The sequence below is a fragment of the Megascapheus bottae genome, chromosome 16, assembly GCF_031878675.1.
Source record: "Megascapheus bottae isolate mThoBot1 chromosome 16, mThoBot2.hap1, whole genome shotgun sequence".
Taxonomy (NCBI): domain Eukaryota; kingdom Metazoa; phylum Chordata; class Mammalia; order Rodentia; family Geomyidae; genus Megascapheus; species Megascapheus bottae.
The window spans coordinates 47630674-47774852 of NC_143524.1; the positions used below are offsets into that span (position 1 = coordinate 47630674).

At 37.6% G+C, this 144179-nt stretch overlaps 1 protein-coding gene and 1 pseudogene across 4 annotated transcripts; one reads left to right on the top strand and one right to left on the bottom strand.

The window, feature by feature from the left end:
• Positions 1-3016: 3016 nt before the first annotated feature.
• Nars2 (asparaginyl-tRNA synthetase 2, mitochondrial) lies at positions 3017-109991 on the bottom strand. Of its 4 annotated transcripts, XM_090348504.1 has the most exons (14): positions 109550-109991; positions 105423-105532; positions 101033-101153; positions 97930-98070; positions 89307-89387; positions 72014-72108; positions 35076-35208; positions 30362-30460; positions 30219-30256; positions 24802-24868; positions 21842-21979; positions 9578-9675; positions 6876-6902; positions 3017-3709 (listed from the first exon to the last, which is right to left on the bottom strand). In XM_090348504.1, exons 1-14 carry the CDS (start codon positions 109688-109690, stop codon positions 3565-3567), a joined length of 1434 nt encoding a protein of 477 aa, XP_090204630.1. In that variant the 5' UTR covers positions 109691-109991; the 3' UTR covers positions 3017-3564. The 4 variants fall into 4 exon arrangements, 3 of the variants coding, with proteins under 3 accessions (XP_090204630.1, XP_090204632.1, XP_090204631.1); XM_090348506.1 differs by lacking the exon at positions 24802-24868 and having other exon boundaries at positions 30219-30251; XR_016538095.1 differs by lacking the exons at positions 3017-3709; positions 6876-6902; positions 9578-9675 and adding exons at positions 12497-12822; positions 16517-16666.
• A 21107-nt stretch (positions 109992-131098) lies between these two features.
• LOC150053551 (SPRY domain-containing protein 7 pseudogene) lies at positions 131099-131631 on the top strand (annotated as a pseudogene).
• The last annotated feature ends 12548 nt before the right edge of the window (positions 131632-144179 follow it).

Below are 144179 nucleotides of genomic sequence, written 5' to 3' on the forward strand. Positions count from 1 at the left end.
GCATCTTTAAGCATCTTTATCATTTCCTTTATTTGAGCTCAATCAATGTCTTTCTCTATATTACCACTTGAGCCTCTGGCTTTTTGGTAGTTAATTGGGAGGTTAGAGTGTCATGAACTTTCCTACTCAGGCTGGCTTCATATAGTGATCCTCCGATCTCAAATCAGCACTTTCTCCACATTAAGTCCCCTTTGTTGTGCAGAACAAGAAAACCAGAAGCCCAAGTCTAGTCTATGTTCTGTAACATGCCCAGTACATACTGGACCTTAAGATTCAAGATTTGTTGATTACTAGAAGGTCTGTTTTTAATGTATCTATAGATTGAAAGTAGCGAACTACTCTCTCAATATCAGCAACTCCCAATCTTAGAAATGAACTAATCTTTTCACTTTATGAATTTCAAACCTACTCAGATACAAGACAGCAAGATTCATGATACACAGTTTTTATGGATTAGGAAAACAAAATAGTGAAAAGAATTTTAGCAACTGTAAAGTAGTGGTCAAGTGAGAGTCGTATTATCACTTGGATATTGCAAGTCCAAAAGCATTTACAAACCATAAAGATCTAGAACGAAGTTACCTAAGTCATGAGCTGTTTAATTAATGAGTAGCTACTTGAATGCCAGTTTAAAAACCATCTACATTCCTGGAAACTTCTTTGCAAAGGCCCCCAGAAACTACCCCAAGTGCTAACAATGCTAACACATTTATTGGACTCCCCCCTGCCTCCCCCAAAATCAGTAAGAGCTAAACAGAGGGCTAGCTGATAGAGGGGCATCTAACGCTCCTGGCAATAGTAGTGGAAGTCCCACTGAATCACTTAGTATATGCAATCAAAGTGGTTCTCTATTGTTTTCCTATCTTGAAATTTGGAATATAAATTGAGAAGAAATTATAATTGGATTTTATTCTCACCTATTTTCTATTATATACATTTTAGACTACTGAATGAATATAAATACTGAACAGAAGCCAGAGTACCCCACACATTTCTTATCAATTCAATCCAGGCCGATCTGTCTTTCAATTCTACATTTTTATATACTTGCCTCACCACTTATGAAAATACATGAACAAACAGTAATTCAATCCACTAAACATCTTTCATCTATAAATACTGAAGCAAGAGATTTAAAGATGGATAGAGCTAATCCATTTCACCAAATGCATTTTCAAAGCTTGTTCAGTCATGCTTGAATGTCTAGATTTAATTTACAGAGAAGATGAATATATGACATTGCAGAAGGAAGCTTCTGGCAGATCCTGTTTAGGAGGGACAAAAGGTCAAACAGTACTTTGCTGGTCTGTGAGTCTCTATGCTGGGCTGGAGGGTGAAGGTTATGTCTATCTGGAATGGCTCACTACACAATTAAGTCTCATCTCACCAAGCACTATGATAGTGCAGTTCCCCTCAGGCAGAAGGATATCAGGTAGATAGTAACTTTTTTTTTGTCACTGGATGGGCTTGAACTCAGGGCCTGGGTGCTGGCCCTGAGCTTTTTTGTTTTGTTTTGTTTTGTTTTTGTGGGTCATGGGCTTTAACTGGCCTGGGCGCTGTTCCTGAGCTCTTCAGCTTAAGGCTACCACCCTACCCTTGAGCCAAGCCCCACTTTCCGTTTTCTAGAGGTTAATTGGAGGTAAGAGTCTCAGGTTCTTTTGTGCCTGAGCTGGCTTTGAACCTTGATCCTCAGATCTTAGCCTCCTGGGTAGCTAGGATTACAGGGGTGAGCCACTGGGACCCAGCCCAACTTTTAAAAAATTTTAGCCATTTACCTCAAAATTTGAAATGAGAATGACAACTGATACTGAAGAGAATATTTCTAAGTTCCAGAATACATTTATTTGTGTTATCATCTTTTGGGGTGAATAATGCTAGAAACCTTGGATAAAACCTATCTGATTTCTCCCCATAGGAAGCCAGGTATACAAGTAGCAATATAAATCACCTTTTAACTCATGAAGGATTCTAAGATTATTATTACAGCATAGATAGTCCTACATTAAACTCACGTTCTAGTCACTATACACAGACTCATATACATTGCTTTGTGTAGAATGTAACATCCAGAAATTACCTAATGAGGGTGCATCAAGTTTTTTCTCTGATGTTGCCTATAAACCAGTTTCATTTTGGTATTTCATCCAATTTACCTGACATCATTGTTTGCTTTGCTTAACTATTGGTAAAAGAAAAGAATTGAGCCAAAGATGGAAATTATTAGCTTATAGTAAGTGTTCAGATTCAACCATACATTCAACCTCTGCTCAACTTTAAAGGCATAAATGAGTAAACATGAAGTTGTGGAAGTATACTACTGAAGGTTATAACAAAAAGTCATGAAACAAAGTAGCTAATGTTTTCAGGAGAATCTTTCCTCATTCCACATGTTCAAATCTACTGTCTAACTTTTAGACTCAGACTTCATTATACATTCTCTGAGTCTTAGTATTCAATAAAATATAGGACTGTATGTGTTTTAAAGGTGAGACTACAAACTAATTATTAGTGATTATTTTTAGCATAGTTTATAGATCGAAGGGACGTTAGGAGTTTACCTACTTTAAAATGGAGTAGATATTTCTCAACATGTCTAATTCTCACAGCTACATTAACGGCAGTGCTGGGACCAGAACCTTGAGTTTTTTTCTAACTTAGCATTAGTTATTTTAGACTTATTGTCATCATCTAATATTATATAGCTCTACCTGGTTTTTCAAAAATCATGGGATGCATGAGTCTTGATGACTTTGGAAACTATAGACTATTAGAGCAGTTACAAATATCTAGTATCAATCATCTAGAATACAGTCTAAAAAGTTTAATTAATGTAATTGCATCAACTTTTATAATTAATGATTAGTAGTTACGTATGTTTTTTTTTAATACCCAGGGCAATGGAAGATTTAAATTCATTAACTCAATTAAGACCTTGATAAGCAATTTTCATCTATAAAGTTTAGTAAAAACTGAGAATAGGAATGGCAGTTATTGAAAGTTAAATGGCAAAAGAGGAAAGACCCAACAATACTTTATTTTGAGCTGTTGGTTGTTTCTCAAAAGCTAAACATGTAAGTGATCTACTGATTAAAGACAAAGAAAAATATTATCTTATTCTGGCCCAATTTGAAAAGATTTTTGGGACTATTTAGTTCATTGTTTCCCCCCCTTCCTCCCTTTTTCCTTCCTACCCCCCATTCTCTCTCCTTTCTTCTTTTTTTGAGATGGGGCTCACTGTGTTGTCCCAGATGTCCTTGAACTCCTAGGCAAAAGTGATTCTTCTGTCCCAGCTTCGGGAGTGGCTGGGACTACAGGCCCATATTTTTCTTAATCGAGGTAATAGATTTGAATGTCCACTTGCTAGAAGTTCCTCTTCTGGAGGAATTAATTCTTCAATAAATTTCTTTTTCTTCCTAAAAGAGTCATAACTCTTTCTTTCATCTTACAGAACAATAATTATACATTAAAATCAACATTTCTATAGCTCAATCACTCAGACTTCTGTATGCATATTCTGATGCAGTGTCTTTACCACAGAGAACTTTTCTTTGACAAACCTTTTAGCTATAAGAGACAGGAATGAGTAAATCTTGGAAAAGGGATAACATCTTTGATATTGGCAATTCCCAAGATGCACTGTAAGTAGCGTTCAAATCCCATCCCAAAACCTCCATGTGGCACAGATCCAAATCGACGAAGGTCCAGATACCTGTTTTGAAAAATAAAGAGTTTTGAAAAAGAGAATGATCACCTATAAACACTGTTCAGAATTATAAACACACCTATACACACGATTAGAATTATACATCTTAAAAAGTCTTTTGCAAGCACTCTCCCAGTAGGCCAAACTCATGGCCCCTCAAAAGTCTTTTGCAATAATTTGTTATTGTTCTATGTCATTGTGGTAGACCAGGCTAGTCTTCTCCCTCCTCCCAGATAGAAATGGAGAACCTAAAGGGATGTAGCTACTCAAGGTTACCCAGATAAGTGACAGTACATCCTATTGTGTAGCTGTAGGTTACTTGGTTCTTTTTCCTTTAAAGTTATTTATGAGTCCAAAAACAAAAAGTCTTGCCTCATGAAGCTAGAGTAAGTTTTACTGGTATACTCTCTTCTGTCTCTTGAAATGACAATGATAATGCTCTTTTTCCTCCTTGTCCAAGTTATATTGTTGAATGCACAGAAGAGAATGAAGAGCTTTTTCAGTCATTATAAAGAGTTACGCCCTTGATTGTACACTACATGGGGGCAGGCATGAGTATTGATCTATCTTTTCTCCAAGGAATGTTCCACAATAGGTGCTTCCTTCTGACGAGTAACTCTTTGAGGTTGCAAAGATACACTTTTCGGGTGCAGGAGTGAGTCCATTTTTCTGCTTGTAGACCAATGACAATTTCTGGAGTCATTTTTCTGGCACACTCAACAGCCTCTAATACTTTCCCAGACATATTCTAGTCTCACTTAAGACAACATGACTTACACATTGTATAGCCATGACTGAGACACCAATTTCAATAAACCAACATAGAATAAGACTCTTGAAAGAAAGAGACTTTATACAATTTGTATCATTTGATATGGAAATTTTTGAGTAATCTAATATGAATTAAAATAAGCTTATAGTATCTTAAGTGATAGTTAAATGACTAAGACATATTTATCACACAGCTGATAGCCATTTGGCTCTTCAAGTACAAAGATTGTCATCTATGTCCTCACTATTTATAGTAATAGATATATTAAATTCTTATCTTCTTAAAAAAGACAAATTTCAACAAGATGAGCTGTAACCAGAAAAACATAATGACTTATTGATCTCAGATCAAACTTCAATTAGTATCTTGAGTAACTGAAAATTTTATTTGCTGAATTTATATTTTAGGTTTATAAGTCATTCAAACATCCTTTGGATTTAGTGACAAAATGAGACAAGATCAGTCAAAGGCACATCAATCTACTTGTCATAAATATCTGAAGAAATAATTTTAGATGTGTCTAAATTTCATATACACTGGTGCAGACATGTTTGTAAACTCAATTGAAATGACGTATTTCCTGAATTGGGTTTGATAGATTAAAAAAAAAAAAACTACTCCCAAGAAAAATGTGTATATGTACACACACCTACTTGTTGTTACATGATTCTAGGGCAACTGGTTATAGAAGAGATACTATAAATGTTGTGAAACTAGTTACAGGTTTTCTTTGTGTATTGCCTATAGAAACAGGGAATGAAGGAATGAGTCTATTTTCTCATGCGTGGCTGTTCACAGTATGGAGGGACACTAGCAAAGATCAGACTTGAATATTTCTAAAGTACCTTCTACCCTTAATATACTAGATTCCTATGTATTAGAAAGCAAATTAAAATAATAAATACAGTTGGAAATCTTAAAGAATGTGAAAACTTTAGTTTGGAAAGATTAATATTGATTGTCAATAAAGACTAAGCAAGACCTAAATAATTAACAATCACTAATTAAAATAATTAGCTATGGGGCCGGGAGTTTGGCCTAGTGGTTAAAGTGCTTGCCTAGCATGCATGAAGACCCGGGTTTGATTCCTCTGTACCACATACATAGAAAAAAGCCAGAAGTGGTGCTGAGGCTCAAGTGGTAGAGCTCTAGCCTTGAGAAAGTCCAAGGACAGTGCTCAGGCCCTGAGCTCAAGTCCAGGACCGGCAAAATTAAAAAAATAAATAAATAAAAAATATAAAATAATTAGCTTTTCATCAAGGCTGGTTTTTATATACTGTATTATCTCATAGACAAAGTCTAAGGAGAAATGCATATGCTTGCTTAGTCAGGCTTATTAACTAAGTAGCAAGACTTAGAACAAAGGAAAAGAGGTAGAAAGTAGCATTTACTGAGTCTATTCGGAGTGAATATTTAATTTATATTGTTTCATTTCATACTTTCAATAACTCTGAGAAACAATGTAAGAAGCCAAGCTTCTTACATTATATACTGAAAGCCCTTAATGACAATTACAAAGCACTCAAATGCCATTACCTGGACCTAATTTTAGCATCTCTAAAACCTATTTTATACATTACTAAAAGCCACATACATAATCTGCCCCTTCCTTGCCTGGACAGAAAAAGGTTAATGAAATTGTTGGCAGTATTATATCAGAAATACTAACAAATAATTTATCTTGGAAAGTTTTTTTAATGGGATTGTGAAACAGAGCTATCTGCAGACAGATGAACTTCTCTAGGTAACTAAGATTCCAGTTCTTGGAGACCTCAGACTTAATTTGACTCTTCAAATTCACACATAAAGAAACTGAAGCATAGTCAAGAGAGAAAAGATATTTGACTAAAAGACCACTTCTCAGCTCCATACTTTTAACTATAAGATCTTGGTTAAGGCAATTCGCATTTCTGGGACTCAGGTCTAAAAGGGTTAATAAAAGGAGGTAATAACAGTACCTAATTCTTTGAGCATTGTGATGGATCATGTGAAATACATACATAAAAATGTCAAACAACAGGTAACAGTTTTGTAACATAAAAACATTTTTATGGAGCCAAAGAAAATTAGTAAGCTTCTAATTCCTTATTCATTTCTTAACACTCTCCCACAGGGTGGAGAAATACAAGTAAAAATCCTTTTTTTTTTTTTTTTTTGCCAGTCCTGGCCCATGAACTTAGGGCCTGAGCACTGTCCTTGGACTTTCTCAAGGCTGGAGCTCTACCACTTGAGCCTCAGCACCACTTCTGGCTTTTTTTCTAATGTGATACCAAGGAATTGAACCCGGGTCCTCGTGCTAGGCAAGCACTCTACCACTAGGCTAAACTCCAGGCCCTAAAATCCTTTTATATAACACTCAGACCAACATTAGAATAAAATCATTCAGGGACACATTCTTACCATTGGTAGGCTTCTGTAAGTCCTGATCTGTAAAAGTAAAATAACAAAATTATTTCAGGCAATGGCAATATGATAAATATATAAATCACCAAACATCTATTCTGGGTTTTACGTAAAGAGTGCTTTATGAAAAACTACACAAAAAAGATTGTATCCTCCAACAATATGCAATGCAGTTACGTGCATAAAGCCTTATAGTAAGTTTCCAATACTCTAAGCTGTGCTAAACAATAAATGCTACAGAATGAAAAGAAGATCTAGAGAAAGGACATATCTGGGATGGGCTTATTGTCCTGTGACATGAGAAAAACACAATGACTACTAGTTAAGATGACTGAGTACACACAATGAAGATAGATACAAGACAGATTCTGAGGATGCCTTCATAATACTGTTGAGGTCCAGAAGCATGACCTAGCAAGAGAGTGCTTGCCTAGCATGCACGCAGCCCTGGGTTTGTTTTTCCAGTACCACATAAACAAAAAAGGCCGGAAGTGGTACTATGGCTCAAGGGGAAGAGCACTAGCCTTGAGAAAGCTCAAGGACAGTGCCCAGGCTGAGTTCAAGCCACAGGACTGGAAAAAAAAAATACTGTTACAATCTTGTCTCATCTAGTTTGAGAAATGTGAATAATATTTAAGCGTTCAGTGTTCATTAAAGTTAATCGCAGCCCTGTTTAAATTTAAAAAAATGTATCTAATGATACACTGTGATAAGTTACATATATAATAGTACAGAAAACCATGACCAGCAATCAAAGACAGGAAAACACATATCTACTTCACTGAAAGATAAATTTGGATATTATCAAATATTAGGCAAACATATAATGTTATGAGAAAAGGTTTCCTGGAGGAAGGAAGGAAAGAAAGAAAACAGACCAATAAATCTTTCAACAGATTAGGTTTTTTGCCATGTGTGATCTTTATTGTGCTCACCCCCCCCCCCCAAAAAAAAACCTGAAACAAAACAGAAAATGCTGAAATTCTTTCCATCTAAAGAGTCTGACCTTCACTCCAATTCCACAACTTTCCCAGGACTTTGTGACATTTTCAAAGTAGTACAGAGGTGGTAGTACAGTCCTTTCAGGTCCTCCTTATCCACCTCTCCCAACCTCCTCCCCTCCCTACACTGCCCTTTCTTTGGGAGCTAAGCCAATACAGACCTTAGAGACTTTAGAAGATTGGGATTTTGAAACGAATTACCTAGATTTACAGATTAGGATCTTAGAAAAGCATCTATTTTGAAAGCACAGCTTCATTAGGAAAAGAAGACCTTATGAATGGTTAATTTAATAGAATGTTTTCAAATTATGGCTTTTCCAGATTATGAAACTTAAGTATTATCTGGAGAACTGGATTAAGACAGAGGAAGTTTATGAGTCTGGAACACTGCAAGTCAAAAATCATGGAAAACGGGTTTATAACCTGGCTAACATAGGAAATTATTGTGATTTGCTGGCAGAGCATACATTTTCTGGCAGATCACAAATATACAGGAGTGGTAGTTCAATTAGAAATATGGTTCCCCATTTTTCATCTCCAAAGTATTTTCTTTTTCTTGTTTTTTTTAAAATTTATCTTTTACATTTTTGGGGGAGGCTGGTCCTGACCTGAGCCTTGAACTCAGAGTCTGAACACTGTCCCTGAGCTTCTTTGGCTCAAGGCTAGTACTCTACCACTGGAGCCACCCCTCCACTTATAGCTTTCGTAGGAATTTATTGCAGATAAGAGGGTACCAGTGACCCATTCGAGTAATCCTAGCAACTTAGTAGACTGAGATCTGAGGCTTGTGGTTAGAAGTCAGGCTGGGCTGCAATTAACCACTGGAAAACTGAAAGTGGTGTTGTGGCTCAAAGTGGTAGAATGCTAGCCTTGAGTGGAAAAAGTTCAGGGACAGCACCCATGTCCTAAGTTTCAAGTCCCACTACCACCACTAACAACAAAGTCTCACAGACTTTCTTGCTCAGGCTGGCTTTGAACTGTGATGCTCAGTTCTTAGCCTTCGGAGTAGCTAGTATTACAGGCATGAGCCAACAGCAGCTGGCTTAAATTATCTTTTAAGTAGTTGTACAAAGGAGTTGCCATTTAACAAAGCACTTTACAGATACAATACATCATCTTGATCAATGTTATCCCTTTCTCCAAAGTATTTTCTAGTATTTGTAGTTATTGCCCAGATCTCAAAATAAAATAGCTAAATCAAAAGTCATACACAGTAGAGAACCCAGGAAAGTGAAATTTTCTTATTCCAAATGCTAGCCAACCAGTTATTTTTAGTACTTTTCTTTTCCTGTCTTTATCCTTCTCCTGGTTCAGTCTGTCCTTATGCTGTGGGAGGCTGCCATTCACAAATGAGAGAAGGTTAAAAAGAACACAGGTAAGAGAAAATGCCTCCATTTTCATTTCCAAGCTTTGCAGGGAAAATCTCCCTCTTCCTTTTGATATTAAAAAGCTTCTCTCCACAGAGAGATATGTGTACAAATAGTGGACAAATATTATTGTAGGCTTGTTTCTGAAACTGTCTTAGTCTTAAGAAAATGAAAGCTGAGAAAGAAACACTTTGCTCAAGGCTACAGGACTTAGAGATCTATGTCGATGAGGTGTGAGGCCCAGGTTCTTTTCCCCGTTGTTTTAGAGGAACTAACTCTGAGTGCATCCACTCTAGTTCTAAAATAAATTTCTTTAAGGTTTGATCAATACCTGGCCAGTTGCTGCTCTAAGAAATTGTACCGTTCCTCCCTGAGGCTGCCTCCAAAGAGCTCCCCTACTCCAGGAACCAGAAGATCAACAGCAGCAACCTAAGGGGGGGAAAAAAAGGAAAAAGAAAGAAAAGAACCATGAATAACTTTACATTTTCAGATTATTCCAACAATCAGTGCGTACTAAAAATTACCTGCCACTATGCAGAATCAATACACCTTATCCTATTTCCTTCTAGATTTTTTCCTTATATATTTAAGAATCATACGTTATAGATCAAAGTACATTAAAAAAACAAACCTTAACATTCTAAACAGAAAAACATGACCAGCAATCATAGAAAGATCCTTGAGATAGGGAAACACAAAGGCTGAAATCATGAGATGGGGTTTCAGACCAACCTGGGCATAAAGGTAGAAGCCACCATCTTAACCAATAAAAAGCTGAGCATGTTGGCACATACCTGTCGTCCCATTTATAAAGAGATAGCATTACTAGGAAGATTATAGTCCAGGCCAGCCTGGGCAAAAAGCAAGACCCTATTCAAAAAATAACAAAAGCAGAAAGGACTGGGAACATGGCTCCAGTGGTAACCTGTTGCTCAGCAAGCTAAAGACACTAAACTCCAGTATCAAATAAACAAACTTAAATATGCAAATTGCTTTCCTTTACTGTAAGATGAGTATTTCTCCCTGTATCCCTAAAAAACAACCTTTAATGTTTTAATAGCTGTAGAGTTTACTGTTCAGAAGTTTACGCATAGTGGGCATACCTCTAAGCCCAGTACTCAGAAACATAAGGCAAGAGAATCTTGAGTTCAAAGTCAGACTATACTATACATTCTCTCATAAAAGAAAACATAAAAAGTATTATAGTTTATATAATTGCTTTCTTTCTGGTGTGCGCGCGCACGCGTGTGCATGTGTTCTCCTAATAATGTGACTATGAAGAATTTATTTTTTTGGTCCTGGGAATTGACCAGGCTTGTGCATATTAACTGAGCTATACTGCTGGCCATTATAATGAAGAGATGTATTCTGCAACAATTCAGAATGTGATATGTAAGTTTATGTAAGTACTGATTATTAGTCAGAGATGAATTCATACATACCACTTTGGAGTTTCTTATCTTGGTAAAATTAAGAAGACAACATAAAACTATACAGGTAAGAGAATGAATGAACTACGACTGGCATATACTTGTTCCACCTCTTCTACTCAGAAAGTTGGCAACAGATAACCAAAGGCCTTAAAAATGTATTATGTTTTGAGTCAGCAACAGAAGTTGTAGGCACTAGTACTAACAAAATATTCAGAGGTGTAAAAAGGAGATTAAAATACAGGATGTTTGTTATAGCATTACTTACAATAACAAAACAAGTGCACATTAATAGACTATTTGATTAATTTCACACCAGGATACAAAAAAAGGGGACTTATTTGTACATAATGGGTGTTAATTATGTTGCCACTATAATGTGAATGTGGATTTAAATGATTTCTTCTTTTCTCCTATTTGTATTTCCTTACTATCTACAATGAAGATTTGTCACAAAGTATCCTAAAGGGGAGTAAAGGGGAACTGGCAGCTTATTATTTCAGTTTGTATTTCAATTACTAGTAGCACTTAATTTTATAGAACAGTTATTTGCAATCAATATTACTTTGGGAGAGAAATTTCTTTTCTTTTCTTTTTAAAGCCCAAGAATCTAAAAGTAAAAAACTGAAAAAGATTTAGTGTAATGCTGGGCATGGTGGCTCAAGTCTGAGTTAGTTGAGATTCAGAGATCATGGCTTGAGGCCAGTCCCAGCAAAACAGGTAATAAAGAGTCTGTTTCACCTGGTTGGGTTCAGTGGGTGAACCTGTGATCCCAACACTAGTAAAGGCATAATGATTGGGCACAGTGGTGCAGCGGTTATCTTCAGTATTGCAGGAAAAGTACTGGCTCTACCAACCAGAGTGCAACTGGGAAATGAAGCCACATATGCTTGAATTTCCCTTCAGGAAATATCCAACCGTTTTAAGTAGATGGTCCAAAGCATTTTTATTTATTTCTGTTCCCAAGTTTCATCTCTGATTATTTCTGAGCAACAGAGATAAAAATAATGACACAAGAACACCTAACGTAATTCAACCTTCTTACATTAGTGTTTTTTCTGGAACCTTGTTAAATCACAGCCAAGAGTCAGCCATGGCCTGCAATTATTAAACATCTTTCTGAATTAACAATCCTATAAAGTTTAAGACCAGAAAATATGCATATTTAAGTTAAAAAAATTTTTTTGTGCGTCATGGGGCTTGAACTCTGGGTCTGGACATTGTCCCTGAGCTCTTCAGCTCAAGGCTACTGCCCTAGCCCTTGAGCCACAGCCCTACTTCCCATTTTCTAGAGGTTAATTGGAGATAAGAGTCTCACGTTCTTTAATCCCCAGGCTGGCTTTGAACTGCAGTCCTCAGATCTCAGCCTCCTGAGTAGCTAGGATTACAAGTGTAAGCCACCATGACTGGCGCATATTTAAGTTTTGGGCTTTGGGAATAATGTGAACTTCAAGAAATAGGAACCAGAGCTAAATCTATCCTTAAAGAATTCATCATATGCATAGTAAAAGGTCTGCTTAATTAAAAAATAACCACAATTTGAGCATTTGTAATTAAGAATCACTACTGTGCTTTACTGAATCTTTAGGGACACTTGAAATAAGAGGAAGGACTTCAGCGCTGCTGTCCTTTCACTCTCCTGCTGGGTACCACTAGAAACTACTTTTTCCCCAGCTTTGAACAAAACTTGTTTACTTTGGGCAAATGTTCTAGGAGTATAATTTCACCTTCTACATAGGTAAGTTTTAATTCTGCTTAAGTCACATAGCTCCAACAGCATGCTGTCTAGAAATACTGGTTTTCAAGCTGAACAAGCCCCAATTTCTACTTATGATACTCCCACATGAATCACATTCTTAGATTCTGGAATGAAACGCAGCTATTAAATTGAACAATCAAGTAAGTCGGGCATAGTAGTTCCAGCCTGTAATCCCTAGCTACCTGAGATGGATGTAGGACCACAGTCTGAGGTTAGCCCCAGCAAACAGCAACAGAAGGGCTGGGGTGTGTGTGGCTCAAGTGGTAGAGTACTTACCTAGCAATCATAACATTATGAGTTCATAACCTGAATATGGCTGAACTCCAAACAAACTTCAAGCAGACTACACAGAAACAAAGCCTTTGATGTACCATCTTTTTTTCTATGCTGAGTTCAAAAAGAAAAAAGAAAAAAAGTTTAACATTCTTTTGTTTTCTTCTCTTCCTTCCTATCTCAATATATATAGTACAATAATACACACACACACACACACACACACACACACACACACACATATAATTTTGGGGGGGGCCAGACCTGGGACTTGAACTCAGGGCCTGAGTACTGTTCCTGAGCTTCTTTTCCTCAAGGCTAGCACTCTACCACTTGAGCCACAGCGTAATTTCTGGCTTTTTCTATTTATGTGATACTGAGGAATTGAATCCCGGGCTTCATGTGGCATGCCAGGCAAGCACTCCACAGCTAAGACCCATTCCCAGCCCCTATCTTAGTATTTTAAAACACTAATCATCACAATCAGATGCTTCTTTATTTAATTTTTCGTAGGCTGCTATTTGTAATGGAGCAATATTACAAAACATTTTTAAGACAATGTTCAACAAGCTGTGGGAAACATGTTTGTGGTCTCAAGATTCTGAACCTTTGTTTTAACTGCGAACACATCAGTATTGTGCGTTTTTCAGATAAGGTCTTGTATTTTTTGCTTAGGACTGACCTCAGATCAAGACAAGATCCTTCTACTTACTGCCTCTACCTGGCTGGGATCACAGACATCAGGATGTCACCACCACCTTATTTACAGAGATGGGGGTCTTGCTATACTTTTATCTAGGCTGGCCTGGAAACTTGATTCCTCTTTTCTCTGCCTCCTGAGTATCTGGTCCTTGAAAGAAGCAAAAGGTTTACAGTTTGCAAAGATTTTAATGGCCTCAAAGGAATGGAATGTACACCTTGTCCTGAAATATATGTTCTTTTTCCCTCAAGGCTAAGGTGATTACCACATTTCTTTCTTCTCTTAGGAGCTCTAAATTCCAAGCGACCTAGCAGAAAACATCAGCTGGAGGCCAAAGGTTTTTATGTGAGTTCTTCCCCTTAACACAGGAAAGAATGTTCCTGTTTAAACCATCATTTTCAGAACTAAAATCTAACTTCTTGAAACTACCTTTGACTCTTCCTATTTCTCCATCTTCAATTTATAGGCTATTGATGGATTTGGGTTTGGATTTTTTAAAAAATTCCTTTCCTCCATTTTAGTAATTGTTACCATTCAATCCCTTTGTAGACTGGAAGAGATCCTCAATTATCCTACTTGTCTCTAATCTCTTCTACCACAATTATACCTGTATACCACTTCCAGAGTTTATTTTTAATTTTTGTCCTCTATTATCCTGGATGAAGTCCAAAGATACCTGCAGTATTTCAGTCTCTCCATAATTTGCTCCAATTTTGCTTAGCTGTCTTTATCACAAACCCCACTATCCACATTTTTATAGTTTTAATTGTGTGTGTGTGTGTGTGTGTGTGTGTGTGTGTGTGTGTATGTCATTACTGGGGCTTGAACTCAGGGCCTGGGTGCTTTCCCTTAGCCTTTTTCCTCAAGGCTGGCACTCTTATTGCTTAAACCACTCCTCCACTTCGGCTTTTTGGTGGGTAACTGGAGGTAAGTCTCATAGATTTTCCTGCCTAGGCTGGCTTCCTGAGTAGTTATGATTCAAGTGTGTGCCACCAGTGTCTAGCTTATAGTTATAATTTGCAAAACAATTTGATACACAATATAAGAGATTTCCACAAGCCTGTGATGATTCATGGGCAATATCCACTTTCAAAGTATTACATATGTACAAAATGTAACTCACTTTCATAAAATCAACACATCATATGATTCTCCTGATAATTCTTATGAGAGCTATTATAAAAAAAGAGCATCCTGGTCCTAACTGTCCTTTTCTCCTTGCTCCGAGATATGACTTGTCTATACACAGGTTTTGACCTTGACTTACCACCATGCTGCCCTCATCAAAAGCCAAACCAAAGGGGCTGTCTTTAAATCTTATAACTGAGTTAAATAAACACTATTTTTTTTGCAAGTTGTCTATCATTGAGTAAACGCAAGAACCTGCGAGTTATGAACAACTGGAATCACAGGCCTTTTATGTTAGCAATTCTAATTAGCACATAGTGGTGGCATTTCCCCACCAACAAATGAGAATGATTATGAACCCTTAACAATATTTGGCCACGAAAGATTAAGTGGTAGATACAGAAGCGAAACCTAGGTTTCATGGTCATATGACAATTGCCTCTTTTGACATCCTACAATAATACTTTATTCCAGAAAGATCAGGGCTCTAGTAAAGCCACCAAATGTGCCACATGTCCTGTAATACTTAACAGTTGTATGATTTTACACAGCTGACTAGCCTCAGGTGCAAAGAAGCAACAGTCTTCTCTGCAAGAAGGGGATTAAAGACCCTATAGGCATATTCCGTTTATTCAATGAGGTTTTCTTTCTCTTCTCTTTCTAACACTGTATTTGTCACATTATAGGTTCTCTCAATAATGGATGCCCACTCAGATCTCTGTTTAATCGACTTTGTTAATCTAAAAGCCTGAGCATATTTCTTCTCTAATTCTGGAAATTGAGTTTGCTTAAATAAGATCATGTAAACAATTTCTAACCTCCCTGAATTTCTTTCCTTTGCTTGTGTTCATAACCATGAAGCTTCAACATCTTTGTTTTACCAGAAGGCTTAGGGAGCATCTGTGTTCACATTTATCTGGCTGAATGGAGAACTACATCAGCAGCAGAGGGTTAAAAATGTATTTTGTAAACACAAAAATACATTTCATCTCTTCATTCTCTAGAATTCTTTAACTTTTCTAGAATTCAAAGTATATAATATTTAATAGTAAAGAATATGGGAAAAATTTAAAATGGGCTGAAATTCCTATTTTTAACTTTGACATAAATTCCTAGGATAGCCATTCAATACTAAAAAAGGCAAATTAGGAAATAAAAGCAGGCACTATATTTCAACAGGTTGTAAAATAACTTAGGTTGATAATATAAAATGTTATAATCTATGGTTAAGATAAATAGCCCTACTGAATGATACCTGAGTATTTTGGTAACAAAAAGCTAGATGAATGGCTGTGAGCCGTCCCGGCTGGGAGCTGAGGTCTGGGCTGTCGAGTAAGCGCGTCCGTTGGTGCGGGGCTGGGCTGGGATGTCGTGGCACCATAAGGCACCGGTATTTAAGAGATTATGGCATCTTTGGGCCGGGAGTTTGGCCTAGTGGTAGAGTACTTGCCTAGCATGCACGAAGACCTGGGTTCGATTCCTCGGTACCACATACATAGAAAAAAGCTGGAAGTGGTGCTGAGGCTCAAGTGATAGAGCTCTAGCCTTGAGAAAGTTCAAGGACAGGGCTCAGGCCCTGAGCTCAAGCCCAGGACTGGCAAAAAAAAAAAAAAAAAAAGAGAGATTATGGCATCTGAAATCCACAATGTTAAAAAAATTTGTAATATTGAGGATCATTCTATTGATCTTCCTAGAAAAAAGAGCTCCAGTTTCACTAATAAAAACACGAAGGAGGTTAAGAAATCTCCAGAATAGTTGGCTGCTTACATAAATAGAACAGTAGGACAAGCTGTGAAAAGCCCAGATAAACTTCATAAGGTGATTTATCACAGAAAGAAAGTTTATCATCCCTTCCCAAATCCTTGCTACAGAAAAAGACAGTCTGCTAAAAGTGGGGGCTGTGACATGGCAAATAAAGGAAATAAACTGGCTTGTGCAAGCCACCTGCCTGAAAAGTTACGCCATGATAGTCGAACATACTTGGTTAACTCCAGTGAAGCTGTTTCTTCACAAACAGAAAGCCCATCATCAAAATTAAGTGTTTTTTTTTTCAGAGGTTTCTCAGGATCATGAAACAATGGCTCAAGTTTTATTCAGCAGGAATTTGAGGTTGAATGTAGCTTTAACATTCTGGAGAAAGAGAAGTATAAGTGAACTTGTAGCATATTTGGTGAGGATAGAAGATCTTGGAGTTGTGGTAGATTGCCTTCCTGTGCTTACCAATAGTTTACAGGAAGAAAAGCAGTATGTCTCTCTTGGCTGTTGTGTAGACTTGTTGCCTCTAGTAAAGTCATTACTTAAAAGGAAATTTGAAGAGTATGTAATAGTTGGCCTGAACTGGCTTCAAGCAGTAATAAAAAGGTGGTAGTCCGAACTATCATCCAAAATAGAAGTTATAAATGATGAAAATATTAAGATTTTAAAACAACAATTAAGTGGACTGTGGGAACAGGAAAACCATCTTACTTGGGTTCCAGGATATACTAGTAATATAGCTAAGGACATAGATGCTTATTTATTACAGTTGCATTGAGAGATTTCATCTACTGAGGTGCATCTGGTTGTTCTGAACATGGTTGGACTATATGATTTCCCCAAACAGATCTCTTCTGGGAACTGTGGGAGGGTGGGAATCAAAACCATTTTTCTTTAAAAAGCCACATAATGAAACCACTAATGAAAATCTTAGCAATCTACTTCACATTGAAGTGGAAAAATATCCACAAGGAGCAGCTCCAACTTTAATGAGGTGAAAGTGCACTGTGAAGATTGTTCACCTGCTGCTTTGGGATGCTTGGTTATTTGGTAACACTGTTTAAGAACTACTGGTCTTACTGCAATCCTACGAAGGAATATTGTCTATACTATATGAGAAGATAAGACAGGACTTACTATTAGAATTACAAAGACCAATCATTAATTTTTGTGTTTTATAAGAAACGCTTTAATGGATGCAGCTATTTTCTTACGTTGAAGACTTTGAAAGTATGAAACATCATAGTAAGTAATCAATATTAAAAAAATTTTGTCCATTCTGATACTATGTATACAAAATGCCTTAATTATTAATAAGCCAATGTGATATGATACCAATGTCTTTTTAAAAAATTAAAACCAATCATGCTTCTGGCATGATGAAAATCATGGAATTAAATCAGGGTTTACATTTATGGAGTGTTCTGTGAAACATATTCCACACAATTTTTAAACTTGAGAGTGTATTTTAGTATTTCTAATTTTTTCCCATAATTTTCCTATCATGTATGTATTTATCTATATAAAGAAAAACGTGAATGGAATGTGTATAAATGAATGTTTAACTGGAATGTCCAGAGCTGACTAATTTATGTTCGCTTTTTTGTATATACATGTCTAATATTTTTCATTTATGTATCCTTTAAACTGCTTTTATTTGAGTAAATTCACTAAATATTTCTATTATTTGCTTTCTTAGTTCTGATTTTTATATATGAATTCTAATTCTTTTTCACTACATTTTTCACAATGATTTAGAATTGTTTACAGTTCTAATAACTGAGCTTGTGTTTTAAATTCCAACTTAACATTACTTCCTCTAATGGTTAGTATGGTCCTTTCTTTTAGATACCAATGTTAATTGGTTAATTCTAGAGTGTTAGAACTTGGAATCCTCCATATCTTCTATTTTTTTCTTTTCTTTTCATTTTTTGTTGATGTGGGGCTTGATTGGAGTCTGATGCCTCAACTGGTGGTTCTTATCATCTTACCTTTTTTCATGCTGGCCGTAGGGCCTTGAACTCAGGGCCCTAAGAGCTATCTCTGAACTTTTTTCCTCAAGGCTTAACCCACAGCTTCATTTCTGGCTTTTTTGGTGCTTAATACATAAATAAGAGTCTCAAAGATTGCCCTGCCTGAGCCAGCTTTGAACCATGTTCCTCAGATCTCAGCCTCTTGAGTAGCTAGAATTACAAGTGTGAATCATTGGCACCCTGCTATCACCTTAATAGGCCTGACAGCCATCTGGACAAAGACACAAATTTCAGTGTTTCTAAAAACTGTATATCTATCTTTAACACTTACCTAGTTAGAGACTACTGACATGAATCCTCAGCATCTTGCTATAAACATGTTAAAATATCTTACACTGAGCTGGCTAATATTGGCTATGGAGGAAACTTCACTGTTAAGTCCTCACACACACGTTCATACCCTATTGGATCAGTTTCATCCCCTGTGTCACAAGAGCTGTTTGTGTATCTCTGTTTCATATTGCGTCCTCAGTGAGCATCAGTTACATCAGCTGGTATTATATCTTCAGATGTGGTGAATTCCAGATTACTGTATTTCTTGATTTGAGTGATGAATTATTTGAGACATCTTTTAGGATGTGGGAATTTGAATTGTAAACCTGTATCATCCTGAAAACTTAAGGTGATGAAATACAGCTTTTCTTTTCTTTTTTTTTTTTGGCCAGTTGGGGCTCTACCACTTGAGCCTCAGCACCACTTCTGGCTTCTTTTTTTTTATGTATGTGGTACCGAGGAATTGAACCTGGGTCTTCATGCATGCTAAGGCAAGCACTCTACCACTAGGCCAAACTCCTGGCCCCGCTTTTCTTTGTTTTGATTGTTTTAGTTATCATGGTCTTATTTAATTATTTGGGTACGTTAACTTGGTTGGAAAGTAGCTGAGGATATAAACTGATCCTCTTAAGTTTGTTCAAAGTAATTTCATGGCTACAGATTGTACCTTTCTCAGGCATTGACCACAAAGACTCAGCTCACGGTCACAGGAAGATGGTGTGTATATCTTATCATAAACCCTGACTACCAAATAGGAAGATAAGTAAAATGATGAGTAAGATAGTAAAGTAAGAGTTCTAAAATACTGTGTTATTTTTAGTTTTATAATATCAAAAAGTCAGGTATCAATAAAATTAAGTACAAATAATGAAAAAAAAGCTATATGCTACAGTACTACATAAATTGTGAAGCACACAAATGTCTTATTATAGTGTTTTCATAGTTTAAGACCACATAACTAGAGAGACTGTGCCAAGGCCTAATGGTTTGCCTCAAGGTAAAATGTATGAATGTGGTCTATAAGAGAAATGCCTTTTTATCTTATGACTCTTACGTTACAGCACTCTTATATTATGTCAGGTGGGAGTACCAGCACCCTTGCCTGGGTACATACACACATAAATGTGCGCTATCATGTAATGGTTAATCCTTGTTAACTTGATTAGTCTGAGAACTCTCTAGGATATTAAGCTTGTCAGTGATAACTTTGACTTAATGAATGGATTAATCCTTTGATAGATTCATAATCTGATGGCATTACTGGGAAGTAAAAAAGACAGGAGATGGGGTCCACTAAGAAAAATTAGGTGACTTGAGATGGGTGCTTAGGGATACTTCCTATATTATCTTTTTTGTTTCCAGGATTTGATGATTTGAAATGCTCTGCCAGGCCCTTCCTGGTAGCTCTGAAACTGTGAGCCAAAATAAACATTCCTCCCTTACATATACTGTTATATATTTTGGTCACAGTGAAATAAAAGTGGCAAATAAAATTATAATAAATTCCCTTTCAGTACTAGGTTTGAACTCAGGGCCTTACAGTTGGCTCAGTTGGCATTCTATTACTTGAGTTAGGCTTCCACTTTTTCTGGTTAATTTTTGGGGTAAAGATCTCACAGACCCTTCTGTCCACGGTTGCCCTTGAACTCTATCCTCTAGATGTCAGCATTCTGAGAAGGCAGGATTACAAGTGGGAGCCACCAGCACCTGGCCACAATAAGTTTAAATCACAATTTAGACAGTAATGATAGAGAACTTCATAGATCCTGACTGTCTACCAATACAAACACTACTATGTACTTTTCATACATTACCTAATTTAGTCATCAGAAATCTAGAAAATAATAAATCACAGCTCTACCTACCATTCTGACTACAACCTCCTGAGATTCTAATGAGTTAGAATGAGCCATGCCCAAGAACGATGAGACATTAAGAAAAGTTTGCTGTTGGTCCAAGGTGGAGAAAAAAACAAAACAAAAAAAACACAAAAAGAAACAATTGAAAGTAGTATCATTCTATTCGTAGAGATTAATAAAATAATATTTAAAGATGATATAACTAAGATAACATAGTTTATATACACAGATCTGAGAGTTGACTGCCCCCAAAGGCATCTTACCATAGGGCCATTAAACCATATTACCATTATATTTAAGCCATATTACCATCATTCACAAAATTTAAAGTAAAAGTTCTTTTTAGCACTCCATCAATTTGCTTAGCAAATCATGTCACAACTCATTATGTGTCTACTACAAGTGTCTAAAACCGTGCTAGATTCTATACATTCACCTTTTCATCTATCTACTCATTTAATTACCTGTTCACCAGTAGGTATGTTCATCAGGCACTTTGTAAGGCACTAACAATATACTGATGAGTGAGAAAGTAATCTTCAGGATCTCTAACACAGAGTCATTAATTCATTAATCAATTAGCCATGTAGTACATAAATACAGAAGAATAACTACATTATAGGTTATGGTTAACAACTGCATTAAAGGTTATGGGCTCATACCTGTAATCCAAGCTACTCATGAGGCTGAGATCTAAGTCAGCTCAGGCAGGAAAGTCTGTGAGACTTAATTTTTTTTTTTTTTGTCAGTTCCTGGGGCTTGAGCTCAGGGCCTGAGCACTGTCCTTGGGCTTTCTCAAGGCTAGGCCTCTACCACTTGAACCACAGTATCACTTCCTGCTTTTCCTATGTATGTGGTACCAAGGAATCGAACCCAGGTCTTTGTTCATGCTAGGCAAGCACTCTACTCCTAGGCCTCGCTCCCAGCCTTTGTGACTCTTATGTCCGATTAACTATCAGAAAACTGGAAGAGGCAGTGTGGCTCAAGTGGTAGAGCTCTAGTCTTAGGCACTAAAGTTCAGGGACAGAGCCCAGGCACGCACACACCAACACACACACAGAGTTATGGTAGATAATGGATGTTCATACTGCAGCCATACAGTGTTGTAAAGACACTTCCACTTAGTTAAACAAAACCAAAATAAAATAAAATCCACCTATACTCGCACTTTTTCTTTCTGTTAAATAGATGATATTTACAGAACATAGGAATCTTGGAATTTCCATGTCAAGCTTGTTCGAGGTAAGCACTTAGAAAATATTGTCATTTAAAGGATGAAGAGAATAATGGCTATAACTTAAATAAACATGCCAAAAGTTAAATAAAATCAAATGAAGGGAAACCCAGTCTCAGATAATAAAACCCAACTTATTATCTTTCCTTACTGTGTGCTGGGGGCCATCTTCATTATCCCTCATGTAGAAAGGCTTGAGTGCTAGTGGATAATTAATGACAAAGACAGGTATGTTGCCACAGTGCTGGACTAAGTATTTCTCATGTTCAGTTTGTAGATCAGCACCCCACTGTAATGAAAAAAAAAATTGTAATAGCAAAATTACAGGACAGATGTGAAACATTCAATTAAGCATCCCAAAATATTTTCTTTCATTTCTAAGGATTCTGCTACAGGAGGCTCAGTGATATGTGGAGCTGTCTGCTGAGGTTACACAGTTGACTTAAACTAAAGGGACATACTTGTTAATCACAACCAAGGCCTGAAAGGATGAAAGCTGAACCCAGTAGATAAACATCATTCTTTTTGTCCCGCAGCAGCATTCAGCAAGTGAACATACCAACAGGAAAACAAAGCATACTTTCTAAAGACATAAAGCTGTTCAGAACTGCAGTTTTTATTAATACTGCCTAGAGCTTCTCTCCAAGTTACTGTTGCTAAGTCTCAGGAAATTAAATGATGGAAGATAGTATTTCTAATATTGAGTCTATCTCTGGCTAGATGGCTCTTTTTGGTGAATTTTTTAAAAAAAAATCTGAGTCAACTTATATATAATATGCTCTTTGATGGCTAATAGCACTGTTGAGCAAATTCTACTGTGCTTATCAAATTCTAGGTACAATGGTAGGTACTAAATTTAGTAATACAGAAGCAATTATAGTTTCCAACTTCACCAAGGTTCCAGGATGAGAGACAAAGATTATATTTAAAATTACATAAAAAATTGGTCACAAATAAAATAATAACAAATTATATTAAAACACTTATAAGGGTTAGGAGGGTGGCCTAGTGGTAGAGTGCTTACCGAGCATGCACGAAGCCCTGGATTTGATTACTCAGTATCATACACACAGGAAAATCCAGAAGTGATGCTGTGGCTCAAGTGGCAGAGTGCTACCTTTTAGCAAAAAGTGTCCAAGGACAGTGTTCAGGCCTGAGTTCAATGCCCAGGATTGGTAAAAAAAATAAAAAATAAAATAAAAAAAAAATCCCCAAATCAAAAAACCACTTGTAAGAACATCTGATAAGTAGGGACAGGACTGGTGTAAGAGATGGTTTGAAGACAAAGGTACTAAAGATACTATATACTTCAAGCTTGCTTGGCTGTCACTCCACCACTTGAGTCATGCCTCCAGCCCTCATTTTTAAGAGTACTTTAACCTTAAAATTTCCCTACATGTAATAGTTAAGCACAAAAAACTTACACAATAGTCCTTGATTTTATAATGATAAATAAAACTATTAAAATTCTCCCATCAAATAAGGTATACAAAAATAGCTTGCTGGTACTAAAGAATTATGAATAGCTGAATAGTGTCATGAATGGATAAAGGGAAAAATGTTAAACCAGTATTGTATCTTCTCCATTTCTATTTTGATATCAATCAAAACGTACTCTAATACATTTATGGGCTGGGAGTTTGGCCTAGTGATAGAGTGCTTGCCTAGCATGCACAGACCCAGGTTCGATTCCTCGGCACCACATACATAGAAAAAAGCTGGAAGTGGTGCTGTGGATCAAGGGTAGAGTTTTAGCCTTGAGGAAAGTCCAACGACAGTGCTCCGGCCCTGAGTTCAAGCCCCACAACTGGCAAAAAAAAAATTAGCCTATTGGCCTATTATTCATTTAGTTTAAAAAAGAGAGAAGCCAATATGTTTATGTACATATATCTGTTACTATCTATACAATAAAGTAACAGAGAAGGCAGAAGGCAGTTTTGCAGTAGGCAAAACATCATAGAACCAAATAGCTTTTCTGAGACTATATTCTGTGTGTGTGTGTGTGTGTGTGTGTGTGTGTGTGTGTGTGTGTGTGCGCGCGCACATGCATACTAGTTCTGAGGATTAATTCAAGGCCTGGGTATTCTCCCAGTGATTTTTGTCCTCAAGGCTAGCACTCTACCACTTGAGATACTCCACGTCTAGCTTTTTGGTGGTTACTGGGAGATAAGAGTCCCTGCCTAGACTAGCTTTGAACCATGATCCTCAGATCTCAGCTTCCTGAGTAGCTAGGGTTACAAGGTGAGCCACCAGCAACTGGCAAGAGTCTCAACTCATTATGTATAAAAATAGAGCTCTGAAGTCACCTAGAAACCCCAAAAATGCCAGGCTGGCGATATGGTTTTGTTGGTCATTGTCAGTTGTGTGCAATCATGCTGTTGTTGAATTTAAGTCCTGGAATCAGGGGGAAAATTTTTCAGAGAAAACAAAAATCCATCATGGGGTAGAACCATGGTTGCCAAATGTTGGGCTAGGGGAAATGTAGAGGTGGTGAAAAAAAGGCATAAACTTTTAGCGATTACATGATCAAGGCTAGGGATATAATATGCAGTGCGGTTGTGACAGATGTGTTCATTAACTTGATTATGATTATTATTATACAGTGTATACATATATCCAACAGCTATGCTGCATACCTTAGATTTACACTTTTTATTAAATAAATTAAAAAATACAAGACTTCTTTATAAAGAGCCATTTTGAATGGCATAATTAAAAAACAATGAAGTTTGATGACAAAGAAACATGTTTAACATGTTGTCTAAACTAAGTTAATTATAGAATCTGCTTGCTTTAACTATCACTTTTAAAAAATTTTCATAATGTACATTAGGAATGACTGACATTCTCAATTCTACAGTAATATTCTGTGATTACTAGGATTTTTTTTTTCTGATTTTCATTTTCCTAAACTGGGAAACTCTTTTTTAATAACCTGCTACTAGAGATAACACAATTCTAGTTCAAAATTATTTCTCAATCTTAAGTATTTTAAGAAGGTTCAGCGAACAGTAAACAAAGCCTATATACAGATGAGCTTATGAAAGGAAGGTTAATATGAAGGATTCTTAATGAAGTAAACCTCTTCCTCCCGACCCCCAACCCCTTTACCTCAGGAGTGAAGGTGAAGTTCTGGGATGCTTGCTTTAAGATCTCTACTGCTTCTGTATAAGAAATGCTGGGAAAATAAGCAGCAATGTTAATACAATAGGGCTGTTCTTACCTAGGCCATCTCTAAAGCCATTTAGAAAAGCCAATTTTATATAGTCTGTGAGGTCATTGAAAAATTGAGAATTAAATCTAATTCAATACTACGAAATCCTGATTTGCATGAAATGACGATTTAATAACCCTACTACTGATTGGCTTTCAGTGTATATTGAGGAGCTTCATCTTTTCAGCAATTACTTTCTCTGAATCCATGCTGTTCCAACGTTCTAGTAATAAAAAGTATCAAACATTGAGACTAACAGTACAAAAGCTGATTAGTGGCGACTGGCTCTGTTGGGGAGCAGCAGCTGTTGTGGGTGGTGTGTCCAAATAATTGGCAATTCTCTGCCTCTTCATCTTCAGTAACAAGTCAGAATGTAGATTTTCGTGAAGACTGACTGGTAAGACCATCACCCTGGAGATGGAACCCAGTAATGCCACTGAGAATGTGAAAAAGAGGAGGATAAAGAGGGCATTCCTCTCGACCAGCAGAGGCTGATCTGTGCAGGCAAGCAGCTGGAAGATGGCCGCACTCTTTCTGACTATAGCATTCAGAAAGAGTCCATCCTGCATCTGGTTCTCTGTCTCAGGGGTGGCTATTAGTTTTACAGTCTGCCTTCGCAGTGCCCAATGGTGGCATTATTCAGCATTGTATCCATTTGCCCCCATTTTAAGTTTAGAAATTAACCAGTTTCAATAATAGCTGAACCTGCTCAAAATGTTAATAAAGGCTTTGTTGCATGATAGCAAAAAAATTCAAAAGCTATCATTCAGTCTTTCATTTATCTATTTAATAAACATATATAAGCACATATTAAATGCTAGACTTTATTCTAGGCAATGGAAACAAAAATTTTTTAAAAGCCTCTAGCGACTCAGGAGGCTGATCAAGGTTCAAAGCCAGCCTGGGCACAAAAGGACCTGAGACTCTTATCTCCAATTAACCACTAGAAAACAAGAAGTGGGGCTTGGCTCAAGGGTAGGGCGGTAGCCTTGAGCTGAAGAGCTCAGGGACCAAGGCCCAGGCAGAGCTCAAGGCCCAGGCAAAGCTCAAGCCCTATAACCACCCCCCCCAAAAAAAATAAGCCTCTGCTTTCAGGAAGCCAAGATTCGTGTGTGTGTGTGTGTGTGTGTGTGTGTGTGTGTGTGTGTGTGTGACTGTCTTTGTGTGATATAACCACATAGTTAAAAAAAAAAGATCAGTACGTGTCAAAAGTTCTCAACAGGGCTGGGAGTTTGGCCTAGAAATAAGAGTGCTTGCCTAGCATGCACGAAGACCCAGGTTCAATTCCTTGGCACATACATAGGAAAAAAAGCTGTAAGTGGTGCTGTGGCTCAAATGGTAGATCTCTAGCCTTAAGAAAACCCAATGACAGTGCTCAGGGCCTGAGTTCAAGCCCCAGGACTGGCAAAAAAAAAAAAAAAAAGGTTCTCAACAACGGGGTGTGAAGGTATGTACATGTATTTCAGCTACTCAAAAGGCAAGTCAAGAGACTGAGGCAGGAGGACCATTTGAATTCAGCAGCTAGAGACCAGCCTAGGCAAAACAGGACAGGAAGACCCTTTCAAAAAGAAAAAAAAAAAATAGAGAATATACCTTCCTTCTTTCTCTGATCACAGCCACCCAGTTTCTCTCTTCTCACATTTTCATTGTTATAGACTTCTTGTGTATCCTTTCAGAAGATTTTATGTATATATACACAAATAATATATAATCACTTTTTAGTAAATGTTTGCTATTGCATATATACAATATGTACTTCTTATACTTTATTTTATTAAATAACATTCTTTGCAGATCTTTGTCAGTATATAAGGACTTTATTTTTGGATTTATTATATAGTATTTCACTTTGTGGATATATCATAACAAGTTCTGTTGAGGGTATTTCTGATGATTCCAATCTTTGACTACTACAAAGCATAACTATAAATGTATTTAAAGTAATTAGAAATAATTCTTAAACACTAATTTTGCACAGGAAAAATTAAGAATTATTAGATAAAAAGCTATCAATTTTTATATATCTGAAAGATATTAAAAACGATATGGTAACTTTTAACAAGGCAATAAAATATGCTTATCAATCACATATAAAATGTTAATTTCCTTGCAAATTTTGTATATTTTTTAATCTAAAAACTTTCTCAAGAACTTTGAGCTAAAAAATAATTTACTCTTGGGGCCGGGAGTTTGGACTAGTGGTAGAGTGCACGAAGACCTGGGTTCGATTCCTTGGCACCACATACATAGAAAAAAAAAGCCAGAAGTGGTGCTGAAGCTCAAGTGGTAGAGCTCTAGCCTTGAGAAAGTCCAAGGACAGTGCTCAAGCCCTGAGCTCAAGCCCAGGACTGGCAAAAAAAAAAAAAAAAAAAAAAGGAAAAAAAGAAAAAGAAGAAAAAAATAATTTACTCACACAAACTTATAATCGGAGGTAAAAATACCTATACAGTCACAGTGTCAGCTCCCGAGTCTGCACTGTGTCCCTGGCCGGTCAGTTCACCATCTACTTCCCCAATAAATTCACCTTTTTATATGAAAAAAAAACAAAACAACTCTATACACATAGATATACATACATGTACAAATGGACAAACTAATGGTGTAATTATATATACCCTATATTCTATACTACAAAGCTCCCCAAACTATGTTTTCATTGATAACTTTTTAGATGAAAATTCTATTTAAATTAAAATCTAGTATTAAACAGGGGATTTCTACGTGGTGCTTGGAAGTGGTAGCACTAATAATTTAAAAGTGAGTACTTACAAAACAGCAGCTAAAGTTTAGAGATAACCAGTTACCTGTCAAGGATCACTTGTGTAAAGTAACTCATAACCCCTGATTTTTGAGTCCAGATTCTAAGCATTAAACATCACTTAGAGTTTCATATATACAATTAAAAGAAAAGACAACAGGCCCTGGGTTCCACTTCTAACTCTACCACTTACTAGCAATCCTATCACTTTAGAACTTAGTGAAAATATATAAAGTGATGGTACTCACTAGACACTGTGTTAAAATGAATTATACAACTTGTGGATGGGATGGGAGGGAAAACTGGGAAAGAGTGAGAGAAGGGGCGACATTGTCCAAAAAGAAATGCACTCTTTGTCTGACTTATGTAACTGTAACCCCTCTGTTTTTAGCATTTTCCTTTTCTGCCAGTCTGGGGGCATGAACTCCGGGCCTGGGCACTGTCCTTGGACACTTTTTGCTCAGGACAAGCACTCTACCACTTGAGCCACAAGGCCACTTTTGGCTTTTTTTTTTTTTTTTTTTTGGTACTGAGGAATTGAACCCAGGGCTTCTTGTGTGCTATCACTAGGCTATCCTCCTGGCTCTGTTTTTAGTGTTTTCGAGTAAGAAAAATTCTTTTTTACAACTAGAATAATGAAAACAGATGATGGATTTTGCAGTGTGTTACAAACATTAAAATTTTGCTGGGCATGGTAGCTCAAGCCAATAATCCTTGCTTTTTGGAAGGCAGATTGGGGGGATCAAAAATTGAGATAAGCCTAGACTTCTTTTTAACTCAGTTACTGGCTGAGCACAGTGGTTATTCCAGATACCAGAGAAACACAATGGCTGAGTACAGTGGCTTTGTGCTTGTCAACCTTAATGATAAGTAAGAGGAATACAGCTCAGGCTGGCCAAGGTACAAAGTGAGACACCACCTCAAAAATAACTAATGCAAAAAAGATACTCAAGTACTATACTGCCTGCTGAGCAGGCAGTTCAAGGCCCAGTGCTGTTAAAAAATAATTTATAAAAAGTGTTTGTATTTGTAAAGTAAGATTAGACTTTTTTTTGGGGGGGGATGGGTAAGGGTCTCTGGGTGGGAGTATGAGATGGTTCTTTCTGTCCCTGAACTTTTTCCTGAGCTGCAGCTCCACTTCTGGCTTTCTGGTGGTTAATTAGAGGTAAGAGTCTCATAGACTTTCTTGCCCAAGCTATCTTTGAATCATGATCCTCTGATTTCAGTTTTCTGAGTACTTAGGATTACAGGTGTAAGCCAGGTGCCCAGTAATAGGTTTTTAAAAAATAACATTGGCATATTACTGTTTCATTATTAAGGAACAGTAATTCCTTAAAATATCTCTTTTGAAGATAAATATTTCCTCCCTTCAACTCTTCTTAATTTAGGGCAATGCTTTCAAGTTCAAATTACAGTTCTGAAGCTGGATATCCTTAATGGCCTTTATAAAGTCTCTTTAACTAGTATTTTTCTTTTCTTCACCTTCCTGAGTAGTTAGGATTACAGGCATGAGCAACTGGCACCTGGCATTTTTTTTCTTTGTGCCAGTACTGTGGCTTGAACTTTGGGTCTGAGCATTATACCTGAGATTTCTTGCTCAGGGCTGACATCTACCACTTGAGCCATGGCTCTATTTGCATCTTTTTTGTTTTAGGGGTGGTTAATTGAAGCTAAGAATCTCATAACTTTTCCTGCCCGGACTGACTGTAAATCTCATTCCTCAGATTTCAGCCTTCTGAACAGTTAGGAATACAGGCATGAGCTACTGAGGCTTACCTTAGAATTTTTCTTGATGCATGTAAACAATAAAAACTTACATTTCATTTTAGAAATAGTTTTCAAGATCTTTTGTGCAAACAAGAAAAAAACTCTGTACACCAAAAACTACTTTCATATTTAAATTTTTTTCATGGTTAAATGAAGAAAATTCATTATTCTAAAGCAGTTTAATTATGTTATATCTCTATTTCTGCTTCATACAGGTAAAATACAATTACTAAGCTGAGTGTGGTGGCTCATGCCTATAATCCTAGCTACACAGTAGATTGAGATCTGAGGATCACGGTTCAAAGTCAGCCCAGGCACTAATGTCCAAGAGACTCTAATTTCCAGTTAACCACCAGAAAACTGGAAGTGATGCTGTGGCTCAAGGGGTAGGGTGGTAGCCTTGAGCTGAAGAGCTCAGGCCCTACCCTTGAGTCAAGCACCACTTCTCATTTTCTAGAGGTTAGTTGAAGAGTCTCAGGTCCTTTTGTGCCTGGGCTGGCTTTGAACCATGATCCTCAGATCTCAGCCTCCTGAGTAGCTAGGATTGCAGGCGTGAGCCACCCGTGTCGGTGCTGGTATCTTTATCTTGTTATAATTTATTAGTTTATTTATTGAGAACATACTGATTATCAACTATGAGCCAGATACAAGAGCTATAAAAATAATTATATTTGGCTCTTGCCTCAAATCAAAGGAGTATGATAAACATATAACAGAATATCATAATTCTACATGATACATAAAGTAATTATGTATTGAGTAATGGACAGGGAAATAATATCTACTTACGTTAAGAAGTTGTTTTTTAGCATGTTTTCTAATCTGTCCTTGGTAAAACAAAAAGAGAAATCTTTTAATGTAATTATATTCATTTTAAGTATTATCATAACTAAATAACAGTAGTATTGCTTTTTACCCACAAAACTAATTACCTTTTGGCCAGGAGCTATGTATTTGTGACAGAGTGCAACATCTTCAGGACAGTTTGAAAGAATCATCATTGTTGTAGCCTTGAAGAGTTCCTCCATAACCTAAGGGAGATAAAAAATGGAATTGTCTGAAAAAGTGAGTAAATTCTTATAAAGACCTCTTTAGGCCCCAGATCTGAGGCTTTATATCTCTATGTTTCATCAACTACAAATCCATTAACATGGTTAATTCCTGAATGTACAACCATGAATTTGATTTCTTCTGTGAGAAAAACTTGATACCGTCTTAGAATGTTGTGTCACTGATGTCTATATTGGTATGAAATGTGAAATGAACAACTACAGCTGGAAAACCTGTTTTTAACATATTTTTAGACATAGGACAATAATAATGGCTAGTTTTCAGGGCTGTCTTGACAGTTAAAGGACATAATCCATAAATTAGAAATGGCTTTGTGTCTGGTTCAGAGAATCACCAAGTACCCATTGCTACAAAGTGCAAGAACACTGCTCAGTGGTTCATTCAGTAACTCATACCTAAAAGCAAACTTTAAAATGAATGAAGTAGTATCTTTTATGTAAATACTAAATATAAATAGCTAAAGTATAAAATAAACATAATATGAACTAGTCTGTAAGAATTCATTCTACCAGTGGTATTCTTAGAAAACTCATGGAAGAATTTTTTTAGACAAAAGTAGTAATGGGAATTTTTCCTGAAATATATGTAATTGAAACTAAAATTTGGGCATAGCTTAGTGGTAGAACAGATGCTAATAAGCAATCATGGGGTTCTGAGTTCAGTCCCTATGACCTCAAATAATACCACAAAACCCTAAAAGTGAAAATCATTGTTTGAAATCACTGAGGTCCCTTTTAAACACTAGACAATGCACTCATATTCACATACTTACAAGGTATAGGCTGTCTCAAAGGGAGGGCTGTTCCTTCTATCTACTGTGTAGCTACTATATCCTATCCAGGCTGGACATAGTAGAGGCATGACTGTCTACTGAAATAATTTTATATGATTAGATGTGGGAAAATACGTAAGTACCAAGTGACAACCAGATATATTCTATGATGCTTTTGTCATTTTCAGTGAGATTCAGTGCTGACTGCATTCCTGGCTTACTCTTTTACCTTCTTTTACTATTGTTTCTTATCCTTCTACCTAACATGCATCCAATACAGTGAAAGAAATTGTGAGCATATGAGTTTCTAAGGTACTGATTATGAAAAACAGTGATGATGACAAATTTTGAAGAAGTTGGAATCCAAAGACTTGAACAACAGTAAAGATAAAGTTGAGGGAAATAAGCAGAGCTTCAAAATTCTCTCCCTTCCTCCCTCCCCTACCTCGCTCTCCCTCTTTCTCTCTCTCCTTCCTACCTTCCTTTCCTTTTTCTTTTTCTGAGGGAGCAGGGGGAGAGATAAAAGATCATGCTATGTAGTCCAGGCTGGCCTTCATCATTCCCCAGTTTACCTATTGGGATTGCAGTTGTGTACCATCATGCCTGTTGAGGCAGAATTTTCTAAAGGCTTTTTACTCTAGGATGAGGAGACATGTTCAACTGTAGTTTAAAAACAAACAAACAAATAGAAGGTAAATTCTTAACAGAAGCAAAAAAATAAAAAAGTTTTAAATTCTAAGTCAGTGAAGGAAAGCAGGGAACAAAATCAGATGAATCCAATGGAGAGAAATAACTTGATGAAAGAACAATTGGAGGCTAAGAATTTTATGTCTTGAGCCTCTATCCCCTTCCAGCACAGCAGTGAGACAAATACATTATCAAGTAACTGAGTGATTAATGAAGGGTTGTATCCCTCAATCATTGAACAAAGCCGACATAAGGAGGGAGAAAGAACACCTGCACTGGATGGTCTGCCTGCACTGCTGAGCAACACAATATACCTACCTATAAGGGGGAGATTTTGACTAGTGTTGCTAAATTGATGTCTTTTCAAAAACTTTTAATTTTATTGTCAAGGGTATGTACAGGGATTACAGTTACATTACATATGTAAAGTAGCGAGTATATTTCTTGCCTAACATTGTTATCCTGTCCCTAGTTTTTCTCCCACCATCCCTCCTCCCCGAATCCTCCTCCACTTAGTTGTAAAAGTTCATTTCCAACATATTGTCTTGAGAGTGTCTTTTATGAGCAGTACATTTTGATTTGAAAATGAAAATCACTGACTCTCCTAACATGTTCACACTAGGCTCTATCAATACACTTGAAGAAAACAGAAACTTAACTTAAGAATGAACATAAGTGCCTGAAGTTCTGAAAATGTATTGCTCTAAGAAAATCTTATGGGGCTAGGAGTTTGGCCTAGTGGTAGAGTGCTTTCCTAGCAAGCACAAAGACCTGGGTTTGATTCCTCGGTACCACATAGAAAAAAGCCAGAAGTGGTGCTGTGGCTCAAGTGGTAGAGCTCTAGCCTTTAGAAAACCCAAGGACAGTGCTCATACCCTGAGTCCAAGCCCAGGACTGGCAAAAAGGAAAAAAAGGAAGAAAAAGAAAACTTTATTATCTAGAGCACTAAAAACTAATAAACATCAAGTGGAAAAGGGCAAAAGACAAAATTATACTGATATGAGGATGATATGAAATATGCACATGGAAGGAAATTAAATGTGAGTGGTGTTCAATGCAATTTAAAAGCATGCTGGTATCTCTGTTGTTTCTTACAGTGGAAGTAAAATATGCAGTAACCTCAACATAAATACCTTCTAACACTTAAAATGTGTTGCTCAATTGGATTAAGTAATAGTTGGTAAGTTATCAGGGGAAAGAGCTTTTACTATGACATTTTAACCATATTTAACAGATTGTTCTTTATCAAGGTAATTTTATTTCTGTGGATATAATATAATTTGTAATGGAAGTAAAAGAAAAGCAGAAGATTACTTACGAGGGAGATTTTTGTCTTCTATCTTCAGAAAAGAAGTTTATATTCTAATTGCACATTAACAGTGAGTTCCAAAAGTACCACCAGTGGAGTGCAATAACTGAAGTAGAAAAACCTGAATATTTTCATCTGATTTATATGCCTATTTTTTACTATCATTATCAAGGCCATCATTAAGATTCACAACATAAGTCAGATGACTATTTTATTTTATTTTATTTTGCCAGTCCTAGGGCTTGAACTCAGGGCCTGGGCACTATCCTTGTGCTTCTTCAAGGTACTTCTAACACTTGAGCCACAGCACCACTTCTGGCCTTTTCTGTGTATGTGGTACCGAGGAATCGAACACAGGGTTTCAAGCATGCTAGGCAAATGCTCAACCACTAGGCCATGCTCCTGGCTTGTGCAATTACGTAATAAACTATTCAAACTGATAAACCTTTTACTTTGGTGGTATTGAGTGTTGAACTCAGGGCTTGAACTTAGGGCCTGAGCACTGTCCTTGGGCTTTCTCAAGGGTAGAGCTCTACCACTTTAGCCACAGCACCATTTCTGGCTTTTTCTGGGTACCCAGAAATTGAACCTGGGTCTTTGTGCACACTAGGCAAGCACTCTACCACCAGACTAAATTCTGGCCCCCTCGGGTCTAACATATTTTTGCCTGGCTTGTTCTCAGGCTGAAATTCTTTCTATGCCCCCTCATAGCTGGGATGAAAGGCAACTACAATGCGTAGTTTTTTTGTTTTTTGTTTTCTCCCGTCCTGGGGCACAGTCCTTGAGTTTTCTCAAGGCTAGTGCTCTGCAACTCTTGAACCACTTCTGGCTTTTTCTATGTATGTAGCACTAAGGACTTGAACCCAAGGCTTCGTGCATGATAGAAAAGCAATCTATCACTAGGTCACACCAATACTTAGCCTTATTTTTTTTTTTTTAACGAGTCCTTGGGCTTGAACTCAGGGCCTGAGCACTGTCCTTGGGCACAAGACTCTACCACTGGAGCTACAGCACCACTTCTGTCTTTTCTGTATATGTGGTACTGAAGACTCAAATGCAGGTCTTTGTGCATGCTAGGAAAACACTCCAGCACTAGGACAAACTCCTGCCCCCCTTAGCTTTTCTTTTTCTTTTTTTTTTCCCCCTGAGCTGGGTTTGAGCCATGATCTTCTTGATCTCTGTTCCCAAATAACTGTGATTAATAGGCATAGGTAACTGGGTCCAAACTCAAGCTGGGATACTTCTGAGAATAAAAACCTTTTATTATTTTTAAATGTATGAGCATGTTAAGCATGTGTGATGTATACATTATGTAATACTTGTATATAGTTATCCTATTGTGAAATAGGATAACAGACCTTCTGGCTCCTAATTTTGGCCTTCCTTATTTTTTTTAATTTAATTTTATTGTAAGGGTGATACACTGAGGAGTTATAGTAGCATAAGTAGGGTAATGAGTACATTTATTGTTGAGTATTGTTATCCCCTCCCTCATTTTTCTCCCATTTAGTTCCCATCCCCAAACTGTAAAGCTCATTTCCAACATAGTGTCTTGTAAGTATTGCTGTTGCATTAGTTCATACTCTGTCTCACCATTTTATTCTCCTTTCCTTTCCCAAATCAGATAAACATATATACAAGACACAGGGTACCAAAACTAAAAACAGTGACAATAAGGGATAAACCAAAGGAAAAAGAAATAAGAAATAAGAAAAAAGAAAAATCCTATTAAAACCTATAAAAGTCTGGGATGAAAATATATACAGAAGTATTTTAACGCCACAGATACTTGAAAATTTGTACCTACCTGCATGAGATCTTGAAGGGTCTCAGTGAAAGAAATCTCTGCTTCTACCATATAAAACTCTGCCAGGTGTCTCCGGCTCTGGGAGTTCTCAGCTCGAAATGTTGGACCAAAAGTAAACACTTGAGTAAAAGCTCTGCAATTCAAGATTAAGAGGATGAAAATAGGATTCTTATGATAAAGTAAAATACTCAGTGAGGTCTGATGAAAAAAAGAGTTTTGTCTCTGTCATGTTAACATGCCCATATATATTAGTAACTCTCTTTACTGGGTGATGATCAAGTTTCATTGAAAAATATTACATTTACAGTAACCAATTTACAAATACTTTTCAAATACTCTAGTTTTCTAAATATAGAAATATAACCACTTCTGGGCACAGTGTAGCTACTGCAGCTGCCCAAATAGCAGGCAATTGCATTTCATAGCAATCAAGAGCAAAGTAAAGGAAAAAAAAAGCCACAGCCCAAGAAACCACATAGACAATCCAATTAATAACAGTGAAAACCAGAATTTCATGCGGATAAGTTGGGCTTTCTTTCTTTCTTTCTTTCTTTCTTTCTTTCTTTCTTTCTTTCTTTCTTTCTTTCTTTCTTTCTTTCTTTCTTTCTTTCTTTCTTTCTTTCTTTCTTTCTTTGTGGGTCATGGGGCAGGTACTCTGAACCTGGGCGCTGTCCCTGAGCTCTTCAGCTCAAGGCTACCACCCTACCCCTTGAGCCACAGCCCCACTTTCCATTTTCTAGTGGTTAACTGGAGTTAAGAGTCTCGTGTTCTTTAGTGCCCAGGCTGACTTTGAACAGCGATCCTCAGATCTCAGCCTCCTGAGTGGTTAGGATTACAGGTGTGAGCCACTGTGCCCAGCTCCATTTATTTTTTAAATAGTGAAAAAAATGTCAGATATGCATAGCATTAACATTACTCCCAGCCTACCCAAGTCTTGCAGAACAATTTATATTTTTCAACCAATGGTGAATGCATGCCTAAGTTTGGAAGTGAAAGCAGATTGTGAAAATCTATCTACTACATTTCAAAAAGACCCGCAGTTCAACCAGCCAAATGAAGTTCAAAATCCTGTATTTTACAACTGCTACAAAGCAGAGGACACTACATCTTCATTCTTTATTATATATAGTCTTCCATATATTAAGGCAAGGCAACAACTGGCACTACAGCAAACATACACAAAACAAACATTTCTTAAGGACTTAACTACAAATCTTGGTTTAGAGCAAACCAAGAGTTTCTGGGATTCTTAGCTAGGATACTGAACACTATTTGTCAGTCACGAGCCAAAGCCTATAAGCTTTTTAGTTTCAGCTCTCAAGAGGCTGATTCAGAAGGATCATAGCACATCACTGTGAGTTCTAGGACAGCCAACTCTATGTATCAAAACTTTGTCTCTAAAAACAAAACAAGATACAAATCAGTAAGCATGATAATAAAAAAAAAAAGAACAAGCAAACTTTTAAGTACAAACCAGTTTTACTTTTCAAAGTAAAGATAGTCTGGGAAATGAAACCATAGTAGGAACCAAGAGTACTAACTCTGGGAAATGTAACTGTAGTAGAAATCAAGAGTTTTTTTTTTTTCTTTCAAATGACCATTTCAGTTGGTAAGAAGCTTAAGAATTTATGTTGTGATCTACAGATGCCTTCCTGAAACAATAACTGATTAACCTCGAAAACCTTAGCTTTTAATGGAAAGATAAACAGTAGAATTTCAAATATTTGACTACAGTTAGCTCTTTCCCAAGATTCAGATTCAGACCTGTCTATTGAAATGTTCCTGAAAAGACTAAACCTACCTGTCCAAAATAAAAACTTGTGCCTCAATCCTAAACACAAAGTAATGATCGTTCTTTTCTTTACATTGCTCTGGTTCTGTTCATCTAAATGGATCTGCTCAGTCACTCAAACCAGACCGGATAACCCTCACTGCCCACATTTCCCATTACCATACTGGTTACAGATTTCAACCGTTTATACTTTAGAAAACTCAAATCTAGTGACTCTTACCTACATAGTGTAAACCCTTCTCCTTACCTTGGAAAATGAGACTTCTGTTGTTTTAGAGACTGTCTTGTTATTATAGCTCAGGGTCCTTGCTTCAGCCTCCAGAGGAATGGAATTACAGGCGTGTGCCACCATGACTGACAAGTAACAGACTTTTGACTGGTATCTGTCATCTATTCTTCTGACCTCAAACTACTACAAAGTTTAAAACTCAAATCTGATTATGTCAGTCTAATGTAGAAATCTCCAATGATTTTACACTGCCAAAAGGATTCAATCTCTTCATTTCAACTTGCAATTTTCTCATGCAGCCTATTTTTCCTCCTCTTACTCTGCAGACCTCCTTTCAAAGCATGCCCCTTGAACCTTTAGACGTTGGAACATGCTGCTCCATCTCTTACAATGCTCTATCCTTTGCTCTTCTTTCTAAATCATGTTACCACAGAACTTTTAGGACAAGGCTCAAAAGTTATTTCCCCTCTGAAACATCACCATATATCACCAAACTCAAGGTTCCCTCCTGTTATTCACATTAACCATGTTACTTTGTTCATGTATTTATTCCACAAAGCTTATCCCTGTGAAAGTAATTATGTTTAAAAATATCCTGCTCTCTCTACCTCTTAAACCATGAATATTTCTAGAACAGGAATCATGTTTTATTCATGTTTGCAACTCCAGTGCCTGGATAAAACAGGTGCTCATGCTGAATGAATGAGCACTAATGATGATGACGGGCTTCCTCAGCATCAACTGGAAACGCACAGCATCCTCAACAGCAATGTTATAAATAGAGAAAAAAATACATACATATTTCTGAGGTTATTACTTGATACCTAAAATGAGTATGTAAAGTAGGTCGAACAATTCAGCTTTGTTCCAAACAACAAATTTTGAAGTTACAAGGATTCAAGTTTCTGATCTGTGACTATGTCATCTCAAGGTAGGCTGGCAATGTTAACAATGGTATATCTTTCTGGTGTTGCATTGCAAGAATACAATATTTACATGTCACACACAGTGACTCATGCCTGTAATCCTAGCCACTGAGCAGGCTAAAATAGGGAACATCTTAGTTCATGATCAGCCTGGGCAAAAACTCGCAAGACCCCCCCACACACTTTAATTAAAAACTAGCTGGGTGCAGTAGCACAGGTGTATCATCCCAGCTATATGTTCTCTGAATAAGGAAAGCAAGAAGGGGTGGGGTGTGGCTCAAGTGGTAGAACACCTGATTGGCAAGCAAAAGCCTGAGATCAGCGACTGTATGAGAAGGGAGAAGGAAGGAAGGAAAGAATACAACATTCACAAATGTTAATGAACACTGAAGTACACCTTAGTACAATTTTCGGAATATAATGCAGGATAGCTAATTTAGTTTGGAGGCTCTGAAATACAAGGAAGGCCAATAGGATCTCTATGTCAAAGAGACATGTGATTTGTTGAGGGTATGAGGCAGTAAAAACAAACTAGTGTCTAACAAGAAGTTCAAATACAAATCACAAGGACATTTGCTTCTTAATTACATGCTACATAAAATGCTCTAGAATGAGCAGCAATGAGATGTTTAAGAATTTACAATGGTGAGTGTCTTTTCTTAGATATGCTGGACAATTTTTCTAGTATAAAATATAAAAGAATCATGAGTATTGTCATTAAAGATCAAATTCTGACTGAGGCAGTTAAGTATCATCTGATGGAGTAAAGAACATTCCTCTGGATTAATAGAAAGACAAAATGGACTGGATGGTATGGTAAAAACTGCTGAACTTTAAATTTTTTATTTAATTTTAATTTTATTGTAAGGGTGATGTACAGTTACATAAGTAAGGCAATGAGTACATTTCTTGTTGCACTGTCACCCCTTTTCACTTTTTCCTCCCACTTTCCTTCTTCTCAACTCCCCTCTTTCCCCCAAGTTGTAACGTTCACTTCCACAGTGTCTTGTGGGTATTGCTGTTGTATTGGTTCACCCTTTGTCCTTTGTCTCTCCATTTTGTTATTCCCCTTCCTTCCCCTAGATCAGATAAACATATATATAAGTCACAGGATATCAAAAAAAAAAAGTGACTACAGGGGATAAGCCAAGGGGAAAATGAAAAAAAATGAAAGAAAGAAAATGACTTCACACAGAACATTAAACACAAAAGCAAAACCCCCAAACCTCTTGTTTCCATTTCTTAGACTTTACTACAATTAATCAGGAATTCTAGCCTGTTCTCTAGAGTAAACTAGATCCCTCTTCTGGACAGAACAACACGTAATTTGTGAACAGATTTTTAAACCTTGTCAGTTATTTAATTTTGAGTTATTTCTACAATTTTGGCTATTAAAATAGAGATGCAGATTGATGACCCTTAACTATCACTGAGTTATATTTTGAGTTAGCAGGACTCTTCCATTGCCCAGATCCAAGGCTTGGCTCTAATATGTACTAGCTATTTGACTGTGTGTACAAGACTTAACTAATATGTGCTTCAGTGCTATCTCTTTAAGTTGAGGTTGCTTGTTGTTAGCATTTAGGATTGCTGTAAAAATAAAAATAAGTAGATATTAAAAAAATGCTGACTTTAGTAGGTAGTCTTTAAGCAGAAAGAATGCTTGAACTATTCAATAATGGGCACACTATCTTACTGCCCATTGTTCTATGATCAATTAGTGATAGCAATAGCAAAACCTAGGGAGCTTTCACAAATCAGGCATTAAATGTATGAATCTTACAATGTGCCCTTCTGTGGGGCCTCCTAGCTCGTGGCTTAGAAACCTAGATTGCTCTCTGCTTCCATGACCCTGTGCCATCAGGCATGTACACCCCTGGGAACACCTGGTGACCCTGTGCCTTCAGGCATGTACACCCCTGGGAACGCCCAGTGAGGTGGGCAGTCTGGAACCTGAGGGCACTTCCGCTACAAGCAGGAGCTCCTGGAAACTCACGGTAAGGGCGTGTGTCTCAGGCCACCATTGGTTGATGGTTGCAACAGGAAGGCCCAATTTACTGCTAGTGGTATGAGGTGGCTACCATTGGATGATGTGCTGTATATAAGCGGCCACATTTTTTAAAATGAAGTTAGATTTGCACCTTGAGTCTGGTCTCCGGAGTCTGTGTTCCTGGGATTATTTGTGGGCTCCATCGTCACTTCACCCCCCCCAAACATCCGAGAAGGACCCCAACAATGATGACACCCTTCTGTAGTTGACTCTGTACTCCTATTTCTATTTTTCAGTAAGAAACTCAAGTTCAGAGGTTAAAAAGATTTTCCAAAAGTCACAGAGTCTAGTAATGGTAGAGGTCAGATTCAAATTCAGATCTACTTTGATGCTCACAATCTTGACGATGATATTAACAAACGTTATATTCACAGCTAAATACATGCTCAGAAAATCAGAGTAAAAATTCATACCACATTCTGTCTACGCAAAGATAACTAAGGTAAGTAGTTTGGTGTATTTATTTTCTTTATAGATAATTCATTTTGTTAAACTATAGCTGTTTAGGAGCATGTTGTATTTTTTTTTTTTTTTTTTTTTGCCAGTCCTGGGCTTGAGCTCAGGACCTGAGCTCTGTCCTTGGGTTTTCTCAAGACTAGAGCTCTACCACTTGAGCCTCAGCACCACTTCCGGCTTTTTTCTATGTATGTGGTACTGAGGAATGGAACCCAGGTCTTCATGCATGCTTGGCCTAGTGGTTAAAGTGCTTGCGTAACTCCCGGCCTGCATATTGTATTTTTTTTAGGATAGATGATAAATTCTCATCACTGTTTTATAACTTTAGCAAGTTATTTAGGCTTTTTGATCTTGAAATTACCAGGAGAAGGAATGAGGAGACTTAGAAATGATTTCTAATGTCTTTTATAATCACTTTGCTTCTATATCCATGTACAGTCACTATTGTTACTTTAATATAAGCTGATTTATTTCTTGCTTTTCTGTTTTCTATAGAAATGAAAGTTGCAGCAAGGCTTGAATCAACCAACATTTAAAGTAAAGTCTGAGAGCAAGGCCATTTCTAAAATAAGATACAAAAGAAGGAAAAGGCCAGTAATGCTGTGAGCAGACAGCACAAAACATAGGGTACTAAAACCATTCTTGTGCCCAATTATGGAGAGAGGAAAACTATATAAGGAAAGTCCATGAGCTCTGAGTTAAACATGTAAGATAACAAAAGTACATTTAATATACATCAATCAAGATAGCTACACAATGGCCTTTTGGAAAATAAAAAGATTATAAAAATGGTTCCACAAAGGTCAATTTCTCCCTTGCATAGTGTTATGAAGCCATCAAGTCAGCAAGTGAATTAATACAAAATGGTTATTGATTGCCTGCCTGTTTATTCTCCCTGTACTTGAAATGTACAGAAGTTCCTGCAAGCAGAGGAATTACTGTTCTTCGGGTGGGGGAAGACCTCACTCAGAAGGACTGACAGCAACTTCCTCATAATTCCTCCCCCACTTCTGTAGCACTTCTCTCCTCTCAGTTCAGTACTAGATCACTGAACTGAAAGAAAATTCATCCCACCCCAACTGGCCTTTAAAACAGTCAGTGGAGGGGGGAAAAACATGAGAAAGAATTTGGTCGAGAAGCAATTTACCCACTACACGATGAATGTAACTCTAACCCCTCTATACAGTACCCCGACAATAAAATACAATTAAAAAAAAAAACAATCATTGGCAAATGGTGCTAAGTGGTTCCTTATAGGAAGCAATCATAGATTTTACTACTTTTATGTTATCTAGACTTCTGATACTGCAACTTATGTCATAAATTCTTTTTACCATAATAAAAGTGAGCTCCAGGCTTCTCCTTTTCAATTTTCCTCCTATCATTTCTCTATCACATAATACACTGGGGAAAGATACAAAATGTAACCTTTGCCACTTCAACTATTCATCTCAAGATGCTTTAGGGAGGGTGACTTCTGTAATTAAAAATTCTTTACCATTTATGCCAAATGCATCTATAAAATTTTCTTTAGGATGTGCTTAATATTTTTTCTGCAACTGCATTTTTTTTTTTTGGCTAGTCGTGGAGCTTGAACTCAGGGCCTGAGCGCTTTCCTTGGGCTTTTCTCAAGGCTAGCACTTTGCCACTTGAGCCACAGCACCACTTCCAGCTTTTTCTATGTGCTTGGTAGTGAGGAACCAAAGCCAGGTCTTCATGTATGCTAGGCAAGCACTCTTACCACTAGGCCAAACTCTCAGCCCCCGCTACTGCATTTTTGAACCAAGGAAATTTTAATCTTGAGTACATAAAACCTAGAGTTTAATAGCATCTGATAAAATCCTGCTAGAGGGGCTAGAGAGTTGGTTATCTCTTTCTGAGAAGATGAATTAAAAGGCATAGTCTAAGAAATGGAACACCAAGCCCCTAGTTTTTGAGGTAGGAAAGAGCCTGCATTCATGAAGTATAAGAGTAGGCCAGTCTAGGATAAATGGTAAAGGACCAGTTAAACTATAGTAGAGAGAATAGATTTATTAGATACTCCTTGAAATATCTAACACTGTATTTTCCTAGTTTTCCTCATATTTCTCTGATATCTGCCTCTACCTACTTTTACGTGGCACCCATTCTAGGTATTAATAAAGAAGAGTTTGGCAAGGCATCAATAGCTTATACTTGTAACCCTAGCTATGTCAGGACTGTAGTTTGAGAACTGTCTGTGCAGAAAAGATCATCAGAACTCTTGTTAACTAATTGCTGAGTGTGGTGACACATGAATGCCATTCTAGCTATACGGAAAGTTAAACAAGTCTGTGAGACTCTATGAACAGGTTGACTTTCTGATGACTTTACCTTCTTGCAATATCTTTTCTGTGAGCCAGCATTCTGCTATCCCTTCTTTGTCTTATATGGACACTAGTCCTGTTTAGTTAGTCTTACTCTTACAAGTTCATTTAACCAACATGAAGGGATTCTACCTTCAAATACAAACTATCGTATTGGGGGACACAAAGGTATGAATTTTAGAAGGATACAGTAAAAGAGACTGATTCATGAGTAAGAAGTTTCCTTTTGAAGGGACAAAATTTTCTGATACCTGATATTGGTGTTGGTTGCAAACTGTTACTAATGTAAATTTATGACACGTACTTTACTATAATACATTTTAAAAAGTTTATTGAGGTTGCCCATTAAGCACTTCATGCATGTTTTATTTCATTATTGCTACCCAACAAGGGAGAAGATCTGAGAGATCTGAAGATCATGATTCAAAGCCATCTCAGGCAGGAATGTCCATGAGCCTCTTTTCTTCAATTAACACCAAAAAAGCCAGAAGTGGATCTGTGGTTCAAGTGGTAGCTTTGAGCAAAGGAACCTCAGGGAAAGCACTTAGTGTGTATGTGTGTGTGTGTACACACACACACACACACACACACACACACACACACACACACACACACACACAGAGTATAATAGTAGGCACTGGCATCAGTGCCCAAATCACCTTAACAGGCTACCACCTAGTTCTTCAAGCTTCTCATACCTTTCCCTTGTACCAGATTATCCAATAACTTTATTTATAGCAACACTGGCCCAGCATGACTATTATGTTAAGGGCAACAGAATCTCCCCCCTCCCTCCCTCCTCCAAATTCCATGATACTTGTGCCTTTAATGTCTTAAGAGTCTGGACAGTAGCCAACAAGATCTGCATTATTCAATATCACCATCACTAGCTATATATGGCTATATAAACTTAAATTACTTAGAATCACATAAAATTAAATAAAAATTTAGTTCTAAGAAAAATCCCCATTACCCTTACTTTCACAGTTAGTAGTTTTCACATGGGACAGTAGAGAACCAGAATAGTTCCATCACGGTAGAAAGTCTACAGTCTAGCACTGAAATAAAATTGCTAAAATCTCAACAAATACAGGAGATAATTAGCTAGGAAAAAATATGTTCAGACATTGGTCATGAGGAAAGAGATTAATGGAGTACATACAGCATTGCTGGGTAGAGCTCTACAGACACACTAGGGTCTAAATATTTATATTCTATTTTGCCCTACAGCTATTGCTTTGTCATGGTAGCCTTTGGCTCTTTTTCCTTCATACTGATTGCTTTATAGAACTCTCAATCCTTATGTTTATAAGCAGTTTTTCTCTTGATAAAATGTCTTTTGTTGCAAATTACTGATGTAAATCATGCTTATAAATTTTGTTAACTTTTCATCAATATGTATTCAAAATTCTCTTTCCTATTTATCCCTTAGCAAACTATAAGCCATTGAACTCAATATCTCTAAAGACTATATAACCAATCCACAGTTCTATAATGGCTTTGGTTCCTTAGAAAGGAACATTCAAACATTCCAGATCTATGATGAAACAAGTGGGATAGTGTCTTTATTTTGTGATTTGGCTTTATTTGTAGACTCTTAAATGATAAAAAAGAACTGGAAATGCTACTAGTATGAATCCTACAAACAAATACTCTTTTTTCTTTTTTGATAGCATTTGGGTTTGAACTCAAGGTTTTGACTTTCTAGGTAAGCACTCTACCAAGTGATGCTTCCAGCTTTTGCTGATTTTGTTATTTTAGCGATAGAGTCTTGAATTTATTCCTGGGCAGACCTGGTTTACCATCTTATTTATGCTTCCAGTTTATCTAGGATGATATGTCTGTGAAGTGTTTCCAGAGAGTTGTAACAAAGGGGTTATTGGCTGGAGTCCTGGAGGGGATAAAGGAAAAAAGAAGAAAACCAGCTAGTGCAGGTGTTTTCTTTCTCTCAGCTTTCTGGCAACTATAAGCTGAGCTACTATACTCCTCTAAGCCCCACTCCCCAACCAGAATGAAAATTTCTAGAAACATGAACTAAAACTGCAATTCTTTCCTTTCAGTTGTTTTTTCAGGTATTCAGTCACAGTGCTAACACAACTGGTGAAGGTAAAAATTAATATGTTCTTATTCCTCATTTTTTGGTGGCTAGACATGTTGGTTTGTCCAAACTATTTTACCTTATGGCAGCTTTCCCTGAATTATTATTGCTTTGACTCCCACCCAATGCAGATGGATAGGCAACAGGATAATTACCTCAGAAACTCATTTGGCAGCTTTTCCTTAAGTTGTTCAGACACTCGACCTACACTATAGTAACAGGTTAGATTAGGTTTCTGTGATGTACAATGCCAGAAAGGTTTTAATAATTGCTATTACTTGTGTATATTTCATGTATATTTTTGAAATCTAGTTTTAAATCTTTAAAAAAGATTAATATTTTTCATTCACAAAGAAATGCATAGCTTTTAATGGAAATGCAAATAAAAACTCACTTTTATATACTGTAGGGTGTGTGTGTCAGCTGTGGGGCTTGAACTCAGGTCCTGGGAACTGTCTTTGAGCTTTTTTACTCAAGGCTAGTGCACCATCACTTTGAGCTGCAGTTTTACTTCCTGTTTTGTGTTTTCTGGTGGTTAATTGGAGATGAGGGTCTCACAGACTTTCTTGCCTGGCTTCAAACCATGATCCTCAGATTTCAGCTTCCTGAGTAGCTAGGATTACAGTTATGAGCAACAAGGACTGGGTAATTCTCTTTTTTTTGTCAGTCATAGGGCTTGAACTCCATGCCTGGGTATTTCCCCTAAGCTCTTTTTGTAAGGTTTGCCAAAAGGGAACTCCACGCAGTTCAGGAGAGTTCAGGAGAAGAGGGTTTATTGAGTGTGGAAAGAGCAGCCTCCTGCCACACAAGATGGAGTGGGGCAAGCAAGAGAGCTTAGGGCAGGAAGTGAATAATTATATAGGGGGAGGGGTATAGACACAGAGGCTCAGAGGATGGGGAAATACCTCAGTGGGGACCTCCCACTGCCCCCACGCATGCCAGTTGCCAGGGTTACAGGTGCTGGGTGGGGATTTCCAGGGTGCAATAGGAGAGAGCCAAGGGAAGAAGTCATTTCTTCCAGTCGGACCTAACATTCCTGCCTTCTGATAGTTGTAAAGGGGCGCTGACTCTTTCTGGCTACTTCTTGCTGACAAGGGGCGTCGACATTGAGGGTAGAAGGTGGGGATGCTGTCCATCCAGAAGGAGCAGTAAAAGTTTCATGGTAATGAATGTGCATATGTGTCCTTGGATGAAATTCAAAAGAAATCTTAAGAGGTAGGAGTGCCATCTTCTTCAGGGATGCAAGATACCTTGGCATAATAGAGGGGGCAAGAGCAGGAGCCTTTTTCATTCTTGACAGAAGAAACTACTGTGGCTGTCCGTTGAGCTAAACTGCAGTGGGAGTAGTCAACAGGACCTGATGAGGGCCTGTCCACTTAGGATGTAAACCAGACAGATTAAGGGTCTTAAGAAAGAAAATTGGGGGAGAAGGAAAAGGGCTTTAAGGGGCTGAAGGAGCCTTGGATATGGGACAGTAGGGTAAGATTAGAAAGGAATGTAAAAAAGGAAAGTTATCCATTCTACATGGATAGATGCAGAACAAGTAAGAAGGCCATCTATACCCATCACTGAGATCTGGGAGGGAAAAGACAGGCTGGAATACTCAGGTAAACAACGAATAACTGGTTCCCATATCCAAAAGAAAAGATACAAGTAGCTTGCCTGCAACCTGGAGACATACCCTGGGCTCCTCCATTGTGAGGCTTGTGGGATCCAGCGGCCCTGGGCAGCATCGCACTTCTGTTGCCAAGCTGAGTATCTCGGATAAGTTGGGCTCTTCCCCATGTGTGGGGGGTATGGGAGGGACTGGCCCACCTTGTAGAGATGAGGAGGGATAGTCGATTCCCCAGTGTCCCAGCTGCCCACACTTTGGCAGTGTCCAGATGGTGGTTGTAGAGTAGGGCAAGCCCTTGCCCAGTGGCCTTCCTTGCCACACTTGAAGCATGGTCTGGGTGGTGTGTGTTGGGCGCTTCTTCTTTGAGGAGCCCGAAGGGCAGCAGCCGGGAGCTGGCAATTTTTCCTATTACGGGCAGCCTTATCAGCCTTTTTCTGTTCCTCCCGGTTGTTAAAAACCCTAAAGGCCATGCTCACCAGATCTCCTTGAGGGGTTTGAGGGCCATCCTCAGCTTTTTTCAACTTTTTTTTAATATCGGGAGCTGACTGGGAAATGAAATGGGTATTAAGGACCACTATACCTTCTTTTGACTCCGGTTCCAGCTTAGTATAACGCTGGAGTGCCACTGTAAGGCAATGAAGAAATTTGGCCAGGTTTTCAGTGGGTCTCTGGGTAACCTCCTTTAGTTTATCATAGTTGACTGCATGGTGGGCTGCCTTCTGGAGGCCAGCTACCAGGCAGGTTACCATCCTGTTTCTGCTAACCCTTCCAGGCGCATTATTTTCATAATCCCATTTGGGCTCTTCCCTGGGCACAGCCGTTGCCCCTACTGGGAAAGTATTGTCTAGTGGTGGGTTTCATCAACATGTGCCTGGGCTGCAACCCAAACCCTTTCCTTTTCTTCAGAGGTAAGAGTAGAGGCCAGGACTGTATATAAGTCATGCCAGGTGAGGTCATAAGTTTGAACAAGGTATTTAAACTCTTTGGTATAATTATTGGGATCTTGGGAGTATGATCCTAGTCTCTTCTCAATCTGGGAAAGATCTGTCATTTAAAAGGGAGCATGCACATGAATGACCCCTTCTGCCCCTGCCACCTCCTGCAGAGGATATAAGGAGGCTGCTGGAGGCTGTGAACTACCAGTACAAGATCGAGTATGAATAGCAGGAGGTGAGGAAAAAGGAGATAAAGGGGAAGGAGAAGGAAGGAAAGGTTCAGCTTGGGGAGGAGAAGCAGAGTCTTCAATGTTGAGTAGGGGATCAAGCACTTTAGGGTTAGGAAGAGGCTCCAGGCTCGTAGGTGATTTGGCAGGGACAGGATGCCCCTGTGCCAGGAGGACAGGGGAAGTTGAACAGGATTGGTAGAGAGAAGGGCAAACATAGAGAGCAAAGAAAGTCTGAACATATAGAACCTCTGGCCATTTACCATTGCGTCGGCAGAAACTGTCTAAATTCCTGAGAATATTATAATCCAAAGTTCCATTTTGGGGCCATTGAGACCAATTGTCTAGCCTAGACTTCGGCCAGACACAATTGCAATAAAAGATGAGTCGTTTTGGCTTTGTGGAGTCTCTGAGTAGAATAACATCTAAAGAGCGTAAAAGATATCCCAAGGGGGTGTCCTGGCTTGGGTGAGACTGATGAGGCCCCATTATAAGAAACATGAACAGGAAGTGAAGTCTGTGAGGATGGAGCGTGGTCAGTGAAGAGGTAGGGGAAGAGTTAGTAAGGACATGGTGGGGGCCCAGTCAGTGAGGACACCAGGGGAGGGGTGGAGTCAGCGGTGACTGGGAGTGGAGTCAGTGAGGATGTCAGGGGGTGGGGTTACTGAACATGGGGCAGAGTCAGTGCGATGGACAGGGGGCGGAGTCAGTGAGGACATCATTGGGGAGAGTCAATAAGGATGTTGAGTGGGAAAGTAGAGTGTGGGGGGAGGGGGAATCCAATCTCACCAGAACATGTTGGGGGGGGGGGGGGTCTTAAACTAGACCCAGGGAGAGAGCCCTAGGCAGGGGTAGGTTAAAGGAGACAGAAAAGAGGCCTGCAGGCAGGAGTCACTCACCAGGTGCAGACAGGAAACATTGTAGCAAATGTACCTCCAGCAATGGGAAAGGCAGAGGTCCGGGAGTGGAGTTTCCTTTCTCTGGTTCAATGGAGGGGGGGCAGAAGGCGGACTGACCCTCGAGAAATGGAGGGGATCCAGCCACTGCTGACCCTCTCCCCCACCCCGAGTCACGGCACCAAATGTAAGGTTTGCCGGAAGGAAACTATGCAGTTTAAGAGGCGAAGGTTTATTGAGAGAGAGAAAAAGAGAAAACAGACCTACAGCTGCACAAGATGGAGTCAGGAGGAAGAAAGCGAGCTTACAGCCGGAAGTGAGACATTATATGGGGGGGGACAGCGGAAGCGGATGTGACCCCAGAGGATGAGGAAATACTTCAGACTGGGGGACCTCCCACTGGGGGACATGACAGTTGCCAGGGTTACAGTCTGGGCGGGGATTTCCAGGGTGCACAGAACGCCAAGGGAAGGAATCATTTCTCCCAGGCAGACCTAACACTTTTGTTATGGGCTATACCACTATGAGCCACAGCTACACTTCCATAATGTAGGTATTTTAAAAATATCTCAGTATATCCAACAGAATATTATTTCAACTTTGTGTATGCATTTCCTGATGGAGATTATTTTCTCCAAGCTAGAATAATGAAAAAAGTTAAAATCAGATATAATTTAATACTACAAACATAAAATTTAACCATAATTGAGCCAAAATGAAACAGAGCAGCCAAGGGCTTATTATAAATTATGACCATCTTTATCTACCATGAAGTCATCTCTTCATTCAGTCAGTATTTATGATACTAAATCACTGATGAAAGCGCAAAGTAGATCACAACATGGCCTTTACTTTCAAGGGACATCTTGAACCTAAATATATAAGCTAAGGTTATAAAATTCCTAAGAAAATATATGGAAGAAAAATCTTATTAGAGAAAAACAAGTAATGCAAAAAGCAACAACAATAACAACAAAAAACTTGGAGCAGTTATCAGGAATTCATGTGTGTAATCTTACCGACTTGGGATGTTGAGAATGAAAGGATTGTGGTTTAAGGCCATTCCAGGCAGAAAAGTCCAAAAGTCCTTTTTTGCAACAAAAAGCCAGATCCCATGGCATGTGCCTGCTATCCTATCACAGTACCAGGGTAGACTGGGCAGAAAAGTCCAAGAAGTTTCATTTTCATGGAGGGAAGATGGATACAATGGTGAATTCTTGGGACCCCAGATGTGACAGGAAGCCTAAAGTAAGCAGAACGTGTTTCAGGTATGCACCTGGGCAGGGGGCATAAACTATTTTTTTTTATTTTAAGAATTTATTAATGTTGATTTTTACATCATATTTTAAATGACAAGTTTAACAAACAAGTGTTCACGGAGGGAATCTCTATTTATAATCACTGGGACTTAGTATTTAGAACTTAATCAAAATTAGGCTAAGGGTTTATATGTCATAGAAACATATTAAGAAATAAAACATTATGTCTATATAGTTATGTTTATATTTCCATTACCATGTTCATAGCTTTGGGTACGCAGTTATTGAGTCCTCGCTCTTATACTCTTTGGATTTAATAGCCACATATTAGGGATACCATGTGCCTTTTGTTCCTTAGGTCTTGTCTCACTCAACATGATTCGCTCCAGGTTCATCCATTTCCCTGCGAATGCCATTATTTTATCTTGTCTGTTGGCTATGTAGAATTCCATTGTGTATATACATCACATTTTCTGTATCCATTCATCTGCAGTAGGGCATCTGCATTGTTTCCATTGCCTGGCTATTGTGAACAGTGCAGAGATGAACATAGCTGAGCAAGTGTCCTTGTAATATCCTGGGTCATGATGTTCAGGATAGATGCCCAGAAGTGGTATGGCGGGATCATAGGGAAGGTCTATTTTCAGTTCTTTAAGGAACTTCCACACTGCTTTCCAGAGTAGCTGAACTAGTCTGCATTCCCACTAGCAGTGTAGTAAGGTTCTTTTTACCCCACAACCCCGCCAGCAACTGTCATTGTCTGAGTTCAAAATCTTGGCCATTCTTGTTGGGGTAAGGTGGTATCTTAGGGTTGTTTTAATTTGCATTTCCTTTATGACCATGGATGATGAACATTTTCTCATATGCTTTTCTGCCATTTTCATCTCTTCTTTTGATCTCTCTTTAGTTCCCTTGCCCATTTAGTGAATGGTTTATTGGGTTTTCGGGGGATTAGTTTCTTGAGTTCCCTGTAGATACTGGATATTAAGCATTTGTCAGATGTATTGTTGGTGAATATCTTTTCCCAGTTGGTTGGCTATCTACTTTTGCAACTATGTTTTTATCTGTACAGAAACTTTTTATTTTTAGGTAGTCCCATTTATTGACTCTCTCTCCAATCTGTTGTGACCCTGGGATTCTGTTCAGGAATCTTTTGCCTATGCCTACGAGTTCCAGTGTCTCTCCTACTTTATCATGTAGCAGTTTCACGGTTTCCAGTCTGACGTTGAGGTCTTTGATCCACTTTGAGTTAATGCTTGTGCATGGCGACAGGCTACGGTCAATTTTTAGTTTTCTGCATGTGGCTGCCCAGTTTTGCCAGCACCAATAATTGAAGAGGCTGTGTTTGTGCCACTGTATATCTTTGGCTCCTCTGTCAAATACAAGTTGACTATAGGTATGTGGTTCTATTTCTGGGTCTTCTATTCTGTTCCACTGATCTTCTGGTCTGTTTTTGTGCCAATACCAAGCAGTTTTTGTTATTATGGCTCTATAGTAGAGTTTGAAGTTTGGTATTGTAATACCACCAGCATTGCTCTTTTTGCCTAGCATTGTTTTGGCTATTCTAGGTCTTTTCTTGTTCCATATGAATCTTTGGATTATATCTTCTATTTCCGTAAAGAATGTCTTTGGGATTTTGATGGGGAATGCATTGAATTTGCATATCAATTTTGGCAGTATAGCCATTTTCACTATGTTGGTTCTCCCTAGCCATGAGCATGGGATGTCTTTCCATTTCCTAGTGTCCTCTTTAATTTCTTTCGTTAGGCTTTTATAGTTTCCATTGAATAATTCCTTTACATCTTTGGTTAAGTATATTCCTAAGTATTTTATTCTCTTGGGGGCTATTGCGAATGGGATCATTTTCTTGATTTGGCCTTCTGTTTGAGTATTGTTGGTGTACAAGAAGGATACTGACTTCTGAAGGTTAATTTTGTATCCTGCCACTTTGCTAAAGCAGTTTATTAATTCTAGAAGTTTGGGAGTGGAGTTTGTTGGGTTACTCAAGTAGAGGATCATGTCATCTGCGAATAGGGATAGTTTAATTTCTTCTTTCCCTATGTGGATCCCTTTGATGTCCTTTTCTTGCCTTATTGCTCTGGCTAAGGGTTCCAGCACTATATTGAAGAGAAGTGGAGAGAGTAGGCATCCCTGTCTAGTTCCTGATTTTAAGGTGAATGGTTCCAGTCATTCACCATTTAGTATAATACTGGCTGTAGGTTTTTCATATATGGCTCTCACTATTTTGAGGAATGTACCTCTTATTCCTATTTTTTCTAGTGCTTTCAACATGAACGGATGTTGTATTTTGTCAAATGCCTTCTCCGCATCCAGAGAAATTATCATATGATTCTTATCCTTAGCTCTATTGATGTGATGTATTACATTGATTGATTTGTGAATGTTAAACCAGCTTTGCATCTATGGGATGAAGCCCACTTGATCATAGTGTATGATTTTTTAAATTTGTTTTTGGATTCTGTTGGCCAATATTTTATTGAGGAGTTTTGCATCTGTGTTCATTAGAGAGATAGGTCTGTAGTTTTCTTTTTTTGTTGGGTCTTTCCCTGGTTTGGGGATGAGAGTAATATTAGCTTCATAAAATGAGTTTGGTATTGCTCCTTCTGTTTCTATTTCTCGGAAGAGTTTCAAGAGTATAGGTGTTATTTCATCTTTAAGTGTCTTCCCTGATTGCTTCCACAATTTTGTTGTAAGAGATTGGTTTGTTCAATTTGTTTACCTCATCATTGTTTAGTGTGGGTAGCCTATATTTATTTAAGAAATCATCCATTTCTACTAGATTTTCTTGTTTCTTTGAATATAGGTCCTGGTAGTACCTATTCATTATGGACTGAATTTCTTGGGAATCAGTTGTAATTGTTCCCGTGGGGTCTCTAATCTTGTTTGAGTCTCCCCTTTCCTTTTTTTGATTAATCTTGCCAGGGGTCTGTCTATTTTGTTGATTCTTTCAAAGAACCAACTTTTTGATTTATCAATTTTTTATATAGTAGATCTTATTTCAATCTCTGATATTTCTGATTTTATTTTTTGTTATTTCTGTCCTTCTAGTTGTTTTAGAGTTAACTTTTTCTTGCTCCTCTAGGTGTTTCGGGTTTTTTTTTTTTTTAGATTATTTACATGCTCTTCTTCTGTCTTTTTAATATGCGCTTGTAGTGCGATAAATTTGCCTCTTAGAACTGCCTTTGCTGTGTCCCATAAGTTCCTTTGTGATGTTTCTTGATTGTCATTACATTCAAGGAAGTTTTTAATTTCATTTCTGATATGATCTATTACCCAGGAGTTATTCAGAAGTGTGTTGTTCAGCTTCCAAGTGATTGAATATTTTTTAACTTTGACTGCATTGTTTAGAATTAGTCTGACTCCACTGTGGTCTGATAGAATGCATGGGATTATATCAGTCCTCTTGTATCTGCTTAAGTTTCCTGTATGAACTATTATATGATCTATTTTGGAGTGTGTTCCATGTGCTGCTGAGAAAAATGTAAAAAGTTTCGCCGTTGGGTGGAAGACTCTGTGTATATCTGTTAAGCCCAGCTGGGCTATGGTGTCATTTAAGTCGATGGTATCTTTGCTTAACTTTTGTTGAGTTTACCTGTCATTTGTTGAGAGTGGTGTATTGAGGTCTCCCACTATGATTGTGTTTGAGTCTATCTTGTTCTGTAATTCTAAGAGAGTTTGACGAATTTGGGTACTCCCGTGTTGGGGGAGTAAATGTTTATAACTGTAGTATTATGGGCATGGATTGTACCCTTTACTAATATGTAATGGCCGTCTCTATCTTTATGTACTGATTTTACTGAGAAGTTAATTTCATCGGAGATTAAGATTGCTACTCCTGCTTTTTTGCTTGGTGCATTGGAGTGGAAAATTCGTTTCCATCCTTTCACTTGGAATTTATTTCTGTCTTTGGCAATGAGGTGGGTCTCTTGGAGGCAACATATGGATGGGTGGTGTTTCTTAATACAGTATGCTGCTCTGTGTCTTTTGACTAGATTGTTCAGCCCATTCACGTTTAGGGAAATTATAGAGAAGTGGTCAGTGTCCATTGTCATTATTTATTTTTACTTCTAAGTTTCTTTCTCTCTCTTTTTTCCCCTTTTGTGTTTAGTGAATTATAGATATTCGCTTCTTGATGGGGGTTCTTGATCTACAATTTGTTCTCGATTAATTAATATTTTTTGTAACGCTGGTTTAGTGTGCACGTATTCATAAAGCTTCTCTTTGGAGTGAAATATTCTCGTTTCTCCTTCAAATGTAAATGCTAGTTTTGCTGGATATGTCAGTCTGGGTTGGCAGTTGTTGGTCTTCAGGACATCAATGATGTTTTTCCAAGCTTTTCTTGCATTTAGAGTTTGCGTGGAGAGATCTGCTGTGATTCGAATTTTTTTCCCATTGTAGTATAGCTCTTTCTTTGTTTTTGCAGCATTTAAGATCAATTCCTTGGTATACGGGTCTAGTGGCATAAACTATTTTTAAAAGAACGAGTAAAAACAAAAAACATGGCTGGAGGCATAGTGCCAAGATATTGTGCTTAGCAAGTATAAAGCCCAAGTTCCAACCCAGTAACACACACACACACACACACACACACACACACACACACACTCAGAGCTTAGTGGAAGACTTCCCCTCCACTTTATTCTAGATCTCCTTTAGTGCTAAGCAAGTATAAGGCCCAACTTCCAACCTAATAACACACACACACACACACACACACACACACACACACACACACACACACACTTCCCCTCCACTTTATTCTAGATCCCCTTTAGGGAGACAGATATTAAAAACTATGGGATGCCAAAACAATTATCTAAGTGAGAAAATTCAGAAAGCGATCATGTCTAAGGTACAAGCTGACAAAGACCTAAGTTTAAGCTCAAAGCAGCAGACCATAAAGAAAGATTTTCAGTTATCAGATTCAAATTTCAAGTTTTCATAAAAATATCATTTAAAGAAAAATATCCAGATAGTTTCTCATAAGAAACTTACTCTAAAAAGGTTTTTTTTGGGGTGGGTCGATCATGAGGATTGAACTCTGGTACTGGGCATTGTCCCTGAGCTCTTCAGCTGAAGCCTACTATCCTACCCTTTAAGTCACAGCACCATTTCTGGTATTCTGGAGGTTAACTGCAGATAAGAGTCTCACAGATTTTGTGCCCAGGGTGGTTTTGAACCACAATCCTCAGATCTCACCCTCCTGAGTAGTTAGGATTATAGGCGTGAGCCACTACACGGGTTCTCTAGAAGGATTTAAAAAATAACCATATTAGGTCATATGTATATGCACATTGGAATGTAGACATTGGGAGGATCATGGTTAGAGACCAGCCTGAATAAAAAAATTGCAGGACTTTCTATTTTAACAACAACAAAAATAGATAGGCATGGTGGCAAGTATCTATAATCTCATTTATTCAGGAAGCATAGGAAAAAGAGGACTATAGTCTAATGTCAGACAGGACAAAAACCTGAGAACTTATAAGGTAAAGGATCTGCCTTAAAAACACAGGTTTCTAAGTTTACATTTCAGTACTGAAAAAGTCATAGTAACTCATAAAACCGTATTGAAAAAGTCAGGAAAATGACAAATAAGCAAAATGGCACTTACAAAAGATACAAAACCTAAAAACAAAAGCAAATTGTATAGCTTGAAAGTACACTAGCTAAAATGAAATACTTTCATAGAATTCAGCAGGGAAAAATGAAACAGTAGGACTGAGGACAGTAAAATTATGAAATCTGAATGAGGAAAATTAAACAGACAACAAATGTGGCATAGCATGATATATTCACCATATGTAGGGAAGAGAGTCCCCTAAAGAGGAGAGAGAGTATTTGAAAAAGTAGCTAAAATGTGATTGATGAAAGATATTACAGTGAACACTAAAGGTCAGCAAATCCAACTAAAATGAATTTAATGACATATTATAATCAAACTTTCCAAAGTCAGTGACAGAGAGAGAATCTCCAAAGAAGTAGGACAGAAGACTGCACACCAAGGATCTTCAATTAGATCATCTGCAGTTTTCTCACCAGAAACTTTAGAAGCTAGAAGGCAATGGATTGATACATTTTTAAAAATTACAAAAAACTGTCAATCAAGAATCCTATTATCTGTCAAAATTGTCCTTCAAAAGTATAAAGAAAAATAAGATGAAAGATTCCAGCTAAACAAAAGGTGTCCTGCAATAAATGTTCAAGGAAATCCTACAGGGTGAACTGAAAAAGAAAACAATAATCTGAGGTGTATAAAGAATTAAAGATCCCAATAAAGGTATACACATGGTGATAACAGTTTACAACTGCAGTTTTTTTCATTTTGTACATGATTATGAGACCAAAGCATTGAAATAAAAATTATTAGCCTAGAAGCTGATATTATAACTTTATTTTTATTTTTTTCATTATTTAAGAGACTAATGCACATCAAGGAATTCTTAGTTTATATTTTGGAGCACACAATATAATCATGTGACAGCAACCAAAAGGTGAGAACTGTTAAGGAACAGAGCTTTTATTGTACTATTAAAGGCAGACAGTGTAAATTTGTTTTAGAGTATTATAACATATTTACTGTAGTACACATGATAATCACAGAAAGTAGTTAAGAGAAAATATCCAAAAGGAAAGGAAAAACTTACAGTTTCCTCAGAAAACTAAAAGTGACCCCAGCTTGTCACTAGGCACAAACAATTCAAAATGGATCAAAGACCTCAATATTAGACATGAAACTCTGAAACTGCTATACGACAGAGTAGGAGAGACAGTGGAACTCATAGGCACAGGCAGAAGCTTTCTTTCTCTCTCTCTCTTTCTTTCTCTCTTTCTTTCTGTGGGTCATGGGGCTTGAACTCGGTCTGGGTGCTGTTCTTGAGCTCTTCAGCTTAAGGCCACTGCCTTACCCCTGGGCCTGGGCATTGTCCCAGACCTCTTCAGCTCAAGGCTACTGCCCTTCCTTTAAGCCAAGCCCCACTTCCGGACTGGAGATAAGAGTCTCAGGTCCTTTTGTGCACTGGGCTGGATTTGAACCTTAATCCTCAGATCTCAGACTCCTGAGTAGCTAGGATTCACAGGCAGAAACTTTCTGAACAGAGTCCCAGGGTCACAACAGATTGGAGAGAGACTCGAAAAATGGAACTACCTAAAAATAATGTTTTTGCACAGATAAAGACATAGCTACTAAAATAGAAGGACAAACAATCAACCGGGAAAAGGTATTTATCAACAACACATCAGACAAAGGCTTAATATTCAATATCTGTACGTTTAGTCCCATCTCAGACCTAAAAAAAAAATTACTTTTTTGGGGGGTAATGATGTGGTGGCAGATGTAACAACATTGTGAATATATTTAATGTTACTGAACTGTGCACCTAAAATAAGTAAGACATTTTATTTATATTTTACTATAAAAAATGTGAAAAATGAGGGGCTGGGAGTTTGGCCTAGTAGTAGAATGCTTGCCTAGCATGTACACCTGGGTTCAATTCCTCAGTACCACATACACAGAAAAGGCTGTAAGTGGTGCCGTGGCTCAAGTGGAAGAGCTCTAGCCTTGAGAAAACCCAAGGACAGTGCTCAGGCTCTGAGTTCAAGTCCCAGGACTGGCTAAAAAAATTTGATAAATGAGACGAAATGGGCTAACCAATTGTGATATGTCTATTCAATTGGTAATAAATACTTTTACATCTTTTTCTTTTTTTCAGTACTAAGAATTGAATTCAGGACCTTAGCTATCAAGTCATGCACCCCACCACATCCCTTGACTCTTTTAAGCACTTTTGTTTTTTTAGGTGGAGTTTTGGTGCCATCATTTACCAGGGCTTTTTAACACTGCCGTCTTTAACACTGTGTCTCTTGCTTCCCACGTAGCTGTGACCACAGGTGTGTACAATCATGTTTGTTTTGAGATATCATCTTGCTAACTTTTTAATAGCCTGCCTTACAGTACAATCCTCTTGCTTCTAATCCAAGCACCTGGGATCTTTGAGATAGGTCTCACTTACGTTTGTCTGGGCTGGCTGTTAACCAACATCTTCCTGTGTTTGCTTCCTCAGTAGCTGAGATTACAGGTGCATACCACAGAGCCCAGCCTAGCTCTATCTTGTTCATGGTGGTAGTTATAAAAGTTAATAAATTAGCTGGGCATGGTGGCTCATGCTTATAATTCTTGCTACTCAGGAGGCTGAGATCTGAGGATTGTAGTGCCCAGGCACTAAAATCCCTGCAGATTCTTATCTCCAATTAACCACTAGAAACCTGGAAGTGGTGCTGTGGCTCAAGGGGTAGGGCTCAGGGACAATGCTCAGGCCCAGAGTTCAAGCACTTATAACTGTTTTTTTTTAATTTGTGCAGTATAATTAAATAACTTCTGTAAAGAAAAAAAAACATGAATGGCTTATTCATATACTGGTTTATTCTGCTACTTAATCTTTTCTTGAGGCTTTCTCCCCACTCCAGTCCTGGGCTTGAAATCAGGGCCTGGGCATTGTCCCTGAGCTACTTTTGCTCAAGGCTAGACTTTACACTTAAACCATAGTACTAATTCCAGCCTTTTCTGTTTATGAATTAAACCCAGGGCTTCATGCATGTTAGGCAAGCCATATACTCAGCCCCCAGCTACTTAATCTTAATCCAATTATAAAATCAAAGATGAAGTTTCTGGTCCTAGAGCACAGAGGTGGAATAGCAATGATTTCCTTTGAAGAATACAGTGACACTCCATTATCTAATGTAGTCAACTCTTTATTTCTAAAGTGGATTTTGGACTCTCTCAAGTATCTGACATCTAAGCCCTATTCCACTCCTTCACTTCAGGTGCTGGCTTAGTTTAACTCTGACTTGTCTCATGAGTCTTGACTAAGGTACACTCATTCTTGGTATCAACCTGCTGTTTGTGAATTCCAGTTCTATTATCGTTGCAATTTTAGTATTAACTGATAGCTCTTTCTTTGTGGTCATGCCACCTTAGTTTTTCTTTAGCCAAGTCTTTGCAATCAACTGGGTTCTCTAAATCCTGTCATCACTATCATAATAACACCTAATAAATCAATAAGTACACTGTGACGGACAATGGACTTTAATTCTCACATCAGCTCTGCAATATCCTATTACAGTTGTTTTTTATAGATTAGAGAGTAGAAAGTCAGACATTAAGCTTAGAAAACTTATAGAAGCCTGCATTATAAATCTCCCTGACTACATTCACTTCAACTAACAGAACTATTCATTCAGACAAGGTCAGTATTTACTAGTTAAGTATGCCCATCAATAAGGTCCAGTATTTTAAGCATTCCCTTTAAGGTCTAACACAATTATATATAATTTGGGTAAACACTGAAACCATTGCTGAGTAAATGAATAAACATAGTTACTTTTAGAAGAAAACACAATAAAAAATATCAGTGACAATTCTTCTCAATCTGGGTAAAATGTTGCCAACATGCAACACAACGATACATTTTTTTTCCTCCTTAAAAAGTAATTAAAGCCACCTGAGCAAAAGATAATTTGGACAAAATTCTGCAGTAATTGAAAGAAGCAACATTCACTTTGCTTTCTACAACTCTAATAATTGCCCATACTGCTTTAATTACTAATGATTAATTTGGTGCCTCGCTGTAATAACCCCATTTGCTTCTAGACAGCACAAACTGGCTCAGCATTTCATGCATGAATTCTATTTATACCATTCTTCAAAGGACTTGACCGATTTTTTTGGGGGGGGCAGTACTAGGGCTTGAACTCAGGGCCTTTCACTTGGTAGGCAGGTGTTCCACAACTGAGTCATGCCCTCAGGCCACTCTTGCCACTGCAGGAGTGATTACTCTTGCTGTGATTACTTTGAGACAGGCTCTTTTACATTTTCTACTGTAGCTGAGATGACAGATGTAATAACCCCATTTGCTTCTAGACAGCACAAACTGGCTCTGCATTTCATGCATGAATTCTATTTATACCATTCTTCAAAGGACTTGACTGATTTTTTTTGGGGGGGGGGGCAGTACTAGGGCTTGAACTCAGGGCCTTTCACTTGGTAGGCAGGTGTTCCACAACTGAGTCATGCCCTCAGGCCACTCTTGCCACTGCAAGAGTGATTACTCTTGCTGTGATTACTTTGAGACAGGCTCTTTTACATTTTCTACTGTAGCTGAGATGACAGATGTCGTTCTCCATACCCATCTTCTTCTACTGAAATAGATTTTTCTTTTCATTTTTGGTATGAGATGGGAACTTCAACTAGATCCCTGATGCTCTGCGGACTGGCTAATTAATCCTCTACCAATTGAGCCATGTCTCAAACCAGATGAGATAGATTCCCCCTCCCCTCCACCTCCCACCAGTCCTGGGGCTGGAACTCAGGAGCTGGGCACTGTCATTGAGCTCTCTCAAGGCTGCTCTACCACTTGAGCCTTAGCACCACTTCTAGCTTTTTCTCTGTATATGGCACCGAGAAACTCAACCCAGGGCTTTGTTCATCATGCTAGGCAAACACTCTATCACTAAGCCACACTCTAGGTACCCAATTAGGTACCCAATGAGGTAGATTCTTGACAACATTCCCCCCCCCCCCTCAGCTAGCTTAGGACTAGAGTCTTCCTGATAGCCTGTTGTGTAGCTGGGATGGCAGGCATTTGCTACTGGTATAGTACCCACCTACTGGTTGAAATAAAATTCTAACACTTTTTTTGTGCCCTATGATTGTAATCTTTTTTTTTTTTTTTTTTTTGGTGGGTCATGGGGCTTGGACTCAGCCTGGGCAATGTCCCTGAGCTCTTTACCTCAAAACTACCATCCAACCCCTGGGCCCAAGCTCTACAGCTCAAGGTTACTCCCCTACCCTTGAGCCAACCCCCTCTTCCCTTTTCTAGAGGTTAATTGGGAGTAAGACTCTCAGGTCCTTTTGTGTGCCCAGGGCTGGCTTAATCCTCAGATCTCAGCTTCCTGAGAAGCTAGGATCATAGGCCCCTGCCTGGCTAACAATTGTAATATTATTCTGACCTCAGCTTCTTGAGTACCTAGGATTATAGCATAAGCCATTGTGCCCTGCTTATTTCAAAGGTATTCAATTCTTCAGATATATTTTCTATTCAGTCAGACCCTAGTGTGCTAGATACAGAACATTGGGGTCCTCATATAAACAGAGAAAAGGCAAGATAGCATTCCTTTGCACAAAGAAATTCAATATAGGGAAGGAGTATGTTAGGAAAAATGTTTAAAGGACTGACAATGATCAAGATACATTACATGCTTTTGTTGAATGGCAACTGTTTTGTACAACTGAAGATAATAAAAATGTTTTTACACTACATGTTGAATTCTAAAATAAAAAAACATTAAATTTTATAATAGTCTGTGACAGAACAGCTGTATTACAAAAGAGTATGAGTAGACCTTCAAAGAGCAGTACTCAGACACTTCAGAGTTAACTTGCGAGGCAGACACGAAATCATAACACAAATAGCAACTAAGGAAAATATAATTAACACTATTCAAGCTAATGAAAATGGCGTTTAAGTGATGAAGTAAGCATATATGTTCATTTATAGTCTTTTTCTGAATCAGCCTTAAAAAATAAAAAGACCTGCCATACCACTTCTGGGCATCTATCCTGAACATCATAACCCAAGATATGATAAGGACACCTGTTCAGCTATGTTCATCTCTGCACTATTCACAATAGCCAGGTGATGTAAACAATCCAGATGACCTATTGCAGATGAATGGATACAGATGGATACAGAAAATGTGGTGTATACGCACACACACACACACACGCACGCACGCACACACACACACACACACACACACACACACACACACACACACACACACACACAAAATGGAATTCTACATAGCCAACAGACAAGTTAAAATAATGGCATTTGCAGGGAAGTGGATGAATCTAGAGTGAATCATGTTGAGTGAGACAAGTCAAGACCAAAGGAACAAAAGGTGCATGGTATCCTTAATATGTGGCTATTAGATCCAAACAGTACTACAGCGAGGACTCAATATTTGCATACACAATGCTATGAACATGGTACTGGAAATATAAACACAACTATATAGACATAAAAATTTATGACTCTATAGACATGTTCTACTACATAGATTAATATGGATATATGACATATAAACCCTTAGCCTAATTTTAATTATGTTCTAAAATCTAAGTGCCAGTGATTATATATAGAGATTCCCTTCTTGAATACTTGTTTGTTAAATACATAAATTGAATATGATGTAAAAATCAATGTTAATAAATTATTTAACAAAAATTTCAGATAACTGATCAATAAAGCTTTCATATAAACATTAAAAAAAAAGAAATAGGAAGAAATTTTCAATGGACAAGGAATCTCAACAATTTTTAAAAGACATCAAACAGATGATTGTTGCCCAGTGAGGTGAAACAAGGTTGCCATTATCTGGAATACGGGGTATATTTTGCAGGGGAGAGAAAATAGTCTGCACTCAGAACTTCAGTGAACTTGGAGATGCAGAATGAGATTTCAGTGAAACCTTCTGAATTCGACAATTAACCTCAGTTAATTTCCTCAGCCTCCACAAGAATGTCCATAAAACAGGAAAGTCTCTCTAAAACAATGGTTCTCATCAATAGTATCACCAGTTGTAACAGAGAGTGGGGAATCTCACTCCAGTTTTTCTGATTCAATAGTGTTTGCTAGGGATTCAGGACAGAAAGGAAAGGGAAGTGACCACTAATGGCTATAGGCTTTCTTTTGCAGTGATGAAAATAGTAAAATTAGATAATGGTTATGTTTTTATAACTATGTATTTATATTAAATGCTACTAGTAAATACTACTATGTATTCACTATGGTTTCACAACTCTTTTAACATAATATATTGAACTGTATTTTTTAAAGGGTGAATTTCATGGTATGTAAATTCGGTCATAATTAAGTTTTTCTTTAAAAAAAGTTTACTCATCTGCACAGAGATCTAGATTTCATCATTTATCAAATCATCTCTCTCTTTTGTCTTTTTTATACTAAACAAACCCTTAAGCTTCAACTATTTAGGCTATGATAACCAGATCTTTCATTAACCTGTAGTTCTTATGAAATCCAACAGATGCAAAGTCACAAATGTTTCATATAAAGTTAATAGGGTCTAAGTATTTGAGAGTTCATAAAGGAATAGAACAGATAAGCCACACAGATTTCTGGTTTTTGATTTTGGTACAACAGGTCAAATATGACATAAGAATACTCACACCTACAATCCTACCCAGGAGGCTGGGATCTGAAAGTCCAGAAGATTCTTATCTCCAATTAACCACCAAAAAAAGCTGTAAATGGTTCAAGTGGTAGGGTGTTGACCTTGACCAAAAAAATCTCAGGGACAGCACTATATACCTACACACCTATACACTCATAACAAAAGACAAGACATTCTAGACCCAAATCAATATAGGTAACATACACTGGAGTAACTGAAAAACGATACAATGTAAAATGCTCTATAATAGGGGGTGGATGGGAGTATAAACTGGATGTATGCTGCTCTAAAAATAAAAAAGGGCACCAGTGGCTCATGTCTGTGTAATCCTACCTACAAAAGAGACTGAAATCTAAAGACTGCTTCAAAGCCAGCCCAGACAGAAAAGCCTGAGATTCTTTATCCCAATTAACTAGCACAGACTTGGAAGATGGCTCAAGGGGTAGAGTACCAACTCTAAGCAGAAAAAGTAAAACAAGAGCAAGCAAGTTCAAGCTCCAGTACCATCACACACATACAGCAATAAAACCTGCATCAACTATAAGTGGTTTTGAAATATAGATACTTTAAAATAATATTACTTCTAAATTCAATCCAAACTATACAAGTGAAACTTCCTTTTTTAAAAATGACTGCCATGTGTACAATTCATTATTTAATGCTCACCTTTCTCATTAGAATTTATGAGGTCATGAAGGTTGAGATAATACCTGTTTTGTTCAGACATGCAATCTTTTGCTTGGCATAGCTGGTTTTCAGTAAGTGCTGAATTAAATTGAGATTGATTTTTTTGAATGAGGTTATGTGGTAGTAATAAAAACGGAGACAAAGCAAGATATAGCTTGGAAATTTTACAATTTAATGAAAAGACATAAAAACAGATAATTTCAGTATTTTTAAATATCTCTATTTAAGTCTTTATTTTGTATTAACTAATAGTTACAAAATCAAATCATAGTCCCTACATTCAAAAGCTCAAAGTTAAAAGCTAGGAAAATAATTCAATGATTCCAGTGAAACAAACGAGGCAAACACTATGCAACACTAGAACACATAAAAATATTTAAGCAAGACTGAAGTAGGGATGGTGGGGGTAGTGGTGGCAGAAGACTAGGTGAAATAATGTTCAAGTTCAGTTTATATCAACAGACAAGAGTTAGGCTGGACAAAGGAACAGAGGGGGAAAAAACATTCAAGGCAGAAAAACAGTACATAAAAACACAAATCTTTGAAATAGGATAACGTACTTAAAATATTGTCAGTGGTTAGGACAGCTTAAACAATGGGAATTGGAAGCAAATGATTAAAAGGATACAAAGGATGTGGGAAAAACAATTTGGAATAACATCACATACATAGTTTGACAAGATGGAAGGTTAGTAATGCCATTTTTTGAGATATGGAATTTAGAAGAAAAAAGTATTTAGAAAATATATGGGGTCAAAGTTTGGCCTAGTGGCAGAGTGCCTGTCTAGAATAAACAAAGACCCGGGTTCAATTCCTCAGTACCACATACACAGAAAAAGCTGGAAGTGGTGTGATGGCTCAAGTGGCAGAGCTCTAGCCTTGAGAAAGCCCCAAGGATAGTTCTCAAGTCCTGACTTCAAATGTGTTAAGTCTGAAGTGCTGTACAACAAGTCAAATGAAAAAGAAAAATAATTCAATTTACAGGCCAACATCTAAGAGGAATCTATGTTAGAGACATATACTCCTCAAAACTATTTTTGATCATCACTTTACATTCTTCTAGGTTTTCACTTAAGTATTTCTATATCAACACGTCTTCATTAAAACCTCCAGTTCTTTAAATCTATCTTTAAATCTCCCTCAATACCACCCAGCATCTCTAGTTCCTCATTAATTACCCAGCAGATTTCTTGGTCTAATGCCATCAGAACCTATTTCCCATTAAATTTACTTAGCACTACACAAATCCTGCTTAATTCATTCAACTTCTCTAGTTGAACCCAAGCAAATCAACTGTTCCTACTAAAAACCCTCTAGACTTGCTGATCAGTCCTCCGGCAATGCTCACCTTCTGGCTCTGTTACACAAAAAATACAATTGGTTATGTGATAATTAACAACATCCCTGACTCATTTACACCAATAGTCTCTTAATTCATATTTCTATCTGAACAGGATTTTTTTTTTTTTTTTTTGGCCAGTCCCAGGGCTTTAACTCAGGGCCTGCGCACTGTCCTTGGGCTTTCCTCAAGGCTAGCGTTCTACACTTGAGCAAGCACCAGTTCTGGCTTTTTCTATGTATGTGGTACTGAGGAATTGAACCTGGGTCTTTGTGCATTCTAGGAAAGCACTCTAACCCTAGGCCAAACTCTCAGCCTAAACAGGGTGTACTTTTAAACATGAATAAAACACAAAAAGAAGAAATCTCTTCTTTGAAGCTCACCATCAAGACATCAGCACAAAGAACCTCAAGGATTATTCATATGTAATCAAGAAACAATGGGGATAATTAAAGATCTTAGATTCATGGAATATTTCATAAAATGAAGTACAAGGAATGATTATCATATTCTTCACTCCTAAATAAATTATCTCAGTCTTATAAACAGCATAGAAAAATTTGAAAGACAGAATTTGTGCTTTGTAAATTAATGTAATGGTAATTAAAACTGAGTATCTTACTACTCAAATACTGCTAAATAAGATACTCAGTTTAAATGATCATTTGTCAGAAAACTGACAATTTCACACTCAGTTATAAAGGTTACATCAGTTTAACTCAATTTCACATGTTGGTATTCTCACTTCAGCTAGAGGCTAAGAACACTCTGGGCATGAATGGTTTGGGAACTCAGTATCTGAACTAACCAAACAACCCAAGAGAATACACTGAGAATTGTTCATATCAAACACAAACCAACTAGTTAGTCAGAGCTCAAGCTGAATTTTCCCACAAAATGAAAAGTGATTATTAAAGCACAAATCTCAATTCTAAAAAGGGACAATATTTTTTTCTTCTCACATTTTAATCTACTCAGTTGCTTTTTTATGCCCATCTATGGCAAATTAAAATTTTGGGAAATTTCTCACAGTTTATAGTTGATAATCTGTCACTGATTTGAATTCAGTATAAAAAGTAGCTGTTTTTTTAATCACCTTTTCTTAAAACACCAAAAAGGGACAAATTTAAGAAATATAGATGAGCATACAAGTCACCTTTTATAAAAACAAGTTCAATGTTAGTATGGATTTTTATCAGGTTTTATTTTCTCTCATGCGTATATAGTTTAAAAAAATTGCATTCTACTTTACAACCATTAAAGAATAGCTTTGTTTGGGATCAAATCTAGGGCCTTGCCCATTGCAAGGCAAGTGCTCTTCCACTGAGCTATATTCCCAGTCCCTCATGGCTTATAAAAAAAAAAAATCCTTATCATAAAGATGATGTGTAGAGGGGCTACAGCTTCATTAAGTCATGTAATGAATACATTTCTCCTTGGACAATGTTACCCCTTTCTTCATTCTCTCCCAGATTTTCCCTCTGTCCCCACAAGTAAGTTGTATTTTCAACATAGTGTCTATGTCTAGTGAGGTCCACTGCTGCAATTGTTCACACTTTGTCTCTCCATTTCTGTGGCCCCTTGCCCTCCCAAAGACAGACAAATGAGACAACGATGACAACGATGACGACAACAACAACACCTTCTTGTTTAGAAAGAAAAATGTCGTGGTACTAGTAGCTCACACATATAATCCTCATTGCTCAAGAGGGTGAGATGTGAGAATTGTGGTTCAACCAAAAAGTCAGAACTAGAGCTGTGGCTTAACTGTGGGGCACTAGCTTTGAGCACAGAAGTTCAAGGACAGTACCCAGGTTCTGAGTTCAATACCCAGGATTGGCACATGTGTGTGCACACTCATGTGCACACACACCCACACATTGTTAAGCTTTATCAGTATTTGTATAGTAATCCATTATGTGGATGAATCATAAATGTCATAACCCTCAATATACTGTTAGGATCCACTCAATTTTCAAGTCCTTTTGTTGAGCATTCAAACTATAAAAATTAAGGCAGGGCCTATGATCCACACCTGTACCTGTAAACTACTACATGGGTGGTGAGATCAGGAAGGTCATGGTTTACAGTCAGCCCAGACAAAAAACTTCTAGGACTTCCAATTTAACCAGTAAGAGCTTGTCATAATTTTAGACACCTGTCATTCTAGCTATATGGGAAACTTAAATAGAAGAACTGCAGTACAGGACTAAAGGCAAAAATACAGGACCCTATGTGAAACATAACTGAAGTACAAAAAAAGGGGAGGGGGAAGAGGTAAAGAACAGCTCATGGGGTTGGATGGTTTGACTAGCAAGTATGAGATCCTGAGTTCAAAGCTCAGTACTACAAAAAAAAAAATTACTTTTTCAACTAGTTCATGCCTGTAATCCTAGCCACCCAGGAGGCTGAAATCTGAGGATCACAGTTTGAAGCTAGTCCAGGCAGTAGAGTCCATGAATGTTTAAAGTAGTACTGAGGCTCAAAGAGCAGGGCACTAGCTTTGAGCAAAAAAGCTCAGGGATAGCACTTAGGCCCTCAATTCAAGCCCCAGAAATGGAACGAAAAGCAAAAGAAGTTATTACTTCATGACCTATATACTCTTAAGGGTAATGTTAGTTTCTTAATCACCACAAACAGGTTGATATAAGACAACACAAATTTCTCCTCCTAGTTGTGAGAATGAAAGTCTGAAGTGAACATGGTGGCAAAGCCGTGCTCTTTCTAAAGGTTCTAGCACTGAATCCTTTCTTTACTCTTCCTAGTTTCTGATGGCTACCAGCAATCCTCAATATCACTCTGATATGTGTCTCCATCTGTATACAGTTTTCTTTTCTGTGTCTTTCTATCACAATATATGGATTTGGGACCCATATGAACCTAGCGTGACCTAGTGCTAACTTGACTGCATTATTTTGAAGTACTATCATAGGTTAGAACTTAACCTTTTTCATGGGGCATAATACAAATCACTACAGAAATCTTAAAACAAAACAATACAAAACAAAAACCAACCTCCTCCTTCAAATATTTCTAGTATTTTTAATGGAATAAAAACCCCATTGCAGGGCCAGGAGCATAGCCTAGTGATAGAGTGCTCATCTAGCATGCATGGAGACCTGGGTTTGATTCCTCCATACCACATATCCAGAAAAAGCCAAAAGTGGTGCTGTGGCTCAAGTGGCAGAACACTAGCCTTGAGCAAAAAGTGTCCAAGGACAGTGCCCAGACCATGAGTTCAAGCCCTAGGACTAGCAGAAACAAAAACAAAAAACAAAAAAAACTACTGAATTCTTTCATAAGTCTAAGATATATACATGAGGTTTTGGCATTGGTATTTTTCCAGTATTCTAAAAAATTTTGTTATTATTTCATCACAGTATGAATTGCTTCATCATTATTCACTTTTTCATTATATTAAAGGAGTTAAATATTAAGAAAATGGAAAAATGATGACCAAGAAGATGTTAATCATACAGAGATAAATTATCACTGGTATGTTATCTTCAATTTCCTTATTGTAGTATAGTCATCAGTAGTGAATAACTACACTACTTTTATTGTTCCATAGCTTTCATGACGAACAATTGAAATCCAGACCTTTTATTTATATTCCCTTATAATAAGAGAAGAAAAATGATGAGAAAAATCATTCATTGTTATTTTAAAATCAGAATGTGAATGCAAAAAGACAGCAATAATCTAGTCTGTAATCATCAGGGTAAAATTGGTTGTTTAAGTGAAATCTCAGACAATGAGCCTTCAGATACACAAATTACTAAATGAATCATACCTTTCGAAGGACAAAAAAAGATACTCAGTATTTTCTCCCAATTAGTCATTCTACAGTAAGGTTCATCATGCAATAATGAGTAATAAGAATAGAACCACTCATTTTGCTAAAAAGAACATGCAACAATGTTCCTTTGCTGCTTAAGGTATTTTTGCATAATATTTAGTGTGCTCAATATGGTTAATAACTGCATAAATGTTGAAGGCAAATATGACACAAATATTTTTGCAAGTAAAAAGCTGACATAAGAATGCAAAATTTCTCCTGTCTACTACCTTTATCATAACAAAAAACTTTTAAATGAAAATTTTCATTAGTATGATCATTCTAATTGATTAATTTAAAACTGGTTTGTACTTAGGAAAATAAAAGATGCCCACCTCCCTTAAAGTTCTTTAAAGTACTGTTTGTTTTTTTGACAAAGTGAGTGTAAAAGCCAGAAGTACTAAGGAATTAGAACTAACTAAATATGCCTTTGAAATCTGCAGTAAATTGTAGTATGTATTACAGTTGCGTATATCAATGATAAATAGTTTTCTTCACAGGGCTATGCCCATTGGAATGCTTCCAATCTAAGAAATGTGAGATTCAAATCTGACTTTGTCAGCATCAAGAAAATGGGAGGAAAAAAAGCAAAAAGCAAAAACCACTGATGGGAAAAATACTTACAAATCATATATTTGATCAGAGATTTGGATAAGTAATATATAAAGAATTCTTACAATATAATAACAAAAAATCCCCTTTTTAATGAGCAAAGGCATTTCTCCAAATAATATATACCAGTGGCCTAAAGATACATGAAAAGATATTCAGCAGCATCAGCTAGTGAGTAGACAATTTCTCCTGACATTGCTATAATAAAAGATAGACAATATTAAGTACTGACAAAGATGTGGGCAAACTGATGCTGCCTCTGAACAAAATAGCTTAATGATTCTTCACATAGTTAAAACTGGAACTATAATGACACAAATTTCACTCCTAAATACTTGCCTAGAAAGACAAAAACATATCCACACAAAAAAAATCTACTCCATTGCTAGAGCAATATTACTCATCATAGCCAAAAAATAGAAAAACTCAAGTGTCCATTATCTGAAAAATAGGCTAAGTAAGATATGATATATTCATGTAATGAATAAATTTTGGATGAAGTTACTGACATGCTATAACATGGAGAATATTTTAAAACATTATGCTAAATAAAGTAAGCCACTCAAAAAATATAGTGTTTGAAATATTCAGAATATCCAGAATAGGTAAATTCATAGAGATCAGAAAAGAGATTAACTATTGCCCAGGGTAGGTGATAACCACTAAACAGAGGGTAGGAATGACTCCTAATGGGACAATACCACTCCTAGGGTCACAAAACATATTCCAAAATTATGATAATGATGCTTGAATAACTACAAATATTTAAAACTGAAATATACACTTCAAAATTATAAATTTAATAGTATACAAATTATCTCTCCATGAAGTTATAAAATTAATTTTCTGCCATTAAATTCTTAGGAAAATTCTAGTAAAGCTGATTTCTACTATCACTTACTTTCAGGGCCTGAGCACTATTCTTGGGCTTTCTCCTAGGATAGAGTTCTACCACTTGAGCCACAACACCATTTCTAGCTTTTTTCTATGTATGTGGAACTGAGGAATCGAACCCAGGTCTTTGTGCATGCTAGGCAAGCACTCTACCTCTAGACTAACTGCCTGGCCTACTTTTAGTTTTATGTATTATCATAAGGTGGAATTGGTAGCTCAAGTCTGATATCTAATAATCCCAGTTTGAAGCTAGTCTCAGAAAAGAAAATTTCTAAGTCTCCCAGACATGCTCACTTACATCTATATGAACAAAGGTTTCAATTTCAAAAATTATATGTTAGCAATAACATGAATTTTCCATGACATGCCCAGTATGGCCTTACCATAGCCAGTTCTAAAATTCTTTTAGTCTAATAGTGCTAGGTTTTCTATAAAGTATTTTGCTAATACTGTCAAGTACTTGGAAACACCAAACTTTCTGTATCAAAGATGAGCATAATAACAACCAAAGTGCACATAAAAAAATAATTTTTTATATAACCCTGCTGGCCTTGGAGCTGCCATTCTCTTGCTTCTGAATTTTAAAGTGCTAGAATTAATATGTCTTTTACCATAGTTTTAAAAAAAAAAGGTTTGGAAAGCAGTTTAAAGCAAAAAAACAAGAAAGGTACTAGAATTACAGGTGTGTACTATCATGCCCACTGACTTTCTTATCCTCCAACAGGAAACATGTTTCACTCAGGCTATTTTCTGAAAACATTTGCTTTTTGTTCATACAATACTTACATGAACAAAAAAAAGGTATACTAAGGAAATTTAGTGTTCATTATTAGGTCAGTATAAAAATTACCTACAGAATCGCACAGAACACCAGATTAGATAAGAGTTTAAAGATGTCTATGTCTAAGTCCATGTCTTTAAAAAGTAAGTTGGACACAAAAGACTGTTAGACTTTCCAAATGTCTAAAGTGGAAAGAATTCAGAATTCATTTCATTTTACTTAAAGACTTGCTAATGGAACCAATTTAAACCAATTAGAGAAAAAAATTTTCTCTTCAGATATTTCAGATGCGTTTTTCTTCTATTTTAAAAAAATATTAAAAAGACAAGTAAGTCAATATTGGGTTCAGATGAGAACTATGACTACTTTTATTCTCATACATATGATTAACTATATTTAAATTTTGAGTCTCCTCTTAAGATTTAAGCAAGGATAGATTTTAGAAAAATAAAAAATCATAACTTCGTATTTTCTGTTACATATTTACTAAAACTAAAGTGCTTTCCTTTGGTAAGAAATGTGGATATTGCAAACTTTTAGTTTAAAAAAAAGTTTGTGAACGCCAGTGGATAAAAGAGAAAGACTAATTTTAATTGTTAGTTTTGTGCATTGAGAGGGACGACACTATTTCTCTCTCCCCTAATCACAATCAGTACAAGCAAAACAGAAAATAAAGTTCTTTACCCTGCCATCACTTCTAGATGAAGTTGTCCTGAAACAGTTAAGAAAGCAGGAACATTGAAGAACTTCTCCTCAGGTACATTTATTTTGTTTAAAGGCTGAAAATAAAAAAAGACATAAGCCACAAAAAGCTATTACATATTTTCCTTTGGTTTTTAACACAAATCACTTTTAATTACAGTCACACACAAATGACTACAAAAATCCACAGGCAGAATAGGGCATGGTAATGCACGCCTGTAACCTTAGCACTTGGAAGGCTGAGGAAGAAGACTATTGAGTTCAAGGCCAGTCTCTGGTACAGACAGATATCCCATCTCAAAAAAATAGAAAACAGGACCAGGAGTTTAGCCTAGTGGTAGCGTGCTCACCTAGCATGCACAAAGACCCAGGTTTGATTCCTCAGTACCATATACATAGAAAAAAGCCAGAAATGGTGCTGTGACTCAAGTCGTAGAGCTCTTGCCTTGAGAAAGCCCAAGGACAGTGCCCTGGCCCTGAGTTCAAGGCCCAGTACTGGCAAAAAAAAAAAATATATATATATATATATGTATGTGTGTGTGTGTGTGTATGTGTATATAATCACACCACAGTGCAATTAAAAGAATGGTCCTTTGTGAAATTAGAGTTCTCAGCAAATACCTAAAGAGAATGGCTGCCATTTGAAGTAATGCTAAGGAAATTTGCCCTGTACTTTCAAAACAGATAACAACTTAAGAGCAATTGTTAACAATTTCTCAGTAAAAGAAAAAGAAAAGTGGGTCATATTATTAAAATAATAATGTTCTTAATACTAATTTTATAAGCAATATATAAACAAATTATAAGCAGGTTTCAAACTTACAGATTCAATCACTCAGACAGAAAATGTATAACTGAAAGATGATTTAAAGCATACAGAAAGATGTGCATGGGTTATAGACAAATACTACATTTTTATAAAGGGCCTGGTACATTTGCAGATTTTGATATCCTTGAAGGTCTAAGAATATGTCAATATGTCAGAAATACTTTGGGACAGTTATAGTCAATCTTTTAGGCAACTAAGAGAGAAAGAATAGGATCCCTATTGTGAGTGTGAGTGTGTGTCTGTGAATTGCTAGTCTTGTACTCTCATTCTGTTTTTTCACTTATGCAGGCACTCCATTATATTGTGGTTTGAAAGCAGCCTATAAAAAAAGTTCACCAGATTCTGTCTCCAAAATAAACAGCAAAAAGCAGAACTGGAGGTGTATTTCAAGTGGTAGGGTGCCAGTTGAACAGCAGGAGCTGAATTATGCTCAGAAAGTTCTTGACTATTCCAGTAAGTTCTAATGTTTATTCTACTCCAGGTAGTAATTTCAAGTCTTACATAGGGGTCTTTGACCCATTTTTGTAAACTGTTCTTAAAAAAAATCTTTTCCTGAATCCAGTCTTTTTTTTGGTGGGTCAGGGGGCTTGAACTCAGCCTGAGTGCTGTCCCTGAGCTCTTCAGCTCAAGGCTACCACCCTACCCTTGAGTCATGCCCCACTTCCCATTTTCTAGGGGTTAACTGGAGATAAAAGTCACAGGTCCTTTTCTGAAAGGGCTGGTTTTGAACCTTGATCCTTAGATCTCAGCCTCTTGAGTAGCTAGGATTACAGGCATGAGCCACCTCACCAGGCTTCAATCCAGTTTTTTTTTGACTCAAGCCTATATAATCCTAGGTACTTGGGAAAAAGAGATCATGGTTTGAGGTCAGCCTGGGTAAAAGTGTTCATAAGGGTCAATATCAAGTAATGGCTGGGCACAGTGACATTCTCCTGTCATCCCCAGTGACATGGGGAAACCTACCCATCAACTGGGACACTACTTTGAAAACACCCAATTCAAAGGGGGGAAAACCAAGATGGGTGGGGAGTGTGGGGGGGGGAGGGAAATGGGTACCAAGACATGTGAAAGGGTATCAATGTATGTGAATTAATGCACCTTCTATCTGGCAAATATCATGTAACCCTTTTACTAATTACAATAAAAAAAAGAAAAGAAAAAGAATTTTTAAATAACAAACAAACAAACAAAAAAAGAAAACACCCAATTCAAAAAATGTATAGTTGGGGGGTGTGGGGAGAAGGGTAATGGGTACCAAGACATGTGAAAGGGCTCAATGTATGTGAATTAATGCACCTTCTATCTGGCAAATATCATGTAACCCTTTTATTAATTACAATAAAAAATATAAAAAAATGTATAGAGGTAACTGCTCATACATAGTAAAGTACCTTTCTAGCAAGCATTAGGCCTTGAGTTCAATCCCCAAACCTCTAGTACTGGAAGAAATGTTATTTCTGGGGAATCTCCTTTTTTGCAATAAAGAAGCTAGAGAAAAGATCACACCAAAAGCTCACAACCATTTTTCTCAGCTTCCTGGTACTCCATGCACTCTACCTGAGGAGTTCTTCATCTTGCCACTGGCTACACTGATTGAGATTGATAGAAATGAAACTCTCTCTTGACAAATGAAGAATAGAACATATTGATCATAGAGATGCTTATACTAACAAGATTTTTTTTTTGGCCAGTCCTAGGGCTTGAACTCAGGGCCTGAGCACTGTCCTTAGGCTTTCTCAAAGCTAGCACTCTACCACTTGAACCATAACACCATTTCTGGCCTTTTCTGTGTATGTGGTACCAAGGAATGGAACCTAGGGCTTTGTGTATGATAGGCAAGCATTCTACCACTAGGCCACACTCTTGGCCCTACTAACAGGATCTTAAAAAGATTTTTTAAATTGTAATTAATAGAAGGGTTACATTATATTCACCAGATAGAAGATGCATTACTTCACATACATTGATACCCTTTCTTATGACATGGTCCCCATTTCCCTCCCCCGCAACTCATCTTGATTTCCCCCCTTCCCTATCCAATTTCAAATAACCAATTAAGCACATATAAAATATATCAGATAACAAGGTGAAATATTGTAACAATATGAGATAACCAAGGGATAGCAAAAGAGATAAGAGATAACACAGTACATTAAGGACAACAATCACTCATTATATGGCTTTTGTTTCCCTATCCTGGAGGTCCTTACATTCAGTATCATACTATTGGCCTTATGTCTCTAAATTAAAAACATTTTTTGAGAAGAGCTTGGAGATTCCTCAAAAAAACTTGTAGAACCACCCTATGATCACTAGAGCACAGTAAAGCCACTTATACAACAATCTTAATCATTACACTAGTCATAGTCAGGTTATGGAAACAGCCTAGATGCCCTTGAATGGAGAAATTGATCGGGAAAATGCATATATATATATATACATATATATTTGAATTTTATTCATCTAGGAAAAATGTCATTTGTAAAGAATGGTTCCACCTCTAAAAATTATGTTATGTTAGGTTCAGAAACACAAAGAACACGGTTAATTTATAAATACATATGTATATACATAGGTCATGTGCATATATACACAAAAATAATGGCTGAAGTATGGTATGTGAAAGGGAAGATTCCAACGTTGTAACTCTTTCAAACAAGTAACAGTCTAACAAAATGACCACCAGGACAGCTGGTACTAGAAGGGGGAGGGGTTTGAGATCAATGGGAAAGGGGTAGATGAATGTGGGAGAAAATGCAGTAATATATTCAAAATATGTATGAAATTGGAGCCAGGAAATTTGAGGTGGGGTTGAGAGAAATGGAACAGAAGGATGAAAAGTGTACCATTGTTCAAGATATCGTGACATGAAATGACATGTTGAACTAAAACTCCCTTCTATAACTCCTTCAAGAGAACAAAACTATAATAGTAAAAATTTTATAACTGTGCCTACAGCCTTCAGAATTAGATGTGTATTAAAAATGAGTGAATATCAAGGAACAAATCAGACTTAATTCTCATACCATTCAAAACATTCCTTGAATGTTCTAAAGTATATTATCTAGCAATAAAGCATAGAATATTTCTCATTGGAAAAAATTCAGTTTCTAAATATATTGCAACTAGAAAAAAAACACTTTTTTTTCCTCTAATGTTTCTTCTGAGATATCTAATACATTTGAGGGAACGTGTGCAGCTCAGTTAATCATCACAAAGAGAATTCCTTTGTGACGACTACCGTCATATTATTCCTCAGAAGACCCTTGGGAAACTGAGCAAAAATGAATTTTTACTTCTCTGAAGCTGTTTATATTGAGTATTTTGGGGTCCTTTATAATAAATATTTCAGTATAAAGGGATTTGGGGCATTACTAGGCCAATAAAGTCTTCCCCCTCACACATACACATAACATAAGAGAGAGTATAATCTAACCAAAATCCCAAATAAAGCCTTAATAAATAGGTGTCCCAAGGTGGGTGCTGGTGGCTCACGCCTGTAATCCAAGCTACTTAGTAAGCTGAGATCTGAGGATCATAGTTCAAAGCCAACCAGGGAAGGAGAGTCCATAAGACTCATCTCTAACTCACCACCAGAGAACCAGAAATGACACTGTGGCTCAAAGTGGTAGAGTACTACTAGCCTTGAGCTGAAGAGCACAGAGACAGTACCCAGGTCCAGAGTTCAAGCCCCATGACTGACCCCCACCAAAAAAAAGGCTGTTCACGAAAAAGAAATTGCAGATAAAACCTCATTATCTTCCAAATTCACAAATCTCTCAATCAAGCCTCAAACCTCCAGAATAATCTTTATAAAACTGCAATTCTGACTTTTCTGAAAATAGTACTAGAAACCTCTTAATGCCCCTCTAGAGGAGCTCTAAAACTAGCATTCAAGAACTTTTTTTTTTTTTGCTGTTTTTCACATTTCTAAGCCCTGTTCTCTTCAATCCCATTCTTCATTCTAGTTATGTTTATGTACAGACTCCCAGTATAAGATTTTATGTAAAAGTACAACAATGGACAAAGGCCTCATATCTAAAATATATCAACAGCTCAAAAAACTGAATCACTCCAAGACTGATCTCTAAAGAAACAACCATCCCATTAAAAGATGGTTCAAAGACTTAAAGAGAGTCTTCTCTGAAGAAAAAATAAGAATGTCCTATGGGCACATGAAGAAATGCTCAACATCTCTGGCCATAAAAAAAATGCAAATCAAAACAACTCTAAGATTCTACCTCACTCCAGTTAGAATGGATCAAGAAATCTAGTAACAACAGATGCTGGAGGGGATGTGGCCAGGAGGGATCACTACTACACTGTTGGTGGGAGTGCAAACTCAACCATTATGAAAAGCAGTATGGCAGTTCCTCAAAAGACTAAATATAGACTCCCTATGACCCAGCAATTCCACTACTTGGCATTTACCTAACCATCCAGAAACAAGGACATACTAAATCCACTAGCACATGGTGTTCATTGCAGCACTATTTACCACAGCAAACATATGGAACCAACCTAGATGCCCCTCAGTTGATGAGTGGATCAACAAGATGTGGTATTTATACACAATGGAATTCTAGGCTGCTGTCAGAAACAACGACAGTGCTCCATTTGTAAGGAAATGGAAAGACTTAGAAAAACTCTTATTAAGTGAAGTAAGCCAGACTCAAAGGAACATAGGCCCAATGGTTTCCCTCATTTGTCATAATCAGTAGAAACCTTGGGTTCTCATACCAGAGATTTACAAAACCTAGATACATAAGGCCATGTAGTATGACGCTAAATGAAAGGACCTCCAGGATATAGAAACAAAAGCCATATAATGAGTGATTGTTGTCCTTAATGTTCTATGTTATCTCTCATCTCTTTTGCTTGGTTATCTCATATTGTTACAGTATTTCACCTTGTTATCTGATATATTGTATATATGCTCATTTGGTTATTTGAAATCTGATAGGGAAGGGGAGAAAACAAGATGAGGGGCGGGGGTGGGAGGAGGGAAACGGGGACCAAGATATGAGAAAGGATATCAATGTTTGTGAAATAATGCACCGTCTAGCTGGTGAATACAATGTAACCCTTCTATTAATTACAATTAAAAATATATGGAAAAAATGATTTTATGTAAAAGTATAATACATTTTTGGGGGGGAACAACATTTGAAACCTCAGTGAATTCTCTTCCATTCTAATCTGACTCAGTGTTTCTTTCTCCATCTTATAAAGTGTATCACAGCAACACAATGCATCTCAGCTTTTTGTTAAAATGTACCATAGAAATAAAACTTTGCTAGCTTTCATTGGAGGACAAAATTATCATAGCCAAGAAATGGAAAACTAAGAACAACCAAAAACATTGTAAGTGTGTGTAGCCCAGGGAATTTTCTATCATGGAGGTCTAAAATCCTCCCTGCTTCTTTGAGGATTTCCAAGAGAATATTATCTGTTCTTACAGTAGAACAAATACAGCTAGGTAGTTCATAATCTCAAGGTAGATAATAGGAAGACCCACATAAATCTGTTCTGTCCCCATGTAAAACATGTAGCAAGGAGACAGCAAGAAGCAGTTATCTGGATGGGAGAAAATAATGTGTCAATGATGAGGAACTTACTTGAGGTCCATAATCACCAAAGTACTCACATCTATTTTACCTCCCTTTTATTTTTCCACCTACTTTGTATCCTCACTCTCACATTCTCCTCACTTTCCATCAACTCATAGTCCAAGAGTTGAAAAGTTAAGAACAGAAGAATGCATAAACTTGAAGCTTGCCATATTACCTTAAAAGGTCTAAAACCAAACACATTCTGTTTATTCCACGCTATAATTTCCTTTAAACTAAGACCATGAAGAAAAAGGAAAATGCTTACCATCTGTGTGCATATGACCAGTGAATGTTCTAATTTTATTCCAATTAAGGGCCTATAATGAAGCCAAGCCTTTCACAATACAGATCTTTGAGTTAAAAGAGACTTTAAACTCTTTTCTTTTGTAACAAAATCTATCCCTTAAAAGTGTTAAACACTGTGCTGGGAATGTGGCTTAGTGGTAGAGAGCTTGCCTAGCATGCATGAAGTCCTGGATTTGATTCCTCAGTACCACATAAACAGAAAGGGCCAGAAGTGATGCTGTAGCTCAAGTGGTGGAGTGCTAACCTTGAGCAAAAGAAGCTAAAGGACAGGGCCCAGACACTGAGATCACTCTCCAGGACTGGCAAGAGAAAAAAATAAACAGGTAAGCACTGTTAGGCCAACTTCATACTCAACTAATTAATTAGTGTTTTGGTAAACATAGTACTAGAATCCAGGTTTCTAAGTTTCTAATACCTTTCTAATAGTACTCAGAATGCTTTTTTTTTTTTTTTTTTTTTTTTTTTTTGCCAGTCCTGGGCTTCAGCTCAGGGCATGAGCACTGTCCTTGGGCTTTCTCAAGGCCAGAGCTCTTCCACTTGAGTCACAGCACCATTTCTGGCTTTTTTTCCCCTATGTATGTGGGATTGAGGAATAGAACCTGGGTCTTCATGCATGCTAGGCAAGCACTCCACCACTAGGACAAACTCAATGCTTTTTAAAAAGTCTATCATTGCAACTGGGTACTGGTGGCTCACATTGTAATCCTAGCTATTCAGGAGGCTGAGATTGCAGTTCAACTCCAGCCAGGACAGGACTAAGTCTGTGAGATTCTTATTTGCAATTAACTATCAAAAAAGCCAGAATGGAGCTGTAACTCAAGTGGTAGATAGAGCACTATCGGGTTCAGCCCCAGGATTGGGGAAAAAAAAATTTCTATAGTGTATCATTCCAAAGTCAGGGATTCTAATCCTATAAAACAAAATACAGGGACTAAATCAGTTACACAGTCTCCAAAGATTTGTGGTTTGGTAGTTTCATATTCCCTATAAAGCTGTGTCTCAAATAGGGTTGCTATCATTGCTAAAGAAATTACTCTTGCATGCCATCAGACTACATCTCATACATAACAACTAAAGCCAAGAAAAACAGGCTCAGTAAACTGAATTCTACTTTGCTAGTTATGACAGATCAGGATTTTCCTGTTAGTTATAATCCATGTACACAGGCCTTTCACTGATTAACAATTTCCAATGTCCAGTTTCTAGTTTATATTTCCATATTTTCCAACTACTACAAATTAATATCAGTATATACTGAACTTTGGAATGAAAATAATCGTTCTTAAAATAAAAGTCCAATTACATTCCAGAACACCCACAAACCAGAACACCCACTCAGTCCTGAGAAAGGTTTCATTTTGGCAAATATTCCATCAGCAGGAAAGGATGCTATTAACTCAGACTATTTGTAAACAGTCTGCCTTCCAGCTGGATAGTCTGAGAGAAACAGAACAAGAAAAGGTGCCTGTTATCTCTAGATTAGAAGATGGCTAGGCAAAAAAGCAAGGGAAGAAACACAACATAAGGTCAGAAAACAACAAAAAATTTACTCCTAATGTGACATGTGCCATTTTGTTACATATCACTCAAAAATACTAATTTTGGCTTATTAGTTATAAGAATGGTTAGTTATAAGATGGTTACAACATGGTTCTATTCTCTAGCTCTTTCCTTCATAAAAGAAAACTACTTTCCAGAGTTAAGGCTTCAAGTCACTTAGCCCCAACTTCCCAAATGACTTTACCACCCCTATGAGCACAGTAGGTAACTCTATTAATAAATACTTTAAAATGAAGCTACACTATGTACCCTAAATCCTACCAAATTTCTATGACAGCTAGTTTTAGATCTCTTACCTCTTTCCCAAATATTAAAGTGTTCTCAGCCAGTAGTTACTAAAAAGATAGTTCCTGCTGTGGTGCATAAGGATAAGACACTGTAAGAAACACTGACTTCTTTTTTTTTTTTTTTTTTTTTTTTTACCATTGTGGTGATATCTACTAAGGACTAGTATAATTTGGAGGGAGTCAAGGTATCTCTTGAAGTCAACATTGCCATGGAGTACCTCCTACAAAAGACCATATCCACAATATTAGTAGTTTCTATAAAAACTCACTCCCCCAAATGATTATCTAGCCCTGGCCCTAACAAGTATAAGCTCAGGGGCTGGGAACATGGCCTAGTGGTAGAGTGCTTACCTAACATGCACAAAGCCCTGGGTTTGATTCCTTGGTACCACAGACACAGAAAAAGCCAGAAGTGGTACTTGTGGCTCAAGTTGTACAGCCCTAGCCTTGAGAAAGCTCAAGGACAGTGCCTGGGCCCTGAGTTCAAGCCCCATGACTGGCCAAAAACAAAAAACAAAAAACAAAAAAAAAGGTAAAAGCTCAAAAGGCTTATGAAGTTGACATTTTCTTTAACTTTATGACTACTTATTTGAATTCTAGTGCTCAAACTAGCAACATGAAAGTTCAAGTTAAAAGGGAATAAAATCTATTTTTCAACTAGTTAGAAATGAAAATAATTTTATAGAAAAATATATTTTCTCCTTATTAAAAGTTCAAAGAGCTAGGCGCCATGGCTCATGCCTGTAATCCTAATTACTCAGGAGGCTGAGGTATAAGGATCACAGTTCAAAGCCAACCTAAGCAGGAAAATTAACTATCAAATTAACTACCGAAATGTCAAAAGTGGAGCAAATGCTCAGAGCACTAAATGTACAAAAAAGCTTAGGACAGCACCCCGCCCTGAGTTTAAGCTCCAGGACTACACGCCCACTGCCACCCACCCCCCCCCCAAAAAAAGGAAAAAAGATCAAAGATTTTTAGCAAAGATTAGCCATCAACTACTACATAAATGCTGGCTCCAATGAACATTTTATGATCTATCACTTCAATTCTGTTTTAAATCATTATATAGCCTGCTAGATTATAGCGTTAGACTTTTAACTGGTTTCTTCTCTTTAATATTTTCTCACTTCCTGGAATAGTGATTAGTTGGGCACTGGTGGTTTGTATCTGTAATCGTAGATACTCAGGAAACTGAGATCTGAGAATCATGGGTTTGGGACCAAAGAGTCAATTCCAAGAGACTTACCCCCAAATAATTAACAAACAAACCAAAAACATCCTTGAAGTGGAGGTTTTTGCTCATGTGGTAAAGTGGCAGCCATGATTCAAAAGCCAAGTAAGTATATGAGGCCCTGAGTTCAAGCTTCAATACCAGCAAAAAGTTTTAGAAAACTGATTTATGTTATTCCTTTGCTTATGCAATGAGTTGGATATGATCTGAGTTTGTTCCTCAAGGTGTCACATGCTGAAATTCAATCTCCACTGTGAAGTACTGAGAGGGTGAAAACTTAATCCCACTAAAGCATTTAGCGCTGGGACCTTTAGGAAGTAACTGACATTAGATAAAATTTGCTAGGGTGGAGTCTCCATGACAGAATACAAGAGTCCAAGATGGATATAGTGGCTCATGCTTGTAATCTTACCAACCTCTAAAATAACCAATGCAAAAAGGGGCTGGAGTCACGACTCAAGGGTAAAATGGAATGTATCACACAGGTTCATGCATTAAAGGCTAGTGATAGTATTTGGAGAGAAGGTGAAAACTTCAGAAATGAGAACTAGTTGGAAAAATTAGATCACTGGGGCCATGACTTTGAAGGTTACACTCGGTCCCCAGTCCCTTTCTTTCTCTCTCTGTTTCCTATCTACCATGAGGTAAGCTGCCTATGTCACATGTTCCCACTGCCATGGTGCTCTGCCGTGGATCCAAAGATCATAGACTAAAACATCCTTTTAAGTTGTTCTCTAGGTGTTTTGGTCAGAGTAATGCACAGAACCAAAATTTCAAAGATTACAGAAGAATAAGACTAAGGTCTAGCCTTCCTAGATGTATTCTAGGGTCAGGCATTTTCCACATGCACAAACTGGGCCTCTTTAATAGAAATAGACATCCACAACAGGAATAATAAATATTACTAAGGCTGAAAGTCTTATCAGGCTAAGAAAGGAAAGATTAATCAACAAAATAGTTAAATGAGCTGAAGGGCACATTTCTTTCCTAAACACTTATACAATCTGGATGTGGAAACAAAAGTGTTGTGCAAGAAATCTTTAAAGAGCAAATGAATGTTAAAAACAGGCTAAAGAGAAACTGAATATAAGAGTATAGCAGGAATCAGAGAAGGGAAGGTTTGTTTTTTTTTTCCTTTAAAGAGATCTGACTTGGATTAGCCCATGTAACATCTGAAAAGCTTAAAGAAAACAGGTAAGAGTAATTTTTTTTTTAAAGGAAGGTATCAAAGAGAACTCAAATCATGTGTGGAAAAACTTACATTCACATAAAAATTTACAATCACAATTTTTTTTTTTTGCCAGTCCTGGGCTTGAGCTTGGACTTTCTCAAGGCTAGAGCTCTACCACTTGAGCCTCAGCACCACTTCTGGCTGTTTTTCTATGTGTATGGTACTGAGGAATCGAACCAAGGTCTTAGTGCATGCGAGGTGAGCACTCTACCACTACACCAAACTCCTGGCCCTTAAAATCACAAAATTTTTGAAGCCCAGGAACTTCAGAATTTCTGAACTTTAGAAGGCCCAGAGACTTTTGAGGTCCAGGAACTGTTATGTACTTCTAAAGTACGTACGAGTTTGGAAAGTAGAAATGCCCTTATATTAGCACGCTTTTGTACACTGTTTTCCTATTTCTTATCAGAAATTTCACAGATGTCATTTCCTTACTCCTTACAACTTAAAGTATAGTGTTAGACACAGTCACAATTTCATAAAAGAAGAAACTGAGGATAACTGTGATAAAAAATAGATCTGATTAGCCTTTTTGTTCCCCTCTTCTGGCATGGTAGTTTGGGAAGTTCCTCAGACTTACTCCTCAGTAAAACAGGTTTAAAAAATAAACAAGGTTTGCATGTAACAAATGAAGAAATTATTTTTAAAAATCTACTACAACTTAGCAAGGACAAGGGTTTGGAAACCACAGCTCACTCTTTCCCATTCTATTCACTGTTTAGCATGGTAGAAATTTCAATCCAGACTGACACAGACAAGAACATAGGAGTCTGTTTTTAGGTGGAAAGTCTGGCTCTAGTTTTTAGGGTATAGGTTTCAGGCCAGGAAAGTCCAGCCAAAGAAACCTGAGACTGCAGTCACAATCATTCCTGAGCACTCAGCTCCTAAACTAGGAAGTCACTCAAAACATTTATTGTCCATGTCTGTAGCACTAGAGCCCTGCCTGCTTGATTTTGCCTAGGCAAAGAAGCAGATCATAAAACAAAGGTCCAGATTTCTCCTTAAAGGACTTGACTATATTTACAACAGAATATGGAAAAGCTCAAATTGAAGGAATGCTCCTCTGAAACACTGGTGGTTATGATAAGAGACAATTAAAGATTAGCAGATTCACTGGGGATAAAGGCTAAACTGTGGCCAGGCACTGGTGACTCACGCCTGTAATCCTAGCTACTCAAGAGGTTGAGATCTGAGGATTGTGATCCAAAGCCAGCCCAGGCAGAAAAGTCCAGAGAATTAGAGTTCAAGCCCCAGGACACACATGGACACAGATACAAACTAAGCTGTGTACGTTATTTTGCTGGGAAAAAAAGCCCTCCCCCCACCCCCCCCCAAAAAAACACCTGAGAGTTGCCCAGAAAGAGTCCTTTTGAGGTTAGAATAAATTTTACATTATTGAGCTTGAGAGTTATTCCCATAAAGGAGTCTGAACTTGACTGATGAGTTTGCAATACAAATTATGCCCCAGGGCTGTGTTGAAAAACAACACAACAGTCTGTCTGCATGTGCTAAGAGATAGATAAGTTTAAGTCCAGTCTTAACTAGTGCTATCTCTGAGTGACTGTAGCCATATGAAAGGCTCTGCCTCTCTAGACAGTATCAGAACCTTCATTCTGCTGAGGTGTAAGGGAAGATAGACTTATATTTACAATACATAAAAGAACTTCTATAAATTGAGGAAAAGACAATATAATTTTTTAAATGTATAAAGGACTAGAATATAAATTTCTTCAGAGAAGATATACAATGGTCAATACATGCATGAAAAGAATTTCAGTATCTTTTACTCATTAGGGAAATGCAAATCAAGTAAACTTTGCATGCTTTTAGATGAATCAAAGAAATAAAAAACAAGTAGAGATGAAGATGCAGTAAAACTGAAACCCTCCTACACTGCTGGTGGGAACGTAATGGTATATCCACTTTGGAAAGTAGTTTCAGCACCTTTTAAAATTTTTAAACAGTTACCACATGACACAGAAATTCCATCTAAAAGAAATGAAATCATATGTACATATACACAAAAGCTTTTCATAAATGTTCTCAGCACACTTCTATTAGCCAAAAGGTAGTAACACTCAAATGTCCAGTGACTGATAAATCGATAAATAACATGGTACATGTACACAGTTGTAGGATACAAATAAGAATGCAACAATGATACAAGCTCAAACGCAAATAAACCTCAAAGGCCATATTAACTGGAAGAAATCAGACACAACAATCACACATTGGCTGGGTGCTGGTGGTTCACACCTATAATCCTAGCTACTCAGGAGGCTGAGATCTGAGGATTTCGGTTCAAAGCCAGCTTGAGCACTACAGTCCATGAGTCTCTTATCTCCAATTAATCACCAGAAAACTGAAGTGGAGCTATGGCTCAAGTGATAGAGTGATAGCCTTGAGCTGAAGAGCTCAGGGACAACATGCAGGCCTAGAGTTCAAGCCCCATGACTGATTCCCCCACCCCCACCCCCCAAAAAAGTCACATATTGCACAACTCTTTTAATAAGAAATGTTTCAGGAAAAGAAAATCTATAGAAAGTAGATGTGATCAAAACTGGAAGTAAGATAAGAAGGACTACTAAATAAAGAGCATGTAGGACTTGGTACTGAAAATGCCCTCATGTTACAACATGGTGATTAGCTGCACAATCCACCTAACATTAAAAACACAAAATAGTATACTTTTCTTTTTGAGAGCAAGATATTCCATGATTTATGGAATAAATTAAATGTATCTGGTGTAACAGTGCCAAACATTTTCAAGTCAGTGAATTTAAATTTAAATTGCCTATTAACTATGCTTTAACAAATAATCTGTGTTTAACTTATTTGAACTGTTACAACACTGAGCTGAATATTATTTACATAGTGACAACATAAATACTGATTCTTATCTGAGCTCAAATATTTCTTCCCCCCCCCCCCAGTCGTGGGGCTTGGACTCTGGGCCTGGGTGCTCTCCCTGAGCTCTTTAGATTCCCCTGTGATGACACTATTTAACACACACACACACACACACACACACACACACACACTGGCTACTCTGCTGCTCTGTTTCTTTTATAGTACTTAACATTGAAATGATACACTTTCAAGTGCATAAATTTTGCAGTATATAAAGCTTTTTAGGCAAAATTCAACAGATCATGACTGTAAGCCCAACTACAGAGGAGGCAGAGATCAAGAGATAGGCAAAAATATATCAAGACCCTACTCAATCAATAAGCTGGATGTGATGATACATTACTATAATCCTAGCTATGCAGGAGATCAAAGGTAGGAAGATTGCTATCTAAGGCTAACCTGAGCAAAAACAAGAGACCCTACCTAAAAAAATGACTGATGAAAAAAAAAGCCTTTAGAATAGACTTACTTTTTCATTCCTAAAGCTTCCCAGTTATATTCACTATCATTCACCAATAAGAATTTTCTAGTCTGACAAAATGTAGATTCATAAGGCCATATAGAATGACGCTAAATGAAAGGACCTCCAGGATATAGAAACAAAAGCCATATAATGAGTGATTGTTGTCTTTAATGTATTATGTTATCTCTCATCTCTTTTGCTGTCCCTTAGTTATCTCATATTGTTACAGTATTTCTCCTGGTTATCTGATATACTATATATATATGCGTATTTGGTTATTTGAAGTCCCCCTAACATAATGAAATTGAAAAATCATAAACTGAACCGTCAGAAACTGAGGCCATCCACAGTTAGTCTGGAATTGTAAAGACCTAATATAATTTTGGAAAATCAGCTAGAGCTCTAAGGAAACTATGTACAAAGACTACTGTAGAGTAAGTAACAGTAGGTATCATGGATTCCCGACAACTACTTAGCTTTATAGGGCAGATCTCAACTACATCTTTATATCAGTCAGTACATTTAACATAGCACCTTGAGCAAAGATGGTATCAAATGTCTGCCCAATAAATGAATGCCCTGGAGGTAACTTCCCACACACGTATTCAGTTGTCCCCATATCTCAACCAATATCCGAAGTCTTAAAGCAGGAAATGGAGTTATCAGGAAAAAAGCTAAAATGAAACATTCATCAATATGAGTGCTAGAAATACACGTTCTTACTGTGCTTTTTTTTTTCAAGGTAACCTTTTACTATTGTCTTCAAACTTGAGTGTATACTAGGCATTGTTGTCTTTAGATGTTTACTGGTAACACTTATATATCTAATATATATCAACAGCTCAAAATTGAATCACTCCAAAACTAATCTCCAAAGAAACAAATATCCCATTAAACGATGGGCCAAAGACTTAAAGAGAGTCTTCTCTGAAGAAGAAATAAGAATGTCCTATGGACACATGAAGAAATGGTCAACATCTTTGGCCATAAAACAAATGCAAATCAAAACACCTCTAAGATTCCACCTCACTCCAGTTAGAATGGCCAGGATCAAGAAATCTAGTAACAACAGATGCTGGAGGGGATGTGGCCAGGAGGGATCACTACTACACTGTTGGTGGGAGTGTAAACTCATTCAACCACTATGGAAAGCATAGAATTCTATGCTGCTGTCAGAAACAACAACAGTGCTCCATTTGTAAGGAAATGGAAAGACTTAGAAAAAATCATATTAAGTGAAGTAAGCCAGACTCAAAGGAACACAGGCCCATTGGTTTCCCTCATTTGTCATAATCAGTAGAAATCTTGGGCTCTCATACCAGAGATTTACAATAGAGCACAGCCTAGATGCATAAGGCCATATAGTATGACACGAAATGAAAGGACCACCAGGATATAGAAACAAAAGTCATATAATGAGTGACTGTTGTCCTTAATGTATTATGTTATCTCTCATCTCTTTTGCTGTCTCTTGGTTATCTCATATTGTTACAGTATTTCACCTTGTTATCTGATATATTGTATATATGCTTATTTGGTTATTTGAAATCGGATAGGGAATGGGGGAAAACAAGATGAGGGGCGGGGTGGAGGGAGGGAAATGGGGACCAAGACATGAGAAAGGGTATCAATGTATGTGAAGCAATGCATCTTCTTTCTGGTGAATATAATGTAACCCTTCTATTAATTACAATAAAAATATATGAAAAAAGTCTCATGGTCTTTAGTGCTGGCTTTGAACCATGATCCTCAAATCTCAGCTTCCTGAGTAGCTAGGATTATAGGCATGAGCCGCCTCGCCTGGCTGAAAAGCCACTTTTAACTTCACTATGTAATATTCCTCTCCCTAACTCTAAAATAATATAAACCATTTGCTTAGCTTTAGAAATATATATATATATATATATATATATATGTATGTTCCTCTTTCTATTTATCTTTATCTGGTAATTTGCCCTCAGTTGTTAATGGCCTAAGATAAACACATTATAATCACTCGATCTACTATGGAGATTTCCCTGATAGCAAAATAGTTACCTCTAAATTTACAATTCCAATTTTGGAAGAAATTTTTTAGTTTTTAATTCCATTTGTCTAGTCTTTCTCATATTTGTTTCCTATGCCCTTGGGACTCTCTTCAGAAAGTTGTGTTAAGTGAAGTAAGCCAGGCAGGCTCAGGGAGACAAACAGCTCGTGTTTTTTCTCATATGTGGAAGCTAGATACAAAATACATGCATGAGACATACACAAGACTCAATGTATTTACATACACAAAACCTGACTAGAGGAGGGTATACTTAGGGGAAGAATCCAAAGGTGTAACTCCTCTGAACAACTATTGCACTATTTAGCAAAATGAATTCCAGAAAGTGGAAACATGCTTTAGAGGAGCAAAAGTTAGGGCACAGGGAAGGGTAACAATATGCAGTCGGTATATTCCATATATATATATACATATGTGTGTATGTAAAAACTGAATTATATAACTTGAGGGTAGCAGCAGGAGAAGGTAAATGAAGAACAAAGGAAGGAGAGATACCAAGAAACATTGTACTCATAACTTGACTTATTGAATTGTAACTCCTTTGTACATTTACTTAATCATGATAAAAATAAATAAATAAATAAATTCACTTCTTCTAGTCACAAAGTAAATAATGTGGCTGGGGATGAGAAATCATAACAGTTAGAATGTTTATTAAGGATTACTGTACTACTAACAAAGTCAGGTGTTAGCAGTAATCTTCTGTACACACAACTCTTATTAAATTTAAAGAGAACACCTGGGCACACAAAAATGTCAAACAGAAATAAATGTCTATAAGAAGAAGAACGCAACTTACCTGAACATGAAAAAGCTCTCCAGCTCCCTCGCAGTCATTGGATGTAATTATTGGGGTATGAATGTGCACAAAGCCATTATCCTGGAAGAGAAAGAAAAGCACCTTTTGCAGTGTATTTGCACATGAAACAATCCCAATACAAACTGTGTTATACTATTAAAGTGACACTAAGAGAATGTCAAATCAAATTCCTACAAAGCCCTCCAAATATAAGATGTTTGAAAGGTCAGTTCAATGGCTTTTTATATTTGTTTTTGCTTTTGAGACAAGATGTTGTTGTGTATATCCCAGGATGGCCTCAAACTTGAGGTCACCTGACTTTAGTCTCTCAAGGGTTGGAATTCTAGGTGACCACCGTCATCCCCAGCCAGCTGAGTTATTATGCACAGAAGCACAAAGTACTAAAAATCTGGAATAGAGGTAGACATTAATTTGATCAAATAGAAGGAAACTGAGTGCTAGAGATAGATTTTTCAAAAGTCACATAAGTAGTCTTTAGCTAAGCTATGATTGGAATCTACATCCTTGGGTATTCCCCCTAATGCTTTTTCTTTCTCATTCTTTAACATATTAGTGATGGTTTAGCAAACACATATGCACAAACATATGCACACTTGACACACACATACACACACATATTCACTAAGGCTAATGTATAATACAGTTGCCTATGTTGTGAGGAGAAAGCAGAATAAGCAATATGAAGTTCAGTTATCTTGGAATGAAATCTCAACTGTAGCAAATCATCAAAAAGGAGAAATATTAAAGCTGGATGTTAAAGAGACTGAACCCCAAACAGCCAAGAGGCAGAAATGACTAAGAAAGTATCATTCAATCGATGGCAGAATGCATTGCTCATTGCACATGCAGAGGAGCACTTTCTTTGCCTGAGAAATACTCTAGGCATTAGTAAGTCCATCCATTACTGAGGCACCCAATTGGAGCCCTTCTGATCAAAAGTCTGAGACTATTTCCATTAGTGAACCACAAAAGCTGGTGCTAGTAGGACTGAAACAACCCCTCAACTTCAAGAATGTAATTCTTTCATTTTGACCATAGATATAGACAAAAAGGTTATACTCAACATAGACATGACAGAGTGAAGGTCTAAAAGTAAATTGATAATACTAAGGTAAAACAGTAAGTGCTTACTACAAAAGTTAGCTTTGAAATCGATACAATAAATTCACATACTCACAGATCTTCCAAGGTTTGCTTTCATTCATTTCTAAGGCTATAGTTGAGATCACCTAAATATGACCTTTCTGATATGAAGAATTCTGGTTATAATACAAAATATTTAGTCAACAACTTGCCTTATGATATAGACTGGCTAAATATTCAAGCTACAAATGAAAGAGCTTCAGAAGCTATTCAAATATGGACAACCTGAGAGAGATGTGCCTAGAGGTGCCACGCAGAGCACAGTATAGAGAAGCAATAAAGTATAATCAATAACACTACTGCATAAAATTTTTATCTCCTAGGAGCCAAGAATTATGGACATGAATCATTTATTACACATGGAATAAATGGAAGCAACATAGAACATGAGCACAGTAAACAAAGAAAGGAAATGAAAAATCCAAAGGAAACCATGGTTGGGAAGGGGAGGTAAAAAGAGTTTAGTAAATCTAATGACTAAATATAATCAGATGTCAGAAAAACAGCACTTTAAGTCTGAAGTAAGTAACTACATGGATTCTAAAGAAAACACAAAGATTCAGCACTGTAAATCTGATGGTAATACCAAGGGTTCACACTAGAAATGAGAATAATTTCTATTAATGCCAATCTTTTTACCTTTAATGCTGCTGACAAGTCTTATCAGAGTCCATAAAATTATGGAGAACTATAAAGAAGAAATAAAAGAAGTCAAAGAATAATAACACCGGTCAACAAAGTCCAAAAAAGAATGTATGTGTGTTGGGTAGGATGAAGTGGTAGAGGATGATACAGAACTAGAAAATGAAAAATAAATTATAGAGAAGAAGGCAATGTTGTCAGCATCTGCCTTAAATGGATTACCAGCATCAGGTGATCTTCACCAACCCACACAACAAGGATTCTGATACAGAAATGACCACCAAAGAAGGAGAAAAGTAGAAGTAAATACTTCACTCCATTTTTCAGATTCTACCCACCACCTCTAATTATCTAAGTACTTTCACACACATTTTAGAACTAGGTATTTCATAAGGTTCTTAACAGAATTTACAAAATTCACACACTGAGACCCATACATAATTCCAAAGACAGATGTGTATAGTAATACTGTATTTTGCTTTCACATCAGCAAAACATCATATCAGCATCAAAAAATAAAAAGGAAACAGAGGAATTGCTAAACATGGGCAACAAATAGGGATAATGTTAGCAAGAGAAATGAAAAATGACAATCAAAATATATAAAGTAGTCACAGGCTTTCAAAAGACCAGCACTCTGGGGCCATCGAACACAGGACAACTGTATTCTTGGACAGGCTTTGAACATTGCCACACAGACTACCATCCCTGAAACTCACAGGAAGAACCTCTATTCTAATTACACAGAAAATAAGAACAAGAACTGGCAAATGGTTTTGTGCCAAACTAAACAGTCTGCACATCAAAAGAAGTACTTATGAGATTCAAGAAACAACCACAGAATGGGAGCAAATCTTCACCAAGTAGTCAATGGGCAAAAACTTATTCAAAATATACAAAAAGCTAAAAGGAAAACTAAACAGAAAAAGAATAACCCAACTAATAAAAAGGTAAACAAATTAAAAAAGCAGTTCTCAGAAATTGAAAGTACATATGGCTAATAGATTCATGAAGAAATGCTCAACATCCTTAGCCATAAAGCAAATGTAAATTAAAACTACTCCAGGATTCTATTTCATTTTAAAAATAACATTGATTACAAAAAATAACAATAAATGCTAGGGAGGATTTGTAGGGAAAAAAATGAACCTGCACATACTTTAAGTGGAATGGCAAACTAAGACACCAATTTTAGAAATCACAATGGAAGAAAACTAAAAAATAGGCCTACCTGTGACTCTGCCATACCACTCTTAGGCATATATCTAAAGGAGTCACAATCAGTATATAAAGGAAATACCTGCATATCCGTGTTTATTGCCGCTTTTTTCACAGTAGTCAAATTACGGAATCACCATGGTGATTACAAACCAAAGAATGGATAAAGGAAATATGATACATACATATTATGAAATATTACTAGCCTTAAGAAAAAAGGAAATTATGTCATTTGCAGGACAATAGAACTAGGGAATCACGATATTAAGCAAGATAAGACACCCTCTAAGAGGGAATCTTAGCTGGGCAATGGGGGCTCATGCTTACAATCGTAGCTACTCAGGAGGCAGAGATTAGAGGTTTGTGGTTCAAAGTTAGCCCAGGCAGGAAAGTCCATGAGATTGTTATCTTCAATCAACCACTCAGAAAAAGCTAGAAGTAGCTCAAGTGGTAGAGCGCTAGCCTTGAGCAAAAGAGGCTCAGGGACAGAGCCCAGGCCTTGAGTTGAAGTCCCAGGACTGGCAAAAATAAAAAGCAAAACTAATGCTAAATCCTTGTATTATCACCTTGCACCAGAATTAATTCCAAATGGATTGAAGAATTCAATGTAAGACCAGGTACCCTGAAAACTTTACGGGGAGGGATAAGGAAAACACTAGGACTTCTTGGCACAGATTGAAACTTCATAAGTAAAGATCCAGAAATATAACAAATCAAAGAAAGCCTGGATATAAAACTGAAAAGTTTTTGCATGGCAATTGATATAGATAGGAAGCTAAATTAGCCCACAGAATGAAAAAAAATCTTTACTACCTACGCATCAAACGAGAGCTTCACTTCAAAAATATACATAGAGCTCAAAAAATTAAATCCCCCCCAAACAAATCCTCAAAGGAACAACAATCCAATAATACATGGGCTAAAGACTTAAGGAGAGACTTCTCAGAAGAAGAAATAAAAATGGCCTATAGATACCTGAAGAGATGTTCAATGCCTTTGTCCATAAAAGAAATGTAAATCAAAACAGCATCGAGATTCCACCTCACCCAAACTAGAGTGGCTGTTATCAAGAAAACTTACAATAACAGTTACTGGTGGGGATGTGGCCAAAAGGAATACTACTACACTGTTGATGGAAACCACTCTGGAAAGCAGTATGGAGGTTTCTTAAAAGATTAAATAGAGAGATTCCCTATGACCCACTTCTAGGCATTTATCCAATTGACCAAACCAGCCACACTTAAGTCACCAGCAGTTCACTGAAGTATTGTTTACTATAGCTACAATATCAATCAACCCAGATGCCCCTCAGTAGATGAATGAATCAAGAAAATGAGGTAAATGTGCACAACTGAATTCTGTGCTTCTATTAGAAAGATTGACAGTGCCCCATTTGTCAGGGAACAGAAAAAATTGGGAAAAATTATATTAAGCAAAGTAAGTCAGACCCAATGAAACATAGTTACATTGTTTCCCTCATTTATAATAATTAGAAATGTGCCTACAAATCAACAAGTAAAATCAATGGGTAGTAAAAGACAAAAAAATACTTGGACATGATAAATTATACATGACTTTTAAATATTCACACAGTGAAACCAAAGGAGGATATTCTTGGCAGAAGGTCACAAGTGCTCAATAGCTATGTGCATATGAGCATAAAAAGTGATGCTTATCAACTCCAAAAAAATGATAATAGTAAGTTTTTTTTGTTGTTGTTTTGTTTTTTTGCCAGTCCTGGGCTTGAGCTCAGGGCCTGAGCACTGTCCTTGGACTTTCTCAAGGCTAGAGCTCTACCACTTGAGCCTCAGCACCACTTCTGGCTTTTTTTCTATGTATGTGGTACCAAGGAATCGAACCCGGGTCTTCATGCATGCTAGGCAAGCACTTTAACCACTAGGCCAACCTCCCAGCCCAACAGTAAGTTTTTTATATTATATTTATATATTATATTACCTAGAACTGAGACACCAGAATTATATTTTTCAGAGATTTACAATTAACAAAGTAATTTATAGCATTTGAAAAGTTCTTATAACTACTCTATCAATGGTGCTAAAATTCAAGTAATTTTCAACCACTTAAATATTTTAAAATTTACTTCAGTCTACTTAATTTACTTTTCCCAGATCTTTTTAGTTTATTTATATTTAAGTTGCTTATGTTATCTATAAAACCTTTAAGTAACATAAGAAGTGAACAAAGCTGGTAGTTGACTTGTGAATGGATTGCCAATACTACCATCTAGTGGCCAAAAATATGTAAAACATTCCGAATTAAAGCACATCCACTTACCAACTTATCAGAGAGGGGAATATTTGAACAGATTATACATTTGCTGTGTTCAAGAACTACTGAAAAGTCACTTGGAAGTTATAGAAGTTAGTTTCTAGCAGCAGATGTAAGGAGACCTTTCCAAATCAGAATGGGATGACACTGAATAATGTGACTTATTTTTTTTCGTTTAACAACAAAAATACATGGCTTAAAGCCAAGTCAATGTTTTTTGGTACTTTCATCAGAAATGAACTAGGTTTTCAAAGAGCATAAACTATCTTAGTAAGCTACAGCAAAACTTGGGCTGCATGAAATCAATACAGTCCATGTGTGTTACACAATCTCTTCACATTAGCAGGACTGAAGAAGTGGCATGTGAAAGGTTTCCAAGTCACATGGAATAGCAGTGAGCTTTAGCTGCTAGTTCAAGTCTGGTCTTTGGTGCCCTCCAGCTGACTTACATATGGATAGTGATTACCATTGTGAAACAAAGGTTAGCTTTATTCACCCGCCTACAACAACCATAATACAAAAACAATAAAAATGAAGTAAAACCACATGCAAATGGTTTTCAAGCTACAAGCTGTTGAATATCAGACAACAAAAGATAGCGCTCCCTGTGTCACTCAGCTAAGGACACTAAGATCTTCTAGGCCACAGACAGGAAGGAGGAACTTCAAGGTGGAACCCAGCAGACTCCGTCAGTTGAGGAGAGACAGCTAAGTCTGAGGAGTCTGAGTATCAAAGAAGAGAAAATTGGATACAGAGAACTGCAGGGATCTGCAGAGGGTCAGCCAAGAGTGCTGGATAGAGAACCAATCAGTGTACATACAAAAGAAGCTATCCAAGAGTTGGGAAAGAATAATCTTTTTAAAGATTAGAGCTATGCTGGTATACACCTGTAATCTCATCTATTTGGAAGGCAGAAACAGATGATCAAGAGTCAAAAGAAGCCCAGGAAAGTTAGTGAGACCCAATCTCAAAAACAAAACAAACAAAAGGGCTAGAGCTAAAAGAGGCACAGCTTAGGTGGTAGAGCACTTGCCTACCAAATATGAGGCATTGGGTTCAATCCCAAGAAAGAGGGGAAGGAAGAAGAGAAGGAAATAGTATCCAATTTTTTACATAATGGCTATGACAAGATGTTCCCACATGCCTGATTGGAAAAAACTTCTAATTCACAAGGCATTGGGTAGAGTTCTCAGGAAACTTGCCTCAGTGGTGAAGGACAATGAATATTATACTGCATGCTGTTGCAGCTCTGCTAAGAAATTCAAGAAATTTAACTGTGTATTAGAACAAAGTTCAAGAAGTTTTATATATACCCTGGAACAAGCAAAGTAAAATTCATAATGTCCAGCATTCAATAAATGATTAGCAGGCAATAAAGAGATAGGAAAACAACTCATGATAAACTAATCAATCAATAAAAACTGACCCATAGTGATAGACATGTTAGAAAGAAAAAAGCAATTTTTAAAGTTAAATGTTCAACAAGTACACATGGAAGACACACACACACACACACCACACAAAATGGTGCATAGCTGAAATCTCAGCTATTTGGAAGGATGAGACAAAAGGACTGCTGGTTTCAGACCAGCCTAAGCAGGTAAGCTCCTGGAGTTGTTTATACCTATAACCCTACTCAGGAAGCTTAAGATTAGCATCCTTGAAATATATATATTATCATATATATATAATTATCATATATATAATTAGGATGGAGGTTCAAAGCCAGCCTGAGCAGGAAATTCCCTAAGACTCTTATTTCCAATTAATCTCCAGAAAAACGAAAGTGGCATTGCAGTTCAAAGTAGTGTAGTACTAGCCTTGAGCAAAAGAGCTCCAGGGCAGTGATCAGGCCCTGAGTTCAAGCCTGGGGACCAATAATAAGGCCCCCAAAAAGACAAAAATAAAAACACAGAGGAAAAAAAATTTAAAATACAAGTGTTGGGGGAAGGGAAATGGGGACAAAAACATGAGAAGGGATATCAATGTGCAAGAAGTAATGCACCAGGGCCGGGAGTCTGGCCTAGTGGTTAAAGTGCTTGCCTAGCATGCATGAAGACCCGGGTTCGATTCCTCGGTACCACATATAGAAAAAAGCCGGAAGTGGTGCTGAGGCTCAAATGGTAGAGCTCTAGCCTTGAGAAAGTCCAAGGACAGTGCTCAGGCCCTGAGCTCAAGCCCAGGACTGGCAAAAAAAAAAAAAAAAAAAAAAAAAAGAAGTAATACACCTACACCTACCTGATGAATGTAACTGTAACCCCTCTATACATTACCCAGACAAGAAAAGAAAAAAGACAAACATAAGTGTTACAAGATATCAACAAATACATCAAATAGTGAAGTATATAAATAATTTCCGTTTCCAAAGGAAGGAGGTTACAGAAAAAACATTTGTAAACATAATGGCTGAAAAAACTTCATGCCTAGGTGTAGTGGCACATACCTTTTAAATCCCAGGACAAGGAAAACTGAGAAGGCTACAAAATTCAAGGCCATGAGATCCCATGTTAAAAAAAAAATTCCTTTTCATGAAGATCATAAATTTAATGATATATGAAATTCAACAAAGCCTAAAAGAAGCATTAGGAAAACTGTGCAAAGGCATGCCACAAATAGATAAACCATCAATTAAAAAAAAATCTTAAAATCAGCCAAGGAAGGGGCCGGGGGTTTGGCCTAGTGGTTAAAGTGCTTGCCTAGCATGCATGAAGACCCGGGTTCGATTCCTCGGCACCACATGCATAGAAAAAAAAAAAAAGCCAGAAATGGTGCTGAGGCTCAAGTGGTAGAGCTCTAGCCTTGAGAAAGTCCAAGGACAGTGCTCAGGCCCTGAGCTCAAGCCCAGGACTGGGGAAAAAAAAAAAAAAATCAGCCAAGGAAAAGAGACATATTACATATAGAACAAATGTAAAGATAACACCAGATTTTTCACTGAAATGTAAAGACAGTACAGTGGAACTTCAAAGTATGTCAGTGTGCCTGTAATCATAGCACTCAGTCTGAGCTACATGTCATGCTGTCTCAATAAAAAGGAAACAACAATCCATCAAGATAAAAAATGCCACTAACAAACATAGGTGAAAGAAGGACAGCAGAGACATACAAACTTGGAGGGTCATCTATGTGTGCACCATCTTAACTGTGGTAAAGATTTCATGTATACATACATCAAAATTCATCAGGTTGTACAATTTTAAGTATGTATAGCTATTTTACAATAGTTCTCAAAACAAAAGGTGCCAGGACAAACAACAAGAGCTTTTAGAAAAATACTCAACACTCCACTTTTTCACAAGAAAGGATACCTTACCTTAAAGAAGGAATGAATAGCAGCTGTGGCTTCACTGCGAACCCTCAATATAGAACTTAGCACATTAGTCCTACACCGAAGGTGAGGATATTGTCTTAAGTACTCCAGAGGGTGCCTCTCTTTATATTTGATAGGAAATTCCTGGGAAGAATGGAAAAAAAAAAAAAACGCAAGTTATGGAGAAAAACAATGTCATAAAACTAATTTTTGGAAGTTTTTTTTTTTTTCATAGGTCTTGAACTCTGGGCCTGGGCGCTGTCTCTGAGCTTTTCAGCTCTAACACATTGATACATATCTCCACTTCTGGTTTTCTGGTGGTTAATTGAATATAAGAGTCGCATGTTCTTTAGTGCCCAGGCTGGCTTTGAACCATGATCCTCAGATATCAACCTCCTGAGTAGCTAGGATTACAGGGATGAGCCACTGGCGCTCAGCTTGGAGTATTTCTTAAATGGTAATGTTTTACAACAAAACCATGGTGGCTTCCTTCCTTTTTAATACATCAGATTATAATATGAATTATTCCTACCAGGAAAGTTAGAATGGTATGGTAGATTCAAAGGAGAGAGCAGGAAAAGGAGAGAGGGGTTGAAGTCACTACTCATTAACTAAATGTCACTAAGGTTCATCTGTTATTTATCAGGCTTCTATTTGTTGTGTCAATATTTTATTACAAATGCAGATATTAATATATAATGTTGCAAAATAATCTACTGCTTGGTACACTAGAATTCAAATTATTATAGATATTAAACATTATATTTTTGACAATAGTGTATATATATATATATACATACACACACACACACACACACACACACACACACACACTCACATACACAGCTGGTATTTAGTTTCAATCACCAAAATATCTGAAATGCCCACAATCACAACCAGTTGGTGCTGTTTATTACAATTTACCAACATGGCTTTTTTTTAGTTTTGAGTTTTGTTTGTTCGAATTTTTTTTTTTTGCCAGTCTTGGACTTTCTCAAGGCTAGAGCTCTACCACTTGAGCCTCAGCACCACTTCCAGCTTTTTTCTATGCATGTGGTACCAAGGAATCGAACCCGGGTTTTCATGCATTCTAGGCAAGCACTCTACCACTAGGCCAAACTCCCGGCCCCGTTTGGTTTTTTTTTTTTGAGGGTTATGCTGGTTCTGGGGCTTGAACTCTGGGCCTGCGTACCGTCCACTCTATCATTTGAACCACAGTTCCACTTCCAGCTCTTTAGTGGTTAACTGCAGATAAGAGTATCACACACTTTCCTACCCAGGACTTTTCTGCCTGGGCAGTCTTTGAACCATAATCTTCAGATTTCAGCTCCTTGAATAGCTAGGATTACAGGTTCGAGCAATGGGCACTGGCTCTAACTTGTTATCCTAATCTAAGAACATTAGGGAAGGCCAACAGCTTGCTTTCCTTTTTAGCAATGAGCTAAAGAGGTACAGAAGATTTTAAAGGAAAATATGGCTCCAACTTAGAATATTTCCATCCACTCACTTAAAAAAAAAAATCAAGAAAACAAATACATCCTTTCAGACATAAACCAAAATTTGAATTTAAAAAAAGGTAACAGTAAAGTGAACTACATTGGCAGCTGGCTTTTTTTAGGCTTGTCTTTTTAGGTCTGTGTGCATTCTGATTTTCATGTGGCATAGGTACAAGTACCATACTCACTATGAGGAAAACATGGCCACACTAAAAGAGACTAGATACTACCAGAGGTTCATAATCCCTTAATTTTTGAATAATTTAAGTAACACTGAACTAAAAGGGAAAGAAAGGGAAACTCACATGACTAAAACCAATAGAAGGCTAACAATTTAACAGTGAGCAATTTTTTTCTTTCTTTTAAAAATTACTATAGATCCCTCTAAAGAAACAAAACCAAGGTATTACCTTCTTCATTGCACTTGATCTCTAAAGCATTTCAGTCTATTTTCCAAAAATTATAGAACCTTATTTCTGATCTTAGTGTGAATTAGTTTCTTAGAAAATTACTCAAAATGACACTTAAGAAAATGACTCCATTTTCTCGCTTATTTCCTTACATTTACTTTTTTCTGTTATTCCAAAAGAACTGAAAATGAACTGAAGTGATGCAAATTCCCTTATGTTTGAGGACAATTACAGCAAAGTCGGAAAAGTTGCTAGGGTTTCAGGGGTGCTGCCATCTCAGAACTATAAGTAAGTCATTTCACCTGATGGCCTCATTTTCTCCATCATTATAAATCAACAATTGATCATTTTTTAAAATTCCCTCTACCCTCTTTATCTTGCTTATAAATATATACGTTCTACAGCAGAGCCTTGAAAAGGCAAGTAAAAATTTCTTATCTTTTTTTTTTTTTTTGCCAGTCCTGGGCTTGGGCTCAAGGCCTGAGCACTGTCCTTGGACTTTCTCAAGGCTAGAGCTCTACCACTTGAGCCTCAGCACCACTTCTGGCTTTTTTCTATGTATGTGGTACAGAGGAATCGAACCCGGGTCTTCGTGCATACTAGGCAAGCACTTTAACCACTAGGCCAAACTCCCGGCCCCAAAATTTCTTATCTTTATTCAGCAAAATTATTCCATTTTAGATCAGTACCATTTAATAAAGCTTTCTATGACTGATGGGAATACTCTGTATCTGGCACTATGCAATGCAGTAGCCAACAGCCATAACTTGGGCACTAAATGCCAATGAAGCACTGGATTCCTCATTTAGCTTTAATTGATTTAATATCAAGTAGACAATGGGACCAATATTGGACAATCAGTTCTAGATTACCAAAGTAATTTCTAGTTTTCCTAAGAAGGTAAAACTGAAATGCCTTTTCCTGGTATAGCTGTCACTGTGGCTGACTGGATATGCTTCCAAAAGTAGCAAGTTTCAAATGTAAAAGGTACTACAAAGATCAACAAATTAGTACTTAGATCTTACTCACAAAAGACTGAGACATATACAAATTTTGCTATTGTCTCTAAAGTATTTATGGTCAGTTTCAGTGATTAGGGAAGAAACATGTTGCAAGTGCCATGTTCTTAATAGTCCCACATAAAATGGATTGCTAATGTTTTAAACTAAATAGACAGCCCCCACAAGAGTATAAGCATACCTTGGCATCACAATTTCCAATGACTTCAATTTTTTCTGCTTTCAATTCCACATTTTGTCTTTTAGCTGGACTTTTTACCAGCTGCCCATGGACTTCCACAGAACTCCCAAAAGTCAATTCTCTACAGTAACAACAACAACGAAAATAATTACATATAACTATCATTTCAGTACAAATCTTCCTAAACATTTAAAACCCTTAGTATTTATCCTCCATTAAACAGCCTTTAGAAGCTACAGGTGCTATATTATATAATAGAATTGTAAAAATGAATTCTCGTAAGTTTAAAATAGGAACAATAATAGGAGTTAAGACTTTGTATACAAATGTCTGGAATTAAAAGGTTATAACATGCTATGGTAAAACAAGATGCCATCAATGGGGAAAACTGGGTGATGAGTACATAAAAATGCTCTATACTATTTTTACTTCTTATGTTTCAAGACAAAGTCTTACTATGCCATTTAGTCTGGTTTGAAACTTGCAACCCTGCTCAAACCCTGCTGTCTAGTATTCCAAGTGCTGACATTGACATGGTGTGCCACAACAACACTAACTTACATCATTTTTTTTTTTTTTGGTGTGGGGGGGATTTGTGGGGCCTAGGAGCTTTTACACTCAAAGCAAACACTCCACCACTTTGATTCACAGTGCCACTTCCAGTTCTCTGGTGGTCAACTGGAGAAATGGGGACAAAAACATGAGACGGGATCTCAATGTGTGAGAAGTAATACACCTATTACCTGACAAATGTAACTGTAATCCCTCTACACATTATCCTGATCAAAAAAAAAAAATAGTCTCATGGACTTTCATGCCTGGGCTGGCTTTGGTTTTGAACCACAATACTCAGATCTCAGCCTCCTGAGTAGCTAGGATTACAGGTATGAGGCACCCAGTGCCCAACTAGCACATTATATTTTTAAACTGGATTTTTTACTGTTTTTCTTTTTGTTGTCACCTTAAGATAGGCAATGGTTTCAGCACATTACATACACACTACTTTCTAGATAACAAATCTATTTTCCTTTTTTGGGGGGGGGGGGCAGTCCTGGGCTTGAGCTCAGGGCTTGAGCACTGTCCTTGGACTTTCACAAGGGCAGAGCTCTACCACTTGAACCTCAAGCACCACTTCCGGCTTTTTTCTATGTATGTGGTCCCTGGGTCTTCGTGCATGCTAGGCAAGCACTCTACCACTAGGACAAACTTCCAGCCCTACAAATCTATTTTCTAGCTGAAGTTTATCTACAACTTAACTACATGACTACTATAAAAAGTGATATTCCTCTGTTTAAGACTATCTATTAGGAAGTTGGAATGATTAAATATCCATTCTCATTCTAATAGTATAATTTCATAATTACAATAAATAATATACATATATATATATATATATATTTTTTTTTTGCCAGTCCTGGGCTTGAGCTCAGGGCCTGCGCACTGTTCTTGGGCTTTCTCAAGGCTAGAGCTTGATAAGTCATATTGAAATATTCTAAGAGTAATACAATATATTGGATTAAAGTAAATACTGTCAAGAAATTCCTCACTCAGTATATGTTGCTTCCATTTATTTCATTCCTTTTATTGTAGTGCCTTGTACTCTCATTGTTTACTTGCTCACTTGAGCCACATTTCTAAGTGGAGATAGAGTCTTGAGAACTTTTCTGCCCAGACTGGCTTTGAACCTCAATTCAAGATCCCAGCCTCCTAACTGACTATGATTACAGGAGTGGCATCCAGCTTTAACATGTAGTCTTATAATTTATGTAAGTAATATTCCATTCTTAAACTGTGCTGAGGAAAAATATCCTGTTATACTTTCACCTAAGAAGGTATTTTTAAGAGGTTCTGACTTAAAGTATGTACTATGAGATAAACATGCATTTCCCCTGGGGGTCCTAGAGAAAAATAACTCAGAGAAGAGCAGCTATTCTTTAGAACCTCCAAAAACTAGGTGCCCTTTGACATACCATGTGATTACTATACTGACAGCTAACTTCAGAAAAATTACAAACTTTTTTTTTTTAAAGGTTGCTATTAGGGCCAGGAGTTTGGCCTAGTGGTAGAGTGCTTGCCTAGCATGCACGAAGACCCAGGTTCATTTCCTCGGTACCACATACATAGAAAAAAGCCGGAAGTGCTGCTGAGGCTCAAGTGGTAGAGCTCTAGCCTTGAGAAAGTCCAAGGACAGGGCTCATGCCCTGAGCTCAGGCCCAGGACTGGCAAAAAAAAAAAAAAAAAAAAAAAAAAAAAAAGGTTGCTATTATATCACAACAGTCTTCTGTTATTCTACCCAGATGACCAAATAATCTAAGACCCTGAATCTAAATAATATGCAAAAAAGCAGTAATTCTAATTAAACAATCTTCGGAATTAAAAACACTCTTACTCTAACAAATTAATGTTCTGCTGGAGATTATACACTAACACAAAATGGTGTTAGTTTTAACATCTGATGAATGTAACCAAAAAGGCTTCTTTCATTTATTCAACAAAAAATAATTAGTTAATTTGTCAGCACTGGGCAAGAGGCCAAGAAAATAAAAATGAATGAGACACTGCTCCTAACCTCAAGAATTTAAAGAACATCTAGTCAAAAAGAATCCAAGAAAGAATACAATTATCAACCAGTTACACATGACAAATGTAGGCATAGGACGCTATGAGAGCAGAAGGAAGCACCTAATACAGTCAGAAATGAGAACAAGTGATGCTTGACCTAAATTATGAAAAGCAGGTTAAAAAGAAAATAAACAGGCTTTGTCAGGCAAAGGCAGCAACATGTACAAGGGCTGAAGTAAAACAAAGGTAAAGAATGCTGGTACATGAATATATTAGAGAAGAAAAAGCCTGAGCTTGAAGGATACTGATTACAAATATTTGGACTTACATTCAAAGCTATGTTTCAGGTTTGTTTAGAAATATTACTCAGGGAGCAAGTGAACACTGGATTATAGGAGGAACACTGGGGAAGGAAAAAAGAAAAACAAAGAACTCTTAAAAAACAAACAAAAGATAGGCCAAAAACTTAAAGAGAGTCCTCTCTGAAGAAGAAATAAGAATGGCCTACAGACACATGAAGAAATGCTCAACATCTTTGGCCATAAAAGAAATGCAAATCAAAACAACTCTAATATTCCACCTCACTCCAGTTAAAATGGCCACGATCAAGAAATCTAATAACAACAGATACTGGAGGGGATGTGGCCAGGAGGGATCACTACTACACTGTTGGTGGGAGTGCAAACTCATTCAACCACTATGGAAAGCAGTATGGTAGTTCCTCAAAAGACTAAACATAGAGCTTCCTTATGACCTAGCAATTCCACTACTTGGCATTTACTCAGTTGTAGGTAGCCAGAAAATCGCCATTACAAGATGGCGCTGGCTTCTGCTGTTTGACTTGTTATTCTGAACTTGTTGATCTGTGAAGTTAAGGAAACAGAGTGCCGAGTCACGCTCCTTCTGCGTGATCGGAAGTCTGCCTGCGGCCATGTTAGGACCTGCCCAGAGTGTGCTATGTACGTGCTATTATATGATTGGCTTGTTTATATGAGGAAGTAAAGACTGATTGGTTAATAGAGCCATATAAGGCCAGGTCAGGAAGAAGTGGGAGAGAGAGAGAGGAGAGAAGACGGCGAGCTTGCTGAATAAAACGTTGCTTGAGAAGAAGTCCTGATTGTTGCATTTTTCCTTGCCGGCCGAGGGGATCGCGACACTCAGTCATCCAGAAACAAGGACATACTAAATCCACTAGCACAATGGTGTTCATTGCAGCACTATTTACCATAGCAAAGATATAGAACCAACCCAGAGGCCCCTCAGTTGATGAGTGGATCAACAAGATGTGGTATTTATACACAATAGAATTCTATGCTGCTGTCAGAAAGAATGACACAGCCCCATTTGTAAGGAAATGGAAAGACTTAGAAAAAAATCATATTAAGTGAAGTAAGCCAGACTCAAGGGAACATAGGCTCAATGGTTCCCTTATTTGTCATAATCAGTATAAACCTTGGACTCTCCTAGCAGAGGTTTACAATAGGGCAAAACCTAGATACATAAGGTCATATAGGATGAGGCTAAATGAAAGGACCTCCAGGATATAGAAACAAGAGCCATATAAGGTGTGACTGTTGTTTTTAATGAACTATGTTATTTCTCATCTAACCTTGTTATCTGATATATTGTATATGTTTATTTGTTTATTTGAAACAGGATAAGGAAGGGGAAAACAAGATAAGGGGAGGGTTGGGGGAGGGAAATGGGGACAACAACATAAGAAGGGGTAGCAATGATTGTTAAGAAATATACCTTCTATGTGGCGAATATAATGTAACCATTCTATTAATTACAATAAAAAAAAAACACAAACAAAAACCCAACTTGCCTATCGTCAAAGCTTGAATCAGCAACAACTTGCAGGCTTTCCAAAGAGGATCCATCATTTATATGTAGAAACAAAACTTCCTTCTGGGATCGTGTTGAACGAACCCATCCCTAAGGAAGAGAAATATTTCTAAATGTGAATTTAAAACACATACATGTTTCACATTTTTATTATAAAAATCAGACTAAATAAAAGAACAAAATGTTCTTAAAACCTTTACTGCCTCAATGAACTACTTGTAGTTTATTCCTATGCATACACAAATGTACATGATTCTTATCACAGTAAGATACACATGCTGGTATTCTTATCTTTTTTTTTTTTGGTAGGTGATGGGGCTTAAACTCTGGGCCTGGGTGCTGGCCTTGAGCTCTTTAGCTCAAGGCTACCACCCTACCCCTTGAGCCACAGCACCACTTCCAGTTTTCTAGTGATTAATTGGAGATAAGAGTCTCATGGACTTTAGTGCCCGGGCTGGCTTTGAACCGTTGAACCGTGATTCTCAGACCTCAGCCTCCTGAACAGCTAGGATTACAGATGTGAGACACTGTGCCTGGTGTGGTAGTCTATCTTTTGTTCTGTATTCTAAGTAAACTTCATCATTTTGAATGATCAAATATTTGAATAATTAAATTTGGTGTCAATTATTCTATTAGTTGATGAACCTAATTTGCATAAGCAAACCCCTCAATATTGGCTTTTCTGAGGTGTCTTTCTCTCCTTCCACCCAAGGTACAAAGAATTTATAATCATTTCTCCCTATATCAAAGCCTTTTTCCTTATATCAAATCTCTAGAAGGGAGAATATAGTATAGATGAGAAATAAAAGGTTTTGTTTCTATTACAGGTATTTCTCTTTCACTCACAAGCTCTCAAAAATTGTATAATGTATAATGTATAATATATAAACATTATACAAACTTTCAAAGCTAATTTAAGTGATTTAAAGTGACAAGTACATGTCAGTACAAATGAAATATCATCAAGCATACCAGCAGCACAGAAAAATAGCTTTCAGATATCAGATACAGCCAACTAAATAAGGACCTGGTATATGGTAATTCTTCTTCTTTTTTTTTGGTCAGTTGTGGGACTTGAACTCTGGGCCTGAGCGCTGTCCCTGAGCTCTTCAGCTCAAGGCTACTGCCCTATCTCTTGAGCCACAGCACCACTCCCAGGACCTGGTATATTGTATATACATTTATTTGTTTATTTGAAATAGGGAAGGGGAAAAACAAGATAATTAGGAGGGAGTGTGGGAGGGAAAATGGAAAGGGAAAAATATGGGAAGAGGTATCAATGTTTAAGAAGTAATATACCCACTACCTGACCAATGTAACTGTAACTCCCCCATACATCATCCCAACAATAAAACACAATTTAGAGGAAAGGATGTTTTCCTAGCAGACACAAAAACAGTAAGCATCTCATAAATGCAAAGCAAAATGAATACTGATATATGTTCACCATCATATATGCTTGGGAAAAAGATGGCTCTATAGAGAATAATCTCTTGATGTGGGCACACATCTGTTACTCCAGAATTTTGAAAGGAGACAAGAGGTTTGCTAGTTCAATGTCAGCCTGAGCTACATGGCAAGGTCCTGTTTCAAAACAAACAACAACAAAACCATCTTATTAATTACATTGCCTTCTTTCTCTGTGTTCTGGCCATAACCTATACATATTATTGTTAAAGTTTTTCCTAACACTTATTTGTGTTAGAATGTCTACAGTGTTTTAAGGGACAGAAACACTCACTTGTTTTGAAGTATATTGCTAGGCCCATAATAGATGGGTAGATGGTAGAGTCCAAACCTGAGCCCACACCTTGCTTTCTAGAAAGTCCTTGATCTTTTGCCAGACTTGCAGAGCATTAAGTATAAACTGCTTCAGCCTTATGGTCAAGGTACTTTATAAAGGAGCTTGCCTTGGGGGTATGCTCAATTAATATTAATTTGCAAAGCACCACTCTTATTTTTACTTGTTAGTAAAAGTGAACATTTATTAAATACTTTTGGTAAATTATGCCTTCTAATCCTCACAAGAACTAAACTGTTATTATCACTTTTGAAATAAACATTTACCCCCTGAACAATTATTTGAAGAGTAAATCTTTAAAAAAGAAAAAAATTAGAAATTGGTTCAAGTCAGTTTCCAAATAGTACAAATGGATTCAAATACAGTTATTATTTCAAAGTTCACATTCTTACCCACAAGCTTGAATGCTATTCCCACCCTAGCTAGGGCAGGGGATAAAGAATGAAATGATGAATGCTGATGATACAATACATCCTCAGTCCCTCTGCTGAGGCAATATATCCATCAGGACTCAGCTGAAATGTCACCTCATGAAAGTAGTCTTCTTTGACCTCACATAGTTCAGCAATTCTACTTTCTCATAGTTCTCTGTTTATAGTCCCAATGATAATCAAATTGCTGTAGACTAGGGCTGCCCACCAGAAATCTGTGAGCTATATGGTGTTTGTTGTTGAATGGTATTGGGATTTGAACTCAGGGGCTCCAGATCTCTAATACTTGGACTTTGGGCTTCAGTTTGTTTTTCATATAGGCTATCACACTTCAGCCTAAGTCAACTTCGGGCTGCAATCCCTAAGTACTCCAACTACTCCAACTTAACTCAGAGTACAGGTCTGTAGTACCATGCCAGCTTGCTAGGATGGTCTCATTAATTCTACTCAGGCTAGCCTTCCTCCTCCTTTAACTGCTTCCTGGGGATTTGGGATTATATATACAGAATTGTAAAAAGGTTTTAGTAGCCACATTAAAACTAAAAAGAATAGGCAAAAATTTCACCCACAATATATCAACAAATAACTAATATAAAAATATATTAAATTGGATGCTGGTGGCTCATGCCTGTAATCCTAGCTACTATTCAGGAGGCTCAGACCTGGAGCATTTCAGTGGGAACCCAGCCCAGACAGAAAAGTCTGTGAGACTCTATCACCAATTAATCAACAAAATGCTGTATCGGAGGTTTTCCAGCACTTAAGTGCCAGCAATGAGCAAACAAGCCAAGCGAAAGTGGGAAGCTCTTTTTTGTTCTTCAAACTTATCTATTTTGCATTTACAGCACACTGTGATTTAGACTGGTCCAATCAAATGCTCTGAGATATAACTGTCTGGTAAACATCATATTCAGACTGCAAAGCACCAAAATAAAGACTCTAGTCTAGACAGTAGGTTCTGTTCATCTTTGAATCCTGACAAAATGAAACATTTCTGAATGTCAAAGACTAGGTAAGTGCACAAAAGGTTCTGATTTGAATCACAGAAAAAAATATGAAACCCAAATTCTGGCAACGAGGAGCAGAATTGGTTATAATACTAAACAGCAAGGATGTATGAAACACAAATGACTGCATCCATGTCTTTCAGCAGTCACCTCTGCTCCCCTTTGCTTAACTGCTCCTTTCAGGGTGAATCTTTTAGGTGAAACAGCTGCAAGAGAAGACATACTAGCTAACATGTAACAAATGGGCCACTGATGGAAATATCTTGTACTCTGTTACATTAAAGTTTTAAGAGTTGGAAGTAGGGATTTGTCATCTCCATTTTCCTAAGAGGAGACTGAGGTTCAGAATACTGAAAGTGACAGACCTACAATCAACAAGCTATTTGGTGGGACAGACATAAATCTAGGCAGCTCCAACCCAGAGCTCTTTCAAAGCATTACACATTCTACGCTTTTCTCTTAATTTATTATACAAATTGACATGCAAGCCCCACCATAGGCAGAGGTGGCTAGCCGTCGAACGAAAGGCAAAGCTAGTGGACCGAGTTATCTTGGAGCAAGTCAGCGAGGACGGTTTCTGTGTCACAGTGTCAAGAGCTGGGATGTGAAAACCCCCATTCCAAGGAGGACATTCAGAAGAGTCCACGCGTACTGCCCTGGCAACATGAAAACCTAACCCCTACTCTTCACCGTCCTCAGAAAAGTTCTGGGAAACTAATCCTAACACAGTGTCCCAGAAAGGGGGAAGTGCGGCCTCCTGCGTTGCCTACGTTTTCTAACTTTTCCCTGCGTGTCCTCAGAAGTGGCTGGGCCATTAAAAAAGGAGGGGAAAGGAAAACGAAAAAGAAAACCCTTTGCACACACCCACCTGGACCTTAACGCGCTCCCCACTGGCGCCGGGCGACCTGAGGGCGTCCCGCACGCTCAGTCTCACAGAAGCTCTCGGCCTCGGGCAGGAAGCGGTGGAGCAGGAGCGCAGGGCTCGCAGCAGGCACCGGGCCCCGAGCATCGCGCGGCCTCCGGGGCTGGGCAGGCGAACCCAGCCGGGTGTCAGCGCTGCGCCCGCGGGCTCGTTCCTCTGACTTTCCGGGGCTCCCTTCCTACCGGCCGCGCGCCGGACCTCAGGGAAGTGGGGGCCTTTCTCTCCTTCCTGCCCCAGTTCGATCCCCCACGGAACCTCTCCTCCGGAAAGCCGAGCCGGAGCACTCAGCCGCCTCCTAGAAGAAACCTCGTGCCTCTGTGACCAGAAACCAACGGCAGCAAACTAAAGTAAAACCAGCGCCCTTGCTAGCAACAGGCGCCGCCGCCGGCCTTACGTCAGCACGCCGGCGTCATTACGTCATCAACTCGCTAGGAGGTTAAAAATCGAGCATGCGTCCTTTGATCCCGGAGCGGGGACGGCGCGGCAGAATAAGGGGCGGGGTCACAAGCCGAGGTGGGAGGAGCTAGCAGGGGTTTCTGCAGAGGGACCTAACAGGAGGGGGGGGCGGGCGGGGCGGACACACCTTGGGTGACGTGCAAGAGTCTGAAGTTTCTACATCTTCCAGGGGAGATCGAGTAACCCAGAGGCGGCTGACGCAGAAGACCAGCGTCCAAGCACAGGCTCTTGGTTGCGGATAGGAGTGCACAGAGGTGTCAATCATTCTTGAGCTGTGAGCAGCATCCAGGAAATGGGACTTACTTAGTCCTTGCTCAAGTCGCAGTTGTATGGTTTCAGACATCGAAATGGACAGCTGCATAAAAAGTGTGATCAGTGTCTGTCAGAGCCAAAGCTGGGGTGTTAGAGATGGGAGAAGATAGCCATCTGATGAAGAAGTAAGTTTGGCCGCGTGGTAGAGTGCTTGCCTGGCTTGCACAAAGACTTGGGTTCTATTCCTTTTCTACGTATGTACCACATACATAGAAAAAAAAGCCGAAAATGGGGCTGTGGCTCAAGTGGTCTAGCCTTGAGAAAGCCAAAGAACAGCACTCGGGCCCTGAGTTCAAGCCCCGGGACTGGCAAAAAAAAAAAAAAAGAAAGCCAACTCAATGAAACTCATAAAATGTTTCTTTCAACAATAAAAGGAGGATTCTTGAAGTTGCCACTGCTCTTATGCCCATTTTATGGATAAGAGAAGTTAGAGGTCTCAGATGGCCAAACTCAAAGTATGCAATATTGGATACTCAAAGTATACAATAATACTACACAGTGGAAAATAATGCCATACTTCCTTTCTCCATCAATGAATTCACTCCCAGAGCCTGGCAAGATCATTAGAATATAAGCTGAATAAAAAATATTGGGACTTGCCAGGAATTTGGCCTAGTGGTAGAGTGCTTGCCTAGCATGCATGAAGACACAGGTTTGATTCCTCCATACCACATACATAGAAAAAAAATAGAAGTGGTGCTGAGGCTCAAGTGGTAGAGCTCTAGCCTTGAGAAAGTCCAAGGACAGTACTCAGGCCCTGAGCTCAAGCCCAGGACTGGCAAAAAAAAAAAAAAAAGATTGGGACTTGTGTCTTAAATGGTAAACACAAGACCCTGAGTTCAATTCTAAGTACTGCCAAAATATAAATACACTATGCCTTTGTTATATGGAACAGGACATGAGCCACATAATGATGCATATCACTTTGTAAACAACTCATATGACTCTGTCTATCCTGTCCAAAGGGTGGAAAGTAGTATCCAGTTGGCTTACTTTTTTTCCCATCCCTTTTGTTTGTCTTACTTTCTGCCCAACAACAGATTATTTGCAATTGTGTGTGTGTGTGTGTGTGTGTGTGTGTGTGTGTGTGTGTGTGTGTTGGTCCTAACTTGAACTCTGGGTCTACTCAAGGATAATGATTTACCACTTGACCCACGGCACCACTTCTGGCTTTTTGGTGGTTAACTGAGGCTAAAAGTCTCATGGACTTTCCTGCACAGGCCATCTGTGAACCACAATCCTCATACCTCATCCTCCAGTATAGCTAGGACTACAGAAGTGAGCCTCTAGTGCCTGGTTTTTATTGTAACAACTAAGGAGCTCACTAAACTTCATCAGGCAACTATTTCTGAATCCCAAATGAGAAAGTTCAAAACTAATTACCTGGCTGGCAGAGGAATGTCACAGTTAGAGACTATTTAGGGCAAAAAAACTTGAGATTCTGGGGCCGGGAGTTTGGCCTAGTGGTTAAAGTGCTTGCCTAGCATGCATGAAGACCCGGGTTTGATTCCTCCGTACCACATACATAGAAAAAAGCCGGAAGTGGTGCTGAGGCTCAAGTGGTAGAGTGCTAGCCTTGAGAAAGTCCAAGGACAGGGCTCAGGCCCTGAGCCGAAGCCCAGGACTGGCAAAAAAAAAAAACAAAAACAAAAAAAAAAAACTTGAGATCCTGTTTCAAAGTACAAGATCAATATGATGATGCCGACTGTCTATAATCTTAGCTATGCAACAGTAAGCATAGGTAGGAGGATATGGGTTGGAGGCTTACTTGGGCAAAAAGCAAGAGACTATCCAAAAAAAAAAAAAGAAGAAGAAGAAAGGACTGGAATGGCCATGACTCAATTAACTTGAAGCTCTGAATATTGCAAATTGAACCCCAGTAAATAAATGTCATCTATACACTTCTCTCAGGCATAGTTCCTCAATGTGAATCAGTCACTGAGCCATTAAAATGCTTATTACTTGGCCTTCTGCCCAATGATTCTGATTTATTTTGATAAATAGTGCTGACTGGAGTTTGTATATTCTCTAGTTCCAGGAGACCTTTACTAAAAGGCTTAAACTTTTTCTTATACTAAGTTAATTTTATCATCCTCAAACTTTTGTGTTTTCAGAGAAACTGGTAACAAAATCACCAACTTTATAAGCTACGCATCCTCCTCTGTGGGTGTGGGTAGGACAGGAAGTCCCATAAAGAAGGAGCAGTTCCCTCAGCTCATTCTCTAACCCCACCACCCATGCACAGCCTCCTAGACTACAGCTGTCAGTTTAGTAACTTCTGTCTTCTCAAGAAACAAGGGACAAAATTAAAGGAGATAATCCCAGTCTCCCAATCATTTCCAACCATAATCTTGAGTCAAAGGCATATTGACATAGTACTACTGTGATTCACCCAATCAGTTTTGTGGGGTTTGACCGTGAGAATAGAAATTACCAAAATAATTCAAAAATATCTCAGGTAATAACAGTAATTGCTATTTGGTGAAATTCTAGCAGATAAGATATAAAATAAATTTACTCTATGGAGGAGAAATAAAAAGCTTGAAAACTATTGCCCTAAACCCTACTGTTCTGTCCCAAGATCCACATTCATTACCCACAGAAGGATTTGCTTGGTTCAAAGTACAGATGCTTTATGGAACTTTAAAAGCAGCAGATAAAAAAAATCTCTGAAAAATAAATTTATTGATATTATAAGAATTAAATACAAACAAAAAAATTTAGGCAACAACAAACAATATTTACTAAAAAGCAGTTACTTCACCATGCTTTTCCCACAGACCATCCTTGAAGACAGCCATGAATTATCTGTAACTAAATTTTCTAGCCATATTATATGTGTGAACATATAATAGATGTATACTTGTATTCAAATGTGCATATGCATATACTTGTAACTAAATGTGTTTGTTCTTTTTTCTTAGTGTAGTTTAAAAGGTATCTTTCTAAATAACTAAATATACAACATTTATATTGCTTCTAAAAGAAGTATGCTGCTACATGCGGTGGCTCACACCTTTAATCCTAGCTACTCAGGAGGCTGAGATCTGAAGATCATAGTTCAAAGCCAGCCTGGGCAAGAAAGAATATGAGACTGAGAATCTAGGAGAGATGGATGAATTTTTAGCCAATATTGACATACCCAAACTGAACCAAGAAGATCTAAACCAACGAAACAGACGTATTTCAAGTAATGAAATAGAAATGGCAATAAGAGACCTCCCATTCAAGAAAAGCCCCAGACCTGATGGATTCACAGGTGAATTCTATAAGGCCTTCAAGGAAGAGCTCACACCAATATTCCTTAAACTTGAAGCTAAGGCTCTTTGTCAAACTCATTCTATGAAGCCAGGATAACCCTCATCCCAAAATCAGACAGGGACTCATTAAATAACAAGAACTATAGACCCATTTCTTTGATGAACATTGATGCGAAACTGCTTAACAAACCCTGACCAATCACCTTCAACAACTCATCAAAAAATTATACACTATGACATCACATGGTTGTAAAGTTGATTCAATATATGCAAGTCAATTAATATAAATCATCATAACAACAAGAGCAAAGACAAAAATCACATGATTATCTGAATAGATGCAGAAAAAATTGACAAGATCCAATACCCCTTTATGCTAAAAGCTCTGGAAAAACTAGGAATCCATGGAACATTCCACAGTATAATAAAGGCTGTGTATGACAAAACCACAGCTAGCATTATACTTAATGGTAAAAACCTAAAGCCATTTCCTCTAAAATCAGGAACGAGACAAGGATGCCCACTCTCTCCACTCCTCTTTGATACAGTATTAGAATTTCTAGCTAGAGCAATAAGGCAAGAAGTAAACATAAAGGTGATCCAAATAGGGAAAGAGGAAGTGAAACTTTCCCTCTTTGCAGATGACATGATTCTGTATTTAAAAAACTAGGTCTTCCTTGGTACGGTTAGAAAATTTTTAATAAAAACCCAGAAACACAACAAATCAATGAAAGTTTGGACAAATAGGACTGCATTAAACTGCCGAGTTTCTCTATGGCAAACTAACTAGAACACCTACAGAGTGGGAGAAGATCTTCACTAACCATACAATAGACAAAGGCCTCATATCTAAAATATATCAACAGCTCAAAAAATTAAATCACTCCAAAACTAATCTCCAAAGAAACAAACATCCCATTAAAAGATGGGCCAAAGACTTAAAGAGAGTCTTCTCTGAGGAAGAAATAAGAATGGCCCCTATGGACACATGAAGAAATGCTCAACATCTCTGGCCATAAAAGAAATGCAAATCAAAACAACTCTGAGATTCCACGTCACTCCAGTTAGAATGGCCATGATCAAGAAATCTAATAACAACAGATGCTGGAGGGGATGTGGCCAGAAGGGATCACTACTACACTGTTGGTGGGAGTGTAAGCTCCTTCAACCACTTTAAAAAGCAGTATAGTGGTTCCTCAAAAGACTAAACATAGAGCTCCCCTATAATGCAGCAGTGCCACTCCTTGGCATTTACCCCAAATGTTCAGAAACAAGGCCATACTAAACTTACTAGCAAGACAATGTTCATTACAGCACTATTTACCATAGCTAAGATACAGAACCAACCCAAATACCTCTCAGTAGATGAATGGATTGAGAAGATGTGGTACTTATATACAATGGAATTGTATGCTGCCATCAGAAAGAGTGACATCGCCTCATTCGTAAGAAAGTGGAAAGACCTGGAAAAAAAAATCTTACTACGTGAAGAAAGCCAGACCCAAAGGAACATAGGCTCAATGGTTTCCCTCATTTGTAATAATTAGTATACATCTAGGACTCTCCTAGCAGAGGATCACAATAGCTCAAAAGCTGGACACATAAGGTCATATAGGATGAGACTAAATGAAATGAACTCTAGGATATGGAAACAAGAGGTTTATTTATCTTTGTGATTGTTGTTCTTAATATACTGTTATATCTTCTCTTTCTCCCCCCTTATCGTTAATGCCATGAGGTTACTATAACTGATTTTGTCACCTGGTATATTGTATATATGTTTATTTGTGTGAAATAGAGAAGGGAAGGGGGAAACAAGACAATTGGGAAGGGGTAGGGTGGAGGGAAACAGGGACAAAAACATGAGAAGGGGTATCAATGTTCAAGAAGTAATGCACCCCCCCACCTGACTAATGTAATGGTAACCCCTCTATACATTACCCTGACAATACAATTTTTAAAACATGCAACATTCCTGAATGAAATAATTATTGAGGAAAAAAAAGACCATGAGACTCTTTATCTCCAATTAATCACTAGGAAAGGGGAAGTGGGGCTGTGGCTCAAAGGGTAGGGCAGTAGTCTTGAGTTGAAGAGCTCAGGGACAGTGTCCAGGCCCAGAGTTCAAGCCCCATGACCAACACACAAATACATGAAAGTCTGCTACTTTATTATATGGAAAAGTGTACTTAGCATAACCATTTTCCTTATTGTGGATATTTGTTTTCAATGAATATGTTGTGCACATACAGCTGTCTACTCAGCATAAAGCATGTGTGTGTGTGTGTGTGTGTGTGTGTGTGTGTGTGTGTGTGTGTGTGTATTGGTATCTGAGCTTGAGCCCAAAGCTTGAGATACCACTCAGCTAGCTTTTTAGCTGGCACTCTATTACTTGAGCCATACCTTCAGCCTAGCTCTTTGCTAGTTAATGGGCAATGAAGTCAGATTTTTCTACTTGGGCTGGCTTTGAACTTCAATTATACAATTTTGGCTTGAATAGCTAGGATTTCAAGCATGAGTTAATTACTATTTTAATTGATCAGTGACTGGACATAGCTCACACTAGAGAATTGCTACAAATTGGGATTTTTGTGTAGTTAAATCTGGATAGATTAATTGGCTAGTTCATTTGTTGGCAAATATTTGCTTTTCCTAAGACAGAACTGAAAGTAAATTGCAGCATCCTGTGCAAATAGGTTAATGTATGAAGTCTACCAATTTTATGGCTTATTATTTGGGGGTAATTTGTAAAATAATTGCCTGGTTTTTACTGTGGGAGTTAAAGGGGAGTGTTAAAATTGTTTTATTATTACAGAAGTAACAGAAAAATCCATGAAACATAAGTGTATAGTTAGTGGGTATTTATAAAATGAAACCTGTTACCAGTATGTCAGCATGTCATGGGAAAGAATGTTATAGCTACTTCACTTTCCCAATCACCCTGTCTCTACCCCAATGATCACTACTTTTCTGACCTTTCTGCTTATGAATTCCTTTCTTTTCTGTATATTTTAACAACCGACATACACCGTCTAGACATTATAGTTTAGTTTTCCCTGTTTTGAGTTTATGTAAATACAAGTTTACAGTGTCTATTTACGATAATTTCTTTGCTCAGTATTATTTTAATGAGGCACCACTAGATTTACTGCCTGTAGCTGTCCAGTGGTCCTCCCCTTATTTCCTGCTTCATTTCCCAAAGTTCCAGCTACCTGTGGTCTGAAATAATTAAATGGAAAATTTCAAAAACAATTCATAAGTTTGAAATTGCACACCATTCAGATATCGGATGAAATCTCATTTAATTCTGCTCTATCCCTCAAGTATATGCTATATACTTGTCCATTAGTCAGTTAGCCATTCCAGTTATCAAATTGGAAAAAAAAAGAGTATATATTAGGTTTGGTGCTTTTCTCTTGTTTCTGACATCCAGTGAGGGTATTAGGGGAATAAGGGAAGATACCATATTTTGTTTATTGTTCATGTCATTTATCTCATTTTAAGATTCTAATTTTATGAACACATTGTTGGATGATAGCAAAATATCCAATCCTGGGACATGTATACAGAGGCTCATGCAGCTCATAGTTTTTAAAGTTAAACGTCCAAGATTGGATGACCTCATCTGTTCAACCTCTGGCAATGTCACAATTTTGTGCTTTGGCATCATAGAGGGGAGTATATGAGAAAGAGAAATCACACATTGAGAAAAAAAAGCCGGAGATGGGGTAAGGACCTAGGCTGGCTCTTTTTCAATAATTCTACAAAATGAACTAACTGTAAGTATTCGTTCCTTCCAAGGTTAATGATACCTCCTAACATCCCCCTCCCTCATTGTCCTAATTACCTTCCATGAGGCTGAACTTCTTAAAGGTTCTACCACCTCTTAATACAGCTGCTACATTAGGCCCAAGCCTCGAACCTGCAAGTTCTTGAGACAATACACATCCAACCCATCACAAGAATCCACTTTGCTCATCCATTTTGCTTTGGGTATTTGGGTATTTCCACTACAGTGATATTAAGAGTAATGCTGCTACAGATAATTTTTGTACACAACTTCTGCTTATGTATTTGACTTGAGAATAATATCTAAGGGTGAAATTACTTTATTGTAAGATGCTCAGTCTTTGGCTTTCATTTAAACAAATAGGCTAACTTTCCCCCAAAGGGTCCTTTCCACGTGTAATGTTTTCTTTTGCTTCACATCCTTTTTTCTTTTCATGCTTGTAAATTTAGTTGTATTGGTAGGGATATAACCACATCACATTATAGTGATTTCTTAATTGCAGTTTTAATTTGGATTTTTCTGAATATTATTTTTGAGAAACACCCTTCCAGTGTTTATTCATTTGTTTTTTTCTTTTTTTCCTAGTGTTTTTCTGATTCTTCTTTGCCCATCTCTTTACCTAGTGGTATTTGTTTTAATTTTACTGCTTTTCTCTTTTCTCCTTCTCTCTGTCCCTTCCTTCCCTTTCTTTCCCCCTGTCCTTTCCTCCCTCCCTCCTACTTTCCTTCCTCCCTCCATCCTTCCTCCCACCCTTTTTTCTTTCTTTTTGATGGTACCAGAGTTTAAATTCAATCTTGCTTGTTAAGTGCTCTACTACTTAAGGCAGGTCTCTATCCCCACATTTTTTTTCTAGTTAATTGGAGATGGAGTCTTATCAACTTTCCTGCCCAGGTTACCTTTTTTATGTTTACATCATATTTTAAATGACAAGTTTAACAAACAGGTGTTCAAGGAGGGAATCTCTAATTACAATCTCTGGGACTTAGTATTTAGAACTTAATCAAAATTAGGCTAAGGATTTGTATGTCATAGAAACATATAGGTTAACTTTTTTTTAAAACTGTATATATTTTTTGTCTTTTCTTTTTTGGCACTGGGGATCGAACCCAGGATGTTGCACTTCCTAGGCAAACGCTTTGCCACTGAGCTACATCCCAGCCCCCAGGTTACCTTTGAAGCATGATTCTCAGATCGCAGCCTCCTCAGTAGTAGGATTGCAAGCACGAATCACTAGCACTCAGCTTTCATTTTTGTTTTTCTTATTAATGTATGCAACTTATCAGGTATATATTTTAGATATAGGAGCTTTTCTTAATCATATAAATTGCAGATATCTTCATAAACTCTGTGATGTTCCTTTACAATGGTATATTGTGAGAAAATAGACAAGTAACTATTTTTATTTTGTTTGAATGTATAGAGGGGTTACAGTTATATTAGCCAGATAGAAGGTGCATTATTTCTCACACATTGATACTCTTTCTCATGTACTTGTCCCCGTTTCCCTCATCTTTTTTCCATTCCTATTTCAAATAAACAAATACACACACACACACACACACACACACACATAACAGGTAACAAAGTCAGATACAGTAACAGTATGTGATTAACCAAAGGGAAACACAAGAGAAGAGAAAAAAACATGGTACATTAAGAACAACAATCACTCATAATTAAGCTCTTGTTTCCATGTCCTGGAGGTCCACTAATTTGGTCTCATCCTATATGGCCTTATGTATCCAGGATTTGAGCTATTATAATCCTCTGCTAGGAGAGTCCTAGGTTTGTACTAATTATTACAAATGAGGTAAATCATTGAGACTATGTGCCTTTGGGTCTGACTTAGGTCACTTAGTGTGATTTTTTTCCAGGTCTTTTCATATCCTTACAAATGGGGCAATGTCATTCTTTCTGATGGCAGCATAGAATTCCATTGTGTATAAATACCACATTTTCGTGATCCATTCATCTACTGAGAGGCATCTGAGGGGTTGGTTCCATATCTTTGCTATGGTAAATAGTGCTGCAATGAACATCATTGTGCTAGTGGATTTAGTATGTCCTTGTTTCTGGACATTTGAGTAAATGCCAAGGAGTGAAATTACTGGGTCATAGGGAAGCTCTATGTTTAGTCTTTTATTTTATAATTTTTTATTTTAATGTATAGAGGGGTTACAGTTATATTTGCCAACCATACTGCTTTCCATAGTGGTTGAATGAATTTACAATCCCACCAACAGTGTAGTAGTGATCCCTCCTGGCCACATCCCCTCCAGCATCTATTGTTATTAGATTTCTTGATCATGGCCATTCTAACTGGAGTGACGTGGAATCTCAGAGTTGTTTTGATTTGCATTTCTTTTATGGCCAGAGATGTTGAGCATTTCTTCATGTGTCTATAGGCCATTCTTATTTCTTCTTCAGAGAAGACTCTCTTTAAGTCTTTGGCCCATCTTTTAATGGGATGGTTGTTTCTTTGGAGATTAGTTTTGGAGTAATTTAATTTTTTGAGCTGTTGATATATTTTAGATATGAGGCCTTTTTGTTGTATGGCTAGTGAAGATCTTCTCCCACTCTGTGGGCTATTTAACTTGTTAGCTATGTCCTTTGCCATACAGAAGCTCTGCAATTTAATGCAGTCCCATGTGTCCAAACTTTCTTTAATTTGTTGTGTTTCTGGGTCTTTATTAAGAAATTTTCTATCTGTGCCAAGGAGTCCTAGTGTATCTCCTATTCCTTCTTGTAAAGTTTTCAGGATATCTGCTTTTACCTCGAGGTCCTTGATCCATCTGGAATTAATCTTGGTGCAGAGTGACATAGAAGGATCCAACTTTAGCTTTCTGTAGGTGTTTAACCAGTTCTGCCAGCACCCTTTGTTGAAGAGGCTGTCTTTCTTCCATTCTATATTTTTTTTTGGCTCCTTTATCAAAGATTAGGAGGCCATAGGTCTGTGGGTTTATTTCTGGGTCTTCAGTTCTATTCCATTGATCCTCGGGCCTATTCTTGTGCCATATCAAGCTGTTTTATTTACAACAGCTCTGTAATAGGGTCTAAACTTTGGTATTGAAATTCCTCCTGTGCTGTTCGTTCTGCTAAGAATTGTTTTTGCTGTACAGGGTCTTTTATTATTCCATACGAAATTTTGGATTGCTTCTTCTATTTTCTTAAAGAATGACATTGGGATGTTGATGGGTATTGCATTGAATTTGTAGGTAGCCCTTGGCAAGATTGTCATTTTCATGATGTTAATTCTTCCAATCCAGGAACATGGGAGGTTTTCCCACTTCCTCAGTTCTGGTTTAATTGCCTTTTTCGGGTTTTTAAAGTTTTCATCATAAAAGTCCTTTACATCCTTAGTTAATTCCTAAGCATTTTATTTTTGCTTGAGGCTATTGCAAAAGCAGTTGGTTTCTTAATTTCTGCCTCATTCCTCTTGTTTTTGGTGTACAGGAAGGTAGTTAATTTTTGAGGTCAACTAACATTAAGCCTTGGCATTATTATATCCTTTGCTTTAGGAAGAGAATCCAGTTCTTGAACAGGTTATTAAGGTACTCTAACTCTTTATGAAGGCTGACATCTTTTATTTCTCCTGTCATTGTTTAAAAGTAGGGTTTTTTTTTTTCCAATTTGAATGCCTATTTCCTTACTTTTTGTGGGTGGCTGTTACATAGTTAATAGCCTTGCATGTTATCACTGAGGAACAATTTTTAATTTGTGTGTGTGTGTATGTGTGTGTGTGTGTGTGTGTGTGTGTTTGCGTGTGCACATATGCACGTGCACACCAGTATTGGGGTTTGAATGCAGGGTCTGAGCACTGCCTCTTAACTTTTTCTACTCAAGGCTTGCACTCTACACTTGAGCCACAGCACAATTCCAGCTGTTGCTGATTAATTAGAGATAAAGTCTTACAGAGATAAGTCTTACTAAAGATAAGTCTTACAGATTTTCCCAGGCTGGCTTCAAATCACAATCCTTAGATCTCAGCCTCATGGGCATTGAAGATTACAGGTGTTAGCCACCTAGTTTCAAGGAACATTCTTAAAGCTTGGAATTTCACTGTTCACTGTTCAAAGTGGATTCCAGCTGTTTGCAAATATATTTCTTGTGTGATTAATATTTACATCCTCAAACCTGAAAAAATAAGATAATACACCAAAGTAAAATCACATATTTAACAAAATCGGATCTGGTCCTCCCACATTTTTATTTTCTTTCTAATTACACACAACTTGAAAAGGTTGTCAATAGTTTTTGAAAACATGTCTCATTGTATATTTCATGGTGAGCACTCTGTTGTCTGTGAGGTCTTACTATTTTTATATCTATTTTTCACTGTTTTCCATTGATAATGGGAGATTACAAAACTTTATTAAAATCTTACAGAAGCAATGTTTCAGAAACAGTAAACTCCACAAACATTCAGATATTCTTCAGGGAGTAATCATTTATCAATAACATAGATTTCATTTGTATCTATGAATAAGTAACAGCTTGATCTTTGGTCTCTTTTACTACTGATTTTCAAGTTTCTAAACTCACTCACCCATGTATTATGTGCAGCTAGAACAGCTCATTCCCTCTCATCCACCGGAGGAAAAACTACTGCTGTGAACTCTGATTTCTGTTCAGTTTTAGCAAACACCTTTTTACTTACATAGTTCCCAGGTTCTCCTGAGGGATTATTACTTCCTCAGTATATAATCAGCTCCAGTTATATAACATTTGTTTTTTTCTTTGAGGAAGTTGAGGAGAACACCTGAGGGTTCTTAGTAGTAGTAACATGATTTGACTTACAATAATATATAAAAAAACAAAATCAGAATGGCTACTATATGAAGATGAGATTAGGACAGAGTAGAGAGAATAGTTAGGAGGTATTGGAACAATCTAGAAGAGACAGGCAGTGCCTGGCATGAGGTGTAGCAATAGAGGTCTTGCCTTTTGCTGGCTAAATAGTGAACTTTATTTAGGCTGGCCTCAAACCACCAGCTTCTTGATCTCAGCATTCAGAGCAGCTAGGATTATAGGTATGAGCCTTCTGTACCCAACTCTTCCCCCCCTTTTTTTTTTGCCAGTCCTGGGCTTGAGCTCAGGGCCTGAGCACTGTCCTTGGACTTTCTCAAGGCTAGAGCTCTACCACTTGAGCCTCAGCACCACTTCCGGCTTTTTTTGTATGTATGTGGTACCAAGGAATCGAACCCGGGTCTTCGTGCATGCTAGGCAAGCACTTTAACCACTAGGCCAAACTTCCGGCCCTCCCTTTTTTTTTTTTAAAAAGAAACTTTTAGGATATTCCAAATTTGGGAGACTTGATCCATCTGCATAAAAGATTAACATTGGTAAAATTTGGACATGTCAAATACATAACCTTTCAAGATCGCATAAAACTGTGTTCAATACTAAACTTTAGGCTCTATTGCAGAGCTACAGTGACCAAAACAGCTTGGTAATGCCACAACAGGCCCAAAGACCAATGGAATAGAACTGAGGACCCAGATATTAAACCACAGACCTATGGCCACATAATCTTTAATAAGGGAGCCAAAAAAAATAGAATGGAAGCAAGAAAGCTTCTTTAACAAGGGGTGCTGGCAGAAATAGTTAAGCATCTACAGAAAACTAAAGTTGGATCCTTCTTTGTCACCCTGCAACCGGATTAACTCCAAATGGATCAAAGATCTCGAGGTAAAAGCAGTTACACTGAAAACTTTACAAGGAATAGGAGATACACTAGGCCTCCTTGGCACAGGTAGAAAATTTCTTAATAAAGACCCAGAAATACAACAAATCAGAGAAAGTCTGGATAAGTGGGACTGCATTAAACTGCAGAGTTTCTGTATACCAAAGACATAGCTAGTAAACTATCTAGAAAACCTACAGAGTGGGAGAAGATCTTCACTAACCATACAATAGACAAAGGCCTCATATCTAATATATATCAACAGCTCAAAAAATTAAATTACTCCAAAACTAATCTCCAAAGAAACAAACATCCCATTAAAAGATGGGCCAAAGACTTAAAGAGAGTCTTCTCTGAAGAAGAAATAAGAATGGCCTATGCACACATGAAGAAATGCTCAACATCTCTGGCCATAAAAGAAATGCAAATCAAAACAACTCTGAGATTCCACGTCACTCCAGTTAGAATGGCCATGATCAAGAAATCTAATAACAACAGATGCTGGAGGGGATGTGGCCAGGAGGGATCACTACTACACTGTTGGTGGGATTGTAAACTCATTCAACCACTATGGAAAGCAGTATGGCAGTTCCTCAAAAGACTAAACATAGAGCTCCCCTGTGACCCAGCAATTCCACTACTTGGCATTTACCTAACCATCCAGAAACAAGGACATACTAAACCCACTAGCACAATGATGTTCATTGCAGCACTATTTACCATAGCAAAGATATGGAACCAACCCAGATGTCCCTCAGTTGATGAGTAGATCAACAAGAAATGTTATTTATACACAATGGAATTCTATGCTGCTATCAGAAAAAAATGACACAGCCCCATATTAAGTGAAGTAAGCCAGACTCAAAGGAACATAGGCTCATTGGTTTCCCTCATTCGTCATAATCAGTAGAAACCTTGGGCTCTCCTAGCAGAGATTTACAATAGGGCAAAATCTAGATACACAAGGCCATATAGTATGACACTAAATGAAAGGACCTCCAGGATATAGAAACAAAAGCCATGTAATTAGCGATTACTATGTTATCTCTCATCTCTTTTGTTGTCTCTTGGTTATCTCATTGTTACAGTATTTTACCTTGTTATCTGATACATTGTATATATGCTTATTTGAAATAGGATAGGGAAGGGGAAAAAACAAGATGAGGGGCAGTGGTGGGGGGACAAGATATATGAAAGGGTATCAATGTATGTGAAGTAATGCTCCTTCTATCTGGTGAATATTATGTAATCCTATTAATTACAATAAAAATATATGAAAAAACTTTATGATACTAAATTGTTTTTCAAAACTTACTATTATTGGCCCTTTCTGCTGATTGTAGGACACTAATATCCTGGAAAATAATAAATAATAAGAAAGAAGCACGCATTTGTCTTGCTTTTTCTGAAGTGTTTCAGGATAACCAAATAGTTAATAAGGCAAATGTTATTTTTTTTGCAAATGTTATTTTTATTAAAAAATTCTAATTAATACATGCAAAGGAAAGGATAGAAGTAAATTTATCATTTAAAATCTTTCAGGAACATCCAGACAACATTTATTAATGGATGTTAAACAGTTACAAGAAATGTTGACAGGGAAATTGATAAGAAGTACAACAAGCAGAGACCTCTGAAATTACTGATTAATTCTCACATAATTAAAAGTGTGACAAGGAGGCATTATAGTCGTCAAAATTTGACACAGTAGGAAATAATTACCCTTCCTTGTGAAGTATTCTTGCAGATCAAAACAAACAAAATGAAATTTAAATTTGATCAAGTTGCTAGATCAGTGTGGACACACTAACTCTAAAAAAGCAGATAGTCAGCCCTTCAGGTTTTATCCCAACTTCCTCTTTGTTTTTCTTGTGCTTTAAACTTTTTTCTACAACCCTTTAAAATACTAGTTCTCAATAAAACTGAATAAAGAGCCTAGAAATAAATCCATATGTTTGTGATTGATCTTCAATAAAAGGGCCAAAAACAGACAATGAAGAAAAATAGGCTTTTCAGTAAATGGTGTGGGGAAAACTGGATAGTCATATTAACAAGAATCGGACTGGTCCCTTATCTGTTCTCTTATTTAAAAATGAATTCAAAATGGCTGAATATTTATATTCCTAGCTACTCATGGGATTGAGATATGAGGACCAAAGTTTGGAAGCAGCCTGACCAGACAAATCTGAGAACCTCTCATTTCCAATTAGCCCTGAAATAGTGTGGAGTAAAGGCATGGTTCAAATGGTAGAACACCAGACAAGAACACCAAAATGGAGTGAAAGGAAAGGCCTGAATTCAAGACTTGATGCCTCCACAGAACATGCACACATGTACACGTACACACACACACACACACACACACACACACACACACACACACAGCCAATAAAATAAACTCAAAATGATTAAAGACTTTAAGTAAGACTTGAAGCTGGGGTGTCTCAAACACCAGTGAAATACCTGCTTAGCAACCGTGAAGACTTGAGTTCAAATCTCCAGTACCACAAATACCCCAAAGAATTGAAACTGTAACATTTCTAGAAGAAAATCTAAGAGAAACATGCCATTGCATGAATCTGGGCAAAAGCACAGGAAGCAAAGGCAAAATCAGATGAAAGGAATTCTATTAAAATACAAAGCTTCTGCAAAGCAAAGCGAACAATTAATAGATGGAGAGGCCAACCACAGAATAAAATGTTTGCAAATCACACATCTGATAAGGGGTTAACATCTGAAATCTCCCAGTTACTAACACAATTCATTATCAAGAAAACGAACAATCTGATTAAAACCTGAATAGACATGCAAATGGCCAACAAGTATATTAAAAATGTTCAACTTGCCTAATCACCAGAGAAATGCAAATTAAAAAATTAAAACCACAAGGAGATATCACTTCACATCTGTCAGATGGCTATATTCAAAAAGACAAAGGATAGCAAGTGTTGGTACAGATATAGAAAAAGGAAGCCCTGGCCCACTGGTGATAGGAATGTAAATTTTCATAGCTATTACAGAATAGAGTACAGAGGTTCCTCCTTGCAAATTTAGAAATAGAATTAACAGATGTTCCAGTGATTTCACTTTTGGCTGCATGACCGAAAAAGAAAAGAAAAAGAAAACCCAGAAAACAAAACAAAGAAATCAGTATGCAAAAAAATGCATTCTTGTGTTCATTATTCACAATAGCTAAGATGTCAAATCAGCCTAAATGTCAATCAGTGAATGAATGGATATAGAACATTTATTACACTTATACTTACTTACACACACACAGACACATACATACACACTAAAATATTATTCAGCTTTTTAAAAAGAGAGCTCGTTATTTGGAATAATATGGATGAATATGGAATACATTGGTACCAAGTGAAATAGCTTGTTATAGAAAGAGACATATAAAGACATTTAGAGAATCTAAAACTAACTCATAGGGGCAGAGAGTGGAATAGTGGGTAGAATCTCTGGAACAAGACGGTGACCACAGTGTATAATTATGCACCGTATCCTAAAGAATTGCTAAGAGATCTTTAATATTCTAATCATAAAAGTTAAGTACATGATTTTATATGCTAACTGGATTAATTTGATCTTTCTAAATATATACATATATCAAACATTATACTGAAAACATATATATATATATCTTGTAATTTAAGATCTCATGGCAAAAATTTTGAAGACAAAAAAAAAGATCATTCTTAGCTTTTGGGACTTACACAAAACTAGGATTAGCCTACTGGCCATTGTTTGCCAGCTTTAGCTATAGGTCAAAGGCAGTAACAGAAAATATTGGAATGAGAGGAACTAATTAAATTGTACCATAAGGAGGACTACTTCACAGCACAGGAAGTATCTTTAATTTAGGGTCTTTAACAATTAAAGACACTAAAAAAGGGAAGGAGAACATGGGCCATGCATATGCATGGTTATATACACCGGTGATATCAGCACTTTGGAGCCCAAGGCATTAGGATCAAATTTAAAAGCCAATCCAGGGGACGGGAGTTTGTCCCAAGTTATGGCTTGGAGAGCTTTATAAAATTAATACTTTCCCTGCTGGGTGCGGTGTCTCACACCTAGCAACTGTGGAGGCTGAGATCTGAGGATCTCAGTTCAAAGCCAGCCCAGGCATTAAAGACCAAATGGTTATCTCCAATTAACCACTAGAAAACTAGAAGCACTGTGGCTCAAGGGGTAGCATGGTAGCCTTGAGCTGAAGAGCTTAGGGATAGCACCCAGGCCCAGAGCCTAAGCTCCATGACCAACAACAGCAACAAAAATTAATCCTTTTTCCTTAGTGTTGGTGGCTCACGCCTTTGGTAATCCTAGCTACTCAGAAGGCTGAGATCTGATGATTGTAGTTTGAAGTTGGTTGGTCACAGGGAAAGAAATGAGGGAAAACACTCCATTCATAATAGCATAAACATATCTAGAAATAAACCTAACCAAATAGGTGATAAACTTCTATGATGAAAACTACAAAACACTGAAGAAATTGAAGAAGATGCTGGAGGGCAGAAAGACCTTCCATGTTCATGAATTGGCAGGTTTAATATTTGAAAATGGCTCTATTATCCAAACAAATCTATATACTCAGTGATGATGTTTTTCCACAGTACAAGTATCTTTTTAAAAATATATTTTTTATTAAGGGTGAGCAAATACGATCATCGTATTCAATGCACACTATACTAGAAATACAAAATATCTTATTATCTTCAAATAGTTGTCCAAACGAATTGGATTCAACAAAGCTATTTGTGAATACAATGCATCTTGATTGAGGTCAACCTTTTTAACAATAAAATTATCTTAAATTTATAATGGAGGGGTAAAAGACCATCAAATATCTAAAGGAATTCTGAGGAAAAAAAGAGCAATGCTAGAAGTATCACAATGCCTGATTTCAAATGAACTGTACAGATATAGTAAAAACAACAGCCACAGCAACAATGAACAGCAAGGATTGGCATGAAACAGACGTATAGACCTGTGAACTAGAATAGAGGGCTGGGAAATAAATCCACAGAACTAGTTATCAACAAATGTGCCAAAAACACAGGGGAAAAAGGCAGACTTTCATAAATGTTACTGGAAAAACTGATATTCACATGCAGAAGACTAAAACTAGGCACCTATCTCTCATCTTGTTTTTGTCAAGTTAGCCAGAGCTTATAACAGAAAAAATCTTAATGATATCATTTATCTTGTTTATAACCAAATATGTAGATTGTGTCATCATTATTATCTGTTCTGTTTAGCTTCATAGCTTTAAATTACTGGCAGTATAAAAAGAATTCCGTGGGCAAAAGGTTCTGATCCCTTTAAGAAATTTAGGGGCTTTTCCTTCTTAAAAAATTTTAATTTTAATCAACACTTTCAGATAGATATGAAAGTCTCTGCTTTAGGTATCAGTACTGAGCCTCAGAGAAGTTATGTTCCCATGAAGACATATTAAGTTCCAGGGCCAGAATTTAAATCCTAGTTGCTACTCCCTTTTTCCCTCTCCCTTGTACTATGGTTTGAACTCAGGGATTTATGCTTGCTAAGTAGGTGCTCAAGAAGAGCTCTACTGCTTGAGACATGCCTCCAACCTTTTAACTCAGGTCATTTTTGAGACAGAATCTCTATTTTTCTGCCCAAGATTAGCCTGGAACCCAAATTCTCCCAATCTTAGCCTCTCTTGAAGCTGGGATGATGGGCATATATCACTGTGTCAAGCTATTGTTGAGATAGGGGTCTTGCCAACAACTTCTTGCTTGTGTTGCTCTCAGGCCAGTCTTCTTGAGTACCTAAGATTACAGGCTATGAGCTATCATGGGCCCCTGCCCTGCTTATTTCATTGTACCTGCAGATATTAATAAGCCACAATCCTTCAAGATTCTTACATGCTAGTGTGGAAGAGAGAAAAATAAATAATCTGAATAGATGGCAGTAAATTTGAACCAGAGAAATATGTACAAGGTGTAGCTGGAATATAGTCAATGAACTTATATCAAGTATGACAAGAAATATGGTCAGAGCTTCAGTAGTAGCGGAAAAAAATAAAATCAGTTTTCTTCCTTGATGTAAACTGGGTTTTTATAGATTGCCTGTCTACTGTCCAAAAGAATGATTAATATCAATAGCTACTCACTAACTTCCAATGTATATTGAGGAATTCTATGTTTAGTTAGCTAACACTGCTAACTTTGACATCTGGTAATGAATGTACCATTGTTACCTGAATGTTAGGACTCAAGGAATTTCTCCATTATTTCAAGTCTTAACTGGCCATTCTGATTAATGGTGACATTATTCAGTTCTAACATTTAGCTACACCATATTGAAAAAGATCCTGATCTGTAAACTTATTTCATGTCCTGATTAGCTTCATAAATTTTAATTCTTGAATTATAAAAGGAATTCTGAGGGTAAAAAGTTCTGATCCCTTTAAGAAGTCTAGGAGGATTTTCCTTCTTAAAAAATTCAAACAAATAGTAAACATTAGGCAGGAGGAAAAGGAGAACTGTACAGTCAGAGTAAACAGTACCTCCTATTCTGTGGCCTCAGCTCAGAACCTGGTTACAAAGAGAAATTATATAAAGGTCAGGTTAGATTGCATCTAGGGTACCAGAGGCTTGGAAAAATTATGAGTAGTCCTACATAAATGGCAGGATGTTGGTCAAACAGTGGTGCTTGTGCTCAGTCAAGAGGGCTGAGAATTTGCTGAGTATCCTAGATTTCCCTGGGCCATACTTGAGGAGCTGAGCAAGCATACAATGACAATATCTCATTGATAAATGTATCTAATATGCCTGTAGTAGATAGGTTATCTTTAATACTTACCATTCCTGGCAAGTTGTCACTAAGGTACTTACCTTGGAATAGGTGCTCGAGGCAGGTGTTTAGTTGAATAAGATTAAGCTGAAGGTAAAGGCTATGGCTACTCTACCCAAAAAGACTGATCTCAGGATGGCAGGGCCAAGTGGTAGCATTCAGGTACTCCATGTAGGAGTGGTCATACAGTGGAGGGCAGACTCAAACAGGGTGGCCTGTTTCTTGCAGGCTTACTGAGCTACTTGATCATGGTGCTCCTAGAAATGAAATAGACAGGAGGCCTCCTAAACGCCTGCTCCATTTGTATAACCAGAACATTTTCCAAGTCAGGTGAATAAAGGTCCGATGTGAATCATAAGAACACAATCATGATTTCCTGGCTTGAGCCAGTGTTCAGAGCTCCCTGAATGGAGGGAAGATTGTGAAGTAGACAAAGTTACCTGTCTAGGTGAAGGGACTTCCTGGCATCCAGTTGCTCTGAATGTGGTCCAACTAAGTTGCCAGGTTATAGCCTGGTGGAGCTGTTGCTGGAATGTGGGTTGGAGGAGACAAGGTAGGACTATCTGAAGCAATAGTGAAAAGTCCAGGAGGCATTATGTTTTAATACTGATATGGAAGGGGTAGTGATAGTTGGGTCATGATTTCTGCACAACTAGAAATGAATTTCCCATATGGTCAGAAGTTGACATTAGCTCTTCTGACCCATTCTAAGCAGCTTATATAGAACCCAGAGTTTCCCATTCTTTAGCACCCTTTCTGGCATAAGGTTGATTCTGGTTGTAGGCAATAAACTTTATTCTCTCAAAAAGGTGGTCTTCATCTTTGTTGGTCTGTGTTGCCTTCATAATTGGATTCCCTTAAGTAGACCCTAATATACTACAGAAAAATTCATTCTGTTAATCTTTCCCTGACCCTCCTCCAAAGAGACCAATAGACTTTTGCCTAAGTAATTACACATAATCAATCAGTTAATCAATCAGTCAGTCTTCCTCACCATCACCATCATTATCATCCTCACTCTCAGGGACTGGCTCTGAACAGAAGACCCAACACATCGCTGTAGTCCACAGTATGGGTTTATAAACTCATGCGATTAATGAGATTTTAGCTCTGTCCATGTCAAAGTGGGTCTAGTGTGTCCTCCAGAACATCCTGTGGCTGGAGGCATGGCCGAATTGGTCTTCTGCTGCTTGCAGTGCTGCAGGGATGGCAGGACTGGCTACATCCCCAGGAAGGAGGGACATTTGGACAGGCAGCACATGGGAACAGATGTTGTCATTGTAAAAAATGGAAGAAGAATATGTGGAACAGGAGGTTGTTTAGCTACTTCAAATTCAAAATCCAGTCCATAGGAATCTGGGGTATTGGTGTTGTAACTTAGGTTAACCTGAATCAGATTCCTCTCCACCTGGATGTATACAGTCTGGTGATGAGATACGATGGAGCCCTATACCACAACAATGAAGAGAAGAACAGGCTGCCAGCAGCCTTCCACAGGAGGGGACATGGTGGGTATTACTTATGACCATGTAGAATTAAATGTGTATTTGAATGGAAAAAAACCATGCATTGTCCAGTATCAGTTATACGAGGAACAGTGTCTCTGGTTGTGTATGTTGATGACAACAGAATTTTGGATTGTCAGTTCAGTGAATTTTATCTTACACCTCCTCCAGGTTTGGAAAAAAGTACTGTTTGAATAGTAGATCTGAATGTATTTGTTTTTGAAACTTGCACTTATGCACTGTAAAAGTGTTTCCATTCAATAAAGCTTTCTTGATCTATAGATGAAATATATTCTTCTAAAAATACTTGTTAAATGGTCAGAAACAAGGACATAGTAAATCCACTAGCACAACGATGTTCATTGCAGCACTATTTACCATAGCAAAGACATGGAACCAACACAGATGTCCCTCTGTTGATGAGTGGATCAACAAGATGTGGTATTTGTACACAATGGAATTCTATGCTGCTGTCAGAAAGAACATCGCCCCATTTGTAAGGAAATGGAAAGACTTAGAAAAAATCATATTAAGTGAAGTAAGCCAGACTCAAAGGAACATAGGCTCAATAGTCTCCCTCATTTGTCATAATCAATAGAAACCTTGGGCTCTCCTAGCAGAGATTTACAATAGAACAAAATCTAGAGACGTAAGGCCAAATAGTATGACACTAAATGTAAGGACCTCCAGGATATAGAAAAAAAAGCCATATAATGAGTGATTGTTGTCCTTAATGTACTATGTTATCTCTCATCTCTTTTGCCATCACTTGGTTATCTCATATTGTTACAATATTTCACCTTGTTATCTGATATATTTTATATGTGCTTAATTGGTTATTTGAAATTGGATAGGGAAGGGGGAAATCAAGATGAGCGGGGTGGGGTGGGAGGGTGGGAGGGAAATGGGGACCATGTCATGAGAAAGGGTATCAATGTTTGTGAAGTTATGCACCTTCTATCTGGTGAATATAATGTAACCCTTCTATTAATCACAATAAAAAAGAATAGTGAGAAAAAATACTTGTTAATATTGTCAAAGGAACCAGTATATTCAATGTACAACTCAGAAATTTTAATTTCAAATACTTATGCTTTATGATATGAAAATCGGCATTTGGGGCAATTTATTTAATTCCTATTGAAATAATGTAACTGCATTTACATGGTAACATGTATATCTATTTAAAGGGAATCTTTTCATATATATGAAATGTTTGTTTTGATAGAGATGTCGAGTTTGGTTGGTTTTTTTTTATCACTCTGAAATTTAGACCTCTAAGTCTGTAGTGCAGTATCTTTTTGTCTCTCTGTCCATTTTTATACACAATATAACAAAACAACAAAATTTATAAAAAGTCCTGTGGCTATTCTCACATTATAGAGTGGATAATCAGAGTAAAACACTCAGCAGTTGGCAGAATCCCATACTGGATTCCTAGCTCGTGCAAGGAGGAGTAGGGTAATGGGAAAAAGCCAAATAAAAGCCTGGAGCAGTCCCTACCTAAGAAAAAACAAACCCAAGGGAGTGCTGCATTCCTGGAGGCATGGTAGAGGTGAGTTCCACACTGAAAGGGTTGAAGCACACAGAGGTGGTGATTCTCACCACTCCCTACTCTTTTATTATTTGGCCTGTGCAGATCATGGAGAATGGCAGTGAATTATTAGCTACTGAGCCAAGTTTCAGCAGGTTAGCTAAATGAGGAGACAGAGAAATTAAATGATTTTTAAAGCAAATATCCAAAGGGTCAAATGCAGAGATTAGAACCAAAAAGCTAACACAACAGCAGCTAAACCCCTCCCACAACACCTACTTCTAGAGGTTGAATTACGAATTTAAGAGACATAAAAGAGCTTTTTAAATTTTTTTTATTTTGCCAGTCCTGGGGTTTGGGTCAGGGCTTGAGCACTGTCCTTGGCTTTTTTCTCAAGGCTAGAGCTCTACCACATAAGCCCAGCAACACTTCTGACTTTTTTCTGTGTTTGAGGAATCAAACCTGGGTCTTTGTGCAAGCACTTTATCACTAGGCTACATTCCTAGACCCATAAAAGAGCTTTTGAAATCTGCCTTCTTTTTGATGATATTAAAAAGTTTGTGAACTTTTTACTATGGGTAGAGAGACAAAGAATGCAAGGAATGTCAGGCTAAAGGAAGTCCTGAAAATTTCACCAAAAACTGTTCTCAATAGGGCAGAGGGGCCAACTGGTCTAAACCCAATTCATGGAAAGAAATATAATGCAACATAAAAATTAATCAGATCTTAGCATTCAAAACAAGCTTATTTTTTAAGCCTCATATATACAAAGTAGCCAAAGCATCAACTAGTTTATATGAAAATTGGTAACGGAAGGGCAGAAAGAAGCAACAGGACATTCAGAATTTCAGTTACTAAATAGTTCAAATGGAAATATTCTCTTTCTCTTTCTCTTCCTCTTTTCTAAAACTTATTTCGTTTTTCATAATTATACAGTTGGATCTCATGTGTATTAAATTGCATGAATACTAATTCTTGGTTTATAATACATTAATTATAGCTGTTTTACAGGTCGACTCTAATATATATATATATTATATATATGTATATATTGCCAGTCCTGGGCTTGAGCTCAGGGTCTGAGCACTGTGCTTGGGCTTTCTCAAGGCTAGAACTCTACCACTTGAGCCTCAGCACCAATTCTAGCTTTTTCTATGTATGTGGCACCAAGGACTCAAACCCAGGGCTTCGTGCATGCTAGGCAAGCACTCTACCACTAGGCTGAAGTCCTGGCCCTATTATTATTTTTTAAATTTAAATTTTTGGCAGTACTGGGTTTTGAATTCAGGGCTTTGTGATTCCTAGGCAGGTACTCTGCTTCAGCCACACCTCAGCCCTTTTCCCTCTGGTGATCTTCATCTTTATGGTCCCTACTGGTGTGATAGACACAAACCACCATGCTAGCTTCTCCTATTGAGGTCTTATGAACTTCTTGCCCAGGCTGGGTTCAAATGGTGATCCTCCTGATTTCTACTTCTTCAAGTAGTTGGGATAAGGACTAAGCCACTAGCACCCTACTTGATTTTTTTTTCTCCATTGTGGGGCTTGAACTCTGGATCTGCACACTGTCCCTGAGCTTTTCGGCTCAAGGCTAGTTAGTGCTCTACCACTTGAGCCACAGCGCCACTTCTAGTTCTCTGGTGGTTAATTGGAGATAAGAGTCTTACACAGGGGCCGGGAGTTTGGCCTAGTGGTTAAAGTGCTTGCCTAGCATGCATGAAGACCCAGGTTCGATTCCTCGGTACCACATACATAGAAAGAAGCCAGAAATGGTGCTGAGGCTCAAGTGGTAGAGCTCTAGCCTTGAGAAAGTCCAAGGACAGTGCTCAGGCCCTGAGCTCAAGCCCAGGACTGGCAAAAAAAAAAAAAAAGAGTCTTACACAGATAGAAATGTCCTGGCCGGCCTTGAACTGCGATCCTCAGATCTCAGCCTCCTGAGCAGTTAGGATTACAGGCTCTTCTGCATGAAATCATTTGTGGAAAAATAATGCTCAAAGCCTGTACTTATGAGGAGAGTTGTCAGTTCTCTGTCACATTTGGCTTGAATTTCTACCTTTTATATGTAAATCACCTCCATGTTGGCAAGTCTTAGCAGATTCTGCTCCCACAGATGCATGATTAGTCCCTATACTGTCAATAGACATTTAACAATAGAGCATTGTTCTGTTTGGTCATTAGGGTCTAGACCATTCACTTATTCTTTTTTTTTTTTGCCAGTTCTAGGGCTTGAATTCAGGGCCTAAGTCCTGTTCTTGAGCTTTTTCAAGGCATAGACCCTACCACTTGAGCCACAGCATCACTTCCAATAAAAGGAATCGAATCCAGGTCTTTGTGCATGCTAGGCCAAACTCCTGGCCCCTAGACCATTCACTTCTTGGGATAATTTTCTACACAAGCTCGTGATGAGGCAAGATGGATATGTGGTCTGCTTTTTTTTTAATTTTAGTGTCAGGGTGTTATATAGAGGAGTTACAGTTACATTCGTAAGGTAGTCAGTACATTACTTCTTGAACATGGTTACCCCTTCCCATGTTTTTCTCACACTTTCCCTTCCTCTACCCCCTCCCAAGTAATGAAGTTTATTTCCAACATAGTGTCTTGTGAATATCACTGTTACACTGGCTTATCCTTTGTCCTTTGTCTCATCATCTTGCTTTTCCCCTTCCCTTCCCTGATATGTGGGCTGTTCTGTAATTACATTTGCCTACCTGCTTTGTACTGGCAATTCACCCAGGTAGTTCTCTAAATAACCAGTTTCCTGAATAAATTCATTAGCATTGTGAGTAGTGTTGTGGATTAGAACTCTAGATCGAGTTGCTAAATGCAAACTTCTTTTTAAAACAATATACAAGTGAACCATTTTTTGGACACAAAGTTTTATGTTAGTGTGTGTGTGTGTGTGTGTGTGTGTGTGAGTGTGTGTATGTGAGTGTGTGCGGTACTGTAGTTCGAAGTTAGGGCATCCCCCTCGCTAGGCAAGTACTTCATTGTTGAACCAGCCTCTAGTATCTTATCGTGCTTTTCAATTTTGAGATGGGGTCTTGCTTCCTGCCTCAGCCTGCACCCAGGCTGGGACCTTCCCATTTTTCAGCACACTACTACATCCAACTTCTTGGATTGAGATAAAAGTCTCACAGATTATTCTAGTTGGGCTGGCCTGGAACTGTGAGCCAACTGATTTTATCCTTTCACATAGCTAGGATTTCAGATATAGGCCGCTTGCACCTAGCTCAGTTCTGTGGATTTTTAACATAGAATTCATTTCTAGAAATAGATTCATAAAATCATTACCTCTATCAAAACTTATTTCATCAGCCCCTCGGCCCCCTCTTGCCAGCTCTTTGTAGTTACATCCTTCCTTTAATCTCTGACAACCATTCATCTGTACTCATTGCTAGGCATATGAATAGGGTTTCCTTGTAAGAATGTACCAAAGTCTGACTATATTCCATCCCCCCCTTTTTTTGTAATCTTAACAAAGGTACTATAAATGTACCCAGGTTTTTATACATGAACATTAATTTTCCTTTATCTAAGGTAACTTGTGAGTACAATGCTGAATCACCTGTAAGCTTATGCTTAGCTTTCTAAGAAAACACTTGCTCCAGGGTGGCTGTACCATTGTATTCCTATTAGCAGCACATGAATGCCAGGTCTTTGCCAGCCTTTGGTGCTTTCAGTACCTTTTTTCCCCCCCAGTCATTCTAATAGGAGTATGGTAGGATCTTAAGGTTTCAATTTGCATTTCCTAAATGTTAGTGATATTGATTATCTTTAATGTACTTACCTGCTATACCCATGTCTGTTCAGATATTTTGCCCATTTTTTAAAAATTGGGTTTGGGAGTCTGGGAGTTTGGCCTAGTGGTAGAGTGCTTGCCTAGCATGCACGAAGGCCTGAGTTTGATTCCTCAGTACCACATACATAGAAAAAGCCAGAAGTGGTGCTGTGGCTCAAGTAGTAGAGCTCTAGCCTTGAGAAAACCCAAGGACAGTGTTCATGCCCTGAGCCCAAACTCAGGACTGGCAAAAAAAATTAGGTTTTGTTACTGCTGAGTTTTTTTTTTATACATTCCAGGTATCTTTGATGGGTACATGATTTGTACATATTTTCTCCCATTTTAGAACTTTTTTCTCCCAAATTTATTATCAGTATTTTGAAGAGCAAAAAAAAATAATTTTAATGAAGTTCATTGGTTAGTTTTTGATTGGTTTATGGATTTGACTTTCAGTGGTATGTAAATGAATTCTTTGCTTGATTCTAGGTCACAGAAATCTTCGGTTTTTCTAAAAAAAAAAGTACAGTTTTTGCTGTTATACATTGAGATCTATGGCCCATTCTGAACTTTTATATAAGATATAAAGTTTATGTGTATCTTTTAATGGATGTTCAATTCTTTCACTATTCATTGAAAAAACTGTATGTCACTATTAAATTTCCTCTGTGAAAAATCAATTGGCCATATCTGTGAGATATATTTCTGGACTGTTTTTGTCTATTCCATTGGTCTGCTTGCTCTTTTGCTAGCAAATACCAAACCATCTGGATTACTATGAATTTATAACAAGTCTTAAAATTAGCTAGACTAAACTTAGTATTTTTAAAATCACCAGATTATGCACTAGAAATCAGTGAGTTATGTAAAATACAAACATATTTAAATAAAGTTACAGATTAAAAAAATCAAATAATGTATCTAACTTCCCTTTTCTTTTTTTCCAGTTCTGGGGCTTGAACTCAGGGCATGAGCACTGTCCTTGAATACATTTTTTTTTTTGTGCTCAAGGTTAGTATTCTGCCACTTGAGCCACAGCACCACTTCTGGCTTTTCTACATATGTGGTACCAAGGAATCAAACCCTGATCTTCATGCATGCTAGGCAAGCACTCTATCACTAGGCCATGCTCCTGGCCCCTTCAGTTTTCTTTTTTAAAATTGCTTTTGGCTTGGATAGGAGCAAGGCCTAGTGGCAGAATGCTTGGCTCCCAAGCACAAAGTCCTGGGTTCAATTCCACGGTACCACATACACAGGAAAAGCCTGAAGTGATGTTGTGGCTCAAGTGGTAGAATGCTAGCCTTGAGAAAGCCCAAACTGCCCAGGCCTGCCCTGTGACTGGCAAAAAAAATATATATATTATCTTGGCTCTTCTCTTTGACATCCAGATAAATTTTAAAAGCAGTTTCTCCACAGCTGCCAAAACTTCTGTTCAGATTTTGAATAGAATCATATTAAAACAGAAAAAAAGAGTTTACTATCCTTATTGAGTCTTCCAATCCTTAAATGTGGTACACGTGCTTTGATTTCTTTCGGTGATACTCTGTAGTTTTTACATGCAGATGCTGTGCCTGTGTTTGTTATTAAGTTTTTACTGTTATAGTTTGGATTTTAAGTATCACCAAGGACTTGGGTGTTTAAATTCTGTTGCACATTTGGGGGGTGTGAGAACTTTAGAGGGTGGGGCATGGTGGGGTACGTTAGCTCACTTTGGGATTGACTTTGAAGGAGATATTGAGACCCAAATTTGCCTGTCTCTCCATTTCCTCTCCCTCCCCGTTCTGCCTTTCTGACTCCCTTTCTCCATCCCCTTTCCCTTTCCCTTCCTCTTCCTCTCCCCCTCCCCATTCTCCTCCTTGATCACCATTCTCCTCCTTGATTACCATGAGTTAAGCAGCTTTGCTTCACTGAACGCTAGTCTTGCCAAAGGCCCTAAAAAAATGGAATAATGGAATTGAAATACCATAGACACATCTAAAAACATAAGCCAAAATAAATATTTTTTTTTGTCAGCTCTGGGGCTTGAATTCAGGGACTGGGTACTGTCCTTGAGTTTTCTCAAGGCTAGTATTTTACCACTTGAGCCATAGCACCAGTTACAGCTTTTGCTGTGTATGTAGTACTGAGGAATTGGGTTAACCCAGGGCTTTGTGCATGCTAGGCAAGCACTCAACTGCTAGGCCACACTCCTGGCCCCTTGCATCTTTTTAAGTTGATTATCTCATGCATTTTGTTGCAGTGACAATTACATTTAGATATTTACTTTTTTTATATCTATGTAAAAGTATTGTTTTTAAATTTTTGAGTCCTCAACCAATCGCTACTATAAACAAAACATATTTTTGCTGTTGATTGTGTCTTTTGTAACTTTGCCAAAGTTATTATTTTCTAGGTGATATCTATCTTTAGAAACAATTTCATTTATTTACTTTTCTTGCCTCATTGCACTAATTGGGACTAACAGTATGTTAAATGGGAATGATGAGGGCAGACATTGTGGTTTTGTTATCTCAGGAGGAAATCATTTACTCTTTGATCATTAAGTATATTGTCTGTAGTGTCTTTTTTTCCAATAAATTCTATTGACTTGTAGCAAATATTTTTTACTTCTAGTTGATAGAATGTTTTCATCATAAATATTGAATATCATCAAATGCTTTTCCTATGTCAGTTGGTAGTCATGTAGTTTTTATCTTTAAACTGATAATGAGTTTGATAATTGATTCATTTTGAATATTAATCCAACCATGCACTCCTAGGACCAAGTTCAGATGTGGCATAGTCTTTTTATTTCATATTGCAAGATTATACTGGCTAATATTTTGTTTTTTGTATACATTCATGAAGGTTATTGGTCTATAATTTCCTTTTTGTGTGCTATTTTCATTTGAGTGTCAAAGTAATGTTGGGCTTATAAAATGAGCTGGGAAGCAATATCTCCTCTTTTATTGTCTGAAGGAGATTTTTGTAGAATTGGTATCATTTAGGTGTTTGGCGGAAGTCATTAGTACAAACTATTTGGGTCAAGAGATAATAAGATTTTTTGTAAGTTTTATTAGAACTATCAATTCAGTTAAATTCTTACAGTGTTATTTGATTTAGAAGTTTGTGGACCCACCAATGAGATTTGTTCTATCTCACTGAAGTTGTTGAAATTATGTGTGTGGAATTGCTTACAATCTTCTCTAATTATTTAATTTTTGTTGGATCTGTAGTGATTCTTTGTTCCATTCCTAATACCTAAGAATTTCTGTACCTTTCCATACTTTTACTACAGTCTTTCAATTTTATTAATATCTTAAAATACAGGTTTCATTTTCATTGATTTTTCAGGGGGCTTGAGTGAGTGGTTAATTGATTTTTGCTCTTCATTATTTTCTTCTGCTTGCCTTCGGTTTATGTTGCTTTTATCTTTGGCAATTTCATAGGACAAAAAGCTTAGATTATTGATTTGAGAACATATTTGTTTCCATTTACATTTGTGTAAATTTGTTTTATGATCCAAGACACAAGACCATGCATTCTGCTGTCGTTTGAACTGTGTAATTAGACCTAGCTGACTGATGGTTTTGCATCCTTCTTTTATATCCTTGCCCATTTTCTGCTCACTAATCCTAATAATTACTAAAAAGGCATGTTGAAGTCTCCAGTTGAAACAGGTGGATTTGTCTTTTTCTTCTTTTCATTCTGTCAGGTTTTGCTTTGTGTATTTTGAACCTCTGTTGAATGGAAGCACAATTCAATTTGTTATATCTTCTTGGTGAATCAGCTCTTTTATCATGGTAATTCATTTCTGGTACCTTTGCTTTGAAGTCTGCTGTGTTTGGAGTTAATCTAGTCACTGCGGATTTCTTTTTTGATTAGTGTTTTCATGGTGTATCATTTCTTAGCATTTATTTTTAAATATTTCATGTCAATATATTTGAAATTTTCCACATAGCATATAGTTATCATATAAACAGACACACACACACACACACACACACACACACACACACACACACACACACACACACACTTTGTCCAGTGCCAGGGATTGAATCCAGGACCTCAACAATGCTAGGAAAATAAATATTCTAACCATTGAGCTACCACCCAGCCCACATAAGGTATCTTTTTGATCCTTTCTGAGATTGAATTTTTGTTTTGATACTTAGACCGGTTTATGTTTATTAAATGGCTGAGCCTTCTACTCTCATATTTGTTATTTGTTTTTCCCTACCTTTCTCCTCGTTTCTGAACTTCTAGATTCTTGACTTTTGGTATTTTATTTATTGTGTTTTTGCTACTATATGGGTTTGTTTAGTTTTGGTCACTACTCAAGGAATTTAAATAGATGTCTTTAACTTTTTGCTCAAAAGAGATATCTGATTTCAGCTAGACATAGAAATCTACCCCCTATTTGTCCTGCTCTTTGAAAAGCCTGTCAGACAGTGCTTAGAACCTACTTTCAACACTATAACATAGCTTAAAGAACTTACAAAAAAGAATTATATTTCCCCAAATGTTTACTAATTCTGTTGCTTTTCTGCAGCTTTTGATAATCCAAGCCTCTTTTTGGCTTTAATTTCCTTTTTCTGAAGAACTTCTCTGAGCAACTCTTTCAAAGTAGGATACGATGTGAAATCCTCATTTTACTTCAGCTCGAAAATTTTAACTTCACCTCTATTCCTAAGGGTTATTTTCCCTAGACTGAGAACTCTCTGCTAACATTTCTTCTCTTTCTGAGCTTTCGAAATGTCTGTGTTCTGCCTTCTCTTGGTTCTGGGGCAAAGTTCACAATCATTTGAGTCAGGGGTTTCCCAAGAAGTGATGCATTAATTTTCTCAGGATGTTGTCAGTTCTTCCTTCATCTTTTCTTTCAACATTTGATTATCGAACGTCTGCACATAGATTTCTTTGAACTTATCACCTCTGGGGTTTGCCCAGCTTCCTGAATTTCCAAATCTTTCTACAAATAGGAATTTTTCAGTTCTTATTTGAGTATTTTCCTGCATGGCATTGTCTCCTTTCATTCCTAAACTCCAGCAACACAATCAGAGCTTTGCATATGACCCTGCTAGTTCCTGAGGCTCTGTCTCCCTCTGTCAATCTGTTTTTCTCTGGTTATTTAAACTAGAAACTTTTTTTTGCCAGTCTTGGGCCTTGAACTCAGGGCCTGAGCACTGTCCTTGGGTTTTCTCAAGGCTAGAGCTCTACCACTTGAGCCACAGCACCACTTCTGGCTTTTTTCTATGTATAGGGTACCGAGAATCAAACCCAGGTATTAGTGCATGCTAGGCAAGCACTCTACTACTAGGACAAATTCCTGGCTAAACTAGAAACTTTTAATGCTTTATTACTAATCTCATTGATCTGTTTCCCCCTTTTCACCATTTTAGGTCCAACTAAAGAGAATTAAAGTTGCTGGTTAAAGTTTGTATATTTTGGTGGCAAAATACCCACTTGCTTCTTTATATCTTTTTTGTTGTTGTTGTACTGGGGTTTGCACTTGCTTGGCAAGTGGTCTAGTACTGAGCCATCTCTCCAGTTATTTACTTATTGCAGTTTATTTCTAACAAAGGGTGTTACTCCCAGCCCAGACCATGATCCTAATCAATGTATTTTAAGCTTCTTTTCAGAGCTGGAATAACAGATGTGTGCCACTATACCACCTCCACCCATTGAGAAACAATCTCATGGACTTTTCTGAACCTTGATCCTCCTGAGATGGTCTCTCATGTAGCGAGGACAACAATGTAAGCCATCAACATCCAATTCTTTTATTTTCTTTTGCATTGGGGATTAAACTCAGGGCCTTATGATTAGCTAAGCAAGCTCTTTACCATTTGAGCAATGTCAGCAGCCCTCTTTTATGTCCACAGTATTCATCCTTACCTTTTGAACATCTTAATAGTATCTACTTTAAGATCTGTCAGGTAATGCCAGCATCTGTTCCATTTTAGCATTGTCTAAATTGTGGTATTTTAAATTGTTCTTTATATGCCAAGTGTCCTAAATATTGTGAATAACATAAGACTGAATATTATTTAAATTGTAGGAAGAATTCTTTTTTATTTCTTTTAAGTTAGCAACTCATTAGGCTCGATTCAGAGCTGAGAAATTTGTATGTGTGGTCCTAGGACTTGAACTCAGGGCCTGAACTTTTCCCTGAGCTTCTTTTGCTTTACCACTTGAGCCATAGCTCCACTTTCAACTATTTTTTGGCAGATTAGTGGAGCTAAAGGGTCTCGCAGCCATTCTGGGCTGGCTTCGAACCATGATCCTCAGGTCTCAGCCTCCTGCGTAGCTAGGATTACAGGTAAAAGCCTCCAACAAATTATTTACTTCACCTCCATTCATGAGTGTCATTTTCTAGACCTTAAAAGACTTTGTTAAAATATTTGGATCTGTTCTCTGTATGTGCCATTCAGTGTCCAGTCTGAGACCATAGCCTTTATCTTAGTGTAGCTCTCAAAGTTTATGATGTGTTGCTCAGAGTCGTATCTGAACCTGTGATGCCTAAGGAAGAGTCCTATGCAGTTGTTAACAACTATATGGGTTCATTGTCCTGAGCTACTACATTACCACTGCCTGCCTGACTTTTTTTGATTTTATGGTAAGAAATCTAGGGCTTTATTCACTATTCTCTGATATGTACTTCCTGCAATGAATGCATCTAAATCTAGGGACACAGGATGGAATGTCAGGAGAGATAAAGCAGGGCACCTGGTCCCTTGATTCTCTTTTCTTTTCTCAGAGCTGGGTGTGACTGGTAGTCTCTGCTGCCATGGCTGCCTTTCCTACTCCTTGACTCCTAAAGAGCAGATTCTCCTAGATGCGTCTGGATTTTCATCTGCCTTGCGTTATGGCTAGGAAATACATTGGTGGGGGTTGGGGAGTATTAAGTTCATTGTTAATTGAGTTACAGTCTAAGTTCTGGTCTTCTGCCTCAATTTGGAAGTTCTAATTTGCTTTCCAGAGTGATCATGTAGCTGTTGTATGCATTCTGTCCTGGTACTCCATCTACTTGGTACCAGAGCCTGAAAGCTCTTCATTAGGAAAGGGCCCCAGTCAATGAAGAAATAGTACACATGCTTTCCTACCACCAAATATTAGCATCCCTAGAAGCAGAGCCACCAAAGATTACATGCCTCCTGGAGAGGGGCAGTAGAACTAGCCATGCTTAAAATGAACTTGAATTTAAGGCCATAAAGCTACACTTTAGAAAATCAAACCAAACCCAGGTACAACATCTTGTAATAACCTAGTTTTAAAACAGAGCTTAGCATAGTGCCTGGCTGACAATAATGAATACTAATATCTGATGTCACTTCTCAGAGACTCAGTATCCTTTACTTGTAAAGCACAGAAGTCTCCCTCTCAGTCTGCTTAAACACCAAGGATTCAGCCAGTCGGAACCTAGCCAGGAAGGCTGGATGCTAACAATGTGC

What these genes read in the sequence shown, in the direction of transcription:
- Nars2 (XM_090348504.1), bottom strand. Translation starts at nt 109,690, where the DNA reads ATGCTCGGGGCCCGGTGCCTGCTGCGAGCCCTGCGCTCCTGCTCCACC. An exon ending in CCCTTCAAGATCTCATGCAG is followed by an intron (nt 30,461 to 35,075) that starts GTAGGTACAAAT and finishes TATCTCCCTTAG; the next exon opens with GTTATGGAGGAACTCTTCAA. An exon ending in CTTACAGAAGCCTACCAATG is followed by an intron (nt 3,710 to 6,875) that starts GTAAGAATGTGT and finishes TTTTCAAAACAG; the next exon opens with GTATCTGGACCTTCGTCGAT.